Source organism: Nelusetta ayraudi, unplaced genomic scaffold (genome assembly GCF_046127955.1).
Source record: "Nelusetta ayraudi isolate G7.1 ecotype Tasmania unplaced genomic scaffold, CSIRO-AGI_Nayr_v1 ptg000048l, whole genome shotgun sequence".
NCBI classification, from domain to species: Eukaryota; Metazoa; Chordata; class Actinopteri; order Tetraodontiformes; family Monacanthidae; genus Nelusetta; species Nelusetta ayraudi.
Window position 1 is genome coordinate 6,138,340 of NW_027466098.1, and position 142,040 is coordinate 6,280,379.

Here is a 142,040-nt window from a genome sequence, read left to right on the forward strand (position 1 = left end):
AAAAAAAAAACTGCTACATGCAGAGCGCTTAACAGGGTCGGGGTACAGTGAGTTGTCTGCACACATACAAAGGGCAAATTACAGGATGTAAATACAAATAAGGGTCTTTCAAGAGGCTGAAGCGCCTACATCATCCGGAAAGACCCGGGTGCACTTTTGGCCTGAGACTGAACGTAAGTGTGTAATCTCACGCTGATGCCAAAACATCTGCAAAACAATAATAGAGGACGTCGCACTACAAGTTCCTCACGCTGGTTTCAGCGACGCTGCTAAGCACCAAAAACTTGTTCAGGTTTACGCTGCAAAACCGTCAAAGTGGGCGACTTTTAAATGCCCAGGACTTTATTTCAGTGAAGGATCTCTGCAGTTTTATCTGCCCGTGGCCAGAAGTAGAATAAATATGCATGTTGATTACACAACAGCGGCCGGCGCAGCGTCGCTATTTTCTGCCTCGACTGTGTGCAGACGCTATCTGTAAACATTCAAGAGTTCCTCTTCAGAATTCCCCCTCCGCTCCGACTTAATGCCAGCAACAAGCTCTATTTATCGTTTGGAAAAGCTCGCAATCCGGCGATAAGTTTCTCACTCCATTGCCAAAACAATGTCCTCCTGACACTGCGAGCACGTCGGACCAACTTCCTGGACCGCACAGGTGCTGCGGCAGCTTTTTGCAACGAGTGAAACTGCGCCCGAAAATATTAAACTGTCTGGAACTCCTTTTTATTATCATTGTTACTGGCTCCCTGCCCTGCAGCCTCGCCTCTCTCGTTCGAGGTGTTGCTGCAGAGTCTTCCAATCGATGCGTGTGAAGCCAAATAGTCACTGCGAGAACGCTTTAAAATGACATTGAAAAAAAAAAGAAAAGGCAACAAAAAGGAAGAGGCGGAATCTTCTCTTTGCAATGAGAGATCCAAAAAGAACCGAAGTCAAGACAGGAAATGGTCCCGGGTGCGTCAGGCGCTTATCTGACTCTGTTTCAATATTTTGGTGGTCACCATGTTGATTCTGTCAAAACCGCTGTATTACCAATGTATCGTAATGACGACTCAGTGTGAGATATATGTCTGATAAGCCATGTTTAGGTCTCAGCAGCTCCCCAGCAGCCTCATGTGTTGCACACCTGCTGCTTGTGTTTCGCTTAGGTCGTGACTGAGAAAACAAGCAACAAAAAGACATAGACAAGACAAGGCATTGGTAAACTGACATTTCCGACTCCATTTTCAACAAACAGTGCGAGAAGAGAGTGGGGGGGGGGGTGGCATCACAAATGTTTTTTAAATGATCCTCTGCGAGGCTGCGGCGGTTAGCGGGTGGCCACAACGCTGCCGGTGAGCCCCTGTTGCTAGGAGGGATCCGGCTCCGATCCCCCCCATTGGTCAGAAAGAGGAAGATTTTCACCCAATGGGTAGAGAGCGCGGCGGCAGGACGGCGACGCGATTGCCATCCAGATACAATTATTGCGGTGCCACTGGCTGCAGGCTGAAGTGGATTGAAAACACCTATCGGAAAGGTCAATGACAAAGACGGCCATATTGTCAGTGGATGCCAGCTGGGGAAGAGGGAGCGGCAGGGGAGTGGGAGTTAGGCTGCGCGCACGCACACACACACACACACACACACACACACACACACACACACACACACACACTGATGCACGCTTGTTAATTATCTCAAAGCATAACAATAATTACCCGTCAACCTGTTTCCTCTTATTAACTCCCCACCTCTCACTGCTGTCGCACCCTAACCTTGAGAAGCATGTGCACCTTTGAACTGGATTGTATCTCCACAGCGTCATAATGTTCACAGTGTTACCACAGACGGCCCCACTGAAAACTATTCTAAAAAAAATCACGATCTATAATAAATGTGTCGGTTATTGTCCTCTCACGTTGTCTAACGCTTCCAACTGGCCCACTGAGGGAAACTAATAATAATGCCGACGTGTCCCTCGGTCAGAATGAGTTTGAAAGCCTGATCTAAAGATGTGGCAACCGAGGTGTTTAATTTAGACCTCCGGTCCTCAATCTCACATTTGCCAAATGGGCTCCAGCCATAACTTAAATGAAACTCTTGGGAGTTTTCTCTTCCTTGCTGTTATTATTCCTGATCAGGTTCCTCAGATGGAATATTTCCTATACGTGTTTATTTTACCTCCGTCTGGTAAAGAGCCCAGAAAATGTGGTTGGCCAGTGCTTTTGTTCACCGCATTCAAAGAAGACCAGTTCGATTTTTCACTTCTGGTCGAGTGGGGTGGTAACAGCTCAAGGCGTCTGACTGGTGTGAAATTTGACAAACATCACCACCCCATGGTGAGGCAGAGCACCACTATGTTTATCTAATGTCTTCGCAGAGAGTCCAATGTAGAACATTATGTTCTAGTTTGTCCAAAAGGGGGCCTTTTTTTTTTTTTTTTTTTTGCTGTTTTGTTTTTTCTGCAACAAAAAGCAGCCAACTAAATGCACTCCCCAGTCCGAGCATCTACGCTAATTTCATTAGCAGTAGCTAGGCTTGCGGTGACTTCCTGTACCTATTTTTCAACTGTGAAACTGAATAAAATATTTGTCTGTCTTATTCTGTTTTTTTGTTTTTTTGTTTTTTGGGGTTTTTTTTTTTAAGCGTAGCCATAGGTAGCTGCCTCCTGTCTTACAGTGAAAAAGAAAGCTAGTACATTATGGAACACAAACAGTGGTCACCTGCTGAGTTCAGTGAGCGGCAGAGACAAGTTTTAGCACTCCACGGGAAGACATTCAGACCATCATGCACAACAGCTCACATTAATTCCATGAAAGATTTAAATGTCCAAACACATCTCAGACGTGATCTTTGTTACTGTTTTGTTTTTCTCTCCACCAATGAAAGACCACACACAGCCAAGGTCAGCTTAAAATTGGAAGACCAAGGAAATTTCACTTGAAAATGTCTTTTCTCCTGCCAAATTCACAAGTTTATTTTCACAGTTTTCTTTTCTTGCAGTTTGTTTGTTGTTGTTTTTTTTGTTTGTTGGCAGGGTTGTAGGTATTCATTACTAAAATGTCCATGAAAATGGTAAAATATGTATTTGCATCTGTCTTTGTCAACCCATAATTCCATGCCTTGGAAGTTACATTATTTTTGGAAATGGTACTTCATCACACAAAATTCAAAAGAAAAGAAAGAAAAAAAGAAAATCTAAATTTTAGGAGAATAGTTAAGGTTGTGTGTGGGGGGGGGGAGGGGCAAATTTATTCTTGAAATCTTATACAATTCAGTCAAATTTATAGGCCACTTGAGGGTTGAATAATCCACGTCAAATCTGTTTCAAATAATAACCACTTAAAACAAAAGAACTGTAAAAGCATCGATATTGACTGCGCTGTTGGCTAAAAACAGAATTTCTTTTTTTTTTTTTTTTGTCATTGTGCCCATAATTTGCCATTCTCGGCTGCAACCTGACAACTTTTAGGATAGATCAAAAGCACATGATTGCAATTGAAAGTACAACCATTGTGTAGGCTGTTGCTGCAAAGCTTCGAGGCAACCTGAATTAAGGACACACGGCAGTATCAGTACAGTAGAATCCCCTTTGAATACTGACTCTTCAGTTCTCACTATTCGATCTCAGCTCCGGATAGTCATTTGAGATCGGCTACAATTTGTTTATTTGTTATTTACTTGACATGGTTAATCTAAATGATGCAACATGAGACAAATTCAAAGGGTGTGTGAATGCCAAATCTTAATCTTTACCACGGCCTTTGTTGAGTGCATCTCACTAATATTTCCCTGTTGTTGTTGCAGTGATGCCACTGGCATTGTTGACTACTGTAAAGTCTAACATGCCCGTGACAGCATCACAGTTGGTCAGGTGCCTCGGGCTGTGCTGAAACTCCCCCAATCTGCTTGAAGGATCACTCCTCTGACCTTGTCACACCCACAGACAGCATCATGCAGCGGCTCCTCGGGGATCCGCGACTGCCTTTATGGCCTTCAGAAAGATTTAGAGGACTTCAAAAGTTTGATGGGTACTGCAGCATGGGTTTACCCTCGGTGAGGAGGCGTGTAACCGCCAACATTTTCAGATTAGAGTGTGCCTCCTTTTTGTTTTGTTTGTCGAGTTTTGTTTTTGCAAAATCTTTGTTTGAGGACAAAAACTCCGACAAAAGGCAAGCACTGCATCACAATGAACCTATTTGTTCAAGATGTTCGCAAGTGACTTTTTTCCCCCTTCAGATGACTGCAAGTGTGTGCTACATCTCAAAGGTTATCAGGGCTGAGGTTTAAGCCGTACAAGAGGCTCATGTTTGTGTATGAGTATGATGTTGCTGGAGTGCAAAAAGAAGTAGGTAAAGGACACTGTGCTGGTTTTGTTGTTTTAACTTAACCTTCAAGACAGGTTTTGTGTCGAAGGTTCTCAGTCGTCCAGGCCATCGTAATACTTGGAGAGTAAGTTGAGGGAAAAAGCAGCCCAGTTGCCTCAACTTAATTTTCAAGTAAGACAAGTTTTCTAAATCAACCAGTACCGCTTTCACTGAAACCAAGTTACTATCAAGACCGACCAAGTCAAGACCCAACCAAGACCAACTACCGTGACCATTCTACCACTTTCATGAATTGTAGAACTCAATTGGAGGGTATGTGAGGTCACAGTTGGTGAAGAAAAGGGATGGAAAAGTGTAGGGGATGAACTCGATGCATCTTATTGATTTTTGGTATTTGAAAAATTTGGTGTAATAAATACGACACATAATGGCACCAGGGCCAGCTAAGTATGTATAGTATGCTCTTCCTAATCAATCCAGAAACCTCTCACTCTGTTTAATTGCTATTATTGGGTGAAGCAGCAGTGGCACGAGAAATTGTCAAAAAAAAAAGAACCTTCTATAGCTCTCCAGAAAACAACACATTTTTAGCCTTGTGTTTACAGTCTCCAGCAAGAATGTTGACAGCCAGCTTCTGGCTTGAACTGATGCTGTAACAGTGACCCCTGTGATGTCACAGCTCTTACCTGCTCTCCTAGCCAGCAAAATTTCATGGAAGTATGCAGGAAGTAGTCATTTCACTTCACTTCGTTTTCGCGTGAGATTGCACGAGAAGCGACGACAACCAAACGCAAATGTATGGGTGAGGCAGTGTTGTTTTGGTTCACATTGTTTACCTCGCTGATTGAAGAGGAGTCCAGTCTTCTGGTAATGCTTCAGATTATATATACATTTTGAATGTGTTTATTATTTGGTGTTCATGAATGCATTTCCCGAATAACAAAGTCGTACAACGAAATCGATATTGCAACAAAACCTAATTTAGAGCACAGAAAGGCACACAATTGAATGCAGTGCACGCAGTCACGTAGTGTCGTGTTTTTTGCAGAGTCACAATGCAATTTTCCCTCTGGTGTTTTCGCACGAGGAGTTAAAGACTAGACATTTTCCAAGCATTTGCTCTTGCCAAAAATGCCACCTTTTTACATCTGTGACCATTTTCACATGAGAGGGAAATTTCAAATGCATGCAAATGACCTGCTTTTTTTTTTTTTTTTTTTTTTTTGCCAAGTGAAAACGGCATTTGACACGGACAAAAGTGTGTTTCAACAGAAAACAAACAAAAGCAAACACTGCCCGGTTTTGTCTCCTGCTGTACACTAGTAGCCACAGTTCACTGCCAACTCCTGTCTCCACCACATAATTGCATAATTGACAGTAATCGCAACACAGCGTGCGTACACCAATACCAATTCACGGTATGTTTTTGACAGCAGCCTGGTAAAACATACCGCGCAACGTATTTAAAATGAATTGAACAGTTTTAAGAAAGAAGAACAATCAGTCTGCAGAACAGTGGGACAAGATGAAAGTGCAGGGGACACAGTGTTCCACATGTATCCTGTTTCCGCACGCCACAAATAGAAAGTGAATTAAACATGAAGGAGGACTGGGTGAGCCAGAGTTCAAGGTGGGCCCAGGCCCACGAAGGTTCCACCCACAGCTTCACGGCAGGGAAACAGGTCATACAAATGTGCATATTTTTCAACCTTCTACCATCAGCCTTTCCTCCATCTGGTCCGTGTTGGTAATTACGGAGGCTGCAAATGCATAGCTAACAAGCACGCCAGCTAAGTTACATTATGCAGAAACATTTCTAGGGAGGTCTCCTTTTTTCCGGAATATGGAACAGAGAGCTATGGAGTCTATGGCAGTGGAGGCCCAACAGCTGCCAACTTAAAGTTCAGTCGGGTGTCAAACAGCAGAAAGGACCCACAAGAAGATTCAGAGGTCAGACGTTCAGAGACAAAAAAAAAAAAAAAAAGTGAACTGGCTCAAGCAAAAGGGTCTTTCCAAAAATCAAAAACCAATAATACAGCCCAAACACGGGGAAGCATAAACTCATGAGACTAGAGACTTAAACCAGTAAACAGGCAGAGGTCAAATCTTTGGATTTTTTTGCAGAGTGCTGGAATATTAACAATCAGGGGAACGAGAGAGAAAAAAAGTATCTGTTTAAACAGACGGGAATGAGTGAACCAACAGGCTTGTTTGACAGGCGTCATACTGGGAGGGCAGGGGGGGGGGGGGGGGGCGTGGAGAGCATTTTGGAGGGAAAAACTGGCAGGTATTGACTTGGAGAATGTAGAGAGAGCCTGTGGGAGCAGCAGCAGGAGGAGTTGGTTAGGAGGGGCGAACCATAGCAGGAAGTTCCAGAGTCCATGACAGTTTAGAGTGAGACTATTTTCCCCAAACTCTCTTTGTGAGAACTTTCTTCATTCTGGAATGGATGTGCCTTCCCTCTACTTTGTCCTGTGGTGCTAAACCAAAATCCATGCCACTTAAATGTCCATAAGCAAGGAGGTAGGACTCACAAATCTGGAGGACACATCTCTTATAGCACCAACCATTAAAATGGTGCAATAAGAAACGTGTTCTCACGATTTGTGGGCGTTACCTCTTTGCTTATGGACATGGACAAAGAAACTTTTAGAATTTGCCAACATCAATGTATTTTTCAATAGCAGACTAATTTTTTCATACAAGTACATACTGTATCCTCAGTTACTTCGTTTAAGGTATTCCAGTTATAATTAAGCCTTTAGATTGTAAGATACCAGATTACTGTGGCATGTATCTGTATGTATGTGGCATGTGTCTTTATACCAGCTACACACAGCTGCAGACTACCTGCACAGGTGCTCCCTCAACCGAAAGATGCATCACTAAAACGAAAGAAAAAAAGAAAGAAAGAAAGAAAGAAAGAACATGGTGGCAGCATTCTTCTACTTTTGGAATGTATTGACATGCTCATGTCCGTGCTGACACCATACTGCAAATCCAGCCAATGCAATAACTAGCAAGTCTGTACTGTGTAAACGCAGTGATACTTATTGTCGAACTCGACACCCACTGGCTGCGCTCTGCCCTTCGGTGTAACAAGGTGTGAGGCATCACTTTGAGATTCCGACGTTAATATCGTGTTAAATAAAGGATCAAATGCAACACGCTGACGAAGTGACCCACGCCTACTTCAACATGACCTTTTTCTTCGCTTTGAGTGAATCCCCTCTCCAGATCACAGGAGGAGCTCTTAAAGCCTGCATTTATGCTGTTAAATATATGCATTTGAAGTAGCAGGCTGAGCTTTAATGCTCTGTTAATGTAACAGATATAGAAATATTATATTCTACAAGGATCAAGAATACATATTATTGGAACCAGTGAAACAGTCTGACTAGCTAGCGTGATTCATTTGGCTGTTTAACAGATTATTCAGCTAAAAGGGCTTCAGTGCTATTCCTACTAAAGGGAAAATAACCAGGACCAGGACCATAACCATGACAATCTGTTGTTTTGTTTTCAAATTTGGAAATCGAGAATATATTTCACATTTTATAAATCAAATGAATGTTTGAGGTCAGTGAACTGGCACTGTTAAAACTGCTCCCTGCAGACAAAAATGAATTAATCAATACTCATTATTGTTATTTTTGTTATTTTTTTCAAAACATAATAAAAAAAAATCATGAAATCATATCAAAACCCCAGTGGACTAATTATTAAAACACCGAAGCAAACAGCAAAAAGAAAATCACAATCACAAGTCACTAGCTCTCTAGGACATGCTAGTGGATGACCCACTAAACAGTGACAGTGCTTTAATTTGTCTGGAAGCTACACCTTTCCACAGTGATTCCGTAAGCCCCCGAATCACACTTTTATACTCCAGCGTTTTGCAACAGGTATGCTAATATCCGTCAACATGGGGGAACACGTGTCCAGGCTGAGCTGCGGTTTAAACCTGTGTAATCCCCCTTTGCCCTCAAGCTAATTGTCTTCCAGTGGAGCATGATGGTGGTGAAGCCAGGCTACGGGAACTTTGAGGCTTCGAGGGGTCTTTGCTCATGTTCCCTCCTCCCTCCTCTTCTTCTTCTTATCATTATTATGATGATCATTATATGGTTTTGAGCAATCTTTACTTTTGTGAATAAATGAATGAATAAGCACCTTTAGTCCTTTTATCCCAGTAAAAAACTGAAATAAAAGCGTGGTTGTTACAAAAAAAAATCTTTGTCCTCCGTGCCTTGCCTGATATCATACAGTGATAAGAGGGCCAGCCCGCCATTTTTCTCTCCTCCTGTCACTCCTTCGATACCTGCGAGTGTGTGACTTGATGAATTGTACCTTCCTTGTCACCCAAGCCCATTTAGCTTAACCTAGTTTACTGCTATTGCTACATGCTCACGTCTCCCAGGGAGAGTGTGACTTGTCTGGCTTGGTGAACTTTGTCTCTTGTCACTGAAGCCTACTTAGCTTAGCTTAGCTGACTGCTACATGTGCACATCTCCTGATTTTAGGACTTTTCAGGTAGCTTGTGAAAGGTCGGGGAGCTGAGATCAAGCTATGCCATGCATCGCAAATAGCTTAAAGTGACAGTGCTACCATTAACAATAAATAATTGCATTATTTAATATTTTCTATGTCTTTTGAATTTTTATCTGATTCATAATCACTGACGTGGACACAGCAGCAATAGTCCCAGACCCCAGAGTTGGCCGATAGCCCCAGAGTGTTGACAGTTTGGCCGTGGTAACTGCTGCCCTCTGGTGGCCATCTGCGACAGAAAACCCCCCCATTTACACCAAAAGCGTCTGCGGCGCGTTTGCGGTGCGTGCGCGCGCGCTGCGGCGTAAAAAGCGGCGAGGATCTCAAGATTGTGCGACAACCCAGGTAGTTTCGCGTGTATTTAAAGAAAACAACAGTGAAACAAAACTATTTTCCCCATCCTGCGTCTCAAGTATCGCTGTGTGAAAGAAAGAAAGAAAGAAAGAAAGAAAGAAAGAAAGAAAGACAATAATAAAAGATAATGATAAACCGAACTGGTGGCATCATACAAAATGCAGGTATTTAAAGTACACCTGTATTTTGTTCACCATAATTTCAGATTTTAAAGTGAAATCTGCTTTATAATTTGACAGCCGAACTGATACGTCACGTTGACGTTTCACAGTAAAATACAGCACATATAAAAAATAAAATTCCTCAAATTGTATATTATGATGAAAATCAACCGGATGAACCACCGGGTTTTACGACTATTGACTTCCTGCCTGAACGATTTATACCTGCTGCCTTTGACGAGGTCGCTAAGCGTGACGCGTGGGGGGGGAATAAACCACAGCGGCGCGGTTTCACGCTTCTGGGACGCATCTGAAACGCGCCCGCGCCACGCCTGGTGTAAACGTGCACGTTGACTTTATTGGCTGCGGTCTGCTGCGGAGCCGCAACCGCGCCGTAGACACTTTTGGTGCCGCCTAGTGTGATGTGCTCTGTCAGTTAAGTGTTCATGTTCGTTCCCGGTCAACCTGCGGGGTCACCTGAAGTGTCTGCTGTGCCAAGCAAACAGGACAGAGTCAGCGTCGGTGTGACTACTTTCACTTTTCTTAATTGTATCACATTTTGATATCAGACTCTTTTCATTGTTTTGTTTTGTTTTGTTTTTGTTTTTGTTTGTTGACGTTTACTTCCTGACCAATGTAGAAATTGACTGTTTAGTGTAAACCTTTACATTTTTTTGTCAGTCAGTGACTGCTAATGCTAGTGACTGCTAATGGCTGCTGGGTTAAGATGTCCATCTCGCAGTTGACTATTTTTAAACTTCTCACAATCGCATAAATGCTGAAATTCACACTTATAAATATATATCATGCAAATAAGAAATAAGTTAAAAAGTTGCTTTTGGGCTTTTTATTATTATTATTATTATTATTATTATTATTATTATTATTATTATTACAAAATGCTGATTCCAAAATAAATCTAAAGAAAACAGCATAGTTAGCCATCTGTTTACAACCTTGTGCCTTCATCAGCATGTTTTTAGCTTCCTGCTAAACTTGCACTTTGTTTTGTGACAAGCCACCGTGTCAGGAACGGACCTTTTTCCTGGCGGGAAGGGGTTGTTGTCTCCAAAATGGGAGATGTATCAGTACCCTTTCTCACCTAACACACAGCTGATTTCCAGAACGGCGGTACTGCTCGGGCTTTCTGAAAAGTGGAGCAAGCGAGAGAAGGAACAGATGGACTCTCTCGCGGGCTCACCAAAAATATACACAACGTAAAAGTGTTTACATGTGACATGTCTTGGTATTGCTAATGCTACTTTGTTTGGTCAGGCATTTCCACCGTCCGCCACCGGAGGACAGATGTGAGATGGCTGTGGAATGACTTTTGTCACTGTGGATTTAAAGGTTTCGAGAGGCCAACTCTCAACTCAAGGTGTGATGTGCATAAATCAAACATGTCCATTTGTTCTCACTGTCCTGCACAGACGAAAAGACACACAGTTCATGCCTCCTCCTCTAAACCGTGGAGTGCATTAGCTAATTTACCAGTAGCAGGAATAACAATTAAAAAAAAAAAAAATCCTGTTATGACAAATATGCTGTAACATCACAGCCACAAAAACCCACCACTGTTGGGCAAATGGGTGCAATGTCTGCCACACTCCACTGTTTGAAGCAATCTGCTAAATGACTCACTTTTCTTGTGCTAGGTTGAGGTTTGCACCGAGTTCATTTTTCAACTATCTCTTCAAGGCGGCCTGTGCATGTTGCACTGTCAAAGGACTGACTTCATAAAGACACGGAGCTTTAATGTGATCACCAGTGCTCAGCAGTACTCCAGATTCCAGAACATAAGCATTTAGAAAAGACCTTCAGGTGAAAGGTATAAAAGAGTGCAGTGTACTAAAGAATATGAAACCTTCTGTGTGTTCATTGTGCTCTGTAGTGTCCCAGTAAAAGGGACCGCAGAGAGCACCAACCTGCCTTTTCTCATTTAAGAAGTAGAAGTTTCTTTCCATGCAAAGACAAAGCCAACAATTCCATGTTCTCTGGAGACACCTAAATAGTTCTTACAATAATCTCACCCCAGTCATCACTGAGTGCATTTGCTTGCACTCTAGATAATTAGATCACTGCCTAATGGTTTTAAATGCATCTTACTCTAAGTAGAAACTGATGAAATCTGAACAGTCAGGCCTTCACAGCTTGTCTTTGCTTATATTTCATAGATATATATTTATATATACACACACACACACACACACACACACACACACACGTATGTATACGTACATGTACTTGGAAATGAAAGAATGTCATTGATAAAGCGTTGTGGAGGTGATGGATTAAGGAAAAACCTGTCATGGGCTTTTAGCCAACATTGGGACTCTTCAACCAACTCTTCTCTTTGGCCAGTCATTATGACAGTCTGAACAAATCTAACAGTGACTATGTTGCATTGGTTTTTAGTTATGATAATATTATATTTCAATTATTGTCATTTTTGCCTTGTTGAACATCAATAAATGATGAAGCAGCAAGAAATCAAATGATCGTCTTTCAGATATATGTAGGGACAAAAACTTTAAAATTTACAATTAAAAATTTGAAAATTTTCAGGAGAGATGGGGCATCCATCCAATCAGTACACAAGACTTTAAGATGATAACGCTGGGAATAAACTAACCTCCATCCGACCAAACCATTTCTTCACAGAGAGACATGTTTCAAAAGCAATCCAAACTTTTAAAGCCAACGTGCAGGGCCTTGTGTGTGAAGTTATTAGACGTTTATTAACCTTTCTGTTTTTGAAATGACAAGAACTTGGAGACAACTTTTAAACAATCCCGTTCGCAACTTGGATTCTCTGCACAAAACTGTGATCAACATCAGTTTCTCCGGTTGAGTTCGCACGCTGTTCCCGTGTCTGTCAGGGTTTCTTCCTCCCACAATCGCCCGACGTGAACATTTGGCGAGCTGTCAACTCTAAATTGGCCGAGTGTGAATGTGTGTTTGTCTGTACGCGTCCCTGTGAGGCGAACGCTGGCGGGAAGCAGATGGATCAACATCCCACAGGAATAAAACTGAAACACCACTTTGTCTTTGAGCAACTTTATTTCAGTTTAGGTGGCTTCTTCTTTATTTCTTTTTTTTTTTTTTTTAAACACTTTGCACTGATTCCCCCCAAAACGATCTTTTATTTTTAAATTATTATCATTAATATTCTTGCAACCTTAAAGACCGTAAGCGAGCAAGAAATCAACATCATTCAACGCGGCAAAGTCAGACGTGGTTGAAGTCTGTGCTCTGGCGGCGCTTTGAAGCAAAACTATTTGACACAAGTCGACATTAAGACAAGTGGGGATGAGGGGGGAGCAAACAGTCACAAAAAAATAACAGCAAAACAATAATTACACTTTGTACACCTGTAAAACCCGACTAAAAATAGAAGGTGGCCGGCTTTCAGCAGCTGGCACAGGAGAGAGCAGTGATCTGACAAAAATCAATCCAATGCCCAAAACAGTAATCTCAGCTTTAGCCTCCTCAGCTATGAGCTGCATTATAGGTGTGTGAGAGTGTGTGTGTGTGTGTGTGTGTGTGTGTGTGTGTGTGTGTTTTCATGCGTGCGCACTTGTGTCCTATTATATACACAGTAAATTACATCGAAACCCAATGTGTTTTCGTAAGGCATTATGTGGCAACACTGAAAAGAAAAGAACACAGGAACTCCGCAGGGGGAGAACAGCACAAAAGGAATTTGCATTAAGGCCAAGAAAATAAAATAAAAAAAAACGTTTAACAGTTTGAGGCGCTCAAGCTGAAGTCTTGAGGAAACCTGAATGGTCAGTGCAGACACTGTTAAATCACCGGGGGGGAAAGAAAATGTGTTTGGGCTCGAGGATGTTTTAGGTTGGGTTTTTTTTTTTTTTTTTTTCAGTTTCTTTTTCTGCAGTGGGGCTCTGAACGGGGCTCAGGTGATGATTACAGCCAGCGAAAGGTGTCTCGGCTCCTCCGCAGAAACAACAGGTCAGCAACAAGGAAAAGGGGCCGGATGAAGGGCGGTGTGTGGCAGCGGGATGAGCTGAGACGGGCCCTCAGCAAAGCACGGAGAAAACAATACATTCATGAAAACATCTTTACAAACTGAAGACGGTGAATGAGAGCAAGAGCGCCATCAGCGCCTGCGGCTCTGCAGGCGAAGAGTCCAGACCGGGAAAAACGTTTTCACACAAAAAATACGATTGTGAGATCTCAGTTCGTCGTTGAAAATTTGGTTTAAAACAGAAAAAAAAATCTGAATAATTGATGTAAGATTTTTATTTGTTTGTTTGTATTTTTGCCCATTCCATTTTTTCCAGCCTATTTTCAAAGAGCCGTCTATTGGCAACGCGCAACAATACCAACAAGCCGCTTTGTTTTGCTGTTTCTGTGCAAAAAATTTAAAAAAAAAACTAAAAATCGCTGTAGGATCTGCTTGAATATGATTTATTTCTGAAAATGATCGATCTTTATATCTAACAATGAATGGGATCAGTTGAAGTTGACGTTAAGATTGTTAAATTCCAACAGTGTTGGATTATTTGGATGGCAGACAATTACTAAAAAAAAAAGACTACTAAAACCCCCCCCCCCCCCCCAAAAAAAAACTACTACTACTGGATGGGCTGAAACACGCCCTGCCTGTCTGAGCCGAGGCGCTGATGGTGCTGCTGCGCTGGTGTCCACGCCAACAAAGTTCCCTGAGAACCCACTTCCTCCACGACTACAGCTACGGGAAAGGGGGATGAGCAAAGAACAAGAAAAAAAATTGACCTAAACAATTAGAAAAACTGAACAAAGGGATGCGGTTCAGCATGATAGAGGAGGGGACGTATTATTAAAAGCCAAAAATATTTACAAACGACAATTGGTGCCACCGCTGAGAGGATCCAGGATCCCAAAAACGAAAAACAAATGAAAAGCTTGCGATGCGTTTGCAGACGGCCAACAGTTTCTGGACTGGGAATGAAAAAAAAAAAAAACACAAATCCATCAATCAAAATAAAATCCCACCACTGGGAGGGGGGGGGGGCGCTGTGACGTAACATACAATATGCAATAGTAGACGCGCTTCGCTGTGGCTGCTCGGATATTTTCTCTCTGTACATGTGACAGCGTTTGGCCCTCTGGAGTCGTTGGCATTGAAGGTTCGAGTCTCTGGATGCCCGTTTTGGCTTGAAGCAATGACCCCCCCACCCCCAATGGATAATGAGTTTGCATCGACAGGGTCAAAAAGGGCCCCCCCCCCCCGCCAACAAATCTAACCCCCCCGACCCCCTCCACCCACCCAACAACCCACTGGCGCGCACGACAAACTCAAATCCTTCACAGTTTTCTTCAGTGTCCAACCCTTTTTTTTTCTCACAGTCCTTTCATTCCACTCCCCCCCCCCCCCCCGCACCCCCACCCATATATATTTAACATTATAAAAAATAAGTTATTGCGCATCCAAAACAAAGTGCATTTATGTATTTGAAAAATATCTCTCTCTTTTTTTTTTCCTTCACGTTTCCTTCTCATCAGCGCCCCCCCCACACACACACACCCCGCTCCCCACACCCCGCTCCCCACACCCGCCCCCCCCACATCCCAAGCGCTGATGGGAGGGGTTTCGACGGCGAAGGAGCAGGAGGGGCGGGCGAAGAGAGAAGGCAGGGGGGAAGGAGGGGAAAAAAACAATCAAACAAATAAAACAAACAAAGGGTCGATGGGCGGGACTTCCTGCTACGCAATGACCATGGGAACGTCGTCTGAGAAGCCGCTGATCATCGGGGCGTCTTCGTCGTCGTCGCCTTGAGGGGAAAATGGGAAAAAAAGAAAAAAAAAAAAGATTTTAAAGTCACAATACTTAATCTGTAGAATCTTTTCACAGACAGCTTTGCACCGATGCTTTGAGAAAGCATCGCTCGCTCAGAGGCATCGCTCAGGTTGAACACTGCTGTTTATTAGAGGTGGGAAGTAGTGAAGTACAAATACTCTGTCACTGTGCTGAAGTAGATTTTTCAGGTATCTGTACTTCACTGGAGTATTTATGAGGGATTTCTTTTTTTTTCTTTTTTTTTTTTTACAATGAATCGATTATCGATTACTTGTCAATTAAGAATAGAATCGATTCAATTAAATTAGTCGCAATTAATTGACCATTTTTTTACACGGGTAGTTGATATCAAAACAGTGTTGTGGCAGGGAAGAGCAATTCACATGTAGATGCTCTGATGGTCATAATATACCTAGAACAAGTTACTTTGAAAAAAAAAAAAAAGTTGAAATGTGACCCATTAGAAGTCAACTTAAAGTCAGAGGACAAATGTTTAGGGTGTTTTTACTGTGATCTAATGTAAGAATGGGTCACATTGGACCCACAACATTACCTAAGGGTTAAACAATGTCCTCCTTACATTTTCCATTGTGAAATTTAGGTTCTCAGGAAAAATTGCAGCTCATCAATTAATCGTTAATCGATCAATAAGGTCAATCAACTAACGATTAATGAATTCATCAATGATTTGCATCCCTCGTTACTTTACTGACAACTTTTTACTTTCATTCCCTCCTTCTGGACTTTCTACTTCTTCCATCGCTTTTGTTTAAAAAGTGTTTAAAAGACAGAAATTCCATGCAAAGTAATTCAATTTGTTGAGTTACTGAACTGAACCAACGGAGCTCTGCTCCCTCTCGCTCCCCTAGAACCCCACATCCCTTCACGCCACCAGGGGGCGAACTGGACTGGTTAATTGCACTGCTGGACATGCTGTAATTTTACCAGACTTACTAGCCACGACTTCCTTTGCATCACGGCCAATAACCCCCCTGCACTCATGAACAAACTCAAACATCAAAATCATTGCATATCAATAAACTCAGATACATCTCATCTGTATATGTCCAACCTATGTAAACACCTATGGCAACAATACAATTATTCATTTCTCATTATTTCATACCTGCACTTTATAGCAACAGTTCAATTATTCATTTGCACTCTGCATTGTGTTGCTCTGTACTGGTGACAATGACAGTAAAGTTTAATCTCATCTAATCTGATTTATTATTTATTTTTATTATTTATTTATTTATTTACAGTTGTTGTTAGAAGTGGAGCCATTTGATCGATGCTGTTGTGTAGTTAAATATAAAACTGGATGCTAGTTAACACACCAGTGGAAGCAGGAAGTAGTGAGTGATGTTTGCACTGCACAGACCTCTGGAGTCCTAAAAACTTGTTTTGGGAAATGCAAACCACACAAACTCTGACCGAGGTCTCCATGGCAGTGAAATTCTAAAAGCAAATCCCCCCCCCCTCCCGAACTGAAAAGGCGTCCAATACAGCGTCCTCTCACCCAGCTCGTCCCCGGAGGAGAAGATGGCCGAGCCCAGGCGGGAATTGTAGTGGGAGTTGGCGAAGGCGGTGAAGTTGTTCTGCAGCCGGCGGTGTCGCAGGTAGAGCGCCACCAGGCCGCCGCACACCCCCAGCAGCAGCAGGAAGAGGACGGGCACCACCACCGCCGCCATGTCCCCGGAGCGGCCCTCGCCCTGGGAGGCGTCGCTGGAGCCTGCGGGGAGATCTCAACGTCACTCCTGCCTGTGAGAGCCGGCAGCAGGGAGGGGGCGCCACCGAGCAGCCGAAGTGTTTTCAGATGATCATGTGATTTTTTTTTTTTAGGGTGGATGTTGTGGAGTTTAGAAGAAAGGCAGGAGCTGTGCGAAGGATCAGTGTCTACATCAGTGTCAGTGTGCTCATTACTTAGCAATTTAAATCAGGGCTTCCTATTAGCTGGTATAAAATGAGACTTCCTATTGGTCACAGCAAATTAAGGCTTCCTAATGGTCATGTTTAAATCAAGGATTCTATTGGTGTGTATAAATCAAGGCTTCTTATTGGCTGGGCCCCAAACCCCATCTAACACTATTCTATACCCACAATCTCCTCTCTCTGACTATTCTACCCCACGCACTCTCTATCTCCTATTTACCTCACTCTAACTTACTCACACTCTAACTTACTCACCTGAGGACACTGCTTTCAGTTGGAATCGAGTATATTTACTGCTTAAATACACATTTTTTTCTATCACAGGCTTTCCTGCACTGAGGGTTACAGGGGTTGCCAGAGCCTATCTCAGCTGCCTTTGGGTGAGAGAGAGAGGGCTACACCATGGACAAGTCCCCAGTTTATTGGTTGTTATCAATTCACCCTCGCACCTGTCAACTATTTGAAGTTCGAAATTTGCCTCACGTGCAGGTTTCTCAACTGTGGGAGGAAGTCAGAAGGAACCAGTGCAAACGTAGGGGGAACATGCAAACTCCACCGGGTCAGAACCTGTGTCTTGCTGTGGGTCGACAGTGCTGACCACTGCACCGACATGTTGCCCTTGTTCAATTATATCCATCTTTAGTATAACAGAAACAGTAACATGAGAGCGGTGATGGGCAGTAGTGCGCTACAAGTGGGCACGCTACTAGCTTAGTACTGCCGTTCGTTAACTACTGTCCGCTTTTCAGTAGCGTCACGGTAGCGCCGCTCCCTTTGGCCAAGGCATTTAACTACTGTATTTATTAGATTATTGTTTCACTGCCGTTTCCACACAAACATTTAGTACATTGTACGGCTAGTAAATGTTGAAAGAAGGAAGACACAAAAAGCCAGACAGGGCTCATTTGAATTGTTCCAGTTTGTTTTATAATAACCAATCAAACTGAATATTTTTTGCCTGCATATTTGTTTGGTGGAAAATCATTCTTGATTATGAAGTTGATACAAACGTCGACGTAGCCAGCTGCTTTTGCCACGTAGGATAGCTACTTTTGCCACGTGGCTAGCTACTTTTGCCACGTAGGATAGCTACTTTTGCCACATGGCTAGCTACTTTTGCCACGTAGGATAGCTACTTTTGCCACGTGGCTAGCTACTTTTGCCACGTAGGATAGCTACTTTTGCCACGTGGCTAGCTACTTTTGCCACGTAGGATAGCTACTTTTGCCACGTGGCTAGCTACTTTTGCCACGTAGGATAGCTACTTTTGCCACGTAGGATAGCTACTTTTGCCACGTGGCTAGCTACTTTTGCCACGTGGCTAGCTACTTTTGCCACGTAGGATAGCTACTTTTGTCACGTAGCTTGTAGCGTAGCTTGCTACATTTCTCTGGGGGTAGCTTCTGCTGTAGCTAAGTTAGGTTTCATCGAGAGTAACTTGCTAGCTGAACTAACCCATTTTCCAAGTAGCTTGCCCAGCACTGCATGGGAGTTATGAGTCCCCTTGTTATGACCATGGTTTAAAACTTTATCGCTATCTTGAACAACCAAAAATCTGCAAGTTGTGTTGTATTTGGATATTAACTGGACGAAGTGCTTGCTTGATCTGATGTACGTAGGCCGACGCATCAGCCACTGTGCAAGACTGGGAGCCATAGGCACGGCAGTGCTTGTGGGGCAAACACTCAGCGGTCAATGTAAAGTCCTAATAAAAGCTTTATAAACGTGCGTGCGTGCGTGCGTACCTGCTGTCAGCTGGTTGTAGAGCAGCAGCGCTGGTTGCCCACACAGCTGGCCGCTGAGCAGGCAGCGGGCCTGCACCGAGAAGGTGTAGTTGTGGCCCAGCAGCAGGCTGCTGATGCGGAAGTACGTCTCGGTGGTGTTCCCCAGGCAGGTCGTCTGGTTGGTCACGCTGTCGTACACGTGCACTTCGTAGCCCTGGGGAGGGTGAGGGGAGAGAATGTCAGCGGACCGACAACATATTCAGGGAGGAACTAACGGAGCTGACGGCTTCCATCTCCCGGTCAGACGGCCGGGTCTCGCTCACCCGGCTCTCGTTGTAGCCCTTCTCTCTGACCGCCAGGCTCTTCCAGAAGAGGAAGACGTGGTCTTTCTCCGTCAAGATTTTCAGCGCCTCGGGAGCGGCCAGAGGAACTGCAGAGAGAGGAGAGTTCCAACTTTAATGGCTTGATGACAGGTGCGGTGAGGGAAGTTTGGAGAAAAATAACAATAATAATAATCATAACAACAGTGGGTGGCGATACGGTGGCTGCCTCATGGCCCCCCGAGCACCTGCAGCAAAGGCAACCAACTCATTGGACCATCGATATAAAAAGCCTTCATCCATTTGAAAAGTAACTCTTTCTATTGTTTATCGCCGTGTGTCCTCCCCATCGGGCTTTTTCCCCTCCAAAGATCCTGACTGGCAGGCCATAAACAGCCCAACAACACAAAAGAAAACACACCAATAAATATAATTTTTAAAAAAACGAGCCGCACCTCCGCACTTGCCCACAGTATAGCCTCAAGTCACAATTTGACTAGGTGCTACCAGGCAACAGAAACACTCTCTGGTGCAGGCCGCCGTGTTATTATGACGTCCCGCCAACCGTGTCTAACGGCCGCTACAGCTGGTTGCTAAGATTACAGGCTGGTAAAAAAAAAAAAAAAGGAGCAACGTGCACATCGCACATCTGGAGTTGTTAGTTGCACCCGGTGTTGTCGCCCCAGGCCAAGTCTTTGCTCCCGCAGGCGTACGCGCTGGTTTATGCTGAGGAATAAAACCTAGACTGGTAAAACACTGTTGTATCTTCCTTCATTACTCCTTTTAAAAATAACCACCAGCAGCTTCGTGAGTCCACTCAAATCCACTTGTGGTTGTTCTTAAGATCAGTTTTCTGCAGGAAGTGATCGGAATTGTCAACTCAACTGGTCTCTAAAAGCTTCCGTGAGGGCACAACTGCTGGATTACTGCGTGATTTCTATTTTTCTATGCGTTACTGGACCAACGATGTGATGTTGTATTGTTTTTTGAGTTTTATGGCTTGCTCTGTCTTTGCGCTGCATCCTGACCGGTTCACCACTGTAAATTGAGTCACCTTGTGCGGCAGGTAGATCCAACTTCATTTGGACTAGGCTAGATTAATAAAGGTTGAATGATGCAGAAAAGTGCCATGGTCACTTGTTGAAGCATAATTATGTGACTTGGCCAAACACACGCTGATCGTATGTCTGAGGACTGTACATTCACAACAAACATCCACTGCAGCATCTCAATCTTTTGTAATTGCAAAGCAGGGCATTTTGTTTGAGCTCAGATTAAATGTGGTGAACTTGGTGGGAACCTAAAGCCGCCATCAAGTTAACGAAAACATTTTGGAAAGATGCAATCTATGTTCCAAACTGCTGATTTGTCCAGATTAGGAGTGTAGTTGCATTATTGTTGGCGCCCTTTGTTTATTTTTTTTCCCTATGTATCTTATGAACGTCCTATGTTTGGTGAATAGTGTTTGTTTTGAGTGCAATTACATTATTTGCCCACAAGATGGTGTGTTTTTCTTTCTTTCTTCGGGTGTTGGCTATTAAAGGAGGTCACCTGCCGATTAGCGACAGATGCGCATTTGGGGAATTTTTCAACGTGTTATGTCATGTAGGTCAAGAGGAACCGTGTTGAATTATGTTGGGGTTTGTTTTTTTCAGACGCTGTCAGTGGTGCCAGTGTACCTGTGGTGAGGGTGAAACTGGCCTCCTTGCTCATGTTGCGCAGGCGGACGGAGACACTGTAGCGTCCTCCCGGCTCCAGGCCCTTCAGCTGGTACTCCACCGTGTTGCTCTGATCGCTCACCTTGTAGTCCCGCTCCGTCTTGCGCACCACGTCTCGCACGTGGATGGCGTACATCTGAAGGGAAAGCAGCGAGAGTCAAGTTCAACGGGCCGCCGCTCGACATGCATCACTTACATCAACGATCGGCTCCAGCCTGTACGTGTTTCCGAAAAAATAATGTCTGTTACATTATAATCTGAATCCAGACATGGCTGATGGTGCCAAGCAAGCTGGTCTTTGGTATTTAAAAAATTTCTGATCGTCTCAAAAAGAGAAAGCATTCAGTGAGCAGCAGTCGTGTGGAGGTCAGAGGTCAGACTGGTCAGAGACCACAGAGAGACAACAGTAACCACTGGTTAGCCAATCTGACCTCCTTCCGATCTTAAAGCAGTGTGTGTGTGTCTTCGCCGGCCGCTCTATTAGCTACCCGGTGCTAGCGAAGCGTCAACGTTTTCTACTGTCCTACCAGAGGCGCGTTGGGGGAGTCGTAGGGCGGCTGCCACTTCAGCATGGCCTGCGTCTTCTCAGCGCGCACGCAGTGAAGGTTCCTGGGGGGCAGCCGTTCGTTGGGGATCATCTTCACCACGCTGAGGTCTGAGGGGGGGCCCAAGTAAGGAGAGATGGCTCGCACCTGGACAAGAAAAAAAAAAAAAAAAGCTGTGACGCAACGCCGACTATTCACACTACGTTAATGGCCTGGTAACTGTTTTGGTTATCAAGCAATTGGCAATGAGGTCACTCTCGGAAAAGAAGCAGAGGAAAGTGGCTGCAGGAACTGACCAGGAAGAGGTACTGTTCATCGCTCTCCACGGAGACCATCAGGCTGAGAGAGGAGGTGGTGACTTGGTGAGGGCTGCGGAACAGGTCGAGGAAGGAGGTGGCGTAGAAGACGCCGTACACCTGCACACACAGACGCAAGCACAAGCACACACACACACACGGAAAGTGAGCTTCATTAGTTGATGTTTGGTGGGTAAAAAATTTGCAATTAATTGCGAGTTAACTCAGGACACTACTCGATTAATGGTGATTACAATTTTTAATCAACTAACGGCCCTAATATATGTATGTATGTGTATATATATATACATATATATATATATGTATATATATATATATACATATATATATATATACACACATAAAAACCAGGAGGCCATTGTAAGAATGTCATTGTTTCAGATTTGAGTCTTTTCATCGAGTGCCTGCGAGTCCGTCCAGTTTTAATAGCTGCCGCATCTCTGTCTGTTTTTTTTACCCCCCATGTAGCCCCATGTAATACTCATCTGAACTGATTTTACAGACAGGAGTGGAGCTTTTTTTTTATTATGTCTTATATTTTGAACACCACTCAGGCGTTTGCTTTCCACTCCCACGTCTGCTGAGCTGCTGTACCTGAGCGGGGGCCCCCTGGATGGTCCAGCCGCAGTCCACGGCAGTCTGGTTGAGAGCCTTGGTCTTGAGGACGGGCCTCTCCGGTTGGTCGCCGACAGTCTGGTGGTGGGACAGGGCGGTGGGACTGTCTCCGATACTGGTGTGAGCCCAGACAGCCACCTCGTACACGGTCCCTGCCGTCAGGTTTGTAGCTGCAGCGCAAAGCAAATGTCTAAAGGTTTATTCATAGCTTACTATAGAGTAATGCACAGTGGCTAACAAATGTATTAGACCATCACCCAATGTAGGGTTTTAGGGAATATCTGCCCTAAATTAACAGCAGTGGTAACTATCAGGAGAAAAGGGTATGTTTCTGTGATGGTTGATGCACCAGTGCGCAAAATAAGCTCTTCACCGGAAAGGATATTTTTTACAATTAAATGTGATTATTTTGGCTTTTTTTTTTTTTTTAAACAACTGTCCTATAAAAGACAATGAATAGTGAAGCAGATTAGTATTTGCTGATTAAGATGCCAAATCGTTAGTTAATTGAATTTGAACAGTAAAATGAGTTTTAGTGGTTGAATATCAGGCTTTCTCACAAAAAAACTTAAAATGTGGGTATTAAGGTAGGTATCAAACTTGAATGCAATCCATTTTTTGATTTACTGAAAATAAAAACAATAACAAATAACAAATACAATTTTAAACACATTTTTTAAATTTCTAAGATTTCTAAAGTTTTGTTTTCTGTTTCCTAGTTTTTAATGCAGGTGATCTAACAAGTCTATATATTTTATGTATATAGTTTTTCATTTCCTGAACTAAAACTTAAATATCAAATAACTGTATGTCGGCTATATCCGCCTGGATAAAAAATAAAAACCGAAAGTCATCAGCACCTTTGAGTATCTTCTCTCTGACTGTGTAGTTCTGGCTCTCCTTGACGTGGGTGTCGAACTGCCAGGAGAAAATCACCACGTACTGTTTCACCTTCAGGAGACACAAGATTCAAGAGTCAAGACTGTTTATTTGCACATAATGAAGTTTACGAGAGAAGCGACGGTCAGGTTTACACAGGGATAAGGTGAGCGAGCACAGAGGCTCCTACCTCATACTGGGAGTTGAAGCTGAACGAAAGGCTGATGGAGTTGTTGGTCACGGTGTCGGCGATCACAGAGGGAGGAGGCAAAGCTGCAGCAAAAGAAGAGTTGGTCAGAGCCGAACAGTGGATCGAACAGTAGTCTCCTTATACGTCCACAATAATTCAAAACCTTCGAGCTCTCATAGTGGCTGGAACTTTCTTTGATTACAAGAATTCCTGCAGGTAAAAAAGTTGTGTGAATAATTTGATGATTGGCACTCATGCGTTTGCGTTTACACTTGCAGTTACGTTGCAGTTGGGGTTTGAGATGTGCTTTGGCTTTTCTAGATTTTGCATATTTGTGGTCTTCAGAAATTGTGCCACATGTGGTTTTCCTGTTGTGCAGCTGGCAGCAGCAAGAGGTAAAAAAAAAAATTGCAACGTTAGATTAATTAATTTAAAACATGAGAACGTTAAAAAACCAACCAGGATGTGTCAGGGGGTTTCAAACTAAAATACAGCTCTGACTTGGAACTGGATATGCATCGTGACACAGAGTGACTGCAATGAATTCATCAGTAAACATCACCTGACTTTTGCCAGAGAGCATTAGTGAGATTGTATTTGTTATTGCATTACAAATTGCAATAATCTATTGTGCAACTACATTGAAGAGATGTCGATGAAGATGAAGATGAAGATGACCTGGGCAGCTGGAACCAGGTGCAAAGTCGCGTTCAAAAGCCACCTAAGGCTGTGAGGCACTGTGCGAGGGAAGGAAGGACAACTCACCTTTCTTAGGAGTGATAGACTTGACCTCAGTGCAGTTGCCAATGCCTCGACTCGTTACTGCTGCCACCTGGGGAACAGCGTCAGAGCAGGACACACATTCAGAATAGAAAAAGCATTTGGTGAGACCCTCAACTAGATCTCCATCTTTCCTCACTTCATGTGACTTCTTACATGAGTCTTTAGTGTGTTGTCCAATCTCACATCAAGCCTGATTTTTTTGGACTGAAAGGCTTTATTAGAAATTTGTCTGATTAAATATCAGCCATTGGTTAGCTTGAATCCAATACGCTACCCTGCAGGTCCTGCACCCTGATGCAGGGGATCAGTGTGATATGTATTTTTTCCCCCACCCCTGTATCAGCATCACTCACTGTAGTTGCATGAATGTAAGCCCGCTGCATATGGCATGCATATTTTTGATGACTTTACAAAAATAGCGGGGGCCCCCTCTCAACCTTGGATTCTGACTGACAATGACAATATGCAGCAGGGAAGAAAGAGTTCCGCTTTAAATATGATATCAAAAATCAAGTTTGGAATGAAGAAAGCGTTCAAATGACAACCTGTTTAAACTTGTGGCAAAAAAAGTTAAACATTCTCTTGTGTTGCTCGGAAGCAGAGAGATAAACCGTATCTCAAACGCTGCATTGGTTCCAATGTTCCAATGTTTTCTGTACGAAAGAGGATTAGGCCCACAAGAAGAGAAAAATTAAGATAGACTTTTTTTGCCAAGTTTCCATTTCGAGAATAAAGTTGAAATTTCGAGACTAAAGTCGAAATTTCGAGAATAAAGTTGACTTAAAAAATACGACATTTTGTGAATAAAATGGAAATTAGAATGGCTAAAACCATCACTGATGGCAATGCCCTGTGGCTTTAGTTTGTCATAGCCATCCATGTGCCAGAGCGCATTGGGTCCTTGGCTTCGGTAATGCCTGCACCTCAGACTCCGGACTCGTCTGTGCTCTACACCTTCAGGGTCAATTAACTTGATCAGTTGTCCTATTGTATGTTGCGATACATACATAGCCTCGCTGTGTAGCAGGCAGGTGTAACCAGCGATATCCTTGCATCTGCCCATTTCCAGCTATCTCGTTCTGCATGTAGGCAGCAACCTCCTCCAAGTTTGTCTGTTTTTTTTCTCTTCTGAACAGACGTAAAGTTCGACACAGTTATTTCAATGTCCGAATACTTATTACCGCACTGTGTTTGTGTGCTAGAAGAGCAAGGATTTCCTTGTTACTAAACCCAATTTTGAAGGACAATTTCACAAGTTGTTCCACAGAAGACCTGTTGTCAAGTGACAAAGGTGCGCAAATACCATAAAGTGATTTATCATTAGTCGACAGTCGACTTTATTCATGAAATTTCGTATTTTTTTTACGCCGACTTTATTCATGAAATTTCGTATTTTTTTTACGCCAACTTTATTCACGAAATTTCAACTTTATTCACAAAATTTTGTCTTTATTCACGAAATTTTGTCTTTATTCACAAAATTTCTACTTAAAACTGAAAACTTTCATTATTATAACACTATAATAATAATATATTTTTTTTATATTTCTGCCAGTATAAGATGCAGCTAAACAACGATTGGATTCTGTGTGAGCACGCAAACACCAAACCCCGTATGTGATTTGATCCAATGACAGCAGTGGTGAGTCTCTTACCCTGAACCTGTAGAGTGTGTCGGGCTGGAGCTCCGTGACCACTGTGCTGGTCGTTGCACATCTCTGCGACGTCCATTCTGCACCTAGCTGGTCGCTGTACTCCACCTGGCACACACACACACACACACACACACACACACACACACACGTTAATGAGACACAGCAAGAAAGAACTGACGTCAGGAAATGTAAGATCCACAAGCTTAGTTGATTTAATAGCGGTGCTATTAGTGCAACACAACACAAAAACGTTGAATGCGCGCGGTGATGCTAAGTGCTTCCGCTGTGGTGAGATGCACGGGGGGGATTTGATGCTGCACGGGAGGCAGAACTGAATGAACTCACTATGTACTCTCTGATGAGGCCGTGGTCTTTGTCTGGAGGGCTCCAGGAAACCTCCACCTTCCCGTCCTCGCCATGATCGCACGACAGCTGCAGGTTCCTGGGCGGGTCGGGCACTGCAGGACACACAGACACACTTTAGTAATCCTGTTTAAAAAGACAACAACATGCTACTCACATTTATCTGTTTGAAGGGAAAACGAAACCTGGTAAATCTTTTATCATTTTTCAGAAGTACAGAAAAGGAGATTGCCCTTGCAATGCTGGTCTGGCTGTTCTTTAAACCTTTTCATGTCTAAATGCATCCTTGTGCTCATTGTATTCACAGCAGTGCTCGATAGAACATGGACAACGAATGTGAGGATGTAAAGGATCAAGGACAAAATCTCAATTTAACCTCACTGCAATAAACTGCTCATCATTTCTGCTTGCTTGAGTCCATTCTTCTGTTTTTGTTTTGATGTGTTTGCGGTGAGCCTCATAACGTTGGTCGAACAAAAACACCACTATATGTGTGTGTATTGTTTATATGATAAACACTGGTTTGCACCAACTTTTAATGACTTCCTGTTTAATTTACCAGAGTGGTGATCTCTGGCTAAAACAGTATGGTAGCATCAGAAAAGACTAGAAGGACAAGCATGGAAGGTCGAATGAAGGTCTTCCAAAATACTCACATCCGTCTGGGGTCCTCACTGTGATCACCTCATTGGTTTTGTGCAACTTGCTGAGGCACTGGGTGAGAATTTTGACCAGGTAGGTGGTGTCTGGTTTCAGCACGGTCAGCTTGTAGGAGGTCTTGTTGCTGTGAGTGTCCATGATGGTCCACTGCTGGGTGTCCACAAGCCTTGCAAACCAACACAACAAAAGGATTTTTTATTTTTTTTCCCCTGAATTAAAATGTTCATTTTTAGGTTAATGCTCACCTGTAATATATAAGGAATGAGCACGAGTCCTGTGGGAGGTTCTTAGGGCGGGACCAGGTCAGTGTGATCGCTCCAAAAAAGTCTGGAGTCCACTGGAGGTTTTGGACCTTAAAGGCCAAGGTGTCCGCTGGAAGACAAAAAGAAATTCTGCTTGGGTGGGTGGAATCAACGGCACATCTTGAAGTAAACACCAGCAGCCAGCAGATGGCAGCATTGGATTGCAGACGTTTTGCTGGAGACCTGACGCTGCCAGGAAAAGGCACCTCGAGACTGGCAACACATCTGTATCTAATTCTACCACCCCTTTAAGCACTGGGTGAGACACAGAGAGGACCTACAGGTGCAGTTGTCCTCGTCGCTGTGGTCCGAGCAGTCCAGGAAGCCGTCGCACCTCTCGCTGTCCAGCACGCAGGCCTCGCTGTCGGCACACCGGGTCCCATTGACGCAGTACAGAGGCCCTCGAGTGGCTGAGCAGAGGAGTAACCGTTAGCCGGCTCCTCTATGACTGGAGACTTGAGACATATTCATTTCTAAAAAGCAAGACGTTCTGCTCAAAAGTGACAAATAGTACATAACATGAGACCATTCAGTCATATTTTGTTACGTTAACATTTTGCTTTGCGTCAACAAAACAAACATTTAAATTTAACACAAATTGCTCATTTTTCCGTCACATCCAATTCTTATTCTCGTTTCACTTGAACATACAGTCTTAAAACTTGAAGGTAAGGACGCCTGAGCCGACCCTTGGCTAAGCTGCTGTAGCCATCACTTGTCAGGGTTCTCTTCTCCCATGATGCAATGGGCTGCTCTCGTTCCCTCTATGGAGAAGACCTTGCTACCGCCGTTGCTAATTCTTTATTCTCTCTGCTGGAGTTTTTGCTGCTGTAGCAACTTTACACATCATCCCATCTGGAGTCTGGAGGCCCCGAATCAGTACCGACAAGTATTAGCAATTATTTAAAACTGCTCTTGTAACTACTGGTCCTTAATTTCAGAGCCAGTACCTGCTTCAAAGTTACGATGTTTTTAGAAAGCAGTTTTTCCCTTAATGAATAAAGTTACAACGCTGGATTGAACTCCCCAGCGCTTTGTGTGTCTGCGTGCGTAAGTTGGTGAAAACTCACGGCACTGGGCTTCATCCGAGCCGTCCTGGCAGTGGATCTGGCCGTCACAGCGCTGCCAGTCTGGGATGCAGCGGGGGGGCCGGCGGCACATGAACTGACCCCGGCTGCAGCGGCCTGGGACGGGCGGAGGAGCGGGGGCCCGGGTGGGCACTGGAGTCAGTGTCACTGTGCTGTTGGCCACTGTGAGAGAAACGGTGCGGTGAGACGTCTGTCTGTTTCAGCCATTTCTTTCAAGTTTCCAGTAAAGAAAAAAACACAGTGAGCGCGTCAGTTACCCGTCGGACATCCCAGTTCGTCGCTGCCGTCCGGACAGTCGGCGTAGCCGTCGCACACCCAGGTGTTGATGATGCAGGCCCCGGAGCCGCAGTGGAAGCGGTTTGGTGCGCAGGTAGAGGGACCAGGGGCCACCGTGTGAGGAGTGACCCCACCTAAAAACATTAGGATTCAGCTTTGGTAAATAGACATGCATTGACAGTTTTAGTGCTTCATACGACATGGCACTCAAACAGCGGAGACTGCGGCAACCACGCAAGGCACTAGGGGTGGGGGAAAAAATTGATTCTTAGATTATTCGCAATTATGACATGGCCAATTAAGAATTGATTCACAAATTTAAATAATATATATAATTTTTTTGATGAGGCCGGAACTCATGTGCGACTGCACTGCATCGTCATACCGGACCGTGTAAGGTGACGCACACTAGACACACGAGCACGCAGGTCCAAGCCAACTCATGAGACGAGACACCGACACACGCGGCATTAAAGATGCCGCGTGTGTCGAAAACTAATTCGAACTGAAAAACGAATTCGACCGTTTCCGTCGGGATTTTAAGCCAGCATGCGGCAGCACGCTGCCGACCAAACTCGACAATAGTCACACTGTCTGTAAGCTGTGTCACGCTACAAACAAATACTGTGGGAGCACGACGAACATGAGGATCCATAATCACGCTGGCACCCGCAGTTGGAGGGAAAGACAGAAAATCCTCCAGTTGCTCCAAGACAGACATCCATCCCCAACACCAGAACAAAGCTGCCAATACAGTCGCAAAGGGCAATACATATGACTCGTGATAAATCGCGATTCTCGATTAATCGCGATTAATTGCATCGTAGCCCTCTGAATTGGACTCGAACTGAATCGTCAGGTACGTAGCGATTCCCACCCCTACAAGGCACCGCCTGCACAAGCCAGGGATCGAATAGGCAACCTTCTGATAAATGAACGCACCCTCACTAACTGAGATCCAGTAGAGGGATCATGTGAGCAAATTACTGATATGAAGTCAAAAGAAACAAGAAAAAACAGAACATTACCATTAAATTGTTAAGGATCTGTTTTTTTGATAGAAGCTGCATGTGGATATTTTTAAAGGTCCAAAATTGAACCCGTTGTTTTTTTTTTTTTTCTTTTCAACCTGGACTCTACTGGAGCAGCCCTGTATCAAAAGGTATCCAAAAAGTTACTAGATCTCAAGAAAACAGCACAATCAGTCCTGTGTTAACAGACAAAAAGACAAAAAAAAAAAAAGAACTTTAGCCTTGTGCCAACACTCGTGCTTTGTGGGAACCTTCCATATGGTAGGTCCCACAAAGCATCTGTAGGTAGAACAAACATGAGGTATCAGTTCCCCTGATGACATCACAAATTTACAGAACTGAGCGCAGGCTTTCTGAAAAAGTGGAGCAAGCGAAAGAAGCAAAGGCTTTTTCCATTTCTGTGGGGGTTCACTGACAGGCCGGAGGAAATGTTGCCGTGCAGGTTCCATAGAGTTGATAGTGACATTATTAGTGCCCACCTGTGCACTGCGCTTCGTCGCTCCAGTCGCCGCAGTCGTTCTCCCCGTCGCACTTCCACCACGTCGGGATGCAGCGTCCGTTCTTGCACTCGTACTGGAAATACCTGGAGCAGCCTGGCACCTCGGTGGGAGCGGCTGCGGGAAGCACAGTCGGCAGCTTTCTCAAACGTCTCTCTCACACCCCAGCCGAGTCACAGTCACAGTCATCTGTTGCTCGTTCAACGTTTGCTCCCCCTTGGGGGAGGAAGATTCTCCTCACCACAGTTGGCCTCGTCCGAGTAGTCCCCGCAGTCGTCCATGCCGTCACACTTCCACTCCAGGCTCACGCACACTCCGTTGGCACACTGGAAGGTGTAGGCGTCGCACACTTTGCTGAATTCGGACGGCGTGGCTGTGGGAGGTGAAAAAAAAAAACAGATACAAAACAAACAGGGAGGTTTTTAATGAGCTTGCGTTCAAGATACGGGCTTGCTAGGTTTCGAGTGTCAAGGAGCAGGTTCAATAGCTGAGCTTTGGGATTCCCCACTTATAGTCACATTAAATTATTATTTTTTTATTCCAAATGGATGTCATTTAGCTCAGTGGTTCTAAACTGGTGGTGTCTCAGAACCCATATTTTTTTGCTTATAATGCTTATAATGTTGTGACCGAAATGTATTCCACAAAAATAAAAGCACTGGCCCACTTTCTGTCATGTCAAGTAAATACATTATTGAAATTACTGAATTCAATTGTGTGTCTTGCCAAATAAATGCCCAACATTTTCTCAAGAAATATATATATAATTTAAAATTGCTTTAAAAAAAAAAACAACAACAAAAAAAACAAAAGGAACTGCTCGTGAAGCCACGAACCAATCCAAACAGCTCCATAACCCACTTTTGGGTCTAGACCCACCAGTTGAGAAACGCTGGTTTAAAGTATCAAACATACAAGGAACAGGTTCAATAGTTGAGTTTTAATAGGAGGTTTTTTTTTCTCAAATGGCGGCATGTCCTTTCGTGTTTCTCACCACATCCTGCGTACTCGGCGTCCTCGTCTGATCCGTCCTCACAGTGTTTGATGCCGTCACACACCAGAGACTGGAACAGACACTGGGCTCTGTTCTTGCATACAAACTCCATGTAGCGAGTGCACAGAGGGTCTGGCAGTGGAAGAAACAAAGGGGATTGCATGTCACGTTTACCGTTTGGTAGAAGTTGGTGCCTCGTACACAAAAAGGAGCAGCCAAACGTCCTGTGTGGTTCAGCAGGGTCTTATTACTTTTTTCTTCACTGCTCCGCCCATTTAGTGGGACTTAAAATTCATTTGTAAGACAAACCTTACAAAAATACAAAATTTGATGTTTTTCCTGATATCATTTTAACAATGACACCATTTTTGTTTAATGACCATGTTAACAAAAAACATTTTCCTTACACATTACAAATAACACGAAAACCAACCTCTGGAAACCGTCCAAATGCCAAAAAACATAGTAGAGATCATTCTCCTTAAAAAAAATTGGCCGGAATGGGCCCCTGTGATCCCTTTAATTGATAGGAGTTAAAAACTGAAGGTGACGATTAAGGTCATTCAGACGATTGTCCTGATTTCAGATACAAATAAAACAATTCCTTTTTACTCCTTTTTTTTGCGTGCGAGAATGGCCAATCGCGGTATTTTACTTTGAAAATGAACTGGATTCTCTCGCGTTTCTTTGAGTGACTACCTGCCAAGCTTAATGCAGATCGCTCACACACAAAATAGACCAGACTGCTGTTATGCGTTATTAACACGTTAACTTTGACAGCCCTAATAATTATATAACATTATACAGTATGTTTGAGTCTGCATTTGATGAATGCAATGAATTCCTCAACATCAACAACAACAACAACAACAACAAAAAACAAAAATAAAAACAGCAATCGCTCACCACAGTTGTGCTCATCAGCGCCATCCGGGCACTCCTGGATGCCGTTACAGTGTGCGGTGGCCGGGAGGCAGGTGTGGTTGGAGCAGAGGAAGCCGTTGCAATGGTTTCCCTCTGGAACAACAGGACAACTCCATAAAGCATCGGCAGACAGAGGGAAGGCGGGGAACCGAGCGTCGGGGCGCCCGTGGCAGAACTTCCCACCGGCAGGCCGGCCGGCCGGCCTGAAAACTCACCGCAGTTCTTGGGGTCTTCGTCGGAGTCGTCCTGGCAGTCGTCGTCACCGTCGCACACCCAGCGCTTCGGTATGCAGTGACCCGTTTGGCACTGGAAGCTGTTAGCCTCGCACGTGTGTTGGCCCACTGAGGAGGAAACAGGGATGTGAAGCCTTGTGAGATTTGGGAGCATAGTGCAAAGTGATGGTTCACTGGTTGATGATGTAAAGTCATGTATTGTGTTTATTATGTTTATTATATTGCACACTATTGCACTATTACTATTGCATTATTATTATGAATTCATTGATGCTATTATAATTATTACTATACAGTATATTATAAAGGCGTAGTCATGTTTCGCATTCCATTGTTTGAAACGAATCATATTATATTATGTTATATTATATTGCAAACACTGTCACTACTACTTGCCACTTTGTATTTTTGTAAACTTATATTTAACTTGCCACATTTTTTTTTTTTTACACTTTCTCTATTCCTCGTAAGTCCCAATCGTGTCAGGCTCTGCCACACCAACACTTCACCGCCATATAACGTGACGCGTGACAAGAATTGTGTACATGACGATGACTGCAGCAGGTTTCTACATATTGGGTCTTTCCTCCTGCAACACAACTCTTTTTGCATGAGGTCACCTGTGCAGTTGGCTTCGTCGGACCAGTCCCTGCAGTCGTTGTCGCCGTCGCAGCGCCAACTTTCCCTGATGCAGACGCCACGAGCACAGGTGAACTCTCCTGGGCCGCACTGGTGAGACTCTGAACACACAAACAAAAACAATCGGCGCGACAGTCAGCGAGTGGATTCCCTCAGTTTGGAGCCTCTTGGTCTGGATCAACATTCAATCTTCCTCTTCCAACTGTCTTTCTCTTTGTAACAAACTGGAGTGCATTTGTTACTGCTATCTGAAAAGTGCACTTCTTTTGGAAAAAAAAAAAAAAAAAAAAAAAAACTTTATTTTTTTTTTTTTCTTTGCAGAATACAATTTGTGAAAGGCCCCCAAATACATAATACACAGTTTTTGGACAATATTACTGTATTGTGTTTTAACACAATACAGCCTTCCCTCCTATCCATCTTACCACAATGCTCCTCGTCGCTGTTGTCTCCGCAGTCGTCCTCGTGGTCACACTTGAAGGCCAGCGGGATGCACGACCCCGAGGCCACGCAGCGGAACTGGTTGGTCGGGTCGCAGGTGGTCGTGGCTGCAGGTGGAGAGGTGCATACAGCTTAACTCTCAAATGAAAGCATTTTTGGTTTTTTTTGTCTTCCCCTTTCAGGAGCAGCACCTGCAGAAGCGCCGCGGGCGACTACTTACGGCACTCCTGCTCGTCGCTCATGTCCCCGCAGTCGTTGTCCCTGTCGCACTTCCAGATGCTGCTGATGCAGCGGCCGTTGGCGCAGCGGTACTGGTTGGGCAAACAGCTGTGCACTGATTGGAGGAAAACGGAAGGTACCCACTTATTGTAAAAATCAGTGTGAATCATGTATCAATATATATTGATACATATGTATTGTTCATTTCATAGCTGCACTTTCTAACAATAACTATATACATATGTATATATATGCACAGTATATATACATAAATATATATATTAGTACTATACATTTGTATTTAATTCACTGCTAGGCACCTGTGGTTATGTGGTGCTAACTACATTCCGTTGCTCTGTACTTGTGACAGACAGGTGCGATGACCACAAAGTTGAATCTAATCGAATCTACTCAATACTGATAATGCAGAGAAAAGATCATAGCAACAATTGTCTACGCCGTTTGTGTGTGAGTGTGTGCGAGTGTGTGTGTGTTTGTTTGTTTGTTTGTTTGTTTGTTTGTTTGTTGCTCGTTCCTCACCAGTCTTGACGCAGGTGTTGTTCCGGAGCTGGTAGCCGCTGGGACACTGGCACTGCAGGTCTCCGTTGGGCAGGGTTGTGGTCGGGGCGCCGTCCGGGCAGACGCAGGTGTGCCTCTGGTCGGGCTGAGGCAGACACAGCAAGCTGCAGGGCTGGTCGGCACAGGAGTTACGGCCTGGTGGACGTGCAGAATAAAATATTTGTTTCGCCTGGTGTGACAAAATTAGCTTTTTGGGTTTATCCGTCTTCCCGTTTCTTACCTCTGTTCTTCCCCTTGTAGAAGATCTTGAGGTCCATGACTCCGGTCAGTCTGCCGACAATCAGCTCATTGCTCTGGGATCCGGACTTTGGAGCTTTGAAGATTCCCATTCTGGACCAGTCATCCCAGTACAGGTCATTCTGCGAAGAGGATTTAAGGCTTCAAAAAAATATATCTGACATGCAGTGATGGCCAAGCATCAGGTCACTGTTGGGTTGTCTGTCTGTTGTTTTCGTATTGCAGATGTCCAGCAGGGGGAGTTGGGCCTTCACTGCTGAAAACACCACAGCCCAGTGTCCCCAGTAGAATAACAGTTGACCTCACCAGCTCCCTTTATTTGTCTTGGTTCTGAACCGTCCACATGCATCACAATGAAGTCATCCTAAAGGTCCAGTGTGTAAAATATGGTTTGATTTATGATTTTTATATAGGTGAAAGCTAAATATATTGCATATTATAAAAGTGTATACTCACATTACAATAAAAGTCATTTGGTTTTCCTATCCCTAGAAAAGCTTTTATTTTTTATACAAGAATATACAAAGATCAAGGGTCTTCCTCCCAGTTAGCTGCCATCTTGCACCACCATATTTCTAAGGAAGCCTGGTGTGGACAATCCAGCTGCCTGACAGCATGCTTTATATTCAGGATGAATGCTCACATCCTCAAATAAACCAACGAAGAAGAGGATGGACGAAGTATCGAGGTTTATGCGCACAATATTACACAATTAATCTTTAAGTCATTTAATGCCATCTCTTTCTAGAAAAAACAAAATCTTTTCCTCCTTTACCTTGAAGACGGCGATGGCGTACGGGTGGGGCAGCCCCTCCATGAGGACGCTCCTAAGGCCCCCGCTGAAGTCGGCCCGCTCGATGCGGTCGCTGTAGGCTTCGGTCCAGTACAGCCACTTGTCGTCGGCGGTGATCCCGTTGGGCCAGCGGACGCCTTCGGACACGATGCGGGACACGTTGGTTCCGTCCATGTAGCTCCGGTAGATACCAGCCGCTTGGTCGCCCCAGTCGGTCCAGAACATCAGGCTGTGGGACGCAGGCATGAACCGGGTAATTGGAAGAAAATTTGAAATTTGAAATAGTTTCATTTCCTATTGAATTTGGAGACATTTACATCAGGCCTTTCATTATGGGGCACAGTTGCTTAAAAGAGAAAAGCAGATGCACTTTCAAACAAACAAAAAATGAAATTGTAGGATTGTAGTGTAATGGATGTATCAGTTAATGGTACTGTCACTTTAAGAGAGTGCCTAGGGAGTAGGTGACGTAGGCGGAAGCCGGGAAGTAAGAGGAGACCGGGAAGAGGGAATCTGGTTAATAAAAACAAACTACTATACACGAGTGGAACTCTCTGTGTCGCCTCCTAATATACATATATATATATATACTGCACATTATATGTTCCGTCACGGACATTACATGTAGAATTTAAAATATAGTTCCAACATGGCAGATGTGGTTGTGACATTACAGTGTACAGTGAGGACAGCGAGGAAGACGGAAGTTCATTTTTTGAACAAATAGAAAAGTGAAAAAGACACAGTCATTGCCTGCTGACGCCACTGCAAATAAAAACAGAAGTGTGTTTGCAGAAAACAGTGAGTGAGTGAGTGAGTGAGTGAGTGAGTGAGTGAGTGAGCGAGTGAGTGAGTGAGTGAGTGAGTGAGCGAGTGTTTCACAGTGACTGGGGCTTTTCTGAGGAAGGATAAGCGGTTTGTGTCTGGCCACCTCTTCTTCTTCTCTCATGGACAATTGAAAAGTACTGTTGTCAGGTTTAAGGAAGGCAACATTATTTGCAAGATTCCAGTAAAACGCATGACCCACGCTAATCAGTTTTATTATTGTTTATATGATAGACTGAGTCTGGCGACTTCTAAACCATCAAGTATAAATAGCTCTGATGTCCTTTTCTGTAAATGTATAAACTTAGAGCAGTCACTGACATTCAGATTAACTCCCAAGTAAAACAGAAGGTGGTACTGCTGATACCAGTTCAGATACATAATTTGTTGTTTTTTTTTACAATGACTTAAAGCTCAACATGGCAAAAGTTTATTTCAAATTCTACCTGCACAATGATGCTAAAGCCCTCTGTTGGTGAATGTCCCCTGTTCTCATCTCAAGAAGGCAACTCATATTGATCATTTGTCAACATTATGAGAATCAACACTGAAAAAAAGGCCACATTCTGGTATATTAAGCATTGATATTTAACTCACCCCTCTCCGGGAAGCAGAACCAGAGCTCTGGGATGTTCCAGGACGGACGAGTTGAGGAGAGTGTGTCGTAGGTCGCCGTCAGGGTTTGATACCTTCGGAGAAAACAGCAGTGAGGTCTGTGCCGATGTTTAGCTCCACACCGTTAATTACCTTTACAAAGCTCTCAGATAATTAGATGACTCATCATGAAATGATGCAGACTGTAGCCAGAACTCCAGCAATGTCATTTCAAAATTAAAGAGCTAAAAACATAAAAACACAGTCGGCTGCAGCATGAATGAAAACATGTTTAGTTATCGTTGCATAATATTTATTTATTATATTTCACCCTTTTTGATTAAAAGCACAGTGGAGGTTTGATATTCATGATTTAATTAAGTCTGATTCACCTCCGTTGCACTTGATCTTTTCACGTGTTTGCTACGTATTAAAGCACCAGAAGATTTCTTTGTACCTCTATCTTCTGCGCGCCGGCGTCCACCCAGTACAGCAGACGACTGATGGGGTCAAAGGTCAGAGCTTCCACATTTTGCAGGTACTTCTTCACAACCACTTCCTGGCCCGAGCTGCCGTTCAGACACAGCCGCTGCACAAGAGTAAAATATTGATATGTTGATATGAAATATTGAAAACAACGGAAAATATTTCAACTCCAGGCTACACGGCAAATTAACACCACTGCTACTTTACCTTGGGAAAACCAAGGCAGATACAGAGTTGGTGTGGCTGGAATTCCTCTCATACCTGTATGTTGTCCAGTGAGATGTCAGCCCAGTAGAGGCAGTTCCTGTCGTAGTCAAAGTCCAGGGCTACAGCCTCCCGGAGGCCCATCAGAGGGAGAGCCTGGTCCGTGCCGGTTGCCAGGTCGTAGCGGTGAATGGAGTTTCTCACAGCGTACAGGATGAACTCATTACTCTCTGAAACGGCCAAGGAGACAACTCTGTCACACAAATACTGTCTGAACATGAGCCCGGTGATCTGTTTAACGAGCCAGTTCTTGAGAAATGGTATAGAAATCATGATAAGAATGTTTTTGTAATCACAGCTCAAGAGAAGGAACATTTCCAGGTCATTTGTTTACAAATGAATCACAAATGTGCACAATAAGAAGTTACACAAATCAATCCTGCCCTTTCCTCATGCTGATTATCCCATTGTAGCCTAATTAAGGTGTAGCTTTTTCTAACTTCAATAATATATAAAAAAAAAAAAATTGCCAAACATTTCCAGATTTTAAAGTACCTGCGTCATTTACTCAAGACAAAAGAACGTTTAAGAGCACTACTCAGAAAATTAAGACTGGTATTTTAGTGGGCAAAGTTAGTGAGAATGCTATTAAGAAAATAACAAAATATTTCTATTTCAGTAAACAGTAACCCAAGCTTAGAATAATAACTATAACTGGGCTTTACCTCCCACAGGACACGGGAGCATCTCCCCATCCAGCCTGGACTCCACATCTCCACCGCTGCAGCTGTCGCCGGGAACCTTCCTATAGCTGCAGCAGGAAACACACATGCACCTCGTCAGTTCAACACTAGGGGACGCTCTCACCATAAAAAAAAAAAGAAGAAAAAAAAAGACAGCAGCGCCGCTGCTCAAAGCGAGCTGGCAGAGAAATTCTCCGATAATTAAATCAGATGACGATGATAAGAGCAGATCCAGAACATTTTGAGAAAAACATCCAATAAGTTATGAAAATATACAGTTTAACGATCAAAGAGTAAAAGTGAGCAATTTAAGAAGAAAAAAAAAATTCTCTTTCTATCTCCAACGATTAAATGAAAGTCACGAGAGGCTCATTATTTGACAAAATACTGAACGATTCTGTCAAAACGTCACTGAAACAACGCGAAGAAGCTAGCGTTAGCATGCTAACGGCCTCCCAGAGAGGTTGCTTGTTTGTGCTGTGACAGGGGCAGCCTACCCTTTGCTGCGCCGGTACGTGGTGCCCACAGGACAGGGCACTGGTGGAGCATACAGGTCGCCTGTGAACTCCGGGTCAGGAACACACACCTGCAGGGACAAGTCTTCACTCAGCTTGAAGCCGTAGTCGCTAAAGGGAGGAGTGGGACAAAAGAGAAGCCAGATAGTTTATTAGGGACAGTTTTGCATTATCAAACGCACACTTTTGGAGTTTTGAAATGGCAAAGAGGGGGATCATTAAATTGTGCAGAGTAAGTTTAAAGTGATTCACTGGTTTGGCACGGCTGAAATGTCTGAGTCATATTTCAGGAGGCCAGCAACCCTCTGACTGTGCTTTGAATCATAATACTGACAGAAATATGGGGGAAAATATGCTGACAGTCTGAGTCTTCATTTGCGGTTTATTATTTACGTTTTTCTTTGAGAGCGTTGAATGTGTATTATACGTTAAAAAAAAAAGAAGAAAATTCTAGACTTTAAAATTCCTGTTGGGAAATGCCAGTAAAATAAAAAAGTTGCATGATCAATATGCATCCTTTTCAGTTGAAAACATTATATTAAGTTAGAAGATTATAGAGTTTATTAGAGTTTCTACAGCCTTCACAGAATATCTCAAGCTAATATTGCCAAGGTGAACATTTCAATAAAGTTGGGGCAAAAAAACATGTGACAAGTGCACTTTTACATCCAGCTCAAAACTTTAGTAAGTTCGGAGTTTACTTAATCAGCCCATACACTAATATTACAACATTAATAATTATCAAAGGAACTTTATTTTCTTTCGACTTGACTTTGCTTATCTAATATCTACAAAAGATTCAGCAGCCTGTCGGGTCAAGATGAACTCAACCCAGCCAAGTTTCAAAAGAGGTGTTTTGATGTCGCTACTGTTGCAAGACGGGAGCCACCGTCTTACCACTCGTAGTCCTGCCGCGTGCAGGAGCAGTTGGAGATGGTGACTGGCCGGTCGAACTCCTCCCCGTTGAAGCAGGTGGCGTGAGGGGCGCGTCTCTTGAACGTGATCTCCCTGCCCAGCAGGCACTCGTTGCCGTGCTCGTCAGACGGAGACCAGCGCTTGTAGTCGGCCTCGGAGCACGGCACCCCTGAAGAACGGGTCCGAGAGCAACGTTAATTTACCTGGAACATCCACCGTTGTTGCCTCTAATTTGCCCAGAGGGTTTCTCTGCAACGCTTTAGTGCATTTATGGTCTCTGTAGGTCCTGGCAGGCCACTTCTGTCTCTTTTCATTAAAGCATGTAGATGAGTGCAGTTTTACTGAGTGCGGCCCAACAATGCTTGCGCTACACCTGGCAAGGCGGCTGAAAAACAGGCTCCTTCGCCATTACATCTTTTTGATCTCTCTCTCTTTTCTCATAGAGATTTCTGTTTTAAGTCGGTTTTTCAAGCGCTCACATGTTGTCGACACGTGAATATGAACACATTCTCACCGGGCTGCAACAGTTTTCAACAGATTTTTTGGGTGGGGTTTTTGAAAAGTCAAGCATTACATGCACCAGTGAACCACACATCCTGAGCAGTTTACACTCATCAATCACAACAGCAAAAAAAAAATTACACCATTTTTTTTAAAAAACAGCTTTTGTGTTAGACATGTAGACATATTGGTCAGATAATGACAGCAAAAATCTAACCTGAGAAAATGCCTGAATTTCCTCCATCCCACAGCACTCCAAATCAAACAAATCACACCAACAACATTCTGGAATACCAAAACTGTGTTACATCAAAAAGGGGAATTGTGCTCCCTGACGTGAAGAAACATCATATAGAGCACCGAGGCTCGGAAGACTCTGCTAATATTCTGTATTAACAGTATGAAAACCCAGGAGTGCTTGCTGAGAAGACATTAGTGACACGCACCCCCTCACTGCTCAGACTCACCGAGGACGTCAGAGGTGTTGACCTGCAGGATGAGCCAGCTGTGTCTCTGGTCGGCGTAGGAGCCGAAGATGGTGAAGATGGTGCTCTTCTCGCCGGGCTCGGTCAGCAGCTGGTACACGTACACCTCCCGCTTGGAGAACTGAAAGTCGGTCCAGATCTCGCCCTCGTTGGTGCTGTACCTGAGCACGATGAGACAAGGCGGCCGTCTTGTTACTCGATCGTGCGGTTGCAACACTGTTTTTAAGCCCCTGTCTCATTAATCACCTAGCAAACTGTAACGGACCTCCAGAAAACAGCCCGTTTTAAACCCTATGTTTACAGCCTCCTGCAAAAAATGCAGTTTAAAACTGGACCAGGAGAAAAAGAAACAAGGCAGCTGGTGGGTGAGGTCGCTAACCTGGGAGAGGTACATGTGCCCTTTCAGACATCACAAATTCAAAGACATCACTATTTTAGCAATTTCTGAGGTTTTTTTTTAGATCCCTCCCCCCCACCAACAGTGATGTTCAGGGGTGTACCACACATTATGAGTGAAAGAGATTTCATTCCCTTTCCTTGTGCATATTGGATCAAACGACACGATGTAGCAGCGGTTCTCACTGTCGCCTCACAGCAAGAAGGTCACAAGTTCGATCCCGGGGCCTCTGGAGCTTTCATGTTGTCCCTATGACTGCGTGGGGGTCTCACCCGGTGTTCCTGCTTCCTCCCACAGTCCAAAAACACGCACGTGAGGCCGACTGGGACCTCGACATTGTTGTGAATATTGTCCTTTGTCTTTCTATAGGGCCCTGAAATAACCCAGAGATTTGCCCGGGTGTGACCCTGTCCTCCCGAGACAGTCTGTCAAACCGGATGGAGACTCAGTGCCTCAGACGGCAGTGACCCGCGGAGATGCTAGTAGCCGAGGTTAGCAACGAGTGACTTGAGCTAAAAAAAAAAAGTCAATGTGATGGTTGTAGGCAAGGAAGGAAAGAACAAGCTTCTGAAAGGAACCATCTTGTCATGGAACTAAAGCTGGCTTCACTGTCGCTGTCACATGTTGCTGGGATGCAAATAAAGAGTCATTTTTATCAGCGTCCAACTCTCTCTTTCTGGGGTCGACAAACCTCAGAAGCAAAAAAACAAAAAGCGAAAAAAAAAAAAAAGACGTATGTTTTTGCAACAACATGATCAACATGGTTGTGCCATGTTCGATGTTTTCCTACTTTTGCACAGCCTTTTATCATCACCATCTCATTTCCTCTTTTTTTTTTTTTTTTATCAAGAGCCATTATCTCCAAGACAACACAATCTGTCCCGGCCGGCAGCAGAACCGTTAGAGCAGGAACTAGTTTGCGCTGACGTGGACTTACTTGAGATGCGTCGTGGCGCCCCCCTGTGCGATGGCCACCAGGATGCCGCCGTGGTCTCCCCAGGTGTAGAAGTGAGGGCCTGCCAGAGCCTGAGCAGCAGCAGAGTCTCGTCAGAATCAGTATCAACGACACAAACAAATGTGTGTGACTGGCATTTGAGTGCAGGGGGCATTTTAATGTTTTTTTTAAGTCAATTACTCAAAGACAAAGATTGTCGAGGGACGGCAACTTGATCGAAACACGTCTTCATTTTGCTACCCCTTCAGTATGATTAGATTTATTTTGATCAGCAACAAAAACACAACCTTCAGAACAAACAAACAAAAAAAGAAAACGAAGAAATCATGCGGCAGACCGAAAGGGTTAAGGCTGAAGCTAACCAGCTTTTAGATGCCTTAACCTATAATCACATTAGTCTAATTAAGTTTGTCCATCACGCCTAACAACTGAAACAAACAACTCAATGAAAAATACAACACAACTCATTATTACTTACACTTTAACACTACCCTCCAGTCCATACCTCTCGAGTATAAGGTTTTGGAAATTTTAAACTGAATAATATTTTTACATAATACATTTTTTTTATCTCATCGGGTAAACTATTCCACAGCTTCACCCCACAGACAGATATGCGCATGCTTTTCAGAGCAGTGTGCACTGTTGGTCGTTTCATATTCAAAGTCCCTCTTAAGTCACAACTCCCACCCCCCCACCCCCGCCCCCACCCCCCATCTACAAACATTTTCTGAATATTGCCAGAAAGGATTATTTCTTGCCATGTATCGAATTTGTACTGCAGTAGTGTAATCTACTAATTGCATGAATTTCAGTGACTGAGATTTTAAAAACAGTGCGTTGGCGTGATCATGATATCCCACATTATTAACTATTCTTATATTAAATTCCTTTGCACTTTATTGTTTATAAGAGAGTGCCTAGGAGTTTTCCTCTTTGTTTGTTTTTAATATTTAACTTTTTATCCGGGCTCGAAATCTGCTGCAGTTATCTAGTAAAGAAAATGTCACGGTGTGTCTTCAGCGAGGAACCCAGGTGCGCTGCAATCCGAGTCTGTCTTCATCTGTATTTTGATGGAACTTTTTGCAACGTGAAAGGACGGGAAGTCGTGTAAACCGTACTTGCTAATGTACTGAATGAACGGCACACAAGCGAGAGTACGTCCTCACCAATCAATATTTCACCTGCTCTGCATCTTCCCAGGAACAAAACGGCAGCGAGGGCGAACGCATGAGCAGGAAGTGAGAGATAATTTGCAGTGACGCGCTGAAATGTTTCTCGGACAGAGGGGCTGCTTGTGACTCAGCTTCACAGGCTGTGTGTGTGCGTGTGAGTCTGAGTATGTTTTTTTTTCCCTTGTTGTTCATGCCAGACTGAGCACTGACCTCCTTCCAGCGGGCTCCGGCGCTGCTGGACACATACACATTGGGCTTGTTGGCCAAGTTTCTGCCTACAGATCCTGCAAGCAGAGGACACAAAGACACTTAACACATGCAGATCACAGGGACTTCCCCCTGGATATTACAGGCACGGTGTTGGCAATTTTCTCGTTTTCTCCTCCCCGTATGGAAAAATGTTGGGAGGGCAGAAAAATATAGCATCCGAGAATCTTCTTTATGTACGTGACCTTTGAAAGCGCTGACTGCTAATTTTATCTAGTCATATGAGAAGGCAGATGACCAGCGATGATCTCAGGAATTTGCAAAAGACCGCAATGGTGCAAAAAGCAGAGAAAGTAGAAGGCGAAAGTTCCAGCGTTTTCTGCATCGGCGATTCGGGTGAAACAAACTGCAGATCAAAGGTTTGCGACTGAGCCTTTGTAGCGACTGGCCAGGAAAAGGTGGGGAGGTTTAGGGTGAAGGTCACCAAAACGGGAACAGACTGAGAAATGTTAGCAGTGTATGGAACGCAGGACTGGAAGCTGTATCGTGAGCACGTTGCTAGCCATCGTCCCGCACCGGGAGAATAATTTTGCGCACTGAACGCATCCCGTGGAGGACACTTTTGCAGATGACCCGCTGGTGAGCAGAAGGAAAGTTTGGGCGACGACCAAAGTCGGCGATATCAGCCTGGAACAAGAGACGGCGTCCTCGGAGCCATGCCGCTTTGGCGGAACAGGAAAAAAAAAAGAAAAGGTTGAAATTGGAAGCGGTAAACTCAGCAGCCTCCCGTTTTCGCTCGACTGTTTCCAAGAGGTGTTATTGTTGGCTTGACTGCGGCAAAGACAGCCAGATATGTCTCAGTTCTACTCGGTGAGAGAGAGAAAGGAGGAAAAAAAAACAAAAAAAAACCTACCGCAGCTTATTTTAAATGACACAGCGCTTGGATACTCGTTGGCAGAGTGATGCGGGTCTTCATTTTGTGAAATGCAAGAGAGGGGGAAAAAAAATCAGCGCGGCGAAGATACCAGAAATTCAGAAAAGATTGTAGATGATTAGTATGAAAGGCAATTTACTCAGTACAAAGTCAGCCTTCAAAAACGTTAATATAATTTAGAAAAAAAACGGCAAAATGCAAAAGCATATAATGTCCGTGTCCAATTACAGACTCAAAACTCAATTGTTTTGAGCCTACTCTCTCTGACGCCGTTGTTCCATTTTATTCTATTTATTCATTTTACTTATTTTAAGTTTTTTTTTTAAAGTTTATTTTACTGTAGCTTTTTTGTTTTTATTTGTTTTATCTTTGTAAAGTGCTCTTGAGTGTTTAGGAAGGCGCTTATAAATACAACGTATTATTATTATTATTATTATTATTATTATTATTATTATTATTATTATTATCTGAGCGAAATACAAAAAAGCCTTTTTCTTTTCACTTCAGCGCCATCTGAGATGCACACGAACCACGTGTTCTACATGTTCTACGCTACAATTGCCGTTCATCCCGTTCCATATTATCCCTGACATGAGACGCCAGCTGTTGACTGGACTGTGCAAAAAAAAAAAAATAAAAAAAAATAAAATTGGCAAGGATACATTTTTATGTCCCCCGAGGCAGCGGAGCGTGGGCTTTATGACAAACCACCTGCCAAACTAATTGACTTTTCCATTAGTCGCGCCTCTGTGTTTATTGTTAATCAGCCGCTGTTTTCACGCTAACGCGCCTCAACCCAGATCGGATGAAACCAACACCCGATAACACAGTTGTAGCGTGCGCGTGCGCGTGCGCAAAAACAATAGGAAAAGAAGAACAAAACTGGTTTTCTTTTCCTCCCACCCTCTCTCATTTTTAAGTGCACGTGTTCCCCCCGGTCCGGCTGATTAATACCAGCGGTGCCTCCGGGACGTCGATCCAGCTAATCAGATCTCATCTCGGGGTGAACGACTTCAAGAAGCGAAAGAAGCAAAACTGGAAGGGGGGGGAGAGAGCGACGCTGCCAGCTCGTGTCACAGTCCGGAGCGCCTCTGAGATGAATTACAGCCAGTCTGGGAGTAGCGCGGACTAATGACGCTCATTAAATCTCATCACGCGAGAAGCCGCAGGACTCCGGGCGGTGCAACACATGTTTCCCCGAGTCCACTCCGCTGCCACTCTGCAGCTGTGAGACTGGGAAAGACGTCAAGTTTCCACATACATCTCCGCTAGCCACACACACACACACACACACACACACACACACACACACACACACACACACACACACACACACACACACACACACACACACAGGTCCTCCCTTTGGCCACAGCGGCCTGCTATGGGCGAACTGCTGCGCCTCGGCAGCACCTGTAACCACACCCAGCAGCAGCTGGCTGGAGTCCAAATGCTGTGTTTTCACTCGGCAAACCTGCAGAGCTAAGTAAACACACACACACACACACACACACACACACACACACACACACACACACACACACACACACACAAGCACGAGCTAATTACTCTGGTCTCTGGAGCATTTTGATGGGCCGGGGTATGTTTGGACTGATTCCTCAGGACCGCTCCGCAGCCGGGCAGGTTTTTTAAGTCGCTATAGGACTATGGGCAACTTTATGTGAGTGGTTGCATTTACAAATGACTTTTCTGAATTTTCACCTATTCAAAAAATTGCTTCCGTGATGACGGTGGAAAAGGCCACAAGTCGAAATACGCACACTAATGTTGAAACTGTGGTAGAAAAATCTACTCTGCCTCTGTATTTACAGTCAAGTTGGTGCCCACTTTATTGGGTGCACCTTGCTAGTACGAGGAGATCGATAGATCGATTGATAGATAAGTAAACTATGGTCTCCAAGCAGACCTCTGACCAACACTAAAAGCATGCCCCGTTTGAGGTCACTTAAGTCCCATGTGTTCACCCATTCTGATGCTCGCTTTGAACTTCAACCAGTCGTCCTCGCCGCATCCACACCCCCAAATGCCAAAAGTTGGTGCCAATCTGAATAGCCATTTTTTTTTTTTGTTGATGAGAAATTGATCACTGTGCCTAATAAAGTGGCCGGTGAGCGGCCTCGTTTGACCAATTAAAGCCAATGTGACATGATTACAAAGCAGCGATGCCACATGAATAATGATAGAGAGCCTGTTTTCTGGGACGGACATCTCAAAAAGCCTCACTGACCCTTCAAAAAAAACATTAGAATCTATAGAAGACAATTAAACACTGGCCAAAATATAGTAAAAAAACATAATGAAATGCGCATTTGCAGTCATTTTTATTGAATTATTTTATAATAAAAAAAAATGGCACAATAGTGAGGTGAGTGTTGTGAAATGCAGTGCTTGAGCAGGCTGTGGTGTGTGTAAATAAACACGTCTGCTCGATTGTGTGTGCGCGTGCGTGCGTGCGTGCGTGCGTGCGTGCGTGTGTGCCAGTCTGTATTCCCAGAGCGTGTTTGACCTGTGGAATGCCCGCTGGGCGCAGCAGCAGTAATTAGCCCATCTGTTGGAGAGCGATAAGTGTGCGAGCGCTGCTGTCGGGTGCCAGTCCCCTCTCCTCTCTCTCTGCATGCGCATTATCTAATAATAATTTCATTTGAGGACCCAGTTGGCTGCGGAGGAAAGCAGCCGGCGCCGGACACGACAACGGCGTCGTCGAATCGAGGCAGCAGCTGCGGAGGAGAGGGGAGGCCAAACGCTGCAGCCGTACACTCCAGAAAAACAACTTGCGTCCCGCGTCACTGAGACAAAGCCGGTTTGTTTGCGCCGAGTGCAAACTGGCCTCCTCTGTGCAGCGTGGTTTTGGATTTTGTCAGAAGCTCTGGGCATTGATGGTCTCAATGAGGCACAATTCACTTCTGCCAACGATTTCTATTTCTATTAAGTATTTGTGGAATTTTGTGTCTCAGATGCATCAGACAGATGCAAACAATTTATTCTTTTGTTCATTGTTAACAAAAAAAACGAGTGACAAGAGACATTATTTCGCTGTAACATCCGAGTTGGGACCTGGACCAGTGTACATATCTGGAGGGAGCACATTTGTTGTAGGTGATTGGACTGAGGGAAATGACACTTGGAGACCTGAGAGTGAATCTTAGTGCAATATATCATGAACACATGGGGGGGTAAGAAAACACTTTTCCCTCACTGCTTTTTTCTCCAGCCTGTTGGTGAACGAAAACGCCCTCATCCACTTCTTTTTCTTTCTCCACTTTTTCAGGGAACGCGAGCCGTTTGTTGTCAACCACCTTGGCTCCGCCCACCGGCGCCACATTGTTTTTGTGGATGGCAACAACAGAGGCTCGGTTTGAGCAGGAAGCTAGCGCCAAGTGACAGTTTTCCGAAGCCTTGAATCGTTTTTTTGAATCATTATTCGCGTCAGTCAGGGCTCCACTAGAATCTATTGAAAACATATCAGCATAAAATAAAAGGCGTGACAACGTCGCGCCCCCCCACGACTCCAGAACACAAAACAAGTTGACTTTTGACACCTGCAAAACCGCACTCACGCTTCCTGAGTGGCGGGCAAAACAGGAAGCGATTTTTCTTTTTTTTCACTTAGAACGAGAGAGCGAGATACAGAGCCGTCCCGCTTGCAAAAGCAAATTGCTTGTTACTTATCGGTCCAATCAAAGAAAGAGGAAGTTGGCGAAAAATAACACATGCTCGTGTGGCTCCAGCTCTCTCGCTGAGATCATCCTCTGCCAGATGGCACCCAAAGTCTCTTCATCTGCCTCGGCTAAGGGACCAAACTACTGACGGAGGGGTTATGGCGAGGAAAAAAAGATTTTAAGACCCTGGGGATTTCCAATGGTTGGGGATTACACTGGGGTTCGGGGCGGGTTCAAAACGCAATTACAGACAAAATCTGTCATCCAAACCATCAGCGTTTAATTTCCTTTAAAAAAAAAAAAAAGAAAAGAAAGAAAGAAAGGAAGGAAGGAAGGGGAGGAAAATAAAGATTTTGTTTTCGTCCTAACATGTGGTGCTGGATAAACAGACGGGGGAGAGTTTGGTGCTCATACACAGATCTAAAAATAAATAAATAGATAAATAAATAAATAAATAATATTCCCCAATCATGTCCAGGGGGATCCCACCTGTGGCCATGATGAGCCCCGGAGCCGAGTCCTTGGACAGGATGGGCATCCTCCTCAGCTGGATGTTGAACAGCTGGCTCCAGCGCTGGGCCAGGTGGAGGGAGCAACCTTTGCTGAGCTGCAGGGCAAACAGAGGGCAGAGGGAAGGCGTCACGTTGAGCGGCCGCTTTCGCAACTCACCCTTTTGGTGCCGACGCCCCCGAATTGAGCTGGCAGCGGTAGGCGTTTCTTTCAGCGCAAAGCAATGCGAGACCAGTCCTGAGCTGGTGTGAGCGAATTTACACAAACACTTTTTTATTTTCATAAATGTTAAAAATACTGGAAGCGAAAAGGAATTCTTCAAACAAATAATGCCAGCCGCTGGAATGTCAAAGCGCATACTTTTTTTTTCCTGTATCAGTGCAACCGTTTACTCAAAGCCTCACTGTCGGATCGTGCCGTTTCACCCGTTTACCATTCACTCTCTTGAAAAGCTAAACTGGATAGCCGTTGGTTGGGAAAAAAAATGTAAAAAGTTCACAACAAGAAGAGAACAAAGTGGAAACGGTTCCCTCTGGAGTAATGAAAGGGAGCCCGCAAAGCCTCCACGCATTTCAAAAGGCATAATCGTCACAGTTGGGGTTTTAAGTTTTTGGGCTACAGAAATAGATTCACACTGAATTATTCATGGTGTAAATAACATTTGTTCAAACAATTTTAGGATCTTCTGACTTGTAGAGAATTTAATGACGCTGGAGCAGCCTGTTCGTTCGTTTTTTTTTTTTTGTTCCGAATGAAGAAAAAAAAAAACAACTACTTGTTGATGTTTAGACATTTAGATGCAACAGAACACTTTGAAATGCCATGTTTCGGCTTTGAGGGAGAATATGTTTTTATTTTGTATTTATTTTGGGGGAAATTTTTCGAGCATTATAGGATAAATGTCTTTAGCCCCAACTTCTGACAGAGAAAAAAAAGAAGATTTCTCAGCAGCAAGATACTAACAGAGCAACACTTGATGCCAGTAGTTTCACACTTTAGCCACAACTGCGACCCGCCAAGTGTTTCAATTCTTTCTCCTGCAAGGCGGTCGGTCGGACTGTTTTGATCTTAGTCTGAGCGGCTGAACAATTACAACTGCGTAGGCAAGAAGGATTTCTTTTTTCAGCATGTGCATAAGAAATTTGAAACTTGAAATCTTGAAGTGAATCTCTATCATCGGATCATTTCAATAATCATCTCCAGATAGAGCAAAATTGTTCAGTTTGCAACTTTAACCAACAAGTTGAGATGATCCATATCAACTCTTCCAGCAATCTTTAAAAAACCAAGAAGCATAAACCAGACCATGGCATGTTTGAGTTTATTGCTCTCGCTTGATATTAAACACTGAAGCGTAAAATTTAAAAACACTTAGTCCTGCGATGTGACGCAGAGATCACTGCGTCCCAAATGGCCTCTAACAAATGATGGCAATTTCTCAAAGTATAAGGTGCAATTATTGCTCCCTAATGCTGAAACTTAATTTAAAGAAAAAAATAATTAAAATGTAAATGATAATTTAGACACCAAACATATATATAAATATATAAATATAGACTTCCAGCCTCTTCAACAACTCATTTAGACCTCAGTTTTTGCTTTTAAATTTGTTTGCCCCTGCAAACTCTGAGTGACTCCAGCAGCAGCACAAAGCTAAAACCGCTTCAACCTGCAAACCAAAAACTGTTCTTTCTCACATGTTAGAAGCAACAAACAGACACGTGTGATTGATTTGCCAAACATAAAAGCCAGGACATCTTTAACCTCAGCCATGAGAATATATTTTTTTTCTTTTTCGTACCAGACAGTTCACCGTTCCTCCCAAGCTGTCGGCAGCGGGCGGCTGCAGCAGCTCCCAAGTTCCTCCCTTGTCAAAAGTGATGACCGACCGCATGTTGTCTTCGCTGACCGAGCCGTTGATGAGCGTGGCGATGAAGACTCCCCGCAGGCCCTCCACGCGGTGAAGGTCCGCGAAAGGCTCGTTGGCGAAGTACCTGGGACGGTGAGAGGGGGCGCCGTCAGAAAAGCGGACGCTCAAAATCAGCATCTGGCTCAAATTGGGACAAATAAAAAGTTTCAATGGAAAATTTTGCGTTCATTTTATTAGCACGCCTTGTGTTCTAGCCTCCTTAGCGGTAAAGGAAGTCAAACACGGTGATGTGAAGGGCATCAACTCTCAGAATCTCCAGCTCTCTTGGGGGAGGGGGGCAGGGGGGGCACAAGTAAACAGGAAGCTGGAACTTCATTACGTGTGTACACTGGAGCAGGGAAGCATGTGGAGAAGAACACGCTGGTAGGTGCAGGATGTTCAAAGCACGCGACAGCCCTCTGGCAAATTTCATTCTGTCAGGATTTAGTGCCAAATAATAAGAATCATTGTTTCGGGTCAAACACCTGAGCCAGCATCTAGTGGGAACAACAGGGCACAGCGTCCTCCTGATGTGATTGGAGGGAAGACTGATGGTCGGTTGAGAGCGAGAGCAACGAGATCTCATTAACAAGCTTTAGTCCCTGCTGGTCACCGAGCCTCTGAATTATCAGCGTCATCTTCCCTGCTGCTTGAGTTGCCGGGGCAACAACTTAGCTGGAAGATGAACATCTAGTTTGTGCTTTAATTTGTGCACGTGGCGGGTGCAGTTTCATGTGCTGGTACCGCTTGCTGGAGGGAATGTCTGCAGGGGGAATGTTGAGCACTCAATTTTTATCTAAATGCTCAAGCAAAATGTGCATAAAAAAGACAGCAGATGATTATACCATCATCAGGATCTTTTTTAGGTGTAGTGTTCAATTTCTCTTTAACAGAAATAGCTAATCAGCCAATCACATGGCACTAAATTCTGGCACTTAAGCATGTAGATGCAGTGAGGACGACTCGGTGAAGTTCAAAGCGAGTGTCAGAATAGGGAAGAATTGGGACTTTGGTGACTTTGAACGCGGCCTGGTTCTTGGTGTTGGTCAGAGGACAGCTTGGAGACCATAGCAAGGTACTTCAATAACCACTGCTTACAACCAGTCTATACAGAACAGCATTTATCCACACACGACACCTACAACCTTGAAGCAGTGCACTCATACACCCACTGGCCTCTGAGTACATCAGAGCGAGAAGAAAGTGCACCTTAGATGTTTTGAAGGGACATTGAAAACATGGGATGAAGGACGCTGAGGTCGGAACCGGCAGGCAAAGAGGAGATTTATGGATGTGGCGACAGAGGACATGAAGGTAGACAGTGTGTGAGAAGAGGAGGCAGATGCCAAGGTTAGATGGAGGCAGACAATTGGCTGTTATTGGAATAGGCCAATGTTGTGTTTGGTTAGCATTGTATGTATCACTCTTAGAAATGCCTTTTCAAAAATCAAAGACCAGTAGGTACCTGATGAGTGTTTTGCTGCCGGAGCCCTCGGGACTGTAGTAGAGAACGTTCTCCAGGGACAGAGAGAAGGACAGGCCCTGCGTGTCTGAGATGTACAGGTGCGTGACGTTGTTCAGGTGGTTCACGCACACGAACACTTGGTCCTCCGACGCGTCCGCAATGTAGTACTCCTGCAAGAAAAATGTGCCAGTTTCCTCACTTGGTCCATCTCACATCTACTTTTGTAGATGTGAAACTTTTGTTTTCAGCTCTTTTTCTGGGGAAAGGATGCCCCATCCTGGTTAATATGCCTCTGAAGGTTCTCAGTCGCCCATATCATCTCAGTGTAAAGGCGTCAAGTGGAGGCAACTGGACTAGAGAATGGAATGGAGACTCCCAACCACCATGTTCAGCCATCTTGTACAGTATCTACAGTATTTGCTAGCCTCAATATAGCAAACCAGTACAATTGTCTCAATTTAACCCTTCTACCCAACCGGTTATATGGTATTTACCCTGGCTGGACTATTTCTGGACTAGCTGATGGTGCGAGAGGTTTGTTCTTCTAACACTCCCCTTGTGTGTTTGCGCAAACCAACTTAGTGCAGACTTACTAGCACTTAGCTCACATTATTAAAAAAAAAAAAAAGCACAAAGTTCTTGACTTGTGACGCAGAAAGTTGCGCAAAAACCAAACAGCTTATTTCAGCACAGACGCAGAAACACAGTAAGAGCCAGTCCATCTAGAAACACGCAAATTGTCATTTTTGGTACTTGGTGTGCTGGTTGCTATGCCAAAATGCTCAAAAACACATTAAAGAGCTGTGCGAGTCACATTTTTCAAGTTTTTCAAGAATTCCAACACGTTTTTTCGACTGCGGACATACATCAGAGGTGTTGGTCATCCAGAGTAATAACAAAAAAAAGTTAGAAGTGGAGCAGACGAGGGAAGCTTGGGTTCACTGTGCCTGGCCACAGTAGGACTCCTGCCTAGAGCCAAAACAGCCTTAATCCCTCATGATAGCTCTCAATCCATGAATTATACACATACATCTCAAGGTCAGAAGTAATAGGATTATGAGCCTGCGCCAACAATTCATTCATGCTGCTGCAGCCTGATGTTTGACAAAAATGGCCCTCTGTATTGGGGAAAAAAAAAAAAAAAAAGTTCAAGAGGTCCCAACCCGCAACATGCCTTGACATCAACACTTGGTGATTGGACTCACTGTGATTGGATGGCGGGTCATAAAGCGGGCAGCTTTCATTGGCTGGCGGTTGTAGGACACCCAGAGCTGGACAGACGAGGACTCGTGGCTGCCGAACAGTTTCTGTGGAGACAGACAACGCAGTTTTAGTTTTCTATTGAATTCAAACCCGTCCAACTGTCTCGCAGGCAGCAGATCTGTTGCCCACTGGGATGTTTCCCCTCCAACTCGCCTCACGTGCTTCGTCCATCAAAGCAGAATTACTCCACCAACATCTCTGAGTCATCCGAAACAATCCGTTTCCCAGGATCCTGTGACATTAATTTGAGCATCTTAATTTTTTTGTTTTTCCCTCTTTGTTTCCAGTGAATGTCCTTGTTTTTTCTTCACAAGAGGACGCCGCCACGCTGTCACGAGGGACAGGAAGCTGGCCAGCACTGGTCTGAGAGCGCTGGGTGTGTAGATGAAAAAAAAAAGAGACTTTGGTCGTGTGGGAAACCCTGAAAGAGACAGAGTGTTTTTCTGTCTTAATCTCCCGGAAGCGCAGAGGACAGTGGCGAAGTCAGAAAACATTTAATATCCGGATTCAAACTGATGTGCAGCTGAGAGAGTTGAATAACAGAGGAAAGAGAACTCTGATCAGCTGCAAATTACCAGGATATATATGATAAAGACCAAACCAAGCTGGGATATTTTTATAACATAAACCTCGACATGGTTTACAGACAACTGTTGAGTTGACAGAGTTAGTTGAGTAAAGGCTTTCTCATGAAATTTGTTTGAAAATGCATCCAGAAACAGGAAGTGCTTCCTTGCATGACTTGCCTTGTTCAAATGTAACCTATTAAAAATAGATCACATTGCTGTTTTTGGAACAAAACGGTATACATACACTTTGGTGGGCAAAAGTTTCTGGACACTTTTGTGATAGGATCAGGACTCACTCTCCAGTCTCCTGGTTCAATGTCTTTCAGTACTTTCAGTGCTGTCAGCACAGTTTGCACCTCGTCGCTTCCTCATTCTCGTGTGTGTGAAGAATATAAACACAGCAACCTGGCCTCACAACAGTACCAAAAAACCTTGGCTTTCCTTAATCGAGCATAAAGGCCATAACATTTAAAATTGCAGAGCTACTTTTCACGCTGTTTCCAGTTAGTTATTCAACATTGCAGCCGTGTGTCTATCTAAGCTCACACTGTGATGAACATTTAATAACGCCAGTGGAAGGGAGTATGTGGGTTGTGGCTGATGGTGCTTGGATTCTTCATGTAACATATCACAATTACATGGGGTTTTTTTTCACCAACGAAGATGTACAAAAAAAAAAAAAAAAAAATCCTTAACTAACTAAAAAGAAAAAAATTCAAATAAAAGCTATATTTGAAAACGAAATCTGCAGTTGTTCCTGATTCCAATTTGTCTGATGTGGTCAAAATACACTAGATTGATGGGACTTGTTCAACCTCGGGAAACCAGTCCATCTCATTTTTCTGTGCAGGACCGTCAGAGACACACTACACTGTGGGGGGGGGGGGGGGGGGGGGGACTGTTGATTGTACTCCAGAAATGCTCCCCGCTCAGCTTGGCAAATGGATCCCTGTGTAATCTCACACTCAGCACTGTTAAATATGGTCTCGCCAGCTGAAGGCCCAAAGAATCTGAATCCACATTTCAGTCACATCCTGTAATTTGCTGGATGCGAGTGACAATGTCAGCGGTATCGGTCTCTTCTCCAATTCTACCTTATTATTAAAATAATGATTTTATGTGCAAGTGTGCGACTGCATGTGCGTGTGTGCGTGCATGCTTGTGTTCCTTGGAGGGATTTGTGTCCATCCTTGAGTGCCAGAGCATCCACAGCCTCCAGCAGAGCGTTTCAGCCTCTTGCTCTCAGTCTATTGATTTATCTGGTGCGCTGCCCACACTGGCTGCGTGGTGTGATGTGAAAGCAAAGTAACGACGGCAGCACAAAGACAAATAGACTTAAAGTAAAAAAAAAAGAAAAAAAAAAAAAAAAAAAAGAGAAAGAGATACACGGAGTAATAGAATGATAAACACAATTCTGGAGCTCCTCGGGGGTCTGAGATACGGAGCAAGACACAAGATAAATGTATCTGGAGTTTGGAATTAGGTTCATTCTCATGCTGCCTCAACCTCCAAATGTAGGTTTCAAAGTGTAGTTGGTGAGTCTGGGCAGGGGGGGTGATCACATGTTAGAATCACAGCTATCAAATATTTTTCCATTTTAACCGCAGTGCTCAACCTCTCGCCGCTGATCCTCTCCAAACTCTCAAATCCCTGAAATGAGACGTCATACCGCAGCCCGAGATCAACACAATTTATTTAGCATTTTACACGATGAGCTGCAGCTCATCCAATCATTCAACCTTTAAAAAAAGAAGAAGAAGAAAAAGGAGAAAATTGGGCCGCACCAGGACCACCTGAAAGCAGCAGCTTGTCCAAAAAATAAGAAGAAAACCGCAGTGCACCTTCGCTCCAGATGGATCTTGACTAATAGAGAGAATTGTTGCAATTAACATAAACCTCATCTTGCGAAAATCGTTCACGGCGGCTGAAAGTTCGGAAAGTGGTGGAGCGAAGCCCCTGAGCTAACAGTCTGTGATGGGCGCTGAAGGGAGGTCTCGCTTTTTAAAATTTGCATGAGGTGATCTGATGCACTTACTGCTCACGGCGACTGTGACTCATCCTCGAAAACTCATATCACAAGACATCAACGACCTTCTCGGAGAGGACTCGCGCGTTCAGTCTGACGGATGATTTTAATGCAATATTTAGAATATTTAAGTCGTGAGGTCATTTCATGTTCTCAGAAACCTAAATAAAGACTTTCCATCTATATTAAAGATAGCTTCCAGAGACCATGAGTGTGAACAGGCTAGAATTAATGAATAACTGAGTCATCATTGAGTGTTGGCAATATTAATACAAGGAAGAGGTAGTAAACACCCACAGTTTAATTTTGATTTTATAGCCACCAAATTTGTTGGCCTCATTTTCATTTAATTTTACTAGCACTTTGCCCGCATTATTAAAAAAAAAAAAAAAAAAAAAAGTCTGCAGAAACACAAAGTTCTTGACTTGTGACGCGGAAAGTCGGGCAAAAACCAAACGGCTTGTGTCAGCGCAGTAACGCAGAAAGAGCCAGGAAATGGAACATGGAAATTGTCATTTTTTTGGTACTTGGTTAGTTGATATGCCAAAGATGCTTAAAAACACATTGAAGAGCTGTAATAATCACGTTTCAGGTATTTCATATTAAGGCCCCTTTAACAAGGGTGGTGATGCAACATATTGCCATATGATTGAACTGAGAGCTAAACTTGTCATGTGTCTTCAAAACTGGATGCTTTCAGTGTTTCAATTTAAAAAAAAAAAAAAAAAAAAAAAAAGGAAGTAAAATGTGCCAATACCTTCAAGGTTGAAGCCAAACTTCAAGAGCGGTGAAGTGCCCACCGAGACACATTTTCCTCCCACACCGACATATTTTGGCATTCAACTTGACTACTTTTTAGATTTAAAGCAACAACAGAAGAGCTACTTCTCCCAAACACACGAGTGCACCATTAACATTTCCTTGGAGCACGGCAGGGTCAGAGACGAGAGCTTCACTCCCACGCAGTAAACAGCCACAAGGTGACTTTCCAAATTGACAGCCCCAGATGATAAGCACATGTTCACTGTTCAGATCTCTCCTTTTCCGCCCTGAGGCCGACTTTTCATGAGGACAGAAGGCGCGCGCGCGCACACAGAAACAAGACTGGAAATGTCACCTGCCAAAGTCACCGAGTCGCGGCGTCTTCATCCCGACGCTGTACGACTGGGCTGAACCTATAAAGCCTTAATGTGCTCCACCAATAAGGCAATGAGGTGCTTTCTGCGCTTTTATCTGAGCGGTGGTCTCCTGCATATTCATGACGGACTGGCTCACGCACACCCCAAGGCGACGCTATTATTCAGATTAGGCTGGAGAGAAACGCGCATCCAGTACCGACTTCTCATGCTCGCCTGATTTGTGGGGAGATGGTGAGGAAGGTGTTTTTGTTCTCGCTGAAATTTAGAGCAGCGGCTCAAAGGCATTACTCCTGCACAAATCGGGGGCTTTGACTTACAAGAAGGTAAAAACGTTTGGCATTAAAGTATCTGTGTAGAGAGCACTTATCGAGCTGATATCCAGAGACCAACATGGATGCGGCTACTCGGTCTGCTTGGGGTTTGGGAAGAAAATCTCCTTCGTTCGAAGGACAATTGTGGACTTGAGGGCCTTTCAGTAAACAGTAACGTGCAACCGGTGAAACACCGTCCTGTGTGCAACCCAAGAGTCAAATTTTAACTGAGCATTCTGCAGTTTTAGGTTCAATGATTGACATTTATTACCGTTTTCCATTAAAAGAGCAACAGCGTCTACCTACGTGATGCAAAATGCATTTCATCTAGGTTTAACCCTACGTGTCTCCCGATAAATAAGAATTGCCCGTCCTTTTCTTACTTTTCCTTCCACTTTTCAAGGAATGTTTGTGTTGAAACAGACAAACACACAGTTCTAGAAATCACCCATCACAGGTTGTCAGCATCCCCAATCAGAGATTTTTTTCCTTCTGGAGATTTATACAGCACTATGACAGATATATAAAAGTCAGATGATAAATGTTGCCAGTCTGCCCCACTCGTCCATGGCAAGAACAAGTACTTTTAACAGTGGATTGTTGGAAGAACAAGCAGGATTTTCAGAAACAGCTAAATATAATGCTGCAATTGTTCGGAATGGGTCCTCCTCTCAACTCCTTGTTTTCCTCAATCTCGGTGCCAGACAGTGTGTGTGTGTGATCTAAATGGGGCCTAATGTGGCCGACAAATAACCTCGGAGAGAAGAAATCAGCGCTTATCGACACCTTCGCAACTGCGACTGAGCCACTTCTCTTCAGCGGGTCTCCCCGTTCAGATCTGAGGCTGGGGCCTGATAGGCACTTTATTCTTTAGCATCCCTATTGTTAGCTAAAACTCTCCGTCTTACTTCCTTACTTGGCTTAAGCAGCCTGGAACTGCCAAAAGCACTTCTGATATTCCTTTATTCTAATCCTATTAGCACGAGCCAAGGCAGAAGCCGGAGGGCGGGAGCAAGCAACACTGGACTAGGAGCTAATGATCACTAATGCTAGCAATCGCTAACTCTGACGAGTAAATGGCTAATGGAGCTGATGCAGTGAATCAGTCTGCATCTGTGTCATTCCCCTCCATGCACAGCAGTTTTTTTTTTTCTTTCTCTCTCTCTCTCTCCATCTATCTCCTCGGGGCCCTGAGGCGCTCATCGTCTCTGCTGGTCTCATCAGTAACAGAGGTCAGATTCAGAGCCCAGACAAGAGGACGGGGTGTCACAGACAGGTCAATCACTAGAACAAGAGGCTGTCTAACACTGTAATCGCGTTCTGTCTCAATGCCCTCTTCCAAAACAAAGCCCGGCAGTTGTTGTTTTTATTTTATTTTACTTTAGATTATTGAATTTTAAATTTACAATAACTTGCCCACAGTCTTTTTTTTATTACCATTTCTTTCTAAGATCCTGGTATGAAGTAACCAGTCAATGTTTTTTGTCAGCCAGTATTTTCATCAATTTGATCAAATCTGCAATCCTAAACTGGGAGTAAGAAATTCATTTAATTATCAAATTAAGCCAAAACTGCCTTCTCATGCAAGCCTTTCTTGCTACTCAGCCCCATTGCTTTAACCGACTTAAAGGCAATTATGATTTTTGATTTTATGTAAGAGGGGTGTGTGCAAAATGTAGACATCATGTATTATTTGTCCTGTGCATTGACAGTATAATAGAGTTATTTTGCTAAACAATGTTAAAAAAGCCCAAAAGTCTGCAGTTTGTTTCCCCTGTTTTTATTATATCACTACATATCCTGCAGTCTGGCGAGGCCTTTCCTAGCTGTCTTGGGTTACCATCAGGGTTGTACCCTGGACAAGTCACCAGTTGCAAATTAGTGTAATGTGAAAGGAGGAACTTGTAAACTCCACACAGAAAGACCCCAGATGGAAACCCTTCATTTTCTCCCTGTGAGCTGACAGTTACACGGTTAAAGTCCCACCGATTGCCCAATCCTGGTCCGTAAATGTAAAGGATAGGAACAGCTGCATCGCACTAAATATGACTGGGACACACAGGCCTTCTGTTAGGAGTGCGATCCTCCCCATTGCCCTCAATGCCATTCTGACTTTTCCATGTCACCGAGCCCCAGTTGGATCAGTACTAGGTCATTTTCTAATTTGAGGAGGTTTTGTTCTCCGATCTACAATATATTTTGGGATTTTATGCGATACGACACAATAAATCTGTGTCTTGAAAGTAAAAGGGAGTTTCTCAGAGAGGGAAATGCAGCGATGGTAATTGTAATGTCTGACATAAATCTGCCTGCCGTGTTAGCGGGGAGATGTACGACGCAGGCTGCATTCTCGCCAGCCATATTTAATCCAAGTCTACTTTGTTAGCCGGGAAAGTCCAGTTCCTTCGGAGAGGTGGGAATGTACAGTCGAAGGCTATGTTCGTTCAGACAGCACGCTTCATATTACACGTTAAACGTGACTGGATGGGACTCTGAAGTGACCCACATGCACAAAAGAGGCAACACACTGTGTGTACGCGAGTACATTTTGGTGAGTGTTTGAGTGTGGCACTAATAACATTTCTCTACTCCCGAAATCAGCACCATTAGAGTCGCATAATTTAAAGAAAAGCATTAAAATAAAAGAGACAGATTTTTTTTTGCTGCGGCCTTTTGCGGTGCAATGGCTGCTTGGATGAACAGTGGTGAGATAGTGATAGGAGCTCCACTGACGTGGGCACATTCATTTCATTTCCTCATTGCGACCGTAAAAATGTTGAACTATATCTGCGGCCGGCGTATAGACGGGAGTCACATTGCAAAATATCAGACGCACATCGGAATTAGGACCACATATGAAAGTGGCCTAGGTCTAATAGAAATAAATAAAGAAATTGGAATTGTGCTGTTCAAAATGTCTTTAAAACATCAGATAAAGGTCCCATATGGGAACGAATTTGTGGCGCATTAGCCTGCAGTCTGGTGGCCAAACTCTGATGCGAATCAAGTAACCGCAAAGTAGTTCTCGGACTGTTTTGCTAGAACCACGTGCGGGACCTGGACTACAACGCAGGGCATTGTGGGTAAACACAAGCAAGTTACCCTGCATGAACCAATAGAGCTGACTTCGAGAAAGGGGAAAAAAATGTCATGACAAAATGATTTTGGGTTGTCATTTGAAGGAGGTGATGATACTGCAGCTCAAGCACCACTCGATGACACTTGGAACAGCGCACGTTACGATTGCACACATGACACATTTTCCATGGATTTGCCCAGGCCCGGTTTGAAGGTGGTCCTCCTGCTCCAAAAACCACACTAACCATCTGTGGCCGCTCAACACTCTGAGGTCAAACATGGCCTCCTGTCAGACCGCGCTCCTAATTGGAAACGACGATTCCTCGTTAAGGGGTTTGGCCGCGTTAGCCGCTGGGATTCATCACGGCTGGCCCGGCGGTGCCTCGCAGCGCGACGACCGAGCGGCTACCGCGCGCGCGGCAAAACGTTTAGAGAGCGAGCAGACGGATGGACTCTCGGAATCAAACATTTTCAATTTGGGTATTTAGAAGCGCCACAGCAGGAACATCAATCTCCAGCACGAGAGCAGATGAATAGTATTTGAATTCCTGGCCATAAATCACAGTGAGCGGCGGGCGGCACCTCCCTCAGAGCCGTGGCAGTTTATTTAATAATTAATTGAACTCCTTGCCTCCATTAGCGAACCTGAAGCGCGGCTAAGTGCATTAACTTCCAGTGGACCCGTCTGATACCAAGCAGACTGAATTCTCCGCAGCCCCGGCTTCATTATGGACCGTTTATGAGTGTGTGTGTGTGTGTGTGTGTGTGTGTGTGTTTGTGGCTACAGGCTGGCTGGTAGGCGAGGAGGAGGAAGAGGAGGAGGAGAGCGAATCTGTCCAGGCAGCCCTGTGAAACAAGCAAAGGGGACCAGATCCAAACTGTATTTTCCATCTGCTCCGCTGTCTGTTTGTCTGCTGCCTAACTGCGGCTTCCGCCGCGCAAACACTTGAGAGCACTGGAGACAAACATACAGCGTTTCACGCCACCGCCTGCCAAATATTGATCTTGCGTCTGCTACACCAGGCGCATTATGCTGAGGCGGGAAAGCGGCTGTTGGCTGCGTGGCGGGAACTGCGCCGTGCCACAATGCGAGTCAGTGCAAGTGTAGCGACAGAAGTCACCGCGTACGATTTACAGCCTGCGAGCATTTAAATGACGTTCCTGTACTTTCGAGAGTGGGGTCAGCTAGCTGGGAAATCAAACTTTGCTGAGCGCAAGCATCATTTCAACTAAAATCGTCCAATCTCTTGAAATAAACAGACACTTTGTTAGGTACACTGCTCAACTTAAAGGTCCAGAGTGTGAACATTTAGCCTGATTTACAATTTTTTATTGGTAAAAGCTTAATACACTGGCTTGTGTGCACAGGCCACCGTAGTTCAGTGGCAGGCTCGGGAGTGGGAGGGTGAGTAAAAGAACGCTGCAATCTAAAACGTAACCACTTGATGTCGCCGTTTCATCTCAAAATCTCCAAATATTACACACGTAACCTTTAAAGGGGCCCTATTACGACCAATTTCCAGAGCTGATAACTTTATTTTGGAGGTCGGTCTACCTCCAACAATAAACTAGGTTTGTTTGGTCATAAACTACTAGTTTGAGCTGTACAGGTCTTACAAAACACTCAGTCTGAAGAGGCTGTTCTGGCTCTCTTAGCCCCTCCCCCTACCTGCTCCATCTGTGGCTCTGCCTTGGAACAGCCGGCTCCCTTGTGATTGGCCACGGCTACTAGCTACTCGTGCAGTGACACCTCGGACATATTTCTTTTAAAGTCTGCAGAGGCGTTACTGTGACAATCAGGTCGACTCCGGAAGTAGACATGCGAACAACTCCTTGCGGCGCGGTAGCATGAAACAAGCCAGCCCATCTAGATATGTGCAAGTTGTCATTTTTCGTACTTGATGCATTGACATGCCAGTAAAACGAAAATACTGTTAGGAATGTGAAAGAAAACGTCAGCTGTCAGCACCTTTAAGACAATAACTAGTTACATAGTTATGGTTAATAGCTGGTTCAAGTTCAAACTGAGCATCATAATGGTGGAGAAATGCAAAGGAGGAAAGAAAGTGACATTGAATGTGAGATGTCTACTAACTAATTATCTACTGGGATTTACACACTGGCACAACCGCCTCTAGTTTTTGCAGCGGATGAAAAACACACAAATATAAAAACACAAGACGCCAAAACACAAAAAGGTCTGAAGGCTTATGGCCACCATTGTCCCCTGTCATCACAAAAAGACACAAATAATGGATAATTGTGTGATACCTACACACAATGTAGGTATCACCTACATGAATAGGATCTCCACTGTGTTTCACATGTTTGCTTTCTAAACAGGAGCAAATGACGTTCTCGCGACTACAGAACGTTGTCACACACAGGCTCGGATTGCCTGTCTGCAAGTGTGAGTGTAACATGATCCGTGTTTTTCGAGCCCGGCCGCTCTCGTCTGCTCGCCGCCCGTCTCTGTCCCTCAATAACCCCCTGGAGGGGCAGCCAAGCCGATTTGTCACGGCAGCCAAGCTACGCATTCGCACAATCGCGTCACGCAGAGTGGGCCTTAAACATTCCCGGCAAAAAAGGGGCTGCTGGCGAAAATTAAAAAGGCAGATACATTTTTTTTTAAAGCCTCGCTCCCCCTCAGTGTGAGTCATCAATAAAATAAACGGGCCGATCCATTTAGCCCGGTTGCGTTACACAACTTAATTTATTCAGCATTCATCTGTGGCAGAGTTCCAAATCAGAGTGGACCAGACAGCGCCGGAAGACCTGGATGCATCTGTTGATATCTTGAGCGTTAAGCTGCTGAACGTCACCCGGCAAGGAAAAATTATTTGAAATGGGCATCCAGGGGTTGCGTTGTCTTGTGATGGTATTCTCACCACTCTCAGAGACGCCTTGTACACCGAGGAAAGTGGATCTCACTGGATATTTTCTTAATGTATCTTAAGATGATGGAGCCAGTGTGAAAACCCCAGCGGATAAAACTCAGACCAGCCTGTCGGACACCAACAGCCAAAGTCACTTCAAAGTCATTCTGATGTTTGCTTGAGTCCCCTGTTGGAATCAAAAATTTAGCTGAATGCATCAGAACATTGTGAGTTATTATTTTAGCAAATATATCATGTGTTTATTATAATGTAATGTAATTATTAGTGTTAGTTAAAGGGAAAAATGAATGAATGAATGAATGAATGAATGGTACTTTATGTAGTACTTTGATAATTATTTGCCAATCATGAACGGTGACCCTGGGTGACCAGAGACTGGACATCTGAAGCAACTGGCTTTGCGACTGCCATAAAGTTTACAACCCATTCAGTCACAGGGTGGGGAACTCACGACCCATCGTAGGCATTGGGATGGAACTTTTGACCTCAGGCTTGTCTTGCAGCAAATTGTTTCAACAGGTCACACCGGAAGAAGGGATGGATCATTTGGCTCCCTGCCAAATAAGGACTTGTTTCTTCTCATTATCAGCAATCAGAGACTTGGAACAAAGGCTGCCTCAACATCCAATGAGGTTGGTTGTCTGGAGACCAGGCAGCCAGTGAGAGGAGGACAACATCGGAGAGCATTTGCATGCTTTCTTTATGTACAAAAGGACTGGGTCGAGGGACAGATAGCAGTCAGACTTCATGCCCTGGCAAAACACCGTTGTTGTTAGGGTTTTGTACTCGGCCCAGAGCTCTGTATATTTGTATCCTGAATTGATTTGTTTACTAAAGACATATTTTAATTGGCATTCTTCTCCTTAAATTCTTCATTCAACGAACACGCGGATCGGCAGAGCGACACGAGAAAATACTGCGATCCAACACTCCTCCTCTCGTACATACCCAAATATGTTGACCTCCTGCCATGTCATTGGATGATTACCTTAACAGGATATTGAACATTGTGCCAAATAAAGTGGCCAGTCAGTGCAAAACTCTTTCAACCACAATCCAAAATACAAACTTTGGTGACCGTCGACCGACTAGTTGGGTTTCAGTTATTATCAACAACACAGGAACATCACAACCACAGGTCGAGAGGAGTCAAGTCAGTCCAGCCGCGGAGCCACACAATCAGAAACATCACCTTATCAAGTTATATACAGTAGACACGTTCGGAGAAAAGCCGGCTCCACCCGCAGCGCCCTTACCCGCGTGGTGGTGGCAAACATGTACTTTTCCCGGAGCTGGAAGCTGTCCACCTGCTCCAGGATCACCCTGCGGTTGCGCTCGCTCTGGAAGAAGTCGGTGCTGGTGAGGATGGTGGAGGAACCCTGGGGTTCGCTTCGCTGGACCAGCACTGTCGTGGGCATGTCGTAGGGCTCCACACCCCTAGGAGGAAAGAAAGGAGACATAAAATTAAAAAAAAAAAAAAAAAAAAAAAAAAAAATGCTTTGGGGATTTTGGTCTTCCCAAAACAGTGCACGTATATCTCTGCACACGCTGTTAGCACGGCCGGTCGAAGTTCCAGCTAAATCATAAAAAAACCCACTACTTTCAATCAGACATTATATTTTTAGAAACTTCTTTTAAAGGGCGACATTAAAGTTTTAGGACTTCCTCCTCTGCTTGACGCATATTTTGAAGGAAAATCCTTTCCAGCCTCACTTTTATGGGTCTGCCTCTCACTTTTTCTGAGTAATACTTATACTGAGATCACCTTGTTCCTCCGCTATAAATAGCATTCACGCTTTTCAACCAAAGCCGTGTGATTTTAGGCGAAGGTTGGGGTCAGTTCCATAATGTGATTTGCATGAATCACGTTTCAACTGTGTTGTATTGTGTAGCAGTTTTCTTTTGTCTCTCCACAGCAATATTTCAGTTGATAAAAGGCTGGTGTGATCAATTCAAAACAGAGCTTTGCTTGAAGCAAAAATCAACACTGTGTTTGCACTTTAATTGCATTACAAAATAAAAAAAAATACACTTGAATAATCACAATCATTCTTTGACTCGGTCATTTTGTTTCCAGCTTTAAAGAGATCCGGGTTTGCTTCTTCCTTTTTTAGTTTCGTTTTGACGGTAAGCAGTAAAACATACTGTATCTGCGAATCTCTCATGGTTTAGGAAAACGACAGAGAAGCTATTTTTCATCCCTGACTGCTGGGTGTCAGTAGTGGTAGTACAAAGTATTTTGGACAAGAGTCCATCAACCATACATCATGATGTATGACGATGATGTATCTCCAAATGCTTTTTCACACCAAATCCTGGCAGCGCCGCATGATAACCAACAGGGTCTCATGTAATTAATATAACAGGACCGTCGTGTCACGTTGAGTTTCACATTTTGCCACGTTCACGTCGGTGTCCGCATGCCAGTCGATATGATTGGCAGGCACAATGTGACACAGTTTAAAAACTGTTTTGCGAGCAGCTACAGATCGAACAATCAGTTTCCCCATGATCAATGATCAGTCAGGTATTATTCAGGATGACAGCACTCCCATTCGCTCATGTGAGACTGCTCCATTAACCTTCAAGTTAAGCTAGTATTCAACACACAACTGTGTAAAAGCCTCAGTAAAATGCGAAAAAGATGCTCCTGTTTCTGCAGCACTCCTTTTTTAAACAGCCAATATTAAAGAGGTTTGTGGTGGAGCTGTTTGTCTGTAGATGGTAAACTTCCACAGCAGTGAGCAACATCAGGAAGCAGGTAACACAACGGAGGAAGTCGGCACAGTTGCTGTCGAGCTTCGACGCTAACGCGATCTGTTTCACCCCCGCAGTGACGCGAGCGAAAGCGCTCGATGGCTGCACACCTTGAGCTGGATCCATTTATGGTTCTCGTCGCCCATCACCTGGGTTTTATTTCTGGCAGGCTGCAGTACTTCTAAACACACAATCAGACTATCAATGAAGCGTTTCAAACATTTCGAACACGGCTATAATTAGCTAACAGAAAACAAACTGCCTCTGCAGGAGCAGAGGTTGCATAACCTCTGAAGCGAGCCGTGACTTCACTGTGCGTGTGTGAGTGCAGTTCTTAAGAAAGTGACATCTTAGCGGTTGACTCCCTCACCTCACACGTCCCCACGCACTCTGCCCGTCTCTCACAGTTGAGGCGTTAAACACCTACAGTAACCGAGTTGTCGAAATGGACAACATTTTTTCTCCATATGCCTTCATTACAAACCCATTTATTGGCAGAGGAAGCAACATTTTTTTTCAGAGAAACTCTTATTTTTGCCTCGGGAGGCTGCTACAGCATTTTAAACAGTTGCACTTTTTATCTTTGGCCTTTACGCAGACAAAATATCCAGGTGCAACTTTTGCTACAACAAGAAAAAAGGATAAAAATGTATTCACTTGACATAAATGTCATGACAAAATAGCAACTGTCAGTAGATACAGATCTAAAAAATATCTGTATGTGTGTGATTTTGCCAAACTATATGTAGCCACCAGACTTGGATGTGAGAGTTCTGAAACTGTGCCACGCACTCTCTCACACACACACACACACACACACACACACACACACACACACACACACACACACACACACACACACACACACACACACACACACACACACACACACACACACACTCGTTGAGACTGAATGGAGGAGGCTGACTGGGTCCTACGGTCTGCCTTCTGAATCAGTGTGTCTCCCCCCCCAGAGACTCTAGAGCCAAACAGAGAGTGCAGTGTTTCAGCCTCGCCGCCTTTCTTTCATGGGTCCCTGCTGAACTGGTGGACACTGTCTGGCCTGGGAGAGCGTTCAAGGCTATTCACAGTCAGGGCTTGTGCGGTTTTTTTTGGGGTTTTTTTTTTCATCTCTGCCGCTTCTGACCACTTCCTAAATGCCGCTTCTCCATTTAAAGGCAGCTTCTCATTTTTTTTCTGCCAGCTCTTTGTTATCTGGTTATTACAGATTGCTAATAACAATAATAACAATGAGGCTTCCTGTAAATGATTTCTCTAAACTGCTGACAGTCGCGGCTCAAACCCCGCCCCCACCCTTCCGAGGCGGCTGCGACTGTAAGATCAATGACAATAAACCTCAAACAGAGGTTTTGGTTGGGTAATTTTTAAAATGCAATTAAAATCTGTTCGATTAATTTCGAGGCGCTGAATGAAATTGGATTGAATTTGACGTTACGGCAGTCAGCGTCTAGGCTATTTCAACAAGCTACTTTGACGTTAAAGAATCTTGACTGTACGCGTAAGCAGTCTCATTTATAGCATTCGATGCAAATGAGGCTATTAGCTCTATTGTGATAAAATATCAAAATGGTAGAGCCTTCTTTTCCTCAACGCCAATCCTCTGCCTCCGTCTAACCCTGTCCTCTGAACCCCCTTCTATCGCTAACTAGCTTACTACATCCTTAAATCTCCTCTTTGCTCTTCCGCTCTGTCTGTAGACCTCCTGCCGGCCACTTCCAACCTCAGCATCCTTCTACGGAAGTATATTCACCGTCCCTCCTCTGTACATGTCCAAAACCATCTCGGTCTATCTGGCAACGTTCCGAAAACATGCTAACACGCTAACACACTCTGGCTGTCCCACTGGGGATCATTCCTGATCCTATCCGTCCTCGTCACTCAGAAAGAGAAGCTCAATATTTGGACTTCTGCTATTTTTCCATTTCTTTTTCTCAATAATCTCTTAAAAGCACCGGGGACCATTATGTAAGATTTAGCAGTACAGTATGTTACAGCGACACAGACAAACAATGCTGATTCCCATCAAATTATAACAACATCAACATAACTGTCATTCATTCATTCATTCATTCATTCATTTTCCATACCCGCTTAGTCCCGAGCTCAGGGTCACGGGGGTCTGCTGGAGCCTATCCCAGCTGTCATAGGGCGAAGGCAGGGTGACACCCTGTACAAGTCGCCAGCTCATCGCAGGCATAACAATGTCAACAGACTAATAAACACTTCTCAGCTGTTTGGCTCCTCTATTCTATTCCAGTGCAACAAGTAATTCCGGTTTCCCACAGAACAGCAACTTCCAGGATGGATTTTATTACCAGATTATCTTCTTTCCCCCCCCCCCCCCGGTCATTTGGTACAAACATGTCGAGGCACACTTTCTTTTTTTCACCATGACACTTTCCCCCACATTTGTATCCTCGTTGACCTTTCCGTCAGTGCATTCAGGCTCATCCAGTCTGTCTGAATTAAAGATCGTATCATTGTTTGTAATCCATATGGAAAATGGGATTGGAGTTCTTAGTGTGCACACAGAGGGTTTTACCCCTCAGCCCGTCCCCTAGCAGTCAGATCAGGGGATTAGGTGTGTGTGTGTGTGTGTGTGTGCGTGTGTGCGTGCGTGCGTGCGTGTGTGTGTGTGTTGGTGTGTGTGTGTGGGTGTGTGCGTGTGTTGGTGTGTGCGTGTGGGCACTGTTTTTTTTTTTTGAACAACAGACAGACAGGCCTGCTCCAGGCTTTTTTGGCGTCGGACGCCTTAAGACCGATCTGCGGAACAACAGTAGCGCCTCGTGCTGAATCCAGAACAAACAGGATTAAGCCCAAACTGGATGGAGCCACAGCAGTTTAGGATCAGCCCTTAATTGAGGTGCTTTTGTCCTGAAATAATTTGCAGTTTCATTCTGCTGGCAGTGACGTGTTCAGCTGACCTCACCGGGGCTCAGGCGGATGTGAGCCACCTCAGATGGCTGCAGTGAGTCACTTGGTGTTTTGAGAAGGGAAACAATTCAGACGCAATTAGTTAATGCACCTCTTTTGGCAGCTGAAAGCACATTCAGGACCAAAAAGCAGTCAGCATTTAAAAAAACAAAAAACAAAAAACTGCCATTAAGTCTTTTTACTTTTGTGTGAGGACAGATTGTATTAAGATTTAAGAAATGTAATTGTAACAAAGTGTACTATTTAAAAAAATATAGATGAAAGCTAGTGCTGAAATTTTACAGAAAGGAATTGAATGAGTGACTTCATTGTGTAATTATTAGTTTGATTTGTGTCTGGGAAGTCAGTCACGCTTACTTTTTTCAAAAGTGACAAGCTTTCTTTATTGTTTAAACACTCCAACTGTCAAACGTTTGATACATTGAAATCTTTAAGCCTAAAAGTTGTATATCTGTCGACCTTAATAAAACTGATACTGTTGCTTGTAATTTGAATTGTCCTTTCTACAGTTTCCCAATTGTGTCAATGGTTGGGGGAGTCGCCATGAAACTGCAATACCAGGCGTGTCCACCAGGGAAATACTAGCGACCAAATCTCACACTGTGTCCATGCTCAATCACTGCATTGTAGAGCAAATTAGGCGAGACGTATCATAGTAAAAACCTGCAGCGTGAGTATTTTAAATGTCACAGCTAATTACACACAACGTGTGTCAGGTTTAGAATTGCCAAGAATGACAAATCCCCTCACCAAGGATCGTCTCTATTAAATAAATGTCTGTGCTACACCTGATTCCTTCTGGTGCTTCTTCACTGCATGTCTTTTTTCGCAGAGAAAAAGCGTGAGATTTCAGGTTGGCCACAGAATTTTTTACACAGTTTCTCACTACTTCCTTATGTTAGGCTCTGTAAAGAACCTTCAAAGTAAAATCATCAGTGAATTTTGGCCAGCACATCTGCGAGGTGATCTAAGATAATCTGGATCAACTTTGATGTCCGTAGCCAAGTTCTGATCGAGGTCTCTGGGAGCTGGATCGGGCTTTGAGCGAAACACAGTTTGTTTAATATCTAATATCAAGCAACTTCGAAAATTTGGAAACTTTGTTGACCGAGCTGTGTGGGGGAACACGTGCTTCTGTTTAACCCTTATTCTGGAAAGTGTAATGAAAACATATTGTGTTTGTATTCTTATTCTTCTGAACTGAGCAGGAGGAGGTCGCAGCGAGATATTATTTTTGACTTGTCGACTTGACTAGAAAATAGAAGATCCAGCCATCTTCATTGACGAACTCCCCGAACAAGCCGGCTTGCTTCATGTACCACATAACGCTAATGGAATCCCCTCCAGAGCGAAGCGCGCACACACACGAATGAACCAACAAAGTGGAAGCAAACATGAACCACTTCAACTGTCACGTGTGCTCCTGTTCTTCTAATAATGAACCCGTTCACCCGTTTACTTTTCCCTCCCAAGAGATAAACACAGTCTCTTTGCACGGTAATTTGTTTAAACCATGTCTGTCTAAGACGTCAAGGGAAGATGAAGAGAAAGCGGCCTTGAATGACATTGTGGTCAAAGAAAGCTGAATTTACAAGTAGCAGCAATCATAGAGCTGGAAATAAAAATAGGTAAGGAGTGAATAGTTTAGGTCGCAAAATGCCCGCTTTGCGCCGCTAATGATGCATGAAAGCTCATAATGAATTGAACCTCTGGGATTAAATGCAGTTCTTTAAACTGTCTCCAACGTGTAGTGACAGTAGGTCACTGCTGTGGTTACATTCCTGAGATTTATATGAACAAAGTTTGCTTATGACGTGTTGAAGGTTGTACTTCTTCTTCCCCTCCGCCCCCACTCTGCTCGTGCCGAAACATGGCTCGTCTTACCAAAAGTAGGTCTTCACGTGCTCCTGGACCAGCACCCATGACTCCCCAAAGTCGTCTGATTTCCACAGCTTCACCGGGGGAGGAGAGGCGGCGTGAGGAGAGGAGAAAGAGAGTGGGTGAATTCTAAAAAAAAAAATGTAGGTCAAGCGTATTCCCTTAATTTAGTGCACATGGTTGAAAACGCTCAGGAGCCGTTTCGGCTCCGTTGTACATGAGCTGAAGAAAGGGAACCAAAAAACAAAAGTGTTGTGTCAACTGGCAGAAGTACATTGGGGGAACCAGAAGTGCTGCAAGTACCTGCTTTTTTCATGTAAACTGATTAAAATTGAATAGGAACAAAACCACCTTGTCATTCAGTGTCTAGACATGCTTCATATAGTTGTGCATCAATATAGAGCCCGCTGCTATACAAGTGATGCAGTGAGCAAGAACATTAGTCGCATAGGATCAAATCAAACCATTCAATCAGTCGTTTCTGTGGGAATTGCTGCGCAGGTCCGGCCTCTACCTGTTTGTTTGGATGCGAGCCGTCGTAGCCGAGCACCAGGTTGGACCTCCTGCTGTGGAGCAGCAGGTCAGTCGGCTTGAAGGGCAGGGAGAAGCCCTGGACGCTCTTGCAGAAGTCAAAGGTGTTCCACAGATAGTTGTTGGTGGAGTCCACGAAGAGATACTGAGAAACAAGAAGGAACCCATTTAGCGCGCAATGGAAAAAGGAAGTTTATCAAATGCCTTTTGGTGACATACATGCAAAAGAAAAGACAAACTGAGACAACAACAACCAAAAAAAAACTTTGCATCGAAGTGCTTCGTTAGCACTTGAGATGTTACCCAACAACACCAAACACCACAAAGTCTGGCTCTGCCACTGTTCACTCTCAACGGCCCTTTTGTTTTTTTTCCTCTTTCTAACTTTGGCCTCAGTATACGTCTAATGACCAATTAGTTCTGTGCAAGCAGAGCCCAGCGTGACTCCAACCGAGAAACTCGAACCTAGAATTTCAGTGATACGTAAGCGCAGTGCTGCCGACGAAAGGTCACAGCCCAATTACTGGTGCAGGGCGGTGCTTTCCTCTTTTACTCCCACCGGGAGACCAACCTGTTCGAGTGTGAAAGGGAGTTTCAGACGGAAAAAATGATTGAATCATCGTTGAGATGCTGCTGCAAGTGTTTTACCGCTTTTAAACAGTTAGCTCATATAAACTGATTTAAGCTGTGAACTGGGGGACAAACCAGCCATGTCTGCAAGTGGTTCCTTCATCACCATTGCGACACCTTTTCCACGTCCGAAAAAAACGTTGACCAGCTTTGTACTTTCAGTGTAATCCCAATCATATGAACGTGTTTATTTGTTAGCATTTTTGATTTCACGGCTGAATAGTGAGAGTAAACACGCTGCTCGTTTGGACATAGAACGCGGTAGTTAACCCTGTGAGATGCGGGTGACCACTCAACCTACCCCCCACATACGCACATGCGAATCAAGAGTTGGCTTTTGGTAGATAATGAAGGGATGTGACACTGTCGCAAAGAAAGAACCACCAACAGCACGGGTTCAGGTGTGTAAAAATGGTTGCGCTTCCTTCCCATTTCTTCATTTCATCAAATTTTCTGTACATTTACATTGAGATAAATGCATATTCTGCATCCAGTGGCCTACTGGTAAAGTGTCCACCGCCTCTGTGCTTGGCCTCAAGGGGTGCACTCGGAAGGTTAGATCACCCGATGATTCCCAAATGTGACACCGTCTCAGGGGATAATGGGTCAAATGCCGAGGACAAATTTCACGCGCTAACCTTTAAAACACACGTGTACACACACACACACACACACACACACACACACACACACACACACGACTAGTTTAAAATGTCACTTCTGACTAGACAAAGCAAGCAGGGGGGAAGACAACCAACTCTGGAAGCATTTCAGGGCCGCTCGCTGCGGACTTATTGTATAAGTGGCAGGCGGTTGGTGTTGACGTCAGTTCGTGCTAGCTTCGACAGTCATGTAAAAAGCATGTCAGCAATGCGCGTCCTTAATGTGCCGCAGCGGCTATCACAACAACGCAGCCTGAAAGCACTCAGGCCGGTCAGCCTGCAATGCAGCAGAGCCCCTCCTCACCACTCAAGGGCCGGGCATGAGGAGGAGGAGGACCAATAAAACCCAGTCTGTTGATTACAATTGATATTCTGACACTTTTACAGCACTAGTCAATACAGCCGTAGTCTCGCTAAAACGTTATTAATCAAGTTATTTGGGGATTTTTTTTTCTTTTTTTTTTTTTTTTACTGTTAAGGCTTAGAAGGAAAAGAAAAAGGGACACGCTCAGGATACTTTTCACCCACTTTTTGTTCCTCTATGATGTTAATCCTTTCTCCATCATATAGATTTCATATTCAAACTACTTGTTAACATTGCCCAATTACATCCGATGACGTCATAGATTTTCCCGTCGTCCTTTGGCTGCCTTCTTCTCTTAACGTTTCAGAAAATCCTCGAGAAAACCTCAACAGGCTTTGCTGCGTGTGTGCTTCGCATTTACCAGCCAGACGTATTTCTGGACAGGTTTCTCAAGTCGACCTAGACGACAGGCAGGAAGCAGCCTAAAAAACAAGTTCAGGTATTCCATCTGTGCAGTGTATTTTTTAATGGGGGGCAGGGAGGTGGAAGGCAGCAAAAAAAAAAAGGTACTTCTTTTAGGCAGGCTGAGCAGAAAATAAAAGCTCGCGCTGATTGACATTGTTAATCAAAGTGGAAGTTTTCTTTCCGCCTGCATTCAGACTGACTCTCTGCTCACTCGGTACTGTGGTTCCAGCTGCTTCCTGAGAACCAGAGAGGACCCTCGCCTCTCCCTCTACCTTGCCTTTATTAGTCCGCCACCCATGATTCATCTCTGTCATGTTCTCCCACTCACCCTCGCTACGCTTCCATCTCTGTGGACCCGCCTGAGCCACAGAAATGACCCCCAGTGACACTCTTCCAGCCCTGTGATTCCGCCCGCCTCAGCCGCAGACAGGCTGAGAGCTTTCATGTTCACGGACGCGTTTCTCCCGCTGCTTGGGGCAGGCAATCACTCATTAAATTACGCATGACAAGCGGAAACAACAACATTTTTATTTTTATTTACTGAGCCAACCTGGCAGAAAACAGCTTTTAAATGTGCGTCTCAAACGTGTTGCTAGGGCTGCACAATACATCATACATTTATCGTTATCGCGATATCAACGTGTTGCGATAGACATATCGTGAACACTGCGATAAACAGTGTGTTCATCCATGCGCAGCATGTAAAGAAATTTGGCCAATCAGATTGAGCCTTACTGTGTTAGATGCCCGCCTCCAAGTAACTGATTTTCGGTTGAGGTCGCAAACCATGTGGAGCGAGTGAGGGGGGGCGTGGTCATGGCGGAAGCGACAAATGCGAGGAAAATGTGGGGGAAGAGGATCTGCAGCGCGATACAACAATGGTGTTATATCTGTACTGGTCTTCAATTTAACGGGTTTCTTCACCGAACCGCTGCAAATGTGCTTCGTCACCGTCAGCGGTTTCGTCAGAAATTCAGAGACACACACAACATATTACTGGCGGTTTTACTGTCGATGCCCACATCTACCACAGCGAATATACTCTTGTACGTGAGCGGTGAGCACTACGTATGAGTGACCTTAAAAAAAAAATAAAAAAAATTGGTATTACGCAAATTTTCGTCGCGCGAGACCTCATTTCACCCAAATAAAAAAAAATCAGTAGCTGTCAACTGATAACTGTGAGCTACCGAGACTCACAGCTAGCACGGCTTTCTTCGGGTAAATAAAGGCAGCATCCAGCATCCAACATTTTGATTTGGGCTGCCTGAGACAACTGGTTTCCCTCGGTTATAATGTTTTCTTAGCTTTCATTGAAATCGCCACTAACGTGTTGTTTATGTGTGTGACGGCGGCGTAACAGCTGTTGGGTAAGGAAACCGATTACTCAACCTGCCCCCTCCCTTCCTCCCCATACCCCAACGACTTGTTGGCATCGAACATGCGAAACATTTGCAATGTGAGACACTGCAGGTGAATTTAAATTCTTCTGTTCATCTTTATTTAAGATTTAAGTTATTTAAATGATTTTACTTACTTCGTTTTTTTCAACAATACAGGTAGTGGGGGATGTTTCTGCTATCCATGTTTTTGAGTAACATCATTTTTTTTAAATTGAAATACCCTGTTTAAGTGAGACATTGTGTTGCTGTGCACTTAAGTTGGTACAGTGTCAATATAGCAGCCGATTGCCAGGTGCAGTTCTGTCAACAAAAACATATTGTTGGAAAGGAAACAATGGATATAGTTTTTTTCAGTGTCTGCATAGGCTACTCATTGTCTGCAGTCTATGTTACCAGCAAATCCAAAGCAGAAAGACATGAACACTGCATACTTAAGTATTTGTTCTGTTGTTGTATTGTTATATTCTTGTATTTATCATATGTCATATCGCAACACACAACAGCATTATCGCATAGCGCATGTTTTCCTAATGTCGTGCAGCCCTACTTGTTGCAGAACATTTCGGCAGAAGGTGGGTTTTTTTTAGGATACAAAAACACAAAGACAGCTTCCTCCTCACTCACACCAACTACTGTAACTCCATGACCTCTTTCACTACATCTATAAATCTCCCCTCTGTTCTTCCTCCAGACCTCCTGCCTGCCTGGCAGCTCCAGCCTCTGCATCCTTCATCATGTCTGGTATTCATGCTCTATTTTCTCAAAGCCTTTTAGTTTTCCACTTTATTTCAAATAAGGCAACTCCTCCGATTACTTCCACCCGGTTCAAATATTTTACAAGGATTTCTAAACATCGCCTGTGTGTACGGGAGGAGTTGCATTGTCAAGTGATTATTTCAAATTAGATTTGAAGTTTAAAAAAAGGCTTTTCGACTGTGAATAAAAAGTCCAGGGATTTTTTTTTCCAATGTCAAACAATTTATAAGGCATAGAAACAACATTATTGCGTGACACAAAGATGAGATGTGTTTAAATAGGTGGCAGATGACTCCTCCAGGAACAAACAAGTCATGCTTTAAATTATTTTTTAGTACGTCCCTGACAGCCAATGATTCCACACGACTCGACTATTGTTCTTCAGTGGATATTAATCTCACTTTGCATCAGCACTTAGCTGATTTGTATAAAGCAAAAAAACAACACTACGGCCATATTGCCGGACCTGGGTTTGTTCCAGACATTTCACAGGACTCACCCTCCGGTTGTCTGCAGGGCTGTGGTAGAACTGAGAGATGACCTGCTTGCTGCCGTCCTTGGCCCCCAAGAGCTGAAACTTTTCGGAGACGAGCGTGAAAGTGGTCCCGTAGTCGTAGGAAATGTACACCTGGAAGCGGAGGGGAGGAAACGACAGCTGGGTGCAAGCAAGTCGATATGGCTCTCAATTAAAGAGTTGCGCGGATTAAAGGTCGTCAAAGCCCTGCTGATCCTGGCCACCTGAGATCCGACCTGCGACCCACAAGGGCGCAGATCCACCAGTTTAGGTCAGTTTCTGTGTCGATTTATTTGAGGACTGACTGGACCGAATGCCAGGCATAGATACTTATTATTAATATTTACTGTACGTTAAACTTGTTAATGCACATCAAGAAGAAATTTACTGTACATTAGAAAAATGATGGAAACAATTTCCTCCCATCCGTGCTAAAACTTTGAGGTGATTTTTCCAGTCAGAATTACAAATACAATACGTTTAATGGGAAAAGGGTGGTCGAATAAACTCTTCCATAGTGAACACTCAGCTTATGTGACCCACGCAACATTTTAACATGAAACACATTGTACAGCAAACTACTAGTAAAGCACTTCAAGTGTACGTCTGCTTGTCGTCTTCAGTTACCAAAAGGTGGACGCAAGCTGCACAACTGAAGCACTTATTTGAATATATCAAAACTGGATTAAACCAATAAGCAGCTGAGACGAGCTGAGCCCTAGCCAGCATGCGGGGGATGCGCAGCTTCCAGTGGAGGTCTACTTACAGAGCTGGTCTTAGGGCCCGACGATCCGGCGCTGTCTCGTGCCAACGCTACAATGACGTTGCTCTTCTCTCCGGCCCAGTGGACCACCATCTGGTTGTGGGAGTCGTTCAGGTTGGCCTGCAGGGCGACACAAGAGCTTGAGCACACCAGAGCTGCACTTCGGGTGAAAAAGGCAAGCAGGACACAGAATGTCTCTTCAGGCTCATCAAAAATGTACCTCCTCTTCAGAGAGAATTTCCCATTGCAGGGCACTCCACACACACACACACAAACGTTGATACACTTCTTTCAATCAACAATCACCGCCACTGCCAATGCAACTGTCTGAAATTTAGTTATTAAAACAATTCATACCATTCCATAAAATTGCAAATACCTTTTTGCATGACAATTTCTGCTTCTCAGGGGTGGTAAAATGTTTCACCTGAGTTCCCGAAAAATTAGAATATCAAATAAAAGTAGTTTTATTTTGGCAATTTAACATAAAAGATGAAACCAACAAATTTTATTGAGCCATTCCACGCAAATTGACATCTCAAGCAGTTCCTTGTTGTAACTTTGCTCATAAAGATTTTCAGCTTATTAAAACCACAAACCCACAAACTCAGAAAATCATTGTAAAATTTGAGGGGGGGTTTTAAGCTGCAAGAACTGATCAGCAAAATCCAAAGAAATAAAAGCTTGAAATATATTGATTTGCATATTATTCCTTTATATAATATGTCAAATTCACCTTTTAAGTTGAATTGCAGAAATACAACAACCTTTTCAGGATATTCTAATTTTCTGGGTAGTACCTGTAAATAACATCACTGTTGCCTGGTAGCAGACGCAGCTATTTTTGGGTTTTTTTTGGCGATTTCCCACTATTGTACATCTGTAGGCGTCTTTAAATGTTTCCTGCTGCCGCTGAATGAATATCTCCGTTTGCCGTTCTCAACCTGCTACCTGCAGCAACCCTTTGAAAAATAAAAAGGTGTATCTGTGTCAACGCAGCCGCGTATGTAGGGCAGGGCTCCGTTTTGTCGGAGTGCGGGGTGAACCTGGGAAAGCTGACCGCACCTTCCTTGCCACGCTGAGGGCAGTAATCTGCCAAAACCCTTTGATTGAGATATTGAATGTACCGTATGCTCTGCGCTAACATGAAACCTGTGATGAATACAATCACTCACTGCTATCAGATCTGGGTGCTGTTTTTTTTCTACTGGCTCTGACGAGAATAAGGCCTGCATCTGGCAGCAGTGGAATCATGGCAGGAAATCTCAAGCTTAAGGATCGGACACGCAGACGCTGATGTTGTTTCTGTAACTTGTGACACACGGGAGATCTTGTTCCGACATCATTCACTGTCAGACTGAAGGAATGAAGGAAGCAAGTGAAGCTAAACTATCCGACCATAACTGGGCCTGAAAAGCCACACAATGAGGAAGTGCACACTTCAGCATTCCTCGGTAGACTGACTGATTTAAATGATGTTGCAAAACGCGCAAACAAATACTTGGTTTTTTGATCTGTATTTCTTAATGTCTCTTGTTTCTTCATTGTTTCAAATATACTGAACGGAAAGTGTGTGTATTTAAAAAGAAAAGCATTTTGAGAAGGTTTGGACTGTTGAATTTACCGCTGCTATCAACTCGTTCAGGGGAATTAAAAACATAGTTTTAATGAAAATGAATTTGCATCAGTGAAGATTCAGAGCTTTCACAGACAAGTGTACTAATAGTTCACTAATACAGATTCAAATGTTAGTAAATAAATGGCACAACACACTCTTACAATACACATATAGGTGCATATTTTGTAGATGTTTACGTGTGTCAGAAATAGATAATGAACCTGTTGAATTTATGTGTCGACCATTTATGCATTTATATTATATATTTACGTCTGAAAGCAGAGATTAAGATAGAAGGCGTCAATTTCAAAATAATGGCTCCCGAGCTTGAATTTTATTTTTTTTATTTATTTATTTTTTGCGCGTTTTCGTTTCCTGTCCTGTAACCAACATTCACACTGACCAGTTCCAAAACACAGCAAGAGGCAGGAGATATCTCATTTTTCAACCACACTCTGCTATGTTTCTGGAACTGAACTGCAGCCAAAATTTGAGATTATTTAGAGAACATTTTGGTGCAAATAAGCCAGATAGGCCAGAGAATTTGGAACTTCTTTCAACTTTCAACTTTAAAAGAAGTCACATATTGTACCCGTTTCGCAGGAGGAAACAATGAAAGGGTTTGACCTTTTTTTGCAGTGCAGGATGATTCCTACTCAACTCAACTTGAACTGCAATGTCAAGCGTGTAAAATTTCATTCTTGGCTGACGAACACGAACACTAGAGTAAAGTAAAACCTGCTCTGCTGCACCTTTGACTGAAATTTTCTTTTCAAGCTAATCTGCTGGCTCTGAGATGCTCTGATGTGTTTTCAGCAGTTTTCCTCATTGAGATGCACCAAATCAACACAAACTGGCAGGAAATGATGAGTACCTATGAGAATCGGGTTCAAGTTTCTGTGAGTGGGATACTAAAGCTCCTCTTTTTGACCAATTTTCAATTTCCATGGTTAACGCCAAGGTGAGGAGAATTTCATTTTAACGCCATCACAGAGACAAGAAAAAAACACATCGTGTAGGAGTCAGTTTCTGATTTTCACCACAGAACTTCCATAGCAGAAAAAACTAGAACAGATTTGAAAAAGATGAACACAACACCTTGTTAGTTGCAGAAGTATGCACAATATTATAAATGTTGACATTATTTGTCATATTATGTTGTTTTGTTTTTCTTCAAAAAAAGGAGAACATCAAAGCACATCTTTTCTTAAGTTACGAAGTCAGGTCAATAAATATCAAGGCTGACTGGCTGAGAGAGAAATTTTGCAAAACGGCTTTCCAAAAGTATTTATTGATTCCTATGCATTTTTTTAATGAGGTCCAGTCAAACAGGATAAATTAAAGTGTTTGCGTGAGTGTACTGGGACTGGCATTGTAACCAACGGCAGTCAAGCAATAATAAATCGCGAGTGGTTTCCCCGAATTGTAATAAGTGCATTAGCAGAACAAACAATAACTTGAGGTTCGTCTCAGTTTTCTATTTGCCGCCAATCTCTTCCAGACCTTCACAGACAGACCTGCGTGTGGGATGGGTCTACGTCTGCGCCCGCAGGGCCATTATTCACAGCGTCGCTATGGTGGCAGCCCGTTGCTCATTTGCACTCGGATCCCTTACCTGTGCACTTCACTATGCTGCATTGCACACTGAGGCATCACCACACCACGTATTAGGGTTTATTTGAGATACTTAAGTATTGCCTCAAACCCTCTATTGTCTCAATGTGATCTGTTTTTAACATACTGCTACTGTTTTCGACTTCCTTCCGTCTTTTTCTGGACTGTAAACTGCTGCTGCATTAACGCCTGAATCTCCCTTCGGGGACGAGTGAAGGTTTAATCGATCAATAAAATCAATGTGTGGAACAACGCAGAGACAAATGGCTAAAACATACTTGACGTAGGAATGAACAAAGGCTTTAAGAGTCGCTTCATACTGGAGGTCTGTTAGGAAGACGCACTTCAACCCTCTGTCTCTTTTCACCTGGACGTTCGACAGCTGCCAAGGTGCTGGGTCGCAGCGTGTTGTGTTTTCCCCCGTAATGCAGTGACCGGCTGCAGCACTACTCCCCATCCCCCTCCCCATCCCCCACGCACCCTTCCTAAAAGGCACGTAGATCAATAGAAAGAAATAGACCATTTCATCTTCCCCGTTGTCGCGGCCTCGCCATCCCCGCCGCCTCTCCTGCCTGATCTTTTATTGATGCGTCTGGGGGGTGGGTGGGCGGGGGGGGGAGTAGCCTACTGAGAGAGCACCCCCCCCCCCTCCTCCTCCCATCCCCAGCCTCTGTCGTTTTTTTTTCTTTTCTTTTCTTCGCTTCAAAGGCTTTCCTTTTCACGCTGCGGTGTAACACAAGAAACGTCTTTTCCAGCCCTGTCAGTTGCGATCAGACGCGAGATGTGACCCAATTCTGACGCGCGGCGGCGGCGGCTTCCACTACCCGCGACACCGAGCCACGCGCGCTGCCAAAATGTTTGCAACAGGAGCCGGAGAGAAACAGAACACACTCTGAGAACCAGCTTTTGGCAGAGCGAGCTAGCTAGCATGGCCAGGCCGTTTGTTCGGGCCGTTTGCAGGGACAGTTCATCCCGAGGTGAAACTTTGCACTGCGCGCCGCCACATCGACGTGGGTTCTGTTGACATTCCCTAATCCACCTGAGGTTTACTAATTCACGGAACCGTTCTGGAGTTTCATAGACAGAGAGGGAATCTCGCGCGGCTGCCAAACACGCTGGAAGCCCTACGGTGGCTACAAAAGGTAATCACACGTCAGAAGAAAAACAACATATCACCATCACTGGAAAGAGCAGAATCTGCACTGTGGTTTTTCAGCCAATACATCTGCTTGCTCCAGCAAAGCCACCAGCCAGGAGCCGCGTTCAAAAGTATTGGCCCGTTTGTTTACATGCAGCTGGAACTTGAGTGCGTGGTTATCGTGAATTGGTGGGATTAAAGTTTTTTTTGGACACCCCCACGCACTACAATCACTTTGGTCTCCAAAGGCAATTTCTTTTATTCCAGTCACCCACAGGACCCCGGATGCTCCCTTCTGCACGTACGCTGTTCCGTCCAGACGGATGTTTCAGCAAGATAATGGCGCTTGTCACACATCCAGGGCGAGTACAAGAATTTTGTTTCGTTTTTGCTTTTCTTAGAAACAAAAAATTCCTTGGTTTGTGTCTGTTGCAGCCACACCGATCAAAGCACAAAAGATATTTAAGATGAATGCCTTTTTTTCCCCCCACTTCTGTGGATCGAATACTGCCACAAAAGTCACACACATTAGAAACTGACCCGAGCAGCAAACGGTGAAGTTTTAGCAACAACAGGGCCCGGTAGATGTTACGGCAGAAGAAAAAAAAAAGCAGAGACGTGAATATCACCGCCCACTGAGGCCTCAAGAATGAACAAGGCAGGTCTGCAGCGGCACATCACGTTGCAGCGAAGGTGGTGGGTGCTTCTGGAAAGTTGCCGCGCTTGATCGTAAAATAGCTCTTGGAGAGAATCGGCCATCGGTGAAATGCGACTGAAAAAAGAGATAATAATGACTCGCGTTATCACACTCGCTAAAGCCCCAGCGAGAGAGAGAGAAAAAAAAAAATGAAAAACAGCAGAGGCCATCCTGCAAGCAGGACAAGGCTGGAAGTCACCACAAAGACACCAAGTTTGACCTTTGCCTCGCGTAACGTCCAACAAAGGGATGATTATGCACCACAGTCACGGAAACCGGCCACGCTGATAAACAACTCGCTCTTCTTTCACTCCGTCTTCCACACAGCGCTTCCCCCAGGAGCGTTTTGGGAAAAAAAAAAAAAAAAAAGGTCTGGACTGTCGCTCAGGACGAGGTGCCTCTGCAGTAAATCTCGGCGTTTTAGGGCCTCGGTGACGGCGCTGCAGACCGGCAGGCACGGCTGAATGAAGAGAATTATGATGGCTGGTGAGGTGAAAGACAATATGCCAGGTTGCAGTTTTTCATTAAAAAAAAAAAAAGCTTGAGCAAGACACTAAAAGTCGTTCACAAATTATTGCCGCCAGCAAAGGATATCAAAACCATAAAAGATCACTGACTTCTTTTCCATTTTCAAATAGAATTGGAGGTGTGGACAGAGGTTTTCTTAGGGGAAAACCGACATGACGCCACCTTCAAGAAGACTGCAGCAGACTTTTACAGGACACGTTAACATCAAGATCACGATCAACCAGATGGTTGCTCTCTCTTGAAAATCTGGACTTGTAAACGTATTCTTCATTAATAGTGGTAAAAAATGGTCCACTGTGTAACATTTAGCTTCACCTAATGGTAAAATTACACACACCAGAGCTGGTGTTTTGGACTAATATAGATACATGGTGGTGCAAGTGCACCTGCCCGAAGCAAATACACTGGGAATGTTTATTATTAGCAAACAGGAAAAAAGAGTTGCTTAGTTCTCATTTTTATTCCACTCTGAGCCATTTGAAATTGTACATACTGTGCCCGTTTTCAAACCAGCATTTAAGCAACCGTGAGAGCAGAAGTTCACTGACAGACGCAACGTGAAAAGATACCTGGTTGGTCTGGTTATGTGACTTCTGAGGAGCGCTGCTGTTTACCCAGGAGGAAAAACACACAGTTCAATTAAAATTCCACCACAGGAAGCAAAAGCGCCGATGCCTACAGCAGCTTGAGAGTGAAAACACAAAAGGGACACGGCACCCACACGCCAAAACCGAAAGCCGCCACTTCATGCTTGAAGAAGTAGGCTAATAACGCAACTGCCAGTCAGTCAGTCAGTCACAGTGAAGATTCCAACTGTATTTTTGACATTTTGCACCTTCATGACAATAAAAATCGCCCGGTTCATTTGTTGAATATCCCTTGTGTCGGTCTAGAAGTGTGAGGGTTGGATTAAGAAGTGCTCGCCGGAGGGTCAGGACGAAGCAATTCACTCTTACCGCATCTGGGAGGACAAAATCACCAGTTTATTGCACCCATTTGCACATACACACCTACAGCCAAGTTTAGAGTTCCCAACTGGCCTCACCAGCATGTTTCTGAACTCCAGGAGGGAGCCGGAGCACTCAGAGAGAACCCACGCACACAGGGAGAACATGCTAAACTCCCTTTGATGTGAGTTGACTGTGCTAACCACTGCACCACTATATGTGTCACCCTGTTTCACATCATCACCATTAGTTATAAATACGCTGATGATCTGAGGAAGAGCTGAAGCGCGTTCACATCCGAGCATATGCCCCTCTCTTAATGTAGGACACTGGTTTAGGAAACGTGGGAGAGCCGTGCGAATACATAGACGGGAGAGAAACGTCAAAAAAAATATATATATATTCTTATCACATCTCATCTTAAATAATGTAGACCTCAGGCTGGCAGGAATTTGAAATCTGCCCAGTGCCAACCTCTCCAAAACTGCAAACTACAAACTGCTCTGCAACGTGGCCGGTGGACCGTAGATGACTTTCGAAATGGCAGGAGGCTGTTCCTTATCTGCGCCCTTCCATCAATCTCCAGGACAGCTATGTGGCCACTTGGGGAAAAAGAGAGGTGGGCGCCCTTGCTAGCGCTAGAGCCAAATCGAAGAGAGCCAACGAGGCCAGTGCGCGGCGCCACAGTTTTGTCAGTCCCTCTCACGCAACACATGCATAATGCATTCTGTCTCGCCAAAACGCCATCTTGTGCAAAAAATAAAAAATAAAAAAATACTCGTCACACCTAACAGAACAGACAGGGGGGCTCTGCAAATCCGGCCAGTGAATCGCTGAGTGCAAAAATAAGCTCCTTTCAGGACGGGTCACTCTACCACTTGGCCTTGAGAAGCAAATGCCTGGAAAAGTGAGTTTGCAGCCATCTGGGCGATTCCCCACTGCACTCGTGAGGGGAGGCAGCCAGATTTATATCTGCACCATCACATCCTGCACAAATACCTGATTTAAGATGCATAACAAAGTATGGGGGTGGGGGATAAAAGCTGGACTGGCACACAGGGTTCAGCCCTCGCTTGCTTGAGAAAGTTGAAAGAAAAATAATGAGATTATTAAAAGTTGTTGTGCTTGAAACCATCTTTGAACACCATGGGAGAGTAAACGCTTTGTTACGAGGAAAAGATTTGACAGAAATGAGAGTGAGCCTGGGTGACAAGCACACAAAAATATGAGTAATCAGGTAACCGTAAAAATCGTATTTAATAAGGTTAAATGCACTTCAGAAATGTGATCATTGAAAAATCCTGGTTTACATGTTTCAGTGCATTATGAGTTCTTTGAGTGATCTAGGACTCAAACTTCACTTTTTTTCTTTTTTTCTTTATGAGAAATGAGGAGATTACCAAGACGCTAATTTTCCTCTTTAGTCCTTCATTTAACATTATTTTCCAAACATCCAGTCGGTGATGCCCAGCTCTTGTGGTTAGCCAACGTGGGAGCAACTACACCTGCAAAATAATGTTATTTAGCATGAAATTAGTCTCCTCTCCCGTCCAGCAGTCAAACTTTGCCGACTAAATCTATAAGTGTCCCCTTATTTTGTAGGGCAGGAAGCAATGGGCTCAGAGAAAAACGTCTCTAGACAAATGAAACAATTTCCTCACATATAAAATATGTTGAATATCCAGAGGTGGAGAAGCACAGGCTCATGAGACCAAACCAGTTCTTTTGTGAATCAGGACTGATGAACTCAGTCTGCTGTCAGTCTCAGGCCTCACAGGTGGTGCAAGGTGCTTTCATGTTGCTCTCCAAAAGCAACCAGGAAGTTCCAGCATGATTACTGACAGGAAAGCAACCAGCTCTCCGTCTCGATGTCGATAAATTTAACGTCCCAAGTTCAACCAACACCTAAAGCTTAAAGCTCATCCCCTCATTCCAAGGTATGTGAACAAAGTCTGCAGGTTGCATTTGCAGAAAACATGAACCCTTTCTCCCCCCCCTCACCCCCCCGTCCGCCACTAAAAGCTAAACCGAAATTAGTTGCCAGAATAACTACAGGCTACAGTCACTCTAATTGGCATGTGTTGTCCCTGGGTGTTGATTTGTGTCACGTCCCGAGCAGCCAGCCCACTCCTTTCACTGACAAGCCTTTACACGCAACCAAGAAATTGGCAGCATTCCTTATTTATGGCTGAATCCAAATAATAATAAAAAAAAAAAACCTTCTGGCTCTGGTGGGCTGAAAGGCTTTAGGATGGCTGTCAGATGAGAGAGCTGTAGAAAACCTCAGTGATGTTTATTGACAAGTTGGGGTGAAAGCAAGTCGGGTGTGTGTGTGTGTGTGTGTGTGTGTCTGTGTGTTTGTGTGTGTGTGTGTGTGGGGCGGGGGGCGGGGGGGGGGGGTAGTTTGACCAGTCTTTCATTATGTTAGTCATCCAGGCTGGACACGTGCAGCTCTTCCCAAAGATCTGCAGAGGATGAGTAAGAAATTCAGACAACTGGCAACGTCCAATGAACTCAACACCAGGCAAATTGGATCAAATCAGTTGAGTGCTTATTCACCATCAAGGATTGGCTGTCAAGCAACTCCCTACAACTTAATGCAAGTAAAACAGAAACTCTCAACATAGCAAATAATGTTGCAAGGGCTTGCCCCAGAAAAACTCCTAGACCTTATACAGCCTTATAGAAGTAGTCGGTCCCCGAGGTCCTCTATCCAGGCTATCTTGGTGGTGCCACGAACCAGGCTCAAAACTAGGTAAGCTTCTTGGGGTGGTGGCCCCAAGACTCTGGAGCATACTCGGACTTAAGAGCCTTCACTTCCATGGGCAGATTTAAAGGGAGGCTAAAAACCCTCCTTTTTAGACAAGCGTCCGGTCCAGCGTTGACCAAACTGATGTATCTCTGTCTCGTCTGCAATACGTAGTCTGTATAAATTTGTCCTGTCTGCAAAATTTCCTTTTGCTCCGTGCATTGGTGCTGTGAGGAGCGCCATACAAATAAAGTTTTACTTGCTTACTTCACTCCAGGTCAACCTGCTAGCCAAAGCTATTGCAAGAGAAGCCTGGAAAGCACTTCATTCTACGGGCGTGCATACATCTCCAGTCTGACTTATTTCCCATCATTACACTTGAAGGTTTGCTCAGTGTCTTGGAGGACGTCCACAGCTGGGCTCATTTTAAGCATTTGCAGCTCTCCCAAGAAAAATATCTGTCAGCGAAGCAAAGTGGGATCATTTCGCATTTTGTCGGGCAGGTTCTCCTCTCATTTAAAAATCTGTCTGGAAACAATTGTCTCTTTAAGGCGAGTCGCGGCGAGAAAGCGGGAGTAACGAGTAACGGAGCGGGATCCAGTGTCATCGTCAGGAGAAACGGCGCTTGATTCCTCTAGATTTGCAGAATCTAGAGCGGATACGGAAACCGTTTTATTGCTATCTGCTGCAATCTTATCCTTGCTTCCTAACCCTGGAGCGCTTTTGACGTCCAAACATTTAGCTTACTCTCTCGGTTCTTGGCTCGGGGATTTCCATTATTCAACGGCGGGAGGAGCAGGAGTGTGTGTGTGTGTGTGTTGGGGGGCGGAGTGGGGGAGGAGGAGGGGAGCAGGGAACGCCGTGGCCAGGAGAGCGCTGGCAGGCCCGGCCGGTTTCAAACAATGACATCATCTCTGCAGGACTGGCAGGCGACGGGACGCTGTCGGCGCGCTCACAAGGCCGTGTCCGCTTTTGCATGCATAAGTTAGCGGGCGCCATTAGCGACCGGCTGATCGCGAGCACAGTGAAGCCACTGTCCTCGCAGTGTGACGGCGGACCCAGTTGGGTGGTTCCGTCCACATCCATGTTGTCTAGGTCCTGAGGTTTTCCGCAATCACTGTCAAGTGACAGCAAGAATTTTGCGGCAGTGATTTATACGTTTCAAGGGTCGACTATCAGTGCTACATCCTCGTCTCTGGGAGGACTTGAACTTTCATTTTGAATCCTCCTCGGGGAGTGTCTTTATTGTGAAGCATGGAGGCACTCGATGGTAAATGATAAACACTATACTCAAGCTCTTCTGGACTTGAACAGGGGAGCTGCTGCAGCAAAAGAGCTCTACTTGAAATGTCTTGACAGCAGCTGCACAAACTCAACCAGACAAAAAAAGAAAACAAGCTAATGAAGACGTTTTCATGCTGGAGCTAAGTGCTGTTCCGACCGCGCGCGCACACGCACAAACCAACACGCATACACACACACAATCAGTAGGAATAACAGCCTCCAGCACTGAGTGACAAATTTTAAGGAGGCTTTAAGGATCAAAACCGGCAACACAAGCATTAAGAGTAAAAATATGTTCGCATAAAGTTTATGTCAGCAGAAGTGTGTCTGGTGTGCAGCATGCGGCATAGCAGAGACTGGGCCAGTAAGCACCATTTGCCATGCCTGTTTCATTTGAAATCTGGTTGATTTTATTTTTCTGTTTCATTTTTGATGAGGCCACTAAATCACTTTGGTTCCGATTTGGAGTTTCATTATTCGTTACCGGACCTGCACATGCTTTTCCCGGGCCAAGCTCAATATGCAATGCATAGCATCGCAGACTTTCCATGAAGAGTGTGATCCTGGCAAGTGTTCAAATGTTTGAGATTGAATAAGCTCATCTAATGAAGCTACCCCAAGGATAATGGAAACATGCATCACCTCAACATCACTTTTGGGTCGAGTCAATGTTGGGCATATAGCGAATGAGAGGTAACAGCTGCAGAACAATCAGTGCATGTGAGTGTTCAGGTTTAGGGTGTCCTTCTCCTGTAGACTAGACACCACTCATATGCATCTGCAGAGGTCACCGCGGAGATGTAATTGGAGCCTTGAATACACAATACACACTCGTGGGGATAATCTGCGGGCTAAACCTGCTCCAATTGCTCGTCGACTCAAATAGCTAATCAGCCAAGCATGAATTTAGTCCTGTAGGTGTGGAAAAGATGACTTCAGAGAAGAAAGGGAATTTCAGTGACTTTGAACGCAGCGACGGGGTGGTCTCAGTATTTTACAAACTCCTCATCCCCTGGGACGTTCGCACTGGCACAACCGTCTCGAGGGTTTACAGAGGACGTCCCAAAAAGAGACCATTTATTTTTGCTGAGCACCAGCAGATTTTCAAATGCAAGGTAACAATTGAACAAATTGTTGAGAGCATGTGCAGACCAATGCAAGAGTCTTTGCCAGTCTGCTTAAAGTGACTTGGTCAGAATGAATCAGGAAAGCACTCGTCTTCTATTTGCTTGGCAGCCGATCTGTTTAATATACACGTCGAGGTGGAGCGAAGCACCTCTTCGGACTGGACATTTCCATCACCATCTGGTTATTTGCCTTATTTAAGTGAAGTTTCTTAATTTCATCTCTGTTTGAGTCTTTACACTTTAACTAAATGTAATCCTCTCAGTCCTCCCATTCCCACATTTTTTCCCTTGTCACTCTGTTAGCGTTTACAGCCATTCAGCCATGTTGTGCAACCCATAAAGTGTAACGTTTTGTTAAGTAATGTCAGATCGAAATGTAATGGTAGGTACAGGGTGTGCCTACCTTTAAACGGAACTTGTGTGCGCACTGAACAACTCCGATAAGTCGGTCAGAAAATATCTCATTGGACCACAACCCTAGCACTAAGCCCGCTTCAAGTGCCCTCGGGTGCCCTCAGGTGCCTTCAGGTTTGCCTTTCAACTGCCAAGAAGAACTAGTGGGAACTAGGGCATGATGTGGTGACGCTAGTTGCAAAGGAACAATAATTTCTTGTGCCCTATGAAAACAACAATATCAGAGGTGTGCAATTGCTGTTGTTGGTTCTCAGGCTTCAGTCAGCAAATTTGGATTGTGCAGCTGAAAGAACAGGGAAAAAAAGACACTTTACTGCAACAATTTAAAGTTTTACTTCGAGACTTGGTGCGAGCTACGGAGGAGCTGGGTTTTCTTGATGTGATGAATGCAAGGCAAATTGGCCCACGTACAGTATTACATTGTTGCTGCCGTTCAACTTTCTGTTCCTCAAACTGAAACTGGTAACAGGTTTGACACACTCACAGTGAAACAAACATGCGAACGGAGGGTGTGTGCTGTGTGTGTGAAGGGGATGACATCTTTAGCTTACAGCAACACTTTAGCAGCGCTCAAGCAACTTTAAAGCTTATTTTTCCAATCCTCTGACAGCTCGGCTCAACTCATCCTGGCAGTTTCTCATACCGGAATCGAAACCCAAACGACGAGCGCGCGACCGAGAGCCGACATCAAACCAGATGCATGATTCAGCAGCCGACCTCAGACCGAGCGAGACACTATCTCCAATTACGGCGCGCAGCTTGAGCCCCTTAACAAGTCTGGCCCGGCTATTACAGGGACAACAAGCCTGGGGAAAACACGCTCGACAAGCTAAGTATTTAATAACAGCACCACCACCACCACCACGCCACCCCCGCGGCCACGTCCCTCGCAAGTGTCGAAACCTGATCCAGCTCACGTCTCTGGAGGCCATTTGTCCGCGTTTGTTGTGTTTGTGCTGCAGGGTGTCACCCGACAGGAGAGCGTCGGTCAGCATGAGACAGCAGGCTCATGACTAATGACGGACAGAAACATTTCCCTCTGCTCTGCTCACCTCATTTCACCCCCACCACCAACACCCATTTTATTCTGGGTTTTGTCACACACTGTATTCGTTCTCTTTGTTTACCACTGTCATCAGAGCGAAACATGTCACAGTTCACCATTTGAGTTATTTCTTCGGTTTTCTTGGCTTTGTTCCCCCCCCAACACCAAATTAAATCCAGTTTTTTGGCTAGCGCTACACTGACTTGGGAGTAAATCGTCAGATCTCAGTGTTTAATACAGTTTCAGACAAACTGGAGCCGGGGGAGGGAGCCCCCTGACAACGCGTGTTTACGGCAAATTGTGCCCCCTCGTTTTTCTGCAGTTCTTCCTGACAGTCTCACCGCGACAAGTCTTTGTTTTCTTTCTCCACCCACGGCCTATCCTGCGAGATGTTTTTCCATCTGCACGCGACCACGTTGCATTTTGGCCGTCGCCGAGATGCTTCATTACACATTTTCCATCACGGTGCCGCCAGACCGTGTTAGATGGCCTTATAACGACGTCGGTGGGCAAGGAAAGGGACACGGCAACACTTCAGGGTGGTAGCTGGAAACGCCTCTATATTCAAATGACAGCCATAAATACACCCTAATGAAAGCAGCGCCACCAATTAGCAGTATTGGACTGTGATGACTGCTCAGTTAACAGTTCAGAATCCAGATGACTGGGATCAGGATTGATATCATTCTGAAATGTAGGCCGACTCGATTACAGTACAGTCGTGCAAGCTCTCCCCCTGTAATAAAACACATTTCATTTCTCACGAGATGCTTTTTAGTCGTGCTTTGTGACCAAGGGCGTGAACAATCACCAGCAGGTGTGAGAGTACAAAGCCATGAAGAAAAATATTTGCTTTCCCATGAGGACAGAATGGGGTTATAACCTGCAGCTAGGAACCAAGTGGCTGCGCTCTGTCATTTCGAACCTTCACAACCGAACCCCATTTCTCAATGCTGCCAATTTCAAGCTGCGGAATTAAAAGTGTGCTGCTTACTGTGATAATCTTTGGATGAAGAAGTGGATTAGCTAAAAAAAAACAAGAGCATTACATTTGTCACATGTGCACGCTTAAAAACACTAGTCAGAACCAACGCTGTTCTGGGATCTGTTGTTTTGTTTGTTTGTTTTTTGTCGGTCTGTTTTTTGGTATTGCTCCAATTCTGGCGGCTTAGCTTTGAATGAAACCACCTTTCTGCGCATTCTACCGGGCAACTTTAAGAGGAGTCGTCGTAAACGAAAAACGAGCTGAAGAATTTGTACCGTCTGTGTCCCTAATTACTTATCCGAAAGGCTCTTCTGGCAACGGCGGCGAACGTGACACGGTTGTAACCGCCGACACTGTGTTACGAGAGCTGCGCTTTAAACGCTCTGGCTGCGTCCATCGGACCAGGTGAACGGGCTACTCCGACCGTCGGGTTCCCTTTCGAACGTTGCTCTGAGGTTAAACGGGTCACATTGTTCACCCTTTATTTCAAAAATCGTATCGTATTATTCTAAACGGCTGCAACGGCGAACTCGCTCCGTGCATGCAGCGGGGCGATGAATTGCCGCCGCGACTTCTTCCACCTATAAACAACAACACCTTGAGGTTTGTGTAACATCCTGCAAGACATCCTTGCTAGTTTAAGGGCAGTCTGAGGTGATGGCGCGGCGTTTTGGAGTGTCCGAGGGGGACGGTTTCCTTTGCGAAGATGCGCTTCATTTACCTGTCCGTACACCTTCGGCATGGTCGAGTCGCCGCCGCTCCGGCGGATTCGATCGTGAGCTTCCACGCCGCGCTGCGAGCCGCTCTCGGCGGCACTGCGAGCGGCCAGAGGCAGCGCTGGAGCCGCGGCGGCGGCGGCGGCGGTGGCGGCGCCTCCACCTCCATCTCCGGTGCCCTCGTTCGCTTCTATCGTGAAAAATCCACGGTTCTGCGGCAGCGTGTGGTCACGCTGTCCCGGGTGAAGGCGAAGGGTCGAAGAATCTGTCCGGGCGACCCACAGGAGCAGTAAATACAACGACCACCGTGGAGAGGACTGCATCGCGCCTGGCCGCGGCATCGCCATGTTTGTGTATGTTTGGTGTGTGTATGTGTGTGTGTGTGTGAGTGGATGTGTGTGTGGTGTGTGTGTGGTGTGTGGTGTGTGTGTGTGTGTGTGTGTGTGTGTGATGAGGTAGAGAGAAAAAAAACCGAAGAGCTCCTTCTACTGGCAGCGATGACCCTGCTGCTGCGTTCGCTGGCCATGGGAATGTCGGGAAAGGCGACACTTAAGCATGCGGCACAAAGACACGGCCAAGATGTTGGCGGAGTTTACAGTGGAGGGGACAAAAGCACGACAATATTATAAATAATTAAATAAATAAATAAATAAATAAATAACAAAGCAAGGAAAGTGGATGTCAGGGCTTCATTTTTGTAAATGAACTTAAATCTCTAAGAATTTGGATGGATGCCACTTCACTTTTGACCAGAAATTGCCCAGTGTAATTCCTGAAGTCAGTGACCTTTTAATTCTTGTACTTTTTGGAGAAATTGAACATACACAAGAAACCTTTTCGTGAGTGTGATTTACTATATGAACTGGCGCTTATTAATCCTTATGCATTCTAAAGTGGGGAACGTCCATGTTACAGCACTCAATATGCTATACATAGATTACTTAATATGTGTGGGGAGGGAGTGTCAGAGTGCCCTGTGAGCACCACAAGACCAGCACTAGAAGACAGCTAGGAGAACCAGGAGACAGAGGACACGCCGACCCCCAACAGCCACAGCTTTGTACCCATTAGCAGGGGCTGGATGGTGTTGGAGGCCCTTGAGAAATTATAGATATATCTAAAAATCAATAGATTATAGCGTTGTCCACCCCAAGAGCAGGAAGGGGGAAAATAAAGGCTCCAGACACAACCATGACCTAAGGCAGGCCAAGTTGTCTCTTCAGCACCTTCACCTGGAGTTGTTGGGTACTGGAACCAGGCAAGGTCTTCCATTAGCAGTGGCAAACTCTCTAGGCTGATCTGGTTGGCTAACACAGGACTTTGGAATTATGGGGGCGCAAGCCATCAGTGCCGGCTGTCTTGCATTATAGGCCGCGTTGAGACAAAGCCAGGTTTCACTATCAACAGAAAAAATATTTAGACTTTCTGTACAGTCTATACAGCCGTCTCTTCAACTGGCTGGTCGTCGAAGAGCTTGGTATTTTCTGTTTGTGGGAGAAGGTGAATAGTCTGTGTTATTTTTATTGACCATCTTTCCCAGGCACTGCATTAATAACAGTTGGATTCCTAAAGGAAAACAATGCGAATGGTACATTGATTGTATTTTGACATGTACATTGTGATTCATTTCATCACTGTGTTTAAAAAGTGCACGTGTTAGCATGGAGTGTCTATCTATCTATCTATCTATCTATCTATCTATCTATCTATCTATCTATCTATCTATCTATCTATCTGTCTATCTGTCTGTCTGTCTTTCTGTCTGCTGCCTGTCTGTCTGTGGTTGCTTTGGTGACAAATGAGTCATAAAGAACTTGTGATAACTGAGGACATCTGACTTATTTTGACTTCTTTTTACACATAAAAACATCTAATCAAAATTCAGTCACCTCTTTATATTTCTTTTTTAAATCCATCAGTGCAAAGCTATGCAATGTAGTGAATTTGAACTACTTGTTATTTCTTTCCTTTTAAGATCTGCATTACGTTTCCTTGACCCCTCGTTCACTCCTTTTGATTTATGATGCTGCTTTATGAATGTATGATTTGACACTAGGAAATTAATCCACTGAGTTGCCACCAGGTAGCAGCATTGATCTGTGGTTAAGCTCACCTTAGCCTCTTTATAGGACACCCACTTCACTTACTGTGTTTGTAATTTTCCTTTGTATGAGCTCTACTTGAAAAGGATTTGAGACACCCCACATGTCCATGACAGTTGTGTAAGTCTTGTAAATAGACATTTTCCATGCACCTTTATGGAAATAATTCCCATCTGGCGAGTGAGCTGTCACTGTAACAGCTAAAGAGCATATGACAAAACGGTTGTCTCGTCTTGAGAGCACTTGAAAGGAGTGCCTTTGGAAAAACTGCATGAATACATTATGCCTACAATAGACGTTAGACGCAAAATTATGATGTTCAGTAGAAACAGTTAAAAAAAAATAAATAAAAAAAAAGAAGAATGTTTTAAAAAGTTCTCTCCAACAAAATAATTCCCATTTAAACAAGATGCGCACGCGCGTCCGTGTGGCGACAATTTCTGTGAAGATTGGTAACCTGAAACCACATATTGCTCCTTCCACAAAGAGCAAATAGTCGTTAAAGCTTTTCTACGAAAGCATTTACCTAAAATATTTTTTTTTACAATAGTTTAAAAAATAAATACATGCAACATTCGCGCGCGCGCGCGCGCGCGCACACACACACACACACACACACACACACACACACACACACACACACACACACACCCGAATGTTAAATTCTAGATAAATAATAGTAGCACGTTAACCTGTTTCCCATAGAGCCGTAATTTACGCGAAGCCCTGAACGCAGCGTTAATGAACGTTGATGTATTTTATTTTTTTTCTCTTCTGTTATTTTTTTTTTTGAAAACTGCACGCGCATCGCTACTGCCTGAACATAATTAACGTCGAACTGTCAGTTTGAACGCATGCTAGCGAAGGCTTGGCTCACAGGTAATTGTCATTCACATATCAGTTGAACGAATACATGAACTATTCAACTCTTTGTGCGCCTTGAAGTAACGCTTTGCTGTTGTTGTTAGAAAGGAAGAAAAAAAAAAAGTGAAAACAAACGAAAATTTGACCGAAAAGAACCCCGAAATCGGCATATTAGCACGCTGATTGATTAGCATTTAGCTTTGTGTGCCGTGGTTAGTCTTACGCACTAATTGAGGACTGCGTGTGGAAATGATTTTCATGTATAGGCAGTTAACAATTAACCAAGTGCAGAAACATCACAGCCTCTGTCGCAGGTGCTGATAGGTGCTGATAACGTTCATTACTGCAATTGTAAACAAATTATTGCACAATGCTGACCTCACTTATTTGGTTTACAATTCCAAGATATATGATAACATTATTATCGTATTGTTTTTAATTGATCATGGAAAAATTAAGCTATAGTTCCAGGGGGTTAATCTCGTTCTGCTTTCTGTACGTCTCATTTTTGAAAAAAAAAAAAATATATATATATATATATATATGTGTGATGATGGAGAATTGTTGGAATATATTTCTGTGACGAGATTAAATTGTACCGCATAACAGAGTTCAGATGTTGCATAACACCCAGTTATTAAAAACAACTGACAATATATTCAACAGTGTGTGTCCACGGCTTTTAAAAGTGTTGAACTGTTCACAAGGACAAATGAATCAGACCATATTGAGATGGTCATGTGATTAGCTTGTGGGTTACAGGCGCCGTGGAGGCAATCCACATCATTTCAATATTTAGAGTAGGTTATAGTAGTATGTTATATTGCAAATGTCAACGTGATACACCTCACTTTAGAAGATGATGAGTTTCAAATCGTAAGATATTGGCAGAAGAGCATGCTTTTTTCTTCTTCTTCTTCTTCTTCTTCTTCTTCTTCTTCTTCTTCTTCTTCTTCTTCTTCTTTTTTTGTCTCAGTGCATTGTTGTTGTTATGGTATAGACTTCCAGAGCTTTGTAACAAATACACACACAACCAGCCAATTTAACTGTGTAACATCTGAACTTCCAGGGAGATTTCACCACAGTTCAGGAAAGATACCTGAGAGCTGGATAAAGTTATCCCACCAGTGTTAAACAAGAGGGCGGAAGACAACAACTCGACAAGCTGGTAAAAAAAAAAGATGATTTGATTTGATACTGAAAAACTGAATTCAAGCTACAAAGCTAGGTGGTTGGGCAGGATGGTCAACATATATATAGTTGGTTGTTTTTTGTTTTTGTTTTTAAGGACACTGAATGTCAGTAGTCTTTAATTCTGTGAGTTGTATTTTTTTTTCCACCTAGTTCTAGGAATAGTTCTGAAAATAATCAGTTGGCTTGATTTACAACTTCCTGTATGATAGATTGCAACTTTGACAGACATGTACTTGAAGTGTAGTTTTAAATATGGCCTTTCTTCCATGTGAGAATGATGCAGACCACTAACAAGAGGCAATCACAGTGTTTGAACATCACTAGAAAAGATGCATACAGATTTAACGCAACGAGCTGAGTGCAGCAATCTTTCCCCTTTTTTCATTAGATGGAAGGTAAATCAATAATTACAGAGAACGCTCAGTCAAAAAAGAAAAGGCCTCCGTCTCAACAGTCCACTTCGAACTCAGAGGACCGTTTTGAGGTTCCCGTGGCAGGTACGTATAGAAGCACAGGAAGTCAGGTTATGAGGCCTTATTTCCTGTGAGGCTGCTCTAATACATCTGTTCTTAGTGGCATCCCTACTGAAGTTTAACTCTATTTATAGATGCAAGCAGGGAGGTCGACGTGCTCCTGTCACAATATGCTAAAGTATTAAGGTACTTCAGCTTTGTAAACATATTTTCAATACTATTGTTACTTTTACGCTCCATATCAAAATGTTTTTCTGGCTTTCTCTGTGAAATGAAGCATTACTCGAATGGTGTCTTGGCTACACAAAATTTAACATCAAGTTGGCCCGTCTAAAAATAAGCTGTTAACCTGTTAACCATAAAGACAGCCAATGTTGAAGCAAGAAGACCCAAAAGCAGAAATCACATACAGCATTGCAGAAAAAAGCTGTTTATTTCAAAACTAAAAACCTAGACTCGCCGCAAGTAATTTAAAAAAAAATGAAGAATTACAACAAAATCTGGCATAAAAAAGAGACTCACAGAGACCATTTAACTCAGACAAATGAAGACGGGGACTATTTAAACATGAAGGTAGAAACCAGTCAGGAGTGGGGTGAACAACAAGACACAGGTGAAAAATCATACACAATCACCAAAAGCAGGAAAACTCATCAACATAACACAAGGGAAGACAAAGACTATCAAAATAAAACAGGACGTTCAAACATATGGATTATTACACAAAATCAGTGTGCTGTTTAGAGGCCTGGTGCACACAGGCTCCACGTTTTCTTTGAAATGTTTCCAAGGAAACTTTTCTCATGTCTGTCCGAATGGTTCATTGCAGTGAGAGGACCACTGCAGACACCATGTTGATGAAGGAACTGGAAGGTGTCTTGGCAGACGCGAGGGATCTCGAGTCCTATCTAAAAGAGAAGAAGCAGCATCTCAGGCAAACGTTAGATGTCATTTCTGAGAAACTGCAGCGCTAGGTCTGCTCCATGATGGTAAAATGTGTTTGAGTTCATGTGATGCATTAGCGCAGAACTTAAGAATGCACAATGCTTTATGTAGTGTGAAGCTATGAAATGTTTATTGTTATCCTTCTATAGCTTGTTTATTTTTTATTTTTTATTTTTTTTTTTACAAAGTAATTAGCTTAGGTTATTACCTCAATTGTTGTACAAGCATTCTTTGGCATAAGTCTTCCTTAGGATCAGTAGCCTTCTATCTTGAGATAAGAGATAAACTGCTGACTTTATGTTGGGTGTGGTTATCCTGCAGCGGCTGCTGTTGTTATGTACTGACTAAATTATACTAGTAGAAAAATGAGAATCTCTCATTCTCATTTTTCTACTGATCAAGAAAATAAACACACCAAAACTGGACATTAAAAGTTATTAATATTTTTATTGTGTTTTCAGAGTAGAAATATATACATGAAGTTTTTAATAAAAACATTTGGTGCATTTTCAGCATGTGGATGCTTGTCCCCGGTCTGCTTATATCGCATCATTAAAACTCTTTCATACAATTGGACATGCCATGAGGTTGACCACGAGAGTCAGGCTTTATTTACAAACTCAATGAAATCAGTTTCACCGAGAGCCGCCGCAATCAGCTGATGGCTCATCTGATGTTCTTTTTTTTTTAGCTTGCTTATGTAATGATTGCTAATTTCTTGACCTAGCTACTTCCTCCTCATCTTCTTTAAGAACCTTCGCAACCCACCGCCAACGACTATTACTTACGAGCTTCTCCTGCTTACATAATGTGCTAAATCTCTCTCGTTACTGATAACCGTGTTGTTGGCAGTGAAGCGTTGGTTGGGTTACTGACTTGCCTTTGCACACATAAAAGAGCATGCAGGGAGATGAATGCTTGCTTTAGGTATTTGGCAGGTATTTAGGCATTTAGATAGTACTGCCATGATCATACAAAGAACTAAAACATGACTTTTCTTATTTACTTTTGTTAGGCTTTTACATAATAATGACTAAATGCATGTAAGACCTAACAGCTCACCATGTTTGGTCTTAGTGACCAGACCCTCATTAACTCTCTATCCTTTCAAGAGCCAATGGTGCCATCACTCCTCATTATGTCCTTTACTTTCTGTAGCACTGAAGGTCCCGTGGAAACCATAGGGGATGTTAACGGGCACCACAGCCCTGCCAAGCTCCTCAAATGTTTTGGCATCCAAAACCAGGAGGAATGTACTCTTGTCCTGAAAATTTTGAAAATGTGCATTTGACAATGTTTAAAACGTATTGCAGTCATTCCGAAAGATTTAATTAGATTACAGCTTAATTATTTGAAGTTCTGAACTTGACTAACCTTATTTGGGGTGATCACAACGGACAAGATGACCCCATCATCTTCCTCTTTGGCATTTGGGGAGGGCACAAACACCGGCTCTGATGGATAGAGGCCAGATTCTTCCCACACCTGCAACAAAATGACATGAATACTCCCAAGTCATGTACTGCCGTTCACACACAAAGTTTTTTTGTTTTTGTTTTTGTTTTTTTTGTAATTGCTATTTGTAATAGCAAATCAGTAATACTTTTTCTAAAACATTTCATACTGCATTATACAGCCAGAAATATTAGAATGAGATATACAGTAAACATAGGTCACCTTGATGCCTTTTCCATTGAGGTCAATCTTGATCAGTGTGTCTCCCACAAGATGTCTGAAGCCGCAGCCATAAAAGTAGCGGTAAGGGTGAGTGTTGCATTTGGTGTAATTTATCTGAGGGAATTCCAGACCTCCATACTGGTGAAGGTCCTCCCCATGAAGGTCTTCATGGGTGCAGAAGACCTGCAAATGAATAATCAAAACATGAGCGCGATGAATTCGCCTTTAAGTTTCTATAACCTCCAGTTGAAAGACAGTGTAAATCAAAACCTTAAAGAGGAAGTCTAATTCTTACTTCAAAACGTGTATTCAACCAAATGTCAAAACAATTTGAACATCAGCATATTTTTTTGTGTTGGTCACCCACCTTGTTTTTGGCAAATCTGACAGAACTGGCTGTACTGTTTGGTTGGTTGTTCAAGTTCTGGTTGTAGGGCGTGTCGTGGCTGATGTTGATCGGCAAAACAAAACGGCGCGGGAAGATCCTGCACATGGTGTTGTACACCTGATGGGATACGATAAGTCAGTTCCAAGTGCAGTCGCTTTTTATTGAACTCTTGATAATCTTGAATATTATTAATTCTCCGGCTTGATGGGACAAAAACATCAGTTGAACCCAGGGGAAAATGTCACACATTAACCCTGAAAAAGTGTCTCAAAGCTTGTTTCCCCTCACCTCATCTAAAGCTTCTCCAGACTTTCGCAGGTTCTGGATGTTGTAGTTAGTAATGGCCTGGCCATCATCAGAGGCACACATATCTAGAATCAGGAGGCCGTCCTCCTCGTATGCGTTGATTTGGTGGAAGGTTGACAGTGGCTTGGCAATGTACTTGGTGGCGCTTACCTTCAGGGCAAGATTAAAGAAAATAATAATTAGGAACCCATCTTTATCCATTGAAATGATACATTTCAGAATGATTCAGTTCATTGTTGAAGCCTTACCAATCCCGTCTTTTTGTTAATCAGGTGGAAGACAGTGTTGAGTTTAGGGAGCCACTCAAAGCCGTCGGAGATACTTTTCCCCCTCAGCTTGCCTGTCACAATCTTAAACAGGTCCATCTTGATGGGTTGCTCAATGAACACGATGTAGTTCTCTGTCATGGCTACAACATTGGAGTGGTTGCATTAGCCTCTGCTTCAAATTCCATTGACAATATTTTAGTACTTCCAGGCTGTTCCATACTTTACTGCCTGTATACCGATTGCAAAACTATGACTGATTAAAAGAAATCGGTCTACAAGTGAAATATTTGCGTAACAGTATCTAGATCAAGTGGGTCATTATAGAGAAATGATGAACACAAGAAGTCATATTAACAGGAAACGCCTGCTCACCAAAGCTGTGGTAATAGGAGGGTTTGCTCTTGTCCCCAGAAGGAATAGAGCACAGCACTTTGCTCCCTTCTAGGGTGTCATCAGCTGTTTCCTTGGTCGGGGGCACAACAATGATGTTGTAGTATGCTCCTGTCAGCACAAGCACAAAGTATGATTTGGCAAAAGGTTCTCAAACGCGACAGGTCTTTCTTTTATTGATCTGGTGTCTCTCCGGTACCTTTGGACGAGTAGGAATTCCCCATGTTGTACGTCGTTCCGTCCGGCTCAGTGTGAGGATGAGCAGTTGCACCATTTACGGCAATGAACTTGCTCCAGTCGACCTGTTAGGTTGCAAACAAAGAGTAGCTCGGTAAGGCAACCCACAGAAGAGTGACTCATCAGAATAATAATCAAACAAATAATCAACAAATCAAAGTGCATCTGACTTGTAACGTTACACCTTACCTTTTTAGTTGACTCCAGAGTCTCTGGGTCCACCTTGTGCATTACCGATGTTTCTGTGCTCACATAATAATCTCCTTTGTAGGTCACAAAGCTCACGTTGGCATTGTCTGTGGGCTCTAGAGGTGCAGAGAGAAGATAGTTACTTATCTCTGTTAATGCCAAGTATGCATGCGGAAGTGTTGACTACAAATCCTGATATACATGGCCCAATAACGGGACTTACTTGGCAATTCAAATCTCGACAGAAAGCGCTGAAAGAAGTTTTTGCACGGGTCCGGCATGGTGATGGTTCCAAACTCTGAAACTGCAATGCGGTTGTTCTCCTGGTTGGATTGGTAGCTGTCGCTGGCCAGGAAGCGGCTTTTGTAAATCACCTGACCCTTCGATATTTTGAACTGGTGCAAAAGAGCCATGCCATCGAACCAGTGGTTGAATCTTGTGGCAATGGAAGGAGCAGAGGGAAGCAGTCAGCTGGGCAGTTGATTTATCAGCCCTTCAAAGATGCACTATACTCACCTTTGGTTTCCAATCTCAAACTTTCCTGGTCCATTTCTCAGGAAATTTCCGCTGATCCATTCTGGAATTTTGCCAATGATGTGAGTGGTAATGGGCTCTGGAGTTTCATCCACCGAAGTCACAATCTTGTCAATGCAAGGCAGACCGTGCACATCTGTAAAGTGGTTAACCGTCTTTTCTTTTCTTCCCTTTGACTTGGATTTCTTAAGCGCTGTTGAAAGAACAGGGTAACGTGGTTGGAATTCACATTTCACATAAACAAAGACTTGTAATTAATTTGGGAAATGATTACCAGCTGAGTAAAATTGCTTACCTGTGGCATTGTTCTGTTGATGTGTGATTGAATCCATGGCGAAGGCTTTGTCTCCTGGTCAAGTGGCTGTCGGTACTTGTCATCTGTTGCATCTGTTTCAGCGAGGCTGGTCCTCAGTTTTATATGATGTTCATGGGTGCCCACCCCAGGCAGGGAGAAAAAGTGGTCACAGAGATGCTTGTGTAACCACCAAGAAACAGAAGGACTTTGTCATCAAAAGATAATACAAACGGTAACTTATTCACAGAGATAATCGCTCGTTTCTTCATGCAAATTTACCATAGCAGTCCTTTTCCTCAAGTATGTGTTTATAGTCTGTAATTAAAGCGTTGTGCTTCCATGCTAAATATGTTTGTGGTGATGGGCAATGCGGTTGGGTGGGGATGGGTAGGGACAATTTTTGCACAGTCATGCTTGCTATTTCTTTTTAACTTTGTACATTTTCTATATTTAAAATTGAAGCATTTGGGAATTTATTTCTGGGCGCTGGGATTTTCCATATGTGACATACCATTAACTGCCACGATATAAAAATCACTCATGACAAATATTGGAACTCTTGTAGCCTTAGGAAGGGTGCATAGAAAGGGGGCATTGTTAAGCTGACAGTACGAGAATAGCATCAGTTTGTTAGAGCTGGCATTTTTATCCAGGTCAGATCCACTTGTATTTTATTTTGGCGATATCCATAATTTAGCAGCCTTCAAGTTACATCCATAAAATGTTTTGTTTCTAATAAAATATTGAACTTGCTCACTTCTTCTTCTTCTTTTTTTCAAAGAATGGTGACACAGTGGGTTTGACTTCAGGCCTGTGACAGCAGGGAGAGGCTCCATTAGACTCCAGTGAGCCTGAGCACAGGAAGAAGTGGGTATGGAAAATGGATGGATGGATGAACATCATCAAGGTTTTCATAGTTTTTTGATACATTACCGAGAAGCAATGCCAATGCCGGGAACATTGATTCAACTTACAGTTTGTTTAGGTAAAACAAAAAACAGCTTTCTGAGTCAGACTTTCTTTTGAGTCAGACTTTTTTTATATTCCTCCACAGGCAGTGCTTTTGCATTCATGTTGCCACTTTTACCTTTTAGCAAACGGGAGGATACAATAAAATGACTTTGTAATGTGTGTCTCGAAAAGCGCGTTTGTATAATGTTTAACTTGCAGAGAAGGACGTAAAAAATGCATGATGTTGTTTTCAGTGGAATGTAGCTGTCTGGCTTCTTGCTGACATTGTTTTGGTTGATTGTCTGCAAAACCTTTGACATGTCATTTATTTGACCCAATTTCAGTGGCGTCTCAGTTAGAAATGCACTCTAAGCAAGTTGCGATGACACACACAATGACAAAGATTAAAAAGAAAACCAAGCAAAACAGCTTGTACCAAACATTTTTAGCACAGACAGAAATCAGGGATATAATCAGTTTACACCATTCATGAAGCAATAGGGGTTTGCAGTCAGTTCTCTTTATGCCTGAGGGTTTGGGAGTGTAATGGTAATTGACTAGGGAACATCAATACTGGTGTTATTTTTTTACTCTGTTTTTTTTTTAATTATTTTTATTCAGACTGGAGCCTCCACAAAAGTCTCTGCAGCAGGAACTTCTACTGCACACATTATATAAAACAAACACGGACATCACCAAAGTCACAGTTGGAGATTCTTCTTGAGAGTTTTTTAAATGAGAGGCAGACTTGATTTATCTTCATCTATATTGTTTATCTTTGTTTTATGTGTGTAATAAGACCAGGCTTGAGACAAAAGCATCCGCTATGATTGCACTCTGCAACTTGATAAGAGCAATTCAAACCAGCCGACTAAAATCTGTGAAGTGTTTGTGCACCGCTGAAACTCCAAATGCATGTACGCACTGCAAAGGCATGACAAGATAAAGACCGCGAACGGTGGCACCTTGGTTGCATTTCAGTTTTGTCGCAAGTCCATCTTGAAAGGCTTCACGATCACTCGTAATACAATGCTGCAAGATAGGTTTTCTTTTACAATATTACTTGATGTTTTGAAGTTCAGCTGATGCCGATGTGCTGTGAGATTCTAATTTAGGCCAAACCCCAGTATACCGGCAGTAACATTCATCTCTGATTTCCGATAACTTAACATTGGTATTTCTATTTTTTATTTTTTTTCATTTATTGCTGGAAAGAAAGGGAGCAACTTTTCCTTTGTTCTGTTTCAAAAAACAATTTCTAAAGTAAACCCTTTAAACAGGTGCCAAAAACGTCATTCTCTCAAACATCAGCAATCTATCATGAGCTGTTTCCTTTTCTGTGCTCGTGTTACGTACAAAAGTTTGACCATTGCCTCACCCCATTGAGAGATTCAGTTGTAGTTGACAGCTGGGATAGGCTCCAGCAGACCCCCGTGACCCTGAGCTCGGGACTAAGCGGGTATGGAAAATGAATGAATGAATGAAATATTTCACACACAAAAATGCAGACAAACAACTAAAGCGGGAAGAATAACCTGCATCTTGACTCCCATTTCCTGCTCGGCCTGGAACATGGTGCTCTGAAGTTGAATAGTTGGATTGTGCAACGGTTTAGACGGATTTTATGGAGTCAATTAGTTGTTCTCTTTTCTGTGGAAACCCCAACCGTCAACAGATGTTTTTTTGTTGCCGTTGTCGTTCGAGCAAACTGAAAATGTCCTTTTTTTGTCATTCCACCAATATGCATCATGTCACGATTACTCGATTCATCTCTCTTTTGTCGACACGCGCAAATCAAGGCAAAAAAAAAAAAAAAAAATCTGGAAGTTTGCGTGTTTACGGAGGGACCTTTGGTCGCTGTGCTTACAAGTACGAACTCAGTGACAGCAATTAGAAACGCAGGCCTCGGGACAATTTAGAACCCTGTGTGCCACTTTAAAAGTATTAACCCACAAAGAGCCACATAATGAGGACTGATCCAGTAGTACTTCTGGATACCCCTGTTCAAAGCAATACATTCAGTGCAGGTGGTGTAAGAGGTGTGACCTCATCTCTGTGGCAACCATTATCTGTCATTATCAAATACATGCTGGTTGTGAAAGGGGTGTAACCCCATGACAAGAAAACATTATTTTTTTAAAATAATAAATTGTTTCTCCGTCTGTGGAATTAAGTGATGAAAGCATCACCGCAACAACATTTTCCTCATCGCTGCAACAAATTCACCAAAGGCTGCATGCTAGTGAAGCGGTTAGCAGGGTTCACAACGTTGCCTGACTGAACCTGCCTGCGCGGAGTCCACGTCATCTCTCCGTGTCTGTGTGGGTTCTCTCTTTTGGGTTCTGTCCAGGTACTTTGATTTCCTCCCACAATCCAAAAACCTGAACGTCAGGAAAATTGACAGCTAATGTTTTGTCTTGAGAGTGTGCACCATGATTCCATCCGGCCGTATCTGAAGCCTCATAATAGGCGAGGCTTATCTTGTGAAACACTGCACTGTAGTAGATTGGCAGGATGACAGTGTGTCTGTGACCTCATCACCTTTTCGTGACTTGCTTTATGGTTTTCCCCTTTATCTGCCATGACTGCGGTCATGCAGAGTTTATCTCTTTGCTGATGATAATTCTCTTTTTTTTTTTTTAGTAAAGATTACCAACACCAAACTCAATATTGTATTCCAATACAAGGTCAGCGACTTTTATCGACAACTTCCAACGCAACACTGACAAGTGATGATATGTCATTGTATAAGAACCTTTTAAGTAAAACAGCTTTGGCTTTTGTCATGGTAATGATCCACTTTGTAGTTGTTTTACACTTGAAAAGCGCCCTCTACCTCCCCCCCCCCCCCCCCCCTACCTCCAGTCTGCATCGTCCTCCCCAGTGCTTGGGGGAATGGCCTGTCTATAAATACCGCACTGTTCTTCAGCTTTCAGCTTGTCTCTAAACTTTTAACTTTGCCTGCTGTTTCATGCTTTGGCAGAATGTTTCAGAGCAATTTTCCCACTGTTCAGCTGACTGATACAGCTTAAAAACCACACGGATGAGCTTCGGGGAGCCAGACAAAACAAGCGGCCTTGTGGGACAAAAACAGGGAGAAATTTTAAATCTGCGTTATCATGGTGACAGATTTCGAATCTATTCAGTCCATCCAAAAAATTATGCCACCAACATCACTGATGAGTTCACATTTTGGAAACTGAACAAAAATGTTTTTAATCCATCCTTTTTTTTTAATACCTGCGTTCCTCTTTCGCTGTCATAGGGCGAAGGCAGGGTGACACCCTGGACAGTTGGCCAGTTCATCGCAGGGCCACTTTAGAGACAAAGACAGACAAACAACCACTCACTCCAACCAATCACTCACCACCCCTACGGACATTTTAGAGTTCCCAGTTGACCTCGCATGCATGGTTTTGGACTGTGGGAGGAAGCCGGAGAACCGGGGGCCCGTTGCACGAAACTAGGATAAGGGATTAAGCCGGGATATGTTGGTCATCCTGGATGTAGTTATCCGTGATCCGGTTGCACAAAAGTAGGATAGGTGGAAGAGCAACATGTTATGGTATAAATTACCATGGAGATTTATTCTGTGGAGTGAACCTGCTCCAGACCAGGCTAAATTCTAGGATCTATTTAATCTCACCCTGTATTTCAGTAAACAGTCGCCACCAACGGAAACCAATAATTATTCCACTGAACACTACACATTGTTACCACATTCAACGAGACTCACTGTCATTATTTCAACGTTTGGAATAATTTAATTATATCATTTCAACTTTTGGAAACATTTAATTTCAATCATTATAGAGAAATTAGTTGAGATAATGTTGCAATCATTTGATAATTTGTTACATAACTTATATTTTACCACGCATCATATATAAAAATACACATCCCATATAAACATGAATACACATCAAAGAGTAACATGACGTTCTTTTTTGTGACAGTGTCTCCAATAATTGATCATGCACCCTGGCTACTTGGCCAAATGGTTAGTGCGCATGAGTATCACCTGGGAGTCTGGGGTTTGAAGCCCGCCCAGGCCCTTTGCGTCTTGCCACATTTATTGAGGTTTCTATTTACACCTCACAAGCTCATTAGTTTATTATCACTGTACTTTTTTTTTCAATTCAATGTTATGATATCTACTACCTTAAAGAATAGATATTTCAACTGTTCCCTCTTCTCACATTTTATTACTATAAAGTGTTTTAATATTTCCGAGAAGTTGCATTTCATGGTACATTAAGTGCATTTCTTCTAACCTTATGAATGATGCCCGAGTTTCAACTTCCAACCAATCATAGCACCAAGGTAGGATTACAGATAAAAAACGTTCATCTCTTTTTAGGTCAAAAGGTGCATACATGAAACAAACAGACACCATCATAATTCAATTGACCTTTATTTATTTTAAGATGTGTCATGTTCTTGGAGCTGGGAGAGGAAAGGAGAATAATTATTATTACATTTTTGTTCCAGTCAGCATACAGTGTGCATTGAAAGTATGACTCAGCTCTAATTCAAGTTTTTTTTTTTTCTTCTTCTTTTCTTTTTCTCCATTTCAAGGTTGAGTTTTCTTATTGTTTTCCTTTTTATTTCGGACTCTTATAAAATGTCTGCAGTCTTTACCTTCTTGTATTGTATGCCCAAATCAGCCAGTTGCATTTGCTGCTGTAGATGTTGGGCATACAATTGTCTGATAACTTATGAGTTCTGTTTATTCATGACAAAGCACAGTGGCAATTTTGCATAATGGAAATTTCCTTCCATTAATTCCCATTATGTTGCCAGGATGGCTCTCTCCATACACAGCATCTGAGTCCTGTTACACAAATGAAATTTTGTGTGGGCACCAAATGATGCTAAAACAAAAGGTGAGCAGGCACCTTCTGCATACAATGTACACTTGTGTATCTTAAATATTAGTTAGGGTTACCATTGTTTCGTTCTTTCTTTTATACAATCAGGCAATCTTTGTAGATACGCTACCTTTATTGTATGGCTGCTAGTTATCACAGTGCTCATCAGGTAAAACAACCGGAACTCAACGTCATCAACTCTTACGAGATGTCTCTACATATTGCATGGACCTTGGCTGCCATCTAGTGGTTAACTCTCGTAACAACCATGTTGCAGACCACACGACGCTGAACTTCAGCGTCGTTTGTGCAGACATTATAGCTGTTCAGCCGGGATACGTGGGAATATCGACCACGATATTATATGAGATGTATATCTCTCCCGGGACTGGCGGAATTGGTGAGACTTGTTTATTTTTTGGTTATTGTAGTGAATGTTGTTTGATGTATGTAATGAGTGGGGAAGAGACTTATAACTGTCATTGTGCATGTGTTAATGTAAATGCATTCAGAGAAATGCTTTTGTTGTTTTCTTCTCTCTTATTAAGTCTTGAATTGTTATTTCCCCACCAAATTAGTGTGTACACTGAATATATGAAAATGTAGCTCATACAACAAATGCATCAACTCATACAATTGAAATTGTATTGACAAGGTTCTGTTTAGCCGAACAACGAGCCAGAAACATCTCCTGTTCTGGTAGGAGGTTCTGGCAACCTTCTTTCCTATTTTTCTCACCTTCTGTGTGGTTTCCCGATTCTTTCTTTTTTTTTTTTCCTCTTCTTTTTTTTTTTACACACACAAATACACCCATACATGGACACACCCTCAGCCATCGGTAGCAGCAAACTCTGGATTCGAGTTGGATTCCCATAGCATGGCTGGCTGAGGAATTAACTGTTAATGTATGTGAACTATGACACGCGGCGCATAGCTGATCTTGGTTGTGAATATTGTTATTCTTGTTTGGATTCTGTTTTGTTTATTGCACTGTATATATATTGCACAATTTATCCCATTAATATATGGTGTCAACCGCAAAAGAAATAGTGTGTGTGTGTGTGTGTGTGTGTGTGTGTGTGTGTGTGTGTGTGTGTGTGTGTGTGTGTGTGTGTGTGTGTGTGCGTGTGTGTACCATTACCTCCTCGAGACAAACTTCTCTTCTGATTTTACTAACTGCGTATTGGTTACACTATGCAGCGACAGTGCTAACTGCACCACCGTGTGGCCCGTGTTTGTAATATAATAATAACAATAATGATAATAATAATAATAATAATAATAATAATAATAATAATAATAATAATAATAATAATAATAATAATAATAATAATAATGATAATAATAATAATGATAAATTAATATAAATGTAAAATAGGTTTATGTTTCAGCCTGATTGGCAGTAGATCCTCATACAGAATTGGTAATGATTAATTTATTCATTAGTAATTCGCCAGGATACTTTCTTATTTGACCAGATTCTTCTTCGGCTTCGTCTTCGTCGTCTTCGTAGTAGTAGTAGTAGTAGTAGTAGTATTTGAATACAGCACGTAAGGCACAACCTGCTGACTGCAAAAGATAAAAAACGTTTCCCAAGTGTCTGCTGTGCCCTGGAGAGTTTCCCTTTTCGCTGGCGCCATCTAGTGACTGACTAGCACCATTTTTTTTTTTTTTTTTTTTTTTTCTCTCTCTCTCTCTCTCTTCCGTCAATATTCAGAATATTAAGAGAGGGAGGCGTGCGCTCACTCACTGTCTGGCGCGCAATAGAGATCGGACGTACCCGCTGATGACTTCTGGCAGCTACTAGCCGGCGTAAATGATAAATGAATTGTTGTTCTCAATGCTTAATCGGGGGAAATCGAAACTTCTCTGGCTCATTAATTTCCTTTGTGACGTCGTCATCGTGCAGGAGAAAGCGCGCGCGAGAAGGAGAAGCCCGCACCTCGGTTCTCTCTTTGGTTAGAGCACACAGGTAAGCTGTCAGACATCGGCCTGGGCGTCGGACCTGCCGGAGTTGCGCTCCCCAAAGTCGATACTTCGATCAAAAGTAACGATTCATTCATGATTCTACGATTCGGACGTTTTTGCCCTCGCCCTCTCTCGTTTTTGTTTTAGTGTTTTGTTTATTATTATTATTATTATTGTGTTGTTGTTGTTTTTTTTAGCCTTTCACTCTTTTTAAAAGAGTGGGCCACTCTTAAGGTGGAGTCCTCAACTTTAACTGGAGTCCTCCCTCTTTTGTCTTAATGTCTTTATGATGGCTGACAGATTTTGCTTGTGACCAGACTGTGTGAATCACACAAGTCGGTTCAGGCCCTACCTGTTGATTGCTTTCATATATATATGTATATATATATATATATATATATATATATATATATATATATATATATATATATATATGTATATATATATATATATATATATATATGTATATATATATATATATATACATATATATGGAATGGCTAGGAAAGGCTCATGTTCTTTGTGTGTATGTGCATGCGCGCATGTGCACGCTCGCGTATGTTATGCCCACACCTTACCTGGTTGTATTGTTGTATTGTATTGTTTCCGATCAGGTCCACGATGGCTACCCATGACGACGACATCCCTGTTAGTTTCCTCTGCGCAACTGACACAGCGATCTACTTTGAAGGTGAAACCTCTTTTTTTTTGCCCCCCCGCCCCCCTGCAGCTAGTTGGTGAATTTACTCTCAGAGGTGGATCAAATAACTGGGTTAAGTTCATGCTGTCTTTTCTTACAATTATCTCGTTGGTTCTTTTGTGTCAGATATAGATTTTAAGGTTTTCGTTTAACTGACATGTTCTTCCACCTTTGTCAAGGTGTCACGTGATGTTGGTGTGTGTTTATTTAAAGGGAGGGTGGGTCTCGCCCTCCGCTGTCCCCTGCAGGATGCTGCTCGCGCTCACCTGGAGCAGCATCCTGAAGGGGGCGAACGGAAAGCGGAGGGCATGAGTCATGCCAAGCAAGGCCCACCTTACCAGTGCACGCTGAAAAAAAAAAGATTTTTACACAACCAAACGCACAATTTTCAGGAAATTTGAGATAAATTTAAAAAAACATCCATGTCAGGTCAATTGAACGCTCTAAATTGTCCATAGGTGTGCATGTGAGTGTGAATGGTTGTTTGTCTGTATGTGGCCCTGCAATGAACTGGCGACTTGTCCAGGGTGTCACCCTGCCTTCGCCCTAAGATAGCTGGGATAGGCTCCAGCAGACTCCTGTGGCCCTGAATAGGAATAAGCGGGTATAGAAGATGAATGAATGAATGAATGAATACATTAGTGGTTCTCAAAGTGAGGTCCAAGGACCACCAGAGGTCACAGAAAGCCCAAACCCCTATGCCTATTGTTGTTGTAATATATACAAATATATAAAATATAAACTGTTCTTTATTACAAAAGTGCAAAATGCAAATTATCTGAACTTTAAATATCAAAAAAACACACTATATAATATAAAACAATTAATGGTGGAAATAAAATAGTGGAAATAAATATTGTCAGATGAAATAAAAAATGTATAGCTTTTCATACAAGCAATTTATAAGTATTATTATCATTAGGCTATTATTATTATTATTATTATTCTTTGACTGTCAGTCATAGGATTCATCATGGCTTAATTGTTACCCTAGTTAGCTGTGTTAGCCCCAACCCTGACCTGGGCAAAGTACGGCCCGCGGGCCACATCTGGCCCGTTGTGTGTCTGTCCCCTGTCCGGTCATAAATTACACGAGCTACCGGTCGATCGCGAAGGTAGTTTGCCCGCGTCGCATGGAGAGACAGAGTCGCGACGATACTTCCGCTGGTCCGCGGGACTTCAGCGCTATTTCCCACAACAACTCTTCTTCATTGTTGTCCGCACAGGCAAGTTTTGGCAAGTTTGCAAGCTGTAACCAAAAGTGTGACGTGATGAGTATCGCTAGTCGCGCGGTACGTGCTCAGGTGCAGGCTGAAGGCAGATGGGGCGGGGTCCCACAGGGGGGGGGGGGGGGGGGGGGGGTCTGCTGCTGCGGTGTCATGTCATTGCAAATTGCGCATTGTTGTCGTTGCTGTGGTGTACATTCTGGCAGCCCTAGGGGCCCCCCCTAAGTGGCCGGGGCCCCCAAGAAACTGCCTGGCTTGCACGTACGCAAGCGCCGCCCTAGGGCACGGACCTGTCAAATCTTCGCGGGTGGGTCACGCCTTTCATAGGCATCAGCTAAAGACGAGGCACACAAATGCGTCACGAGACACTCTGGCGACGGTGGAAGAACATGCCGAAACATGTCAGGGACATGAAAACCTGACCAAGGTGATGATGCAAAGCACTTTCCCGACTGGGATAAAATCGTGTTGTTGTTGTTTTTTTGTCACCGCATAGCGTCAACATTAGATCAGATGTAAACATCTTTGATCGGATACAGTGAATGTTTTTGTTTGTTTGTTTGTTTGTTTGTTTTACAGTTTCGATCTTTCCCCTTGAGTGCGGGGTGGTTAGGTTTAACCTTCTGCCACCTTCATTCGTGATTTTGAAAGAGTAGAAACTGATCAGAATTTGATTGAAGTATCATTGAATTAAAAGTAGATTTGATTAATTACCGTCATTCTATACAATATGAAGCATACCGAATTTTCACATAATCCTTCCTTCTTCTTTTTTTTTTTAAAACAAATCCTGGATTGCTGTCTTGTCCATGGTTTACTTTAAAGTCACTGTGACAGGTAAGTTATAGTCTGTGCAATTTGAACAAAGGTGATAACATTTTATAGAATGTACATATTGCTTTGTACAAGGTGTAGAAAAAAATAATTATGAAGGTTATTATTATTATTATAAGAACAACAATAATAATAATAATAAAATAAAAAGAAAGAAAGCATAAAACCAACAGTAAAACATAAATAATAAAACAACACAACCCAAGAGCAATGAAGAAAGAAATAATAACTTTAATGCAATGTATTCACCAACAACACCCTTTTAGTTGAATTGATTTGTGAACAAATGGAAATATCCTAAAGTTTTAACAATGAATACACTAGGAGAAAAACACAAAAGCATTAAAGATGCTAAAATCCATCTTCTATACCTGCTTTCTCCTGCACTCAGGCTCACAGGGTTTTGCTGGAACCAATCCCAGCTGTCTAAAGATGCCAGAATCTTGCTTGCAAATGCTTTCACTAACGAGTTACTGAGTAAACCGACTAAAAGGTGTAGAGCGGTCCGATCCACAACTTGCTGTCAAATGTAGACATTTTTAGAAATACTCTGGAGTACTACTGGAGTGTTGAGTCACTGCTTCCAATTGAGTTGTCGCCTGCCCAGTCTCAACTTATACATGGATGAACATGTGTGCTGTCTCCATGCCTGAAGTCTTGTCAAGTTGTCCGTCTGGATGGTATATACAAGGCCAGAGAAAAAGATACTAATTGGCTTAGGAATTTGTTTCCTTCAACAAACGAATAATACCCATGTAGTTCATCGTTTGCATTGCCTTTGTGAATATTTCTACTATTTATCTTTTCATCAATTGCCATTTGCTCTTTGGTGACTGCTAAAAAAATACTTTTCTTTCAAACTCACTTAAGACATGAAAATTATGAGTATACGAGCTTAACTATGAAACATAGTATAACGATAATAAATATAATTTGGTGTTTTCATATAAACCTTTTTATAATAGTATATTGACACCTGTAGAACTCTTATTATGTTATTGGCCAGTTATTACATTATATTTTTACTGGATTTTAGCAGGTCATTGTGTCTCAAGACGTTCCCTAATAAACATCTGCTGGAGTATCATTCTGGCTTTTGTGTTTCCACACAAAGTTGATTGTTGATTATGTCACGACTGTGTAATGTACAGGTTTCTGTTTTCCAATTGCAGGTTTGGCTGAAGACAGCTTCACGATATCCAATGGTTTGACCATGAAGATTTTCAAAAGCCGCGACATGTTTCTGACTGTAAAAGATACACAATTGCAAACATCAGACGAGTTTGGTAAGATGCTGTGACATACTCCAAACTCATTCCGCTTTGAATGCCTGACTATTAATAGTATGAAGAAAAGAAGACAGACAAGATGAACATAGAACTGTAGCTACTGTTAATTTACATTTAGGTAGAAATTCTTAAATTCTTAAATAAATAAGTGTCTGTTCTAATTTTTTCACTTTCTGTTTAATTTTAGTAAAAAGTGAAAGAATCCTGATCTATTTCTAAACAAAAATCCCCTCAATTTTGTATTAGCATTGATATTCATGCAAGACAAGCAGAACAAGTTGACGGTCTAAGCAAGTTTCTCATTTTGAGGAATTGATACCACCAAGTACTGGCATATCTTCATTACGATGCCCACACTCCAGCCTCTTATTTCACAAATACTGTCAGAAGAATTTAGGAAGTGTTTTCCGATATTTTAAAGAATTTAACACGGAAGTAGCTGAGCACACACATTGGAAATGATGCAATGTGATATTTCATTTCAGATTGCGCCAGTCATACTTTGCATTGGTTTTTTGGGGTCATTTTTATAAAGTCAACGTGGCACAGTAATGCTATGACATTCTTTTAAAACGACACCGGTACAGGTGAGACCTTGTTACAGGACGTGCAGACTGTTTGAGATGTTGGTAAGAAAAAAAAAAAAAAGTAGAAACTGGGTGACAGTTAAATTTGGATACATGTACTGTGACTGCCACATGTAAATGATGCTTGTGCTGTGTTGTTGTCATGTATGTTCAGTGTTTCTGGGTTCTGTGAATTGTGATTGGTTTTTATACTGTGTACTATGAATGTACTGTATGTACATTTACATGTCTGTGTAGTAATGACAGACATGCCAACAGAATGACAGAATTCCTCAGAGAATGTTAGGGTTACATAGAGTTAGGCTAACCCTAGGCTAACCCTAACCCTATGATGGAAGTGACTGTCACGACCAGCAGTGACTCTTGTAGGGCAAACCGTAGACACCGCAATATCTCAGACCTCATGGCTGCTTCATAACGGCTCTACAGTGATTTCTGTTCAGCGTGGCCCTTGTATATCTATGTGCAAAAAATAGCACATGGTCACTAAATAATTTAAAGTAACTTCTATGCTAAAAGATGCATTATTCAACGTCGAAGCGGCTTTGGCATTGATGAAAACGACAAGCGCAAACACTTGCAGGCACACGCAGCCGATAGAAAAAATATTATTCGTGTCGTCTCCGAACAACGATGATCCCCACTCATCCTGTGACATGTCGCACGTGTCTCTCGCTTCTCTTGTCTTTTGCCAGAAGACAAATTCTGCATCCAGCCTTACCGGTGCTCGGAGACCAATAAATCAGGCAAGGCGGTGATGCTCTTCGTCAATCAAGAAGACGTCAAGAAGAAAGTGGTGTTCTGCAAAGACCGCCGCGAGGTCTCTCTCGATAATTTGGTGAGCGCGCCTGCCGTCCAGGCCTTTTGTCACGCAGGGCCCAGTTTTAACCATCGAGAGCACGTGTGGTGCATATGCATTCGGGATGGCTCCAAAATCCACTTACCTTTTTTTTTGGGGGGGGTTCGGGGTTGGCCCGATTGCAGTTCTGATGGCGCGTTTGCCAGGTAGTAGAAACAAACGCGTCGCTTCAGAAGAAACACATCTGCTCGGCTCGTGCACAAAGTGAAAGGATGCCAGTCAGACCTAATATAAAACGGGCCTGGCTGACGTCCTCAACCTGGCGGCTCCGTTTTAAATACCAGCGTTTATTGCCACGACTGGTCAATAATTAAGACACTTTCACCCCTGTTGACTGCCATGATGTTAATCAATACAAGAACTGGCGGGTATATTTTAAATTGGTTGATGTAGACGATGATAATGTTTAACATTGTAATCCTTTTGTCATTGTGTGTGTGTGTGTGTGTGTGTGTGTTACAAGCACAGTGCCGAGGCGTTGTGCAGGCGCATATCACTGTCTTACAGACGTGGCAAAAGTGTTCACATTTTGCACTTAAGTAACAGTACAGATAATTGTGTAAATACTTTAATAAAAGTCAAATCACTCATCTCACTCTTTTATTCAAGTAAAAGGAATAAAGTGCAGGTTCTGAAATCTGAAAACTTTTTGGCCACTAACTAAACAATGCATTCTTTCCTGTGTGTGTGTGTGTGTGTGTGTGTGTGTGTGTGTGTGTGTGTGTGTGTGTGTGTGTGCGCACGCAGGAAATTCCAAAAGATATTGAAGGCAACGAACACAAGGCTATATTCTACCTGACACCAATATCGAGTGTGAAGTACATGTTTGAGTCATCGTTGTATCGCTCTCATTATCTGGGATTTGATGACAACGGCGGTGAAGATCATGAAACTTTGATCCTGCGTCACAAAGCCGAGGACGAAGTCGACGAGAGGTGCAATATTGAATTGGAGGAGTGCTGAACTGCAGTAAACGTGACTGTTTGACACCAAGCAGTTGGATTCTCCAGAGAAAGTAATGTTTCTCCGTGTTGTATTTTTCAATAATAAAAACAATCAAAAATATTCAAATAGGATTTATTGAATTGCAGATGTAATTTGTTTTATACTGTAAATTGGCAAATGTGCATTCACAATTAACGTTTAAAAAAAAAAAAAAAACCCTGCGTATTGTGAAATATGAAAACTAACTTTAACCAAGTGAATAATGAACATGATCTTAGCACACTGGCAGCAGACAGTCAGCGCACCTCTGAGGTGTCAACAACACAGACAGCACAGGTTTTACGTCACCTATTTTTTTTTTTTAAACTTCACTAAATTTGAACCAGCAGTTAAAGCCGCATGCAGAAATCTTTGTGTGCGCCTAACAATCACATACGCCACGACAACGTTTTTCAAGATGCGTTTTGCTCACGCCCTCCGGTTTCCTTTTTTTTTTTTTGTTCACCCATATTGAAAACAAATGTACACTCCACAAATGCACGGGTGCGTTTATTCATTGCAGTTCTTCAGACCGTATAGCAAAATGACATGGTTACGCTTCAGAGCAACAGATTAGATTTTAGAGTTGGATAAGCAAGAGAGGTTTTCCCTACTTCTGGACTTGAGTTGCCAGTGTGCAGGTTGCCAGGTAGGTAGGTAGGTAGGTAGGTAGGTGGATAAACGCTGGACGGCTTGAACTTTAAATTGACTCCTTCAGCTCTAGCGTTCCTTACCCTCGACTCGCCACGAGAAAGAGCAGCGCTTGCGGATATGCAGTCTGCTCGGAGTGACCCTCCGCTCCTGTGATTTGTCGCTTGCACAAACGCAGACCGCAGAAGCCTCCGCAGCGTCGGCCACTGCTGTGGAGTGACGATGGAACAACACCGACAAAGAGGTAAAGTGTGAAAATGGAAATCTGCCACCGAACTGCCGCTCGGAGAGGCTTCAAAAAAATAAAAATGCAAACTGGATGTCAGTCGATGACCATCCTTTAAGACGTGGTTCAGGGCCGTTTAGTGAACGATGTGCACATCCACAGTACAAGTCGGAAAAGTGGATAAGCCGTTTCTGTTGAACTGGTGATGATAAAAAGGGAGAGAGGAAGAAACTGGGGTTGGGAAGATGAAGAAAGGTCCGGACAGATTGCATGATCTACACCGACACGTTTTAACGGAAGCAGAAAACTGAAAAGCAAATTGATCACTGGGTCTAAACTGAAAGACAGACAGCCTCAGTTGACGGGTGACACTTACACTTCGACATGCCAATCGATTACTTAAATAGCCTCAAAGTGTCTATGTATATGTATAATAATTTACATGGAATATCATGAATTTCTTTTCTTTTCTTTTTTTTTTTTACAGTCAGACAAGAGAAAATTCCCCAGACATCCGAGTGTTTATCACCACTTTCCCAGTCCGTCAGAGTTTATTTGCTCCAGAGGAGGGCAATGGCTTTGCAGATGCCCACGTCGTTGTAGTTGAAGTAGCACAGACCGGCAAAGGTCACGGCGGACAGGAGGAAGAGGCCCGTGTTGGCCATCTTGATCTTTGCGTCACCGTGAACGTAGTCCGTTAAAACCTGCCCGAGGCCCCTGCAAAGAAAAAATAATAATAAAAAATATATATATATATGTATATATGTGTGTGTATGTATGTATGTATGTATACCCCTCCTGTTGTGTTGCGGGTCAAACTGAGCCGTTTTAAAGTTTGAGGAAATATAGTCACAAATATTTTCTCAGTACACACACACACACACACACACACACACACACACACACACACACACACACACACACACACACACACACACACACACACACAATCAAACCAACTCCCACCCCACCCCCCCAAAGACAGCAAATTTTCATTTTCATTTAATTCCCCTTTAAAGTGTACAAAATACATTGCATAAAATAAGTAAGAGCTGCACCACTTCAGTTCAGTGCGGCTAATAATTGGTTGCAGCTTGAACCCAGGGATCCAAGGTGACCCTCAGCGTACGTGCACGGGGACCATTTGACCGCAACAAAGACGCGTGTCAGAAGTCATCAGCTCAGATATCAGGACGGCTCAATGTTTTCGCAACAACGGCGTCCAATATCGTGGGTCATCTGTCCGTCTGTCTCAACCGCAACGACGTGGTTACAAGAGTTTCTTTCTTGGAGTTTGCGCTTGGTTCAGGCATTCCTGAATGCCACAGAATCCCATTAAGAACAGACGATCGCCCCCCCCCCCCCCCCCCCCCCCCCGGTGACGCCGAACAACACGGGACCATCTATCTGACCGATGTGAGAGCACATGGCTTAAATCTGTGAGATCTGCAGCAGCCTCCCTCATCCCTCTTGCTTGAATTATCACCGTGCATGACTGGGATTTTGTGCCCCCCCCCCCCCACGTCAAGGCTCTGCTTGACACGACGGGTAGACATCGGCGTGACACTGAGCCGGAGCCACTTTCCCAAGCGTGGAAAGGGTCGACACCAGCCGTGGCTCAACGTAAAGCAAAATTCAGACCAGGGAGCCTTGCATGGCGGCTAGTTCAAAGATTTGCAGTCAGTACTCGGAGAAATCGGATTTGACTGCAATCGGAGTCATTTTTAACTGTGACAAAGCAGAATACAAACCAAAGAAGACAAGCTTGAAAAAAGAGAAAAGAAAACAGTGCCAGATTAAGTGATGATGGGGCAAGGCGTTTGTTGGTATACTCCCAAACTGCTTCATACATGGTTCAGTTCAACACGGTGGTGCTTTATGCATTATTACTTCAATATCATTGCTTTGGCGTGTCTCCAATGCGCATTAATGTCTTGAGTCGTTGTCAAACTAGAGGTCAAAAAAAAAATCTTATTCATCCTCTTTGAAATGACGCGAGAGAAATGAAGTTTGTTCAATATTCTTCAGAGTCACGTCTCCAATTTCCAAATGCTTTTGGGTTTTTGACCGACGGGAGAGGCAAAAACATAAAATAAAATAAACCCAACATTTGAAAGTATTCCACCAATACACCACATTAGTCTTGATTCACAACGTACCGCCTAAATTACGAGAAACACACAAGTGGAACAAGTAAGAAAAACCAAAATATGGCACTGCTGCGCACTCTAACCACAAAACCCAACGTGGAAAAAAAAACAAGTTTCTGCTGTTCTGCAGCGAGCGACTGAAAAAGGAGGTGAAACGTCATTGAAAGATTTGTGTCAGAAGTGCGAGTAAGCTTAAGGCCCACGTGAGATATCCGAGGGGTCATTTTAGCATTTCTTTTGGAAACCGCGCGAAGTCGTCGTGCTCATGGAAGCATGTCATTGGTTCATGTTGGCCGGTCTTACCAGTGTCCGTGCAGGGTCAGGGCAGCAGCCAAGGAGTAGTCGATGGCAGGACTGGGGTAGAAATAGGCCGCAGGTCCCATGGCCACCAGCAGGATGCTGAGGACTCGTTCAGCCGTCCAGTGCAAGGAGGCGGCCTTGGAACCAGAACCCGCTGCGGAGCAAAGGACAAAGCACGTAGTCATCAAACACCATCGTTCCAGTCATTCTAGTCATTAAAGAAGGTAACAGCCCAAACAGTTGAACAAAACACATACCACATTCCACATGCACTTTCTCCACTGGTATTTTCTTATAGTCGAACAAAAAAACAAAAACAAAACACATCAAACTTTCATTTCAATCTGCTGAGCTTGCAGCGCACATCTGGCCGTGTATACCGCAGTGATCTATCGACACACTGACCCAATTGGGGTTAAACTGGGTGAAGCATGCAGGCAGTAAGCGAACACAACATGCATCCGGTGTCAAAATACAGGCTGTGCACTCACGTGTGAACTGCTAAATCTAGACCACAAAACACGAGCCCAACAACAGTGGTAAAGTGTTATGACATTAACTGGGACAAGGCAAGACAGCTGCACTCGAATCAATCCTGCCATTTCATGCAGTCTACAACACGGGACTGGCATTTGATAGAAAATTTATGGTGAAATTGTAAAATAGCAAAGTTGCTGTTGTAAAATGAGTGGCTCATTGCAAGACCTTGTTTACGGAGCTGCTTTGTTGGTATTTGACTGTCTTTTGGCAACAGGGACAAGTAGATTATTTTAGACCCGTATTCCAGAACCAAGCATTTTTGGGAACCAGTTGTTTCGATGTCTGGGTGTTACTGTTCCCTTTCTCTTTAGTTTGACTGTATTTGGATACTGAAATGACCTCCGCGTATCGTAGCATTTCAATACTGACCGTAGAGAGCCTGTGATGCATGGATCCTTGCCGTCAGCATGTACGGCTGCTCCTGGCTTTTGTGCGGCACAACCAGTGGCCTGGCCAGCAAAGTAGTTTGGTAGAAGAGAGCTGAAGAGAAATGATACAAAGTTACGCAAAGGTGACCAAAGCTACGCTGGACGCCAAAACAACAGTGAATTTAGTCAGTTTGTTGGCAGCATGTTTCAATAAAATAATATAAGCCCAATTGTTCACTCGTAGAAATGACAAACTTCCCAATTATTTATTGAGCAAGACTATTTTGGCTAGGAAAGACTAGATTAGCTGATATTAAACATTTTAAAGTAGGCACTGAAGTCAGACTTATTATTATCATCATTATTATTAGCTCATATTAACATTTTAAAGTAGGCACTGAAGTCACTTATTATTATTATTATTATTATTATTATTATTATTATTATTATCATCATTATTATTAGCTGATATTAACATTTTAAAGTAGGCACTGAAGTCACTTATTATTATTATTATTATTATCATCATTATTATTAGCTCATATTAACATTTTAAAGTAGGCACTGAAGTCAGACTTATTATTATTATTATCATCATTATTATTAGCTCATATTAACATTTTAAAGTAGGCACTGAAGTCACTTATTATTATTATTATCATCATTATTATTAGCTCATATTAACATTTTAAAGTAGGCACTGAAGTCAGACTTATTATTATTATTATCATCATTATTATTAGCTCATATTAACATTTTAAAGTAGGCACTGAAGTCAGACTTATTATTATTATCATCATTATTATTAGCTCATATTAACATTTTAAAGTAGGCACTGAAGTCAGACTTATTTTTAGCCAGAATTATTATTATTATTATTATTATTATTATTATTATTATTATTATTATTATTATCATTTTTAATTTTTAAACAGCCACCCTTTTTGGCTTCGGGCCATAACTACATTGTCTGCTACAGCACCGTCACCTCACATGACCCTTTATTGGTATACATTGCAATATAGTTGCCCTCATGCATGCCGAATCCAAGCAAGGAATATGACATTTCAGATTGTGTTGCGTTGAAGCGCTAAAGTCACTGAAGATTCGACAACACGCACGTAAATCAGGAAATGTAGGATCGTTTGAGTAGAGTCTGGCGTAAGGCTGCTCTTCCGCCTGTGACGTATAAGTCCATTAGGTCACGGCTGGACAGCTTGATAAAACCACAGTTTAACAGAACAGATACACCCGTCATTCTTCACACAGTCCAAACGTACAGAAGATAATGTCAACCAATTACGGCAACATTATACTGCTATCATTTCAGTATGGTTCAGTAACAACAAATCACTTCGCACAATTTTGCCCTAGTAGAAGTCATTGCTTTAGACTGAGCACTCTGCTACTAGCGACTGTTCCTTTAGGACAACAATCCGTCCAAGTCACGATCTCACATGGTACGAATTCGTGATGACCGTGAGTCCACACGTCCATATTAAGACCAGACATACCCAAATATGATTGAAATACTCACGTTTGACTCCTCTGCGACAAACAGAACTCAACCTGACAATCGCCGCCATGATGATCAACCAACCAAGGTCACAACAAGGACCCGGATGTGATTGCCCAGACGACAGCCGTAGCACAGGCAGTTTGCGTGCGCTGATTCAGAATGATACGATTGTTAAAAAACAAAACAAAACAAAACAAAACAAAACAAAACAAACAAACCAATATATACATTTAAAAAAATAGTACTAAAAAGCAATGCCGTCTAGTTAAATAAGTGTAATTCTTTTTCGAGTGCATTGTTCGTATTGCCATATCAAACTTTAATTGAGAATAAAATAATAAAGTGCTTGTGTTTAGCTTTAATGTTTTAAAAGACGAAAGCAAAAAAACAAAACAAAACTTGATAACGGCAATGATCCAGTAACGATCGGATTTTTTGCCTGCATGTATACGGGATCACTGATTTACACATGGATCCCACCATGTTTAGTAGCAAGCATATGATTTGTAGATCTGGTACTGGTACTACGTCACGCCCACTACTACCGGTGGATGCGAAGGTCATATCGGCGCAGATCTGCAGCTTGTATATAATAGCTTATATAAACGTTTACATTTTAGAATGGACAATTTTGACAACCTGAGTGCTTCCGAAAAGGCGGAGGCAGCGGAGCTGCAGCGTATGATCGCCGTCGAGCAGCAGAAAGCGCAATTCCAGGCCCAGGTTCGTAAGCTAACCTTCTAACGTATTCGCATTTCCGAGGTGTCCCTTGACGTGCAAGACATGTGGAGGAAATGCCCATATTAAAGCTTGAATTTTAGTGTCAGTAGCAAAATAAACAATCTTGGTATTTACATGCTGATACGAATAGACAGAAGAACGGCTCTTTTTTTTTTTTAAGCTGAGGTCGAGCTTGCACCTAAGCTTTCACAATTTAAGTATTAACATGATTTCCGTATGTGATTATTCTGCCCCATGTAAAGCTGAGTTGCATAGTGTTATCAGGCTGTAAAGATGATAAGTGAAGTTCGACACATGTTGCTTATTTGGTATGTTTAACGAAACACATGCTTTACACTCTAACGCCACATCCGGGTGCACCGTAAATTTCCGGGTAAAACAAAACGCGAATGGTTCCATGTCTTGATCGCTAAGGTTGCTGTTCGACTTCTTAATTACCTTTAATGACCCAGTTGTAAAACTTTAAAATAAATATAGTGGCGTTTCAAAAGTCCATCAATTTAATAAGTTGAGTTCGCAGTTGAGAGCTTTTATTGTTATTTTTTTTGTTTTGTTTCAGGTACACACTTTCACTGATGTCTGCTGGGACAAGTGTGTGGACAGCCCAGGCTCAAAGCTGGACTACCGGACAGAGACCTGCTTGCAAAACTGCGTTGAGCGCTTCATTGACACCACCCTCGCCATTACCAACCGCTTCACTCAGATGGTGCAGAAAGGTGGACACTGATAACAGAAGATATAAGCCAAAGGGACTGTTTAATATCACAAAATCGATGATTCCTTGTCATGTCGATGGAAGAAGATGTGAAAGAGGACATGTTATCAGTAGCTTGTCTGTTTTTGGATGGTCTCAAACAAGAAATACCTCCTTTCACTGGGAAGTCATGTAATTTTATCCTTGTGTGGCACACAATGCATTCATCCTTAACATTGTGTCCGTGACACCTCATGTTTGAAGTTAAATGCTGAATAAAAAGGAAAAAGATTCCAGCAGTGGTAACTGCAGTTTTGTGTGAACGGGGCATTTCTTAAAGCTGTTTGTAAGATGGCAGTACGTTTATAATTTCCTTGTATCGTCCCTTCCCTTATTCATCATGAATGAATAAGGGTCACTTATTACAAATAAGCAAGATAGGACAAATAAAGACGGCAACAAAATCATCAGAAACACTAACACCACAGAAACCACCAATAAGAACTTTAATATCATAAGGACACACTACGGTGCGGTGGTAAAGCACTGTCACCTCACAGCAAGAAGGTTGTGGGGTTGATCCAGGGGACTGGCTCCTTTCTGTGTGGAGTTTGCATGTTCTCCCTGTGTCTGCCTGGCTTCTCCAGCTTCCTCCCACAGTCAAGAAACATACGTATGAGTTCAATTGGGAACTCTCAATTATCCTTGAGTGACTGGTCGTCTGTCTTTCTATGTGTACCCTGCCTTTGCTCCAGAGAACTATGTGTGAATCATATTTAATTTAACAATCATAGTTTCTTCCCACTCAATAGTTGTTGTGTTACTCATTTATATGTTTTTGTAGACACAAACTGTTAGGTCAATGGTCAATTGATTAAGCGTCATTTGAAAGATTCTTAAGGTAAACTTGGAAAATAATCAGTTTTTAGTCATACGCTTTATTCTGCAGATCTGTAAATGAAATAAACAAATGATAAAATAAACAGCATATTCTTTACGAGGAGTAATAAAATAAAATCATGACAACAAAAACATTGGATGATGGAATATATATCTAAAAAAGAAACAAAACACCTAGATAGTTTGGCTGTTTATATTTCTTGATGCTCTGAGCGCTGCTTTCATTGCAGTTTCGATCCACCCGTGCGGCGTAGCTGTATGTTCTCCCGCAAAGTGCACCCGCCCCTCGCTCTGGAAAAGTTCCTTGGCATAGTATGCCTGCTGGTAGGGTGTGAATAGGGCGAAGGCTCCCAGGCTGTAAGGATCTAGGCCCCACTTCTTGACCAGCCCCCCCGTCCACAAAGGCCTGATGTGCTCGCCGTGGATCTTCACCAAGTCATTCAGGACCTCAGCCATCAGGTCCTCCTCGCTCATACCCTGGAAGAGGGTGGAGTCGTCAGAGCAGGTGTAAGAGGCGAGGAGGACGCCCACGCTTGTGCCGGGGAAGTTGTGGCTGGGGTAGTAGATGAAGCGGGAGGGGCGGTCAGTGATGCTCTTCCCTCCTGTGATTCCCTCCGCCTCCCAGAAACGGTCCCTGAAGCTGAGGATCACCTTGGTGGAGCTGGCATAGTGAACGGAGCGCAGGGCTTCCATCTTGTTTCCGGAGAGCGGGGGCTGGAAGTCGATGAAGAGGGCGGCTTTGGCTGTGGCCGTAACCAGAACATAGTCCACGGTGAGGTTGTTCAGAGAGCCCGAGGCTCGCGCATCGTGGTACGACACTGTCACATTGCTGCCGCCTGATTGGTTGATGAGCTTGACCTTGGAGTTGAGGTGGATGGTGGCGTTCAGCAGCTGGTAGAAAGCCCTGGGAAGGTGTTCGAAGCCGTCAGTCACCTCAAAGTACCTGGAAGAAAGAATCCCATTGGAACAATTGTAGCCGAAAAGGATGAAAAAGCCATTGCTGAAGTTGACTTGATGTGACAGGTGTCACTTTGTTCAGGTAGGACGCTAACATAAGAGAATAACTTGAGTTTTTGCTCTCTTTGTTTGTCAAATGGACTACAGCAGTAATCAACCAGGGCACAGACAAGGGTATAGATTATTACCTTCAGCAATGATGCTTCATCAAGACCAAAAGGTGTCAAATGTAGGCATAATTTTAACAATCCCATTTCATTAAAAAAAAAAATCACCTAAACAATGATTTTTTTTTAAGCAATAACTGTTAGAGCCATACTTTTATGTTTTTGTGTAAAGTTCCTCTGAACCACCAGAGGGCAGCCTGCACTTATTTATGTTTACTTAAAGTTGGATGCAAAGGAAACAAAGCGCACTGTGAACCCGCAAGAAAACAGCAACGTTTAATCATTTTCATTTTAACAGAGAACACGTCTATCAGCAAGTCGTGGCTTAACATAGGACTTTGTCACTATACTAACTAACTAGCCAGAAATGGGTGATTGATGACTGATGGTGAAAAAAACAAACAGAGGACTAAATATGCTGTTTTCTGGAGATCTATAGAGTATAATGTAATAATTTATTGTAATAGGCTTTGCCCTTGGAATCTGAGAAGAAAAACAAAGATCTCAAAATATAGATTTGTATTAAATTGTCTCACTCTGTCTTGTCATTGATGTCTGACTGTATGTACAGCATCTCGATCAGTGATGTGTAGAAGAGGCTGTTTTCGTTCAGGATGTCCCCAATCATCCTCAAGGCTCCACGGCTCAGGCTGGCCTCTTTTACCAGATATTCCTGTGTGACGTCACACGTAAGTAATCACATATTTTTATTTTTATTTTTTTTATTTTTTGGTTGGATTACACTGTGTCATTCATGCATGGCAAATATTTGGATGAATTTTACCTTCACTGTGTACGAATCATATTTATCCAACGTGGCGGCACAGCCGAGGACCTGGAGGTCGTTCCTCACCTGCGCGCACGTCACAGTTCAGGTTGGAAGACGACATCTGGCACGCAGAGCGGCAAATGATTCTGTGAGTGGCGCACGAACCTTCCAGAGTGCGTCGCTGAAAAGCCGGGCGGCCGACTTCCCCCTCTCATTATCGGTCACGTTGTATTGCAGCACGTCCGGGTTGTTTTCCACGGCGTACGTTTTCTGAAGCACTCCGTTAACGTAGTAGTAAGTGTTGATGTCATCTTGGATGAAAGGGTTGAGGGAAAGTTGCAGTTTGGCAACAAAAGACAGCAGAATCCTGTGAAACATCAAGAGAGCTTAGGTCTTAACTGAGTAGGACGACACATCTGAGATATTGACAATTAGTTAAATGAGCGTGTCTTCTGCTTTTTCCACTGAGGCGCAGCGAAAACTGTGGTTGACTCAATGTTGACTCAGTGTTGGCTCAGCTTTCATTTGTTTTGTGTGTTTATGTTTATTTGCAATTTGAATGTGTTAACATTAATTCATTGACTCAAATTTAGGAAATTAAGAAAAAAAAAAAAGTCATCCAGGCTCAGGTTTCTTTCTTTTTTTCTTTAACTGAAATATCTGGTTGCACAACATTTAGTAAATTTGAAAGCTTGTTAATATATTCAGGTTTTTTTTTGTTATTTGTGGATCGTGCTGCTAATCATCATGACATTAACATAATTATTGTTTGCTTGAGCTTCATTGTCAATATAAATGATCTTTTAATATTTCATTAGTAATACAATCACACCTTGAAACTTCTGTTAAAGGTAAACATGCTCTCATTAAACCATTTTCGCTGGTTTGTGTATCACTTCTCGTTCACTTCTGAAATGATAACTGACCAAATAAACAAACTAAACTAAACCACACTTAGTCACAGAATGCAACAACATTGGGTTAACTCATTAAAAACGTGCTTATTGTTGGAAATGTTAATGCTTATAGTTCATTCAACTAATGATAATTAATGTAAAAGTAAAAGTAAAGTAATGACGAAAAACAACACCGTCCTGCTTTTTGCTACGATACTAAAATCAAGTCAAAATGTTAACCAGTAAATACTGCCATTTAGTCTGGTGTAGGCCTTGTGTGATGGACATATTACATAAAAGAATCCAAAAGTAATGCAAACTTGAGTTGAGTTTTAAACTAATCCTTTTGCTTACACCAGTATGAATAGTGAAGGTCGCCACCAGGAGGTGAACAAAAAGTTTTATTTCACCACTCGGTAGATGACTTTTACCTCCCTCTAATATAAAGTTCATAACTAAGCCCATCATCCATTTATTAAGAAAGCACCCTTGATGTTGCCACCGGGCTTTGTTGTAATGTCGCTATCACTTGCACTCACTTGTGAAAACTGGGAATCCTCATCGCTCCCACTTCTGCATACCAGCCCTCCCTCCTGTTCCTGAAGGTCTCAATTCGCCCGCCAATACGGCCGCTGGCTTCTATTATGGTCACCTTGCAATCCAGATGAACACATCATCATCATCATCATCAGTATCAGTATGCGGTGCAGGTGTAGCCGTTTTCACACGTTCCCTGCGCAAGAAGCAGCGAGCTCTTTACCTGATGGCCGGCATCTTCCAAAAACTTTGCAGCGGTTAGCCCAGCGATGCCCCCGCCAATGATTGCGACATGGCGAGGGGTCTTCGTGGTGGGAAGACCTTTGTTCACGATATCCAGGAGCTCGCTGTAGTCGCTGTCCTGGAGGCAGTCAGACAGGGGGTCTCCAAAGATACCGCTAACCGTGAACACCACAACACCGACAAGTACCAGGGGGACTGAATGCAGAGACAGAGAGGAAAAAATGGCCCTCGTGATCAGTTGAGTAATGTAAAAACCAGCCTGGCACTTTTAAAAGAGAGTGACTGATCCCACTGGAGACAGTGGGATGAGTCACCTCGAAATAAAAACATTTCAGTTTTCCTTCTGCCCTGCTGGGTGGTTAAACACAACTAGACAGGCATATACAGAACTGGCAGTTAGTGAAAGACGAACCAAGTGGTTATATTTTGTCTCAAATTCGATTATATGCGCTAAGGTGAAAGGTAAAATATTTCAAGGTAATTGCAGCAAAGTCTAAATACACCATAATGTAGAGGTGATCGGTTAACTACTCACAGAATTTGCACAGGGCCATGTGAGGGATCATCTTAAATATGGAACTCCACAGGCTGGACTTTTGTCTTTTGCTGTTGATGCTCTGAAAAGACAAACAGGGAACACGGAAGTGCGATGAGGACTTGACTTAAAAAAAAAAAAAAACAACGCCCTGGCAAAATTAGAACCAAAGTCATTTCATATCCTGTCAAAGTAAATATGTTCCGTTTCCAAAAAAACGAGCTGCACGAATTTGAGTCCCTGAGCAACCATCACACTTTGCAAATTCACATCATTAATCGCTGATCAAGGTCGCTGAGGCTTGTCTGTCGTTCCACTCACCCTTAGCAAAGGTATTGTCTCGTAAGTTGTCCTAAACCGAGGCATGACTGAGAAGGAGTGACAGAGTCCCTGAGAGAGCTGAACTGTCAGCACCTACACTCCATGCCCAAACAGCATGGAAAACCTGGGGCCACGGTATGTGTGAAATTGCACAAAAACCTAATTTTAATGAGGGACTGCACGGCTCCTCAGGTCTTCCAGAAATATTTTCCCACACTGGCTCGAGAGTCAACCACACTGAACAAATCAGATTAGTGAGGTTGTACTAGTCATCAGCATACCTCATTTCCTCCATCTTCACTCATTTCAATATCTGACCCTAAAGTGCTCATTCACCGACAGAAAAGAAAGAAATGCAACCTGAGCCTTTGCTTTTTTTTTTCTTTTTTTTTTTTAAATTGGGATAAGATGATATAATTCATATAGGCAAAAAAAAAAGAAAGAAAGAAAATAGAATAACTTACTTGTAATCCTTAATTGCCACAGCAATGCCAAACCCTCTCACGGTGTCTGCCGGACAATAGCAGAGAGGCGGATTTTATAGGCTGCAGTAAATGAAAGCAAAAACTCAAGGAACATAAGTTTCATTTTCCTCAACATCAATCTATACATAACATGTTTTATGTCATCGAGTGGATTAAAACTAAACAGCCTCCACTGTAAAATTATGAAAGTAGTATTATCAATGATATATTTTGAAATTGAAATTAAAAAGCAAAACCAAACAAAAGGCAAAAGACATCACTTACATCAGTGAACAGTTTTAATCCCAGAAAGGCTGCTGAGAGACTTGCTCTGAATCCCAAAGCAGGCTGAAAATAAAACGCAGCTGGAGCAGGATTTTAGAGGAGGAAACTCACCTGACAAGTTCAGCATTGCATGTTATGAGGCATAAACAGGTATATTACCAAGCTGAACACAGCACTGCGTGAGGTCAAGGGTCAGGTTTTATTTCACATTTTGCCAGCATGTGTAGAAACACTGAGTTCACTGAACTGAAAGGGGCTTTAAGAGTTAAGTCAGCCATGTTAATGTATAATGTGTGCGGCACAGCTCACTTGTCACAACGGAACAAGAAATTACGAAGAGGTTAATGAAGTCAATTGCCCAGCCATGGCTAAATGTTGACTTGGTACAGCAGGGTCAGAGTGCTGCAGAAAAGAAGCAAAGATTGGAAACAGTTAAATAGGCGCAGCTTGCACATCCATGCTTTACATGTTACAAACAATTAAAAAAAAAAAAAAAGCCAACTGAATTTTTTGCTTTCTAGGAGCTAGCTGCTAGCAGAAAGCAAGGCTGGGCTGGGCAAGAAGAAAACAGATGCACATTATATAAATTTACTACATTTCCGAAAAATGTCTGATTACTTACTGTTACGGCCTGAGACAGATGGACCCAAAACGAAGCAAACTTGGAAGAGCTCTGAGAGGCTCTGAGGACAAACTCTCTGTCCTCCGGCAGTCTTGTCAGAACTTGTCTGACTTGGTCAACATGTTCCTTGTAGCTACGGGGAGGGAAAAAAAAATCAAGATGTCATCAAGATAAAAAAAACGAAAAAACCCAAAACAAACATGTTCAGAAGGTATCTGTGCCCACCATTCACTAGATCCTCAGAAACAGTAGATATAAAAGTCAAACTTTCTGAAAACATTCTGAAAATGTCCTAAATGTGTATTGTGATGCCGTCCTCCATTCATCCCTTTCTCTGATTCTGACCAGGTGATAGGTGTTTCTTAAGTCCAGTTTTGAGAAAACAATGGCATCGTTGAGTGGAGAGAATGGTGAATTTAGGAGCAGGAGAGGAAAATGTTTTTTTCACTGTGATATTGTTTAGGCCGTTATAGTCTCAGGCTTAATGTTTTGTCTTTTTTCCCCCCACAAAGAAAAATCCAGCTCCTACTGGAGGAGCGAAGGGATGGCTGAGACCCACAGTAAGCGACTCATTGATGCATTTCTCTGTAGCTTCCTTTTCAGGTTTGGAGAGCTTGTGCAGTCTTTTGGTGGGGAGTGGGAGCAGATCAATACTGCAGTTGTATGGTCAGTGAGGTGGGAGGACAACAGCCTGGTCTTTACATCTTTTAAATCAAGATATTTAGAGGGGAAATTATTCAAGTCTATGTCCTAAGGTGATTGTTCGATACTGAAAATTTGTTGGGGAAGAGCTGACAGTAGACAATGTTTTCATATTTATACACACAGATTTTTAAATTTGTCCTTAAGGGACAAATAAAATGTTTTATTCTATTGGGAGGGTTCAGGAGATCAAATCGACTTGTGCTGACAGACATAATGACATTCAGGTAACTGTGACATCAGGTTTATTTTCACAGTTAATGCTCCACTAGCTCATCAGAGAAGGAGACTTCAAATCTTCATAAGAGAGTCACACACACACACACACACACACACACACACACACACACACACACACACACACACACACACACACACACACACACACACACACACACACAAATCAGTAGTGATATGATTGATATCACTACTGTTGTGTCATTTCTGTCTGACTGAATGACGGGGGAACTGGCAGCAGGAAAGAGCCATGTCATTTACAGTTTTTTTTTCAGATAGTGTTATTCTGGGAGCTGCGATAACATGTTCCGGTTGGTGCCATTTCGGAACGTCCCTTCAAGTCCAGACACAATTTCCCATGAGCCTTCACGGTGTGTAGAAGAGTTGTCAACTGCTTAAACATTTCGTTGTACAGCCAACTCTTCATGAGATACGTGTTCACTTTGAATTTTAATTTACCGTCAAAAATTACATTGCGATCTTTCTCCTTTAAAACATCAACCGAAGCAAATAGTTTAAAAATTACAACAAAACAAAAACATAAAACGTAGCATTACGTCACGAAACAGGAAGTCAACAAACTGGACGACTGGAAGACCCGCAGCCTCCGTCCGTCTGACAGCCTGTGCAGGTTGAAGAACATTTTTTTAATTGAAATAAATAGTGTATTAAAATGCGTTTGGGAAAATGTACTTTAAGAAAAAAAAGAAAAAAAGAACACTGTGCTCATAATGTGGTTCTTCAGTTTTTGCGACCGCGTCTTCTAACACTTAGCATGCGTAGCTACTGCTGTTGTAGCCGAATGCTGCGAATTTGCAGTAAAACTGTTTAAACCTTCGGAAAGTGAAAACATCTCTTCCTATTGTGGCAGGGGCGTCCGGTGCCTCAGCAAATAATTATTTTTCATTCGGCGCTAAAGTTTTGCTTCATGTCTTAAATATTTCGGCTTTAATTCACATGCATTTTGGAGAGAACATATGTCATGACGTCAAATGTCACCATCAAGGGAATATTATGCGGATATTTCCTTCTTTGTCAGTTGACCTCCATGCCGAATTCTTTTTTTGTTTTTAAATGTCGATTGAATGTTGAAACGTGTTCATATGCATGGTGTCAGTTGGTCATAAACGTTTACTCGTAATATCTGTAGTTCGACCCGGTGCATCATGCTCCCCGCTGTAGATAACGGTTCGTAAATGAAACCCCGTGTACTAGATAGTACGGCAGATGGCTTATTTGGCGTTCGTATTAGCTAATCTATTAATACACACTGGGATAAACGTACATAATATCAATAGACCTAGTTGTTCGTACGAATAGCATCAAGCCATATAAACTACTCCCAAACACCAATATTCAACTTTCGGCTGGAATATTTGTCAAATGTATAAAGTGATACAGTTATATATAACTTGACAAGTAAAATCATGCAATGACAGTTTCTTCATTTCAAACAATTTCTTGCACAAAGGACAACAATAGTGGTTGGCTGGAATACTACAGCAAAAATGTCGCGGCTCAATAGCTTGTCATGTGACCACGTTAGGCGTCATCTTGGTCTCATTATGTCAACATGTAAACGGCATAACGAAAAGGGCTGTTTAAAGGCACATTTTAAGTGAACCAATACATTTAGTGGCCTTAACCTGTGTTATTTCTGTAGTTACAGTGCTACGCGATAACAACTGAAACACTGAACAGATGATCATGTGCAATCAAAGGTTTAAATGAGGTCAAATTCAGTTCATCTGTATTATTGCGTTTGGGTGCATTCTGAAATATTATCCAAAAGCTAAATGGCCCATTCATTTTGTGATTTGTGTGTAACTCTGACTATTATCATTACTGTTTTCTGGCCTGTTCAGAGATATACTTGTCGGCTAATGCTGTCTAACCATATTGTTAGATATATGTAATGTATAATAAAGCTGCATTAGACACATTTGGATAGTTTAAGGAAATCCAGGTTTTTCCGTTCTGGTTTTATTTCCTTTGTTGTCTTCCTTGGTCAGGCTGCTACAGTGTGTGTATCATGACATGCAGGCCACTTAATATGTTTAGTGTCACTCTTATTTTACCATGTATTTTACCCTTAATCTTTGCTTCTATAGGTGTAATGTTGCTCCGGCATCCATGATTCACACACCTAATCCCGAGGGCGACGGGGTGGATAGGCCCTCGCAAAGCGCCATGGCCGAGGTGTTGGGACAGAAGAGCTTGTTGGGATTTGGTGTAGTGCTGGCATGGCTGGTGCTGTTCCACCTGTTGGTCAATATCTGGCTGCTGTGCGTGTTCACCAGCTTACTGGTGGTGCTCGGTGGCTGGCTTGGCTCACAGGCAGTCCTAGAGTCCAACAGCGTGGTTCACCTGGAGAGGTTCATCAAACTAGAACAGGTGTTGTACATTTATTATTGGGATTGTTTGTTACAGATAAAAAAAAAGAAAAAAAAAAGCATCTTGTGCTGCCAGGTGCCCACAGCTTCTTCATTGTGTCATTTACATTTGCTTTGCCACTGCTGAACTCCAGGCCCCACCCTCAGCAGATGATGAGCGTTACTTGGATGAGGAGATCCACAACACGGTGGAGAAAATCATCAGAGACTTTGTCACCTCCTGGTATTCCACTGTGTCCTCTGAGAGGGGCTTTGAAAAGGAGGTTGAGGAAGCCATGATCTGCATGGCCATGGAGCTGAAAATCCGTGCAAGGCAGGTTGACAGGAAGGTATGTTGACTTTATGTCCCTCCATTACTCATATTATTTTGATCAGAAAGACTTCTGATTAAAATAATAGGAGTGAGATGTAGGTTTCTTTTTTTTTGTTCAGGGAGCCTAAACACAATGATTTTAGATACAATAAGATGATGGAATTGACACCTGGATATTGATGACTATATTTTTAATTCTAAAAAATGTTGTAAAACATGGAGAAACATACAGTCAGTTTTCACTCCCATACTTTGACTGGGTACATTGTGAGTACATTCAAACAGAATAAATTGCTCAGTCGAAAGCTGTGCAGAACTAAAACAGAACTTTAAACTCAACTTAGGTTTGCTCAATGCATAAGTACTAAATGCACACCTAAATGTCAAAAACACCACAAATGTTCTTTAGTGGAACTCTCTCTCTCTTTTTTTTAAATTCAATTTCTAGGAGTTGACCCAAAGGATCCTGGATCTGTTTGGCTGCCACCTTCAGGACTACATCAGAGCAAAGGAGCTGATGGGCGAGCAGCAAACGCCCCAGCAGGAGGTCTGCAGCAAGAGCGAGCAGCTGTGGAAAGCGTATTCCAGTGTTGCCGCGCCACATCTGGCCATGACCAGCGAGGCTGTGGAGGTGAACTACACCCGAGCGGTGGCGGACCTGTTGCTGCATGTCTTGGTACCGCCGCCACACATCGAGACCAACAGCGGCCGGTTTGTCGTGGGAGAGCTCATCACCTGCAATGTCCTGCTTCCTTTCATTGCCAAGTTGTCTGACCCCGACTGGCTAAACAGTCTCCTCATTGTAATGTGCGGCAACTCCAACAAACCAAATGACCCAACTGCAACCGAATCACGGCGGGCTTCGCCACCGCTTGAAGCTCTGCCTGCTCATTCAGAGCCGGTGCCGCCACACAATACAGCAGACGCACCTCAAGTGAACGAAGCTCCGCCGGCAAGAGCTGAGGCAGAAATGTTTAACGGCACAGATATAGCCACTCCAGATACTGCTGCCTATGATGTCACCGATTCTGAGGAGGTGGATTGCCCGCTGAACAGTGCCGAAGACGAAGAATCCACCCAAAACTTTTTAAGTCATTACACGAGAGGAAGGAAGTCCAACCCGTTTTACCAGGAAAGTGACTCTGACCTCGACTCGCCTTTCGCCGACTACCAACAGAGCTCCACTGACTCCCTGGTCACGATTGGCCAAGGGGAGGGTCTGTATGACAGACAGGTAGACTGTGACACCCGAGCTGAGAGCTACAACAGCGGAGACCTGGACGAGATGTGCCCCGGTTCGTTAGATGCGCCGTGCCCCAAAGTGCTGGTGAATTCGCAGCCAGCCGAGCACCAGAACTGCAACTCATCAGTCAGAGCAGCAGAAGGCACGTCTGGTGTCGGCAGCCTGCAGGACCTGGAGAGGGAAAGCTGTTGTCTCCCAGCTGCACCGCAACAAGAACTTCTTTTGGGCGTGGAACACAGTGGACCGGGGAACCCGGCAGAGCTGACTGACGTCAGTCCATCACAGAGCTCGTCCCAGATGCCTTCATTCAGTTTCGAGCCCCTCAGCAGCCCGGATGGGCCGGTCATCATCCAGAACCTCCGCATCACCGGCACCATCACCGCCAAGGAGCACCGCGGCACTGGCTCGCACCCCTACACGCTCTACACAATTAAGGTGAGGAACCGCAAACACCTTTTATGTGTGAATTTACAGGGACAAGACATCAGCATGTCTGTGGTGGAAATATGCGGGGACACCACAACGAAATGTGTAGCAGATAAGTTAAGATCTTTTTTTTAAGGTTTATGGCTTGGCAGGCAAGGTCAATTTCATTACCAGAAGTCAAGTCAAGTTTATTTGTAGAGCACAATTCAACACAAGGTAATTCAGAGTGCTTTACATAGACATTAAAACAAGCAAAGCATTAATAAAATACGATACAATAAAAATGGGAAAAATATCATACAGCAAGTAAGGAGAATTTTAATCTACGAGTACACTGCAGTGAACAGTAATGTTTTCATCCCTGATTTAAAGGCACCAACAGTTTGAGCAGACCTCAGATCTTCTGGAAGTTTGCTCCACAGATTAAGGCGCCATAATAGCTGAATGCTGCCTCACCTAGATGACTAGAGGGGTCTGGATGCTTCATAAGGAACCAATAGATCAATCATATATTTTGGTCCAAGACCATTCAGTGTTTTATAAACCAGCTGTAAGATTTTAAAATCTATTCCTTGACTCACAGGAAGCCAGTGTAACGATCTAATGACCGGTGTAATATGGTCCAGTTTCCTCGTGTTTGTGAGGACTCTGGCAGCAGCGATTTTTTGATCAGATCTGTAAAGATGCCATTAAGATAATCTGACCTACTGAAAATGAATGCATGAATATGTTTTTCGGTGTCTTGTTTCGACAGAAACCCCTTAATTCTAGCTATGTTCTTCAGGTGGTAATAGGCAGATGTAGTGACAAACTTTAGATGCTTATTGAAATTCAGGTCCGTGTCAATAATCATACGAAGATTTCTGGCTTGATTTGTAGCTGTCAATGACATAGAGCCAAGGTGAGTGCTGATCTTTTCATTCTTAGGGCCAAAAACAGTTACCTCTGTCTGTTCAGCGATTAGCTGGAGAAAATTCTGACACATCCACTCATTGATTTGGCGAATACAGTTTACTCAGTGAAAGTAAGGGGCTGTAGTCATGTGAGGACACTGAAATATAAATCTGTGTGTCATAAGGATAAGTATGATAGGAAACGTTGTGATGTTCCATAATCTGAGTGATGGGTAGCATATAGATGTTAAATAGAAGTGGTCCGAGAATGGACCTTTGAGGAACCCCACATGTGATCCTAGTTCGCTCAGACTCACAATTTCCAATTGACACAACGAAGTCCCTATCTTGTACGTAAGATTTGAACCATTGTAGCACAGTGCCGGTGAGTCCCACCCACTTTTCCAATCTGCTGAGTAGTATGTCCTGATCAACTGTGTCAAACGCAGCACTGTACTTTTAGTAGTAGAACTAAAGACCAGGTATAGTATGGTAATGTAAATTCCTTTGCAATGCTGAAATAGTTCTCTCTGTTAGTTTCAAGCACTCGTAGTTTAGTAGCCTTTGGTGTTTCTCACAAATCAGTCAGTTAACGGAGTAGAAGAGGGAGTCGCAATGAGGAAGAGATTGTCACTCCCATTTGTCTGAAACTGTGTTTTGTCGCCCTCCAGTACGAGACAGCGATGGGTTGCGAGAACCCGGGAAGCACCCAGACAGGTTCTGAGGATGTGGAACTCGTCCTGTCAGCTGGTGAGAATGCAGCATCTGTTCAGCCAGTGGCCTATCACATGGTCAATCGAAGGTACAGCGAGTTTCTCAACCTTCAGACACGGCTGGAGGAAAAAGCAGAACTACGAAAAATGATCAAGGGTAAGATTGTGAAAAAGAAAGGAAGTGCTTACTGAAGTTTAGGGGGGGATTTAAGTTCACATTAAACAGCTTTCGTTACTGCTCTGTGTCAGAGTGCACTGTGGCTAGTACTCTTCAACTACGCTTGCAGAGAACTACACAGAGAATTGTGTAAAAATAACCAGTTTGGTGTATTTGGAATTCATCTGTGAACTGACTGTGTTGAAGGTGTGAAAGGTCCAAAGAAAGTATTCCCAGACATGCCATTTGGAAACATGGACAGTGACAAGATAGAGGCCAGGAAAGGACTTCTTGAGACCTTTCTTAAGGTAGAAGCATGTTTTGCCACCTTGAGATTGCTTTTCTGGCCCGTGTGTGTGTGTTTTTTGTACTGGGACGTTCATAAAGCACCTCTCATTCATTCTTTGCAGCAACTTTGTGCCATCCCTGAAATAGCCAACAGTGAAGAAATGCAGGAGTTTCTGGCTCTCAACACCGATGCCAGGATCGCCTTTGTCAAGAAGCCATTTATTGTGTCCCGTATAGACAAGGTATGTTTCCAACAGAACTCAGTCTTCTTATCAAGAGGGCTCCAAATGGACTATGGACTATGAGAGGGTAATGCAAGCTTTTGATATACATTCTTTTTTTTTTTTTATAATGTTCAGATTGTAGTGAATGCCATCGTGGACACTTTGAAAACGGCCTTTCCCCGATCAGAACCTCAAAGTCCAACAGAAGATAATGAAGCAGAGGTTGATGGAGGCAAATTAAGCACTGACAAGAAAAGCAGGTACGTCTGCAGGGATCCAATTATTTTGTTGACCAACCAACCAAACAAATGCAAACAAAAACTACCAACTGTCTTGTGACTATTTTCACCCTCTGTTGCATTTTTAATTCTGTTGACACTCTTCTCGTTTCAATGGCTTTGTCTGTGCAGCACATCAGTCAGATTAACATGTTCACATTCTAACAATGCCAACAAAAAAAAAGTGAGTCGTTGCTGCAAAATAGCCTCCATTACTGTTTGAGACAAAAGTGCTGAATGACACAGTAGTACAAAGGGGTTTCTTTTCATCAATTATCATTCGTCATTGAACTTTTCCCAGTGATGAGTTGATGGACTCTCTTGTGTAGGTCTCGGCTGAAGTTCTCCACGAAAAACATCCCCTTCATGAACGGCTCGGATGTCAGAGCACCGGTTTTGTTCATTTGCGAACAAACAAGCACAGTATGTAGATCACATGAGGATTCAAATTTCATTGATCTGTCAGTTAATATGCTAGCCTTTTTTTCTTTGCTTCGATTGAAATGATTCTTCTCCCCTCTCTGCTTATAAAGGTGTTTAGCAGAATGTCACTCGCAGAGTTAGAGGCTTTTATTTCTGAGCGAGAGAAACAGGCCGCGATGGCTGCGCCGGAGAGAGACAACAGTCCGGTGGTGAGAATACGTGGAAGTGGTCAACTTGGCAGCTTGAGTGGAAAGTACATTCGGGATCCTGGTAAGAACAGTGTGTGACAATCTGGTTTCATTTTGATGGCAAGTTTTTAATGTACGGAAACCCGTGAAGTTCGTACATAGTTGCCACATATTTATAAAATGCAGTTTTACACTGTCTTGTCTGTGTGTGTGTAAGAATGCAGTGAGAATCAAAATGTACAGAGATCAATCGCAGTGGAGGAAAAAAAACCTTTTATAGTTGTGACCAAAAAAAGAGCCTTGGAACACATTAAGACACACTAAGAAATTCATTTGCTACTCATCCATAGCTAATCTATTGCATGTTTTGCACTATCATCACTATTATTGCACTATTATTACTTTATAATCTGTCTTTTCAAATTATCTGTCTGTCTGTCTGTCTGTCTGTCTGTCTGTCTGTTCTTCCTCTTTCATCCCTTGACGGCATCGTCCTCATCAATCTTATTTAACTGAGCTTCCCTTCTTTGTAAAGAGAAGTTATGGCCTGAATCAAGGTCGTGCAGAAAGAGTGTGTCAGTGCTGAAAGTTGAATTGTGAGTGCTGCATTCTGTTTTTTAGTGGTAGTAAGTGCTCGTGTCGCAGTCTCATGTATTGTGTCTCCGGGATTTCCTGTTGCCCTGCAGAGTGGGAAGTTTAAAATGTGTTGTTGAATGAAATTCACTCTGAACAGAAGCAGCACAGTCTTGTTCTAACCACATGATGGCAGTCTTAAGAAGTGTATGAGGCACTGATGGGACGACTCCCACGCTTTTGTTTAAAATAATTCATGATGTTTGCTCTCAAATGCGACCTGGGTGCAACCCCCCCCCCCCCCCCCCCCCCCCCCCCACACACACTTTTGCGTCTCTGGTGCTTCTCGGCTGAACTGCGCAATTAAGACTTTTTTATCTCTCAAGTTGTAGGAGCGTCAGATGAAACTGCGCTGGCTGATGTGGCTCTCAACATCCTGTGCCTGTTGATGAAGAGGCAGTGGAGCTGGCTGTGCACTGAGAACATCCAGAAGACCATCAGACTGCTGTTTGGGACCCTTATTAACAGGTGACTGTCACAATGCGTCCAGCATTCATTCAAGGTGCGAGCCGTAAAACTAACACGCAAAAGCCACCAGTTTAATAAAAACAATGGAGTTCAGTTCCAGCAGAAGTAATATGATTTACAATTAAAGGCTCAGCCCGCTGGTTCAACCATGCTGACTGCCTGCATATGACAAAATAATTCTCTCAGATTCATATCTTAACAGCTGTTCTTGGAGATCTCATTTTGATCTGGTACACAAACTACGGGACTTGGCTTGATCCTTTTCGGCCTTTCTTGGCGGTGGAAAGCAGCTTGTGTGTTAGTTTTCCTGCAGTGCAAATATAACTACCGCCCTTCTTGGCTAACAATTATACCGGGATCCCGAAGAGACAAATTTTAGATGAATGAATCAGTGCACCGCAGACGCCAAGCCTGCAAATACGGACATTCTTGCATGGCAGAGATCAGATTTGCCAGATGAGGACTGGCTATTCTGATGATACTGATGTCATTGAAATACATTTATCCACTACTCTGTAAATCTAATCTAACAATATAATCAGATTATTTATTATTATTATTTTTTATCGCCACCGGTCTTGAGGAGGTCGAGGGGTTTTAGTTCAGAACAAGCAAACGCAGACAGAAGGCAGTCGTCGTGCCAGAATGGAGACCGAAGATCGCATGCAAAACTTTGTCCAGTGATTTTCGCTGTGGTCCATGTTTTTCACTGTACCTAATATCAATGGATGCAACACTCAGACGCCCGCTGGACTAATTAGACGCTCTGTCCATCGATCTCGTTCTCACTTATTAAGCGGTGTCCTTTCAACACGAGATTTGTTGTTTCAGTTGTAGTCGCAGATGAATGAGCGTACGTGCATACTCGCATGCCGGCGCTGCGGATGCCTGCGCGCGACTCCCCAAACATGTGCCGCAGACAGGTATAGCCCACGCTGCCAGTAAACCCGACGCACAGACAGCGCTCTCAAGTTCTGGTGTTTGCGCCGTCGGTGCTCTGACCTCACGTTCCCCGAGGGTGTCGGCACCAGAATATCCTCTCTTCATATTGATAGCAGGGCCCTCTATTTTCAGAGGCTGCTCCAGCTTAACATGAAAGGCCCGGTGCTTTTGTTTGGCCTTGTCTATATTAGGCCGCAGCCTGCCAGTGTCCGGGGTTTGCCACCTGCTTGCCCAAAGAAGCTCTATTTATGTGTGATTGTGCGATGCAAAAAAAAAGATTGAAGACAATTTAATGGTATGCAGACGACGCGAAGCTATTCAAAGATGAATATCAACGGTGCTGCTGAGCGATGACAAAACAAGTCGTTGCACAGGTGGTACTTTCAACCTTTTCACGCTTGATGTGGGACATCAGACGAAGCGTTTTTAGAATTCCTTGAAGGCACCGTGCGTCGCGGACCCACGATGCTCCACGGCCATGAAGGTCACTGTAGGCAGAGAAAGCTGGGAGCGAAGCAAAAACAGTTTAAATTGCAATTGTAATACATGGGCTGGCAACACATGAGTAGGGGATGACTGGCACTCAGAGCTCCATTCAAAGCAGGAGGTCCGATCACAGTTTTCCAACAAGATAATGGGAGAGGAACTGCACGTGCCTCAGACTCATGCTGCGGTGTGTCGTCCGCTGCAGTGCACATGAGGCAACGCTGCAAACGCTGTGGTGAATTGTTCTCTTGCCATCTGTGCATGTCACCCTTAATATTACACAACTCCTCTGCCAGACCCGGGCAAAGTACGGCCCGCTGCGTGTCTCTGTCCGGCCCGCCGACATGATTCAGGTCCGTCATGTGGCCCGTTGCAAAAAAATAATTGCCCAACCCTTGCTGAAGTACGTGATGTTAAAGAGAGAGCAATCAGAATCAAATCAAGCATTTTATCTGGCAGCTTTCTGATCAGTTATTATTTTCCCCTGCAGTCGAAGCCACGGGTTTCAAACGCATGCTGCGCGTCGCTCCCAGTGCGCACACCACCTATTCCTGTGTCTGCTCGGTGAGCTCAGACGTTATATCACGTCTCGCTGGTGTTCGAGGAATAATTAGCATAACCTACTTTGCAAAAAAAGAGGCCCTTGATGCGAGCCAAGCTACATCACCGCTCGCTAACGGTTTGGTATTCAAACACATGCGGACTGCACGTTCAAAAAAAGAAAAGAAAAAGTTACGTAACCTGCAGTTTGTTCCCTTGCGACTAATGGATTCCAGGAGGTACGTTTGCCCAAAATGTGGGACATTGGTGGGAGTTATACAATATAATAATTGTAATTACTTAAACTGCGTCAGGTAGCCCCATTTATTTCTGCAGGCTCTCTTTCCATTCCGACTGTGGTCGGTGGCCTGCGTGTCGGCCTGAAGGCGGCGGCGGCGCGGCGCACGTCACATTTCGCCTCGGCAGACTCCGCGGAGCATTGCGACGCTGCCACTCTCACTGCACCTGTTGAACAATGACATGATTCTTTATTTTTATGCCCTAAATGACACATTGATACTTCCATAAACAGTCCCTGTGGCATCACGCGTCCTGACTGACAGCTCGATGATGGAGCCATGGGGGATGTGGGAGCACAGTGGCTTTAAGGCTTGTCAACAGTTGTCACTGAGAACACTCTCACTCACTCAATCCTCTTCCTCTGCCCGCTGTCTCTGGTCCAGCTACACCGTTAATTAATACCCTGGGATGTCTGTCTGACATACAGTGGCGCGCTTGGGTTTCACCGGTTGCCGAACAGCAACTTGTTTGGCTTTGGGAGTAAAAGTGGTTTGTACTAGACTGTAGCTCAATTTAGCCGCTGACCGCACTGTAGCGCTTGGAGGGAACTCAGAAGATGTGGTCAGAACGCCGACATTAAGAAAACATAAAGCGCCCACTTTTCAAGAAAGTGGCAGTGAGTGCAAGAGGTTGAGCGTAATGGCTGTTTAAGACATTTGGAGCAGGTTTGTATCCAAGAGCAACAGTCCACAGTATGAGTGCAATGTTTTTACAGAAGGCTGATGTTGGTGAAATTATGGCTATTTCTTCAAGCGGCCCTGTAACACCAGATACCGTAGTAGCATTTTC

The 142,040-nt window shown here is 43.4% G+C and overlaps 7 protein-coding genes and 1 long non-coding RNA gene across 21 annotated transcripts in view; 3 read left to right on the forward strand and 5 right to left on the reverse strand.

Annotated features, from left to right (window-relative positions):
- Positions 1–12,405: 12,405 nt before the first annotated feature.
- On the reverse strand, positions 12,406–14,581 carry LOC142895115 (uncharacterized). 2 transcript variants are annotated; one of them, XR_012928176.1, is made up of 2 exons: positions 13,961–14,581; positions 12,406–13,925 (listed from the first exon to the last, which is right to left on the reverse strand). It is a non-coding gene; the product is annotated as an uncharacterized LOC142895115 (long non-coding RNA). The 2 variants fall into 2 exon arrangements; XR_012928175.1 differs by having other exon boundaries at positions 13,958–14,581.
- A 360-nt stretch (positions 14,582–14,941) lies between these two features.
- Positions 14,942–91,796, reverse strand: sorl1 (sortilin-related receptor, L(DLR class) A repeats containing). Its single transcript, XM_076035892.1, has 48 exons — positions 91,393–91,796; positions 76,529–76,645; positions 75,748–75,876; positions 71,012–71,173; positions 70,504–70,571; positions 64,164–64,344; positions 52,830–52,931; positions 51,621–51,794; positions 50,052–50,240; positions 48,230–48,347; positions 43,130–43,203; positions 41,727–41,815; positions 40,375–40,553; positions 39,389–39,575; positions 38,474–38,602; positions 37,959–38,044; positions 37,291–37,463; positions 37,001–37,132; positions 36,547–36,638; positions 35,107–35,353; positions 34,315–34,453; positions 34,056–34,229; positions 33,517–33,630; positions 33,281–33,403; positions 32,837–32,956; positions 32,199–32,324; positions 31,966–32,076; positions 31,060–31,191; positions 30,307–30,438; positions 30,048–30,182; positions 28,519–28,671; positions 28,244–28,423; positions 27,455–27,583; positions 27,117–27,243; positions 26,868–27,037; positions 26,194–26,306; positions 25,849–25,953; positions 24,176–24,242; positions 23,411–23,493; positions 23,202–23,292; positions 22,321–22,511; positions 21,706–21,825; positions 21,392–21,556; positions 20,826–21,000; positions 19,150–19,256; positions 18,848–19,040; positions 16,690–16,902; positions 14,942–15,141 (listed from the first exon to the last, which is right to left on the reverse strand). The coding sequence occupies exons 1-48, from the start codon at positions 91,732–91,734 to the stop codon at positions 15,074–15,076; spliced, it is 6,726 nt and encodes a 2,241-aa protein (XP_075892007.1). The 5' UTR covers positions 91,735–91,796; the 3' UTR covers positions 14,942–15,073.
- A 5,322-nt stretch (positions 91,797–97,118) lies between these two features.
- On the reverse strand, positions 97,119–101,489 carry bco2b (beta-carotene oxygenase 2b). Its single transcript, XM_076035899.1, has 12 exons — positions 101,251–101,489; positions 100,938–101,148; positions 100,645–100,856; positions 100,422–100,537; positions 100,195–100,297; positions 99,978–100,106; positions 99,585–99,745; positions 99,319–99,486; positions 99,010–99,147; positions 98,643–98,825; positions 98,340–98,450; positions 97,119–98,229 (listed from the first exon to the last, which is right to left on the reverse strand). The coding sequence occupies exons 1-12, from the start codon at positions 101,285–101,287 to the stop codon at positions 98,092–98,094; spliced, it is 1,707 nt and encodes a 568-aa protein (XP_075892014.1). The 5' UTR covers positions 101,288–101,489; the 3' UTR covers positions 97,119–98,091.
- Positions 101,490–108,795: 7,306 nt separating this feature from the next.
- LOC142895120 (uncharacterized) lies at positions 108,796–115,841 on the forward strand. Of its 7 annotated transcripts, XM_076035906.1 has the most exons (7): positions 108,807–108,884; positions 108,982–109,044; positions 109,655–109,731; positions 111,792–111,803; positions 112,973–113,086; positions 114,372–114,514; positions 115,283–115,841. In XM_076035906.1, the coding sequence occupies exons 3-7, from the start codon at positions 109,662–109,664 to the stop codon at positions 115,496–115,498; spliced, it is 555 nt and encodes a 184-aa protein (XP_075892021.1). In that variant the 5' UTR covers positions 108,807–108,884; positions 108,982–109,044; positions 109,655–109,661; the 3' UTR covers positions 115,499–115,841. The 7 variants fall into 7 exon arrangements, with proteins under 7 accessions (XP_075892016.1, XP_075892018.1, XP_075892020.1 ...); XM_076035901.1 differs by having other exon boundaries at positions 108,796–109,044; positions 114,375–114,514; XM_076035905.1 differs by having other exon boundaries at positions 108,799–109,119.
- Positions 115,842–115,961: 120 nt separating this feature from the next.
- On the reverse strand, positions 115,962–121,444 carry sdhdb (succinate dehydrogenase complex, subunit D, integral membrane protein b). The gene is made up of 4 exons (XM_076035908.1): positions 121,292–121,444; positions 119,756–119,866; positions 118,850–119,000; positions 115,962–117,113 (listed from the first exon to the last, which is right to left on the reverse strand). The coding sequence occupies exons 1-4, from the start codon at positions 121,338–121,340 to the stop codon at positions 116,948–116,950; spliced, it is 477 nt and encodes a 158-aa protein (XP_075892023.1). The 5' UTR covers positions 121,341–121,444; the 3' UTR covers positions 115,962–116,947.
- Positions 121,445–121,790: 346 nt separating this feature from the next.
- timm8b (translocase of inner mitochondrial membrane 8 homolog B (yeast)) lies at positions 121,791–123,019 on the forward strand. The gene is made up of 2 exons (XM_076035918.1): positions 121,791–121,996; positions 122,574–123,019. The coding sequence occupies exons 1-2, from the start codon at positions 121,895–121,897 to the stop codon at positions 122,739–122,741; spliced, it is 270 nt and encodes an 89-aa protein (XP_075892033.1). The 5' UTR covers positions 121,791–121,894; the 3' UTR covers positions 122,742–123,019.
- Positions 123,020–123,626: 607 nt separating this feature from the next.
- il4i1 (interleukin 4 induced 1) lies at positions 123,627–129,490 on the reverse strand. 7 transcript variants are annotated; one of them, XM_076035912.1, is made up of 9 exons: positions 129,405–129,468; positions 128,498–128,578; positions 127,713–127,794; positions 127,158–127,372; positions 126,937–127,049; positions 125,667–125,868; positions 125,517–125,585; positions 125,269–125,405; positions 123,627–124,551 (listed from the first exon to the last, which is right to left on the reverse strand). In XM_076035912.1, the coding sequence occupies exons 3-9, from the start codon at positions 127,741–127,743 to the stop codon at positions 123,783–123,785; spliced, it is 1,536 nt and encodes a 511-aa protein (XP_075892027.1). In that variant the 5' UTR covers positions 127,744–127,794; positions 128,498–128,578; positions 129,405–129,468; the 3' UTR covers positions 123,627–123,782. The 7 variants fall into 7 exon arrangements, with proteins under 7 accessions (XP_075892027.1, XP_075892030.1, XP_075892026.1 ...); XM_076035915.1 differs by having other exon boundaries at positions 128,498–128,543; positions 129,405–129,423; XM_076035911.1 differs by lacking the exon at positions 129,405–129,468 and adding an exon at positions 128,783–129,233.
- A 1,334-nt stretch (positions 129,491–130,824) lies between these two features.
- Positions 130,825–142,040, forward strand: part of LOC142895122 (sorting nexin-19-like) — a 27,748-nt gene continuing 16,532 nt past the window's right edge. The window contains exons 1-11 of the mRNA XM_076035909.1: positions 130,825–130,974; positions 132,455–132,737; positions 132,871–133,065; positions 133,498–134,727; positions 136,283–136,481; positions 136,689–136,789; positions 136,892–137,011; positions 137,129–137,253; positions 137,601–137,694; positions 137,805–137,973; positions 138,848–138,983. Of these exons, the coding sequence (XP_075892024.1) occupies positions 132,477–132,737; positions 132,871–133,065; positions 133,498–134,727; positions 136,283–136,481; positions 136,689–136,789; positions 136,892–137,011; positions 137,129–137,253; positions 137,601–137,694; positions 137,805–137,973; positions 138,848–138,983 (2,630 nt within the window). The 5' untranslated portion in view covers positions 130,825–130,974; positions 132,455–132,476. The remainder of the gene's footprint in view (positions 130,975–132,454; positions 132,738–132,870; positions 133,066–133,497; positions 134,728–136,282; positions 136,482–136,688; positions 136,790–136,891; positions 137,012–137,128; positions 137,254–137,600; positions 137,695–137,804; positions 137,974–138,847; positions 138,984–142,040) is intronic.

What these genes read in the sequence shown, in the direction of transcription:
- sorl1 (XM_076035892.1), bottom strand. Translation starts at nt 91,734, where the DNA reads ATGGCGATGCCGCGGCCAGGCGCGATGCAGTCCTCTCCACGGTGGTCG. An exon ending in GGCGCCACGACGCATCTCAA is followed by an intron (nt 40,554 to 41,726) that starts GTAAGTCCACGT and finishes CATCGTGCTCAG; the next exon opens with GTACAGCACCAACGAGGGCG. An exon ending in AGTGAGGACCCCAGACGGAT is followed by an intron (nt 26,307 to 26,867) that starts GTGAGTATTTTG and finishes TGTGTCCTGCAG; the next exon opens with TGCCCGACCCGCCCAGGAAC.
- bco2b (XM_076035899.1), bottom strand. Translation starts at nt 101,287, where the DNA reads ATGGATTCAATCACACATCAACAGAACAATGCCACAG. An exon ending in TCAACAGAACAATGCCACAG is followed by an intron (nt 101,149 to 101,250) that starts GTAAGCAATTTT and finishes TTCTTTCAACAG; the next exon opens with CGCTTAAGAAATCCAAGTCA. An exon ending in CTCTGGAGTCAACTAAAAAG is followed by an intron (nt 100,298 to 100,421) that starts GTAAGGTGTAAC and finishes GCAACCTAACAG; the next exon opens with GTCGACTGGAGCAAGTTCAT.
- LOC142895120 (XM_076035900.1), top strand. Translation starts at nt 108,896, where the DNA reads ATGAATTGTTGTTCTCAATGCTTAATCGGGGGAAATCGAAACTTCTCT. An exon ending in TCTTTGGTTAGAGCACACAG is followed by an intron (nt 109,045 to 109,654) that starts GTAAGCTGTCAG and finishes GTTTCCGATCAG; the next exon opens with GTCCACGATGGCTACCCATG. An exon ending in AGGTCTCTCTCGATAATTTG is followed by an intron (nt 114,515 to 115,282) that starts GTGAGCGCGCCT and finishes GTGCGCACGCAG; the next exon opens with GAAATTCCAAAAGATATTGA.
- sdhdb (XM_076035908.1), bottom strand. Translation starts at nt 121,340, where the DNA reads ATGGCGGCGATTGTCAGGTTGAGTTCTGTTTGTCGCAGAGGAGTCAAA. An exon ending in TTGTCGCAGAGGAGTCAAAC is followed by an intron (nt 119,867 to 121,291) that starts GTGAGTATTTCA and finishes ATTTCTCTTCAG; the next exon opens with CTCTCTTCTACCAAACTACT. An exon ending in TGCATCACAGGCTCTCTACG is followed by an intron (nt 119,001 to 119,755) that starts GTCAGTATTGAA and finishes TTTGCTCCGCAG; the next exon opens with CGGGTTCTGGTTCCAAGGCC.
- timm8b (XM_076035918.1), top strand. Translation starts at nt 121,895, where the DNA reads ATGGACAATTTTGACAACCTGAGTGCTTCCGAAAAGGCGGAGGCAGCG. An exon ending in AAGCGCAATTCCAGGCCCAG is followed by an intron (nt 121,997 to 122,573) that starts GTTCGTAAGCTA and finishes GTTTTGTTTCAG; the next exon opens with GTACACACTTTCACTGATGT.
- il4i1 (XM_076035910.1), bottom strand. Translation starts at nt 128,078, where the DNA reads ATGCCTCGGTTTAGGACAACTTACGAGACAATACCTTTGCTAAGG. An exon ending in TCAGCGACGCACTCTGGAAG is followed by an intron (nt 125,586 to 125,666) that starts GTTCGTGCGCCA and finishes ACGTGCGCGCAG; the next exon opens with GTGAGGAACGACCTCCAGGT. An exon ending in ATGATTCGTACACAGTGAAG is followed by an intron (nt 125,406 to 125,516) that starts GTAAAATTCATC and finishes GACGTCACACAG; the next exon opens with GAATATCTGGTAAAAGAGGC.